This window comes from Brienomyrus brachyistius, chromosome 10, assembly GCF_023856365.1.
Source record: "Brienomyrus brachyistius isolate T26 chromosome 10, BBRACH_0.4, whole genome shotgun sequence".
Classification (NCBI taxonomy): Eukaryota; Metazoa; Chordata; class Actinopteri; order Osteoglossiformes; family Mormyridae; genus Brienomyrus; species Brienomyrus brachyistius.
The window spans coordinates 87,213-231,391 of record NC_064542.1 but is presented as its reverse complement, the minus strand read 5'-3'; the positions used below and the strand labels follow the sequence as shown (position 1 = coordinate 231,391).

Genomic DNA, 144,179 nt, shown 5'->3' with positions numbered 1-144,179 from the left:
TACATAAATGCAATTAACAAACCTCAGTTAGAGGTACTTAATGTTGAAGCATTATAATTTGTTTGTATTCATGTGATTTATATAATGAATAATTTATTGCCAAATCATAGCCAAGGTTATTAAGTGTATGTGAACAATTGCTGGTTTACATGTTCTCCTTCTGTTTGTTTGCCGGATTCCTCCTAGCGCTCTAGTGTCCGCCCACAGTCCTTAAAATATGTGGCTAAGTGGATTGGCTTATTGATCTTAGTGCCCTGCAATGGACTGGCATTCTTTCAAAGCTGTTTGTTCCCTATGTAAGAGAGACCTGAATTTTCCTCGTTTACAAGAGAGATACTGTATGTACACCATTCTGCAATTAATTGTTACAGAAATAGCCCTCTTGTGGAAATTGCATTCATATATATTTTTACAATTTTAAGCAGAGATTTGATGAACATCACTCTATGTTCTATAACTACTTTCCAGGGTAGGTTTGCAGTAACCCTGGGGAAAACATTTTAATCACACTATCACACAAATAAAGGGACAATTATAGATACCAAACCTTCTAAACCACATGTTTTTTGTACTGTTAGATGTGAGAGCATTCCGTAGAACATGTAAGTATGCAGCCACTAGGGCAGAATGCAGCAGTGAGGCCAGAATGCACATATTTGTGGATTTAACATTTATGCCATCATGTCTCATAATGATATATTTGAAGTTTGTTTTTTTACCCTAATATTTCTTTCTTTTACAGGTCCTCTTGTAGGACGGCAGATCTTCCGGTTCAGTGAGGAAGGTCTTGTAAACGCCCGATTTGATTATAGCTATAATAACTTCAGAGTGACCAGCATGCAAGCTATGATCAATGAGACGCCGCTCCCCATCGATCTGTACCGCTATGTCGATGTGTCGGGCCGGGTCGAGCAGTTTGGCAAATTTAGTGTAATAAACTACGACCTCAACCAGGTCATCACGACTCATGCCATGAAGCACACCAAGATCTTCAACGCAAACGGGCAAGTGATAGAGGTCCAATATGAAATCTTGAAGTCCATCGCCTACTGGATGACGGTGCAATACGACAACATGGGCCGAACCACCGTCTGTGACATCAGAATCGGCGTCGACAACAATATCACGCGCTACTCCTACGAGTATGACGCGGACAGCCAGCTCCAGACCGTTTCCGTCAATGACCGGCCACAGTGGCGCTACAGCTATGACCTCAATGGGAACATCAACTTGCTCAGTCATGGCAATAGCGCCCGGCTTACACCGCTCCGGTATGATATGCGGGACCGCATCACCAGACTTGGAGAGATACAGTACAAAATGGATGAGGACGGCTTCCTGCGTCTCAGGGGCAATGACGTGTTTGAGTATAACTCTAACGGACTCCTCACTAAGGCCTACAACAAAGTGTCTGGGAAGAGTGTGCATTACCGGTATGATGGTCTCGGCCGGAGGGTGGTCAGTCGGTCCAATGTAGGAGAGTACCTACAGTTTTTTTACGCGGACCTCAGTAAACCAACTAGGGTCACCCACATATACAACCACACCAGCTCGGAAATTGCATCGCTGTATTATGACCTGCAAGGTCATCTTATAGCCATGGAGCTAAGCAGTGGCGAGGAATACTATGTTGCCTGTGACAATTTGGGAACTCCCTTGGCTGTGTTTAGCAGTCGCGGGCAAATCGTGAAAGAGATCTTGTACACTCCTTATGGTGACATATACCAAGACTCCAACCCTAGCTTCAAGCTGATAGTTGGGTTCCATGGCGGCCTTTACGATCCTCTCACAAAACTGGTTCACCTTGGTCGAAGGGACTACGATGTAGTGGCAGGCCGCTGGACCACTCCCAACTATGACTTGTGGGCTGAGCTGAGTACTAACCCAAAACCTTTCAATCTGTATTCGTTTAAAAATAACTGTCCTGTTGGCCATCTGCAAGAAGTCACTCAGTTCACACAAGGTGAGGCACAGATATAGTCATCATGTAGTTGCTTTCTTTGGGTCAGATCTGTATCATTCATTTTAGCTGCACTCTAAAATTAACAGTACATGTGCTCGGTTGTTCTGATGTGAAGACCAGACTGTAGGGTATGCTCAACCTTAGAGCCAGAAATTAGCACAAGAAAATGTGTTTCTCCATTAATAGTTTTGAACACTTAACGCTAATGATTTAGCAAATGTTCAAGCTGATCAGTTAAGTGCAGGAATATAAACATGCTGTTTATATGTCAGCACAGAGGTCCCTATGGCTAAAACAGCAGTCTCAAGTTTGTCAACTGGATGGTTTGCCTTTATGTTACCCTGTTAATCTAGCTTTCTGTTATCATCTGCAGACATCGGCAGCTGGTTACAGTTATTTGGTTTTCAGCTTCACAATGTGGTTCCTGGGTTTCCCAAGCCAGATGTAGACAGTACGGAACAAACTTATGAGCTTAAGAAGACCCAAACCAAAACACAGGACTGGGACCCCAGCAAGGTGAATGCAGTCAGACTTCATGCTTCATTGGCCATTCTGATGGTAGTCATGTGTAAGAGTGTTATTCATTCATTGATTTATTTTGGAAGGTGGTCTTGGGTATACAGTGTGAACTCCAGAAGCATCTGAGGACCTTCATCTCGCTGGAGCGACTGCCCATGACCCAGGTCAGCAGCTCCGTGGGCCAAGAACCGGGACGGATGCCGAGCTTCTCGGCAATATCCTCCATCTTCGGGAAGGGTATTAAGTTCGCCATTGTGGACGATGTTGTCTCTGCCACTATCATCGGGGTGGCCAAGGAGGACAGCAGACGCATTGCTGCCATCCTCAACAACGCCTTTTACCTGAGCGGTTTGCATTTCACCATCGAGGGTCGGGACACACATTATTTCGTCAAGCTGGGCCCTCTGGAGGAGGACCTGGTGACGATCAGCAACAGTGGCGGTGGCCGCATCCTGGAGAACGGCGTCAATGTTACCGTGTCCCAGATGACCTCGGTGGTGAACGGGAGGACTAGGCGCTTTGCCGACATCCAGCTGCAACACGGCGCTCTGTGCTTCAACATCCGCTATGGAGCCACGAGGGAGGAGGAGAAGGCCCATGTGCTGGAGCAGGCCCGACAGAGGGCCGTGGAGCGGGCGTGGGCTCAGGAGCAGAGGAGGGTTCAGGAGGGCGAGGAGGGCACCAGGGTGTGGACCGATGCGGAGAAACAGCAGCTGCTAACCACAGGGAAGGTGCTGGGCTACGACGGTTACTTCGTCCTGTCTGTGGAGCAGTACCTCGAACTTTCTGACAGTGCCAACAACATTCACTTTATGAGACAGAGTGAAATAGGAAGGAGGTAACAGCGGTAGCACCCTACCCGTTTTTCCTTCACCAAAGACTGCCTGTTTTTAGACATTTAATGATTTGTTCTACTGTTTTTCTAGCAAGAAAACTGTAAATATATACCATACAAAAGGAAAACTGGAGAAATCAAATTATCCTACTGCCTTTAATTGTGACAAATGATGGTATTTTATTAATGTTCCTTTATAACTGTGGCACACGCTTTTCAGCTTATGATTTTGTTATACAAAAAGACACGTTTCTCTTGTTTTTTAGGAGTGGCTTGGCGTTTTGTTGGGTTGATTTTTTTCTCCAGTCTATAGTATTCACTAGTTCTCCTATTTGATTAAACATATTGAAAAAGTAACATGGACTGCAAATATTAATCTCAATATTTCTTTTATATCGGTATAAAAAAGTGGCTCCTAAGCTTACATTTGGGTTTATATACAGCACCAAGAAAAAAAATGTCTTTTTTTGGTATGTGAGAAAAGCTTTCTTATTCTCCCTCTTCTTTGAAGATATTATCTTTAAAAAAGTCCAAAAGTAACTTGAACATATACATATTGTTTTGCCTTCAGTATGTTTCAAAATCCTTTGAGTATATATATTTACTCATGAGAAGTTGTAAATATTAAGTGCTTTAAGAACAAGCATTACAATGGTTTGACCCATTAAGTGTTTAAAAGAAAAAGAAACTAGACGAGCTACACTTTTGCAGAGTTAAGCAGCGCTATGAAAATTATTCAACCTGAAGATTTACTTTTCTACAAATGATTTATCGTATGACAGAGTAGATTAAAATTAAAGTCTGTGCATTATATGGATATAATGCATTATTTCGAAGCAGCTTGTGCCTTTTGTTTTGAGGATATGTACATCTGAAATGCGGAATAGAAAAAAACTAACAAAAATGTTCCTGGTAAAGACTGGTTAACCATAAGATCAGACTGGTTGACCAGAATCGTCTTGGCCACAGTGCAACTTTTCAGAATCTGTTGACAATAACAGAAAACAACGTAGACCGTGTGTGTTTTGCTCACATATAAGAGTTCATATGTTCAAGTGTTCATGTTATAGTGGGACAAAGTTCCTTTCCAGGATGTGTTACACAGTGCGATATTTGTTAGTCATCTCAGTCTTCATGGAACGGCTCAGTGATCGTGTGCACCTGTACGTCTCATATACTTTGAAACCAGTCGTTTTGAAATGATGCGGCGTTTAAAAGATGGCTCTGTGTTTATTACCACGTTTGGGCAATGTTTTTATTTTTCATGTGCGGTTGCCCTTATTTCCCATTGATCAGAGGTGAATAAAACTCATAAAAAAAGACGCAAAGTGAATTAAAGAACGTTCCTTTTTTCTGTCTCAAGCTCCCCCACTCTGCCTAGTCTTCAGACGAGGACCGTTGGTCTGTACAGGTGAGAGTGTGACCTCAAGCACAGCGCAGAGTGAAAACCACAGTGCTTCCCAGTGATTCGGAGCGTTTCATGACTTGTGCAAAGATACATGACATTAGTCTACCAATTTGCAACGATCAATTAGTGTTGCCCTCCTGCATCTTCACTCTCAGTTCTTCAGAGAAGGATCTCCAGTTTGTTGCAGGTGAATGGATATTTTTATACTGTTTTACTTTTAGTTGGCTTATATTTGTAATCATTTTCCTCTAACAGTATTATACGACTTGGGCCGTGAAGTCCTCAATTGGTTGGTTGAAACAAAATCTTGGTCTGGATGTTTAACTTCGGTACTATTCATCCCTGCACCCCTGTGTTACCCTATCAAAACACTGCACACAGCATCAGCTCCTGCAATACACTGATCCAGCTCATCTCATACAAGTGGAAGTTATATGTACAGTGATCCCCCGCTATATCAAGGTTCAACTATCACGCCCCCACTATATCGTGCATTTGTCCTCGAGGCATCACAGTTCTCTGCGATGTGAGGCAACAGTACTAACCACTGCACCACCATACCATGCCTATGATTAACATAATAATAATAATAATAATAATAATAATAATAATAATAATAATAATAATAATAATAATAATAATAATAATAATAGGAATAGGTGGAGGGGCAGCATGGTGGTGCAGTGGTTAGCACTGTTGCCTCACACCTCTGGGACCCGGGTTCGAGTCTCCGCCTGGGTTACATGTGTGTGGAGTTTGCATGTTCTCCCCATGTCGTCGTGGGGTTTCCTCCGGGTACTCCGGTTTCCCCCCACAGTCCAAAAACATGCTGAGGCTAATTGGAGTTACTAAATTGCCCGTAGGTGTGCATGTGTGAGTGAATGGTGTGTGAGTGTGCCCTGGGATGGGCTGGCCCCCCATCCTGGGTTGTTCCCTGCCTTGTGCCCATTGCTTCCGGGATAGGCTCTGGACCCCCCGCAACCCAGTAGGATAAGCGGTTTGGAAAATGGATGGATGGATGGATAATAATAATAATAATAATATGTAAGGTGTGTCATATATATATACACACACAAATATATATGTATATATCATTACTGAAAATACACCAGAACTTCCAGTATACATTACTGGAAGCTTCATGTTGAGAAATAAGAGTTTGTAATTTAAAAAAATGCCATTTTTTTAAAGAGTTTCTCCCTCTTTGAAGAGCTGCAAATGGCTTTTTATGGTCTGTTCTGTTGCTCTGGTTTGATCTTCAGCAAGAGTAGCATTTAATTCACTGTGTTAAGTTCAACACACTGATTTCCAGTTGGACTGAAATATATCATTTTATTGTGTTAACTCCTGAGTTTTGCAGCATTTTATAAAGAAAAAGAAAAATCTACAAGTCAGCTTAAACAGCATTTAGTTTTTTATGGAATATAAAATATATAGTTTATTAGGTAGACCTACTTGGTATGCAGCCAATCACGTGCTTGTAAATGAAACCATATATGGCACCCAGATAGTGTTAGGAGGGTCCATTACTGTCTTGCTGAGCATTATCTAAGCGATTTTGAATGTGGTGTGATTTTGGGTGGTAGATACGCTTGTTCTAGAATCTCAGGGTTTTTTTTTTTTTGCAGTACACTGTCTAAAGTTGGTGGTGCGATTAAAAAAAATCACCTGGTTAATGAGAGAGGTCAGAGCAGGAGCTAACAGGAATAGGAAGGACACAAGTAAAAACTAGCAGCTCAGTGTATTCTTATATGAGGCATTTCGTAACGGACAACTCTACCATCCTTGCATTATTATTACTGTTATTATTATTATTATTATTACATAACATTAAGTAATAATTATGCATATTTACTATTTAAAAAAATCTGGTCTAATATTTAACAGCATTTATTTCAGTGATTTTGTCTTAAAGTTGATCATAAGTGTGATTAATTGCTGTGAGTTCTTCAATTTCTGTCAGTTCTAGTTCATGACAAAAAAGAAAAATCCACAATTTACAGCAAATGGATACCTTCTGCTTCGGTTTTCAGTTATGAAACATATAATTCATATATTGTTGCATTTTAAGATATTGCCTGAGAGGATATACTGTGAGTTTTGAATTGATAAATATTATATTGAAAGAGAAGACGTAGGATGTTCTGATGACTGTGTTACGATGAAACTCGCCTCTTAGTCTTGCTAAGGTTGAAGAGAAGTCAGTCCGTCTGGCCCATGAGAACTTTGTAGACTGATGTGATGCAGAACGGCGACCTTGAAATCGCTTGACTGACTGCATTTCCAGATCTAATCTTCAGTCCAGAGGCAAGTATCTTCTTCACAGCAAATAGCTGTAAATAATTTTAAAAACAGTTTTTTGAGTGTGGGAAATTCAATGAGAAGAAGCTCTTAAATTTTGACAAAAATAAACATGCAAATCCAACGGCGTGGGGCCTCAGTTCTTTGCTTTATTTTCACCATTGTAATGAAATGAAAGTAACTGTGGCACTTTGGATAGCTACATTAATTACAAGGCAAAAAGGGGATTATCATGTTATAAGAGGTGTCTGTGACACAGCTGAAAATGTTTAGAAACCAGCAGGGAGAATTATTTCAGTAAAAAAGAAAAACGTGTAAACGATCATTTAAGCTTTTTTAACCTTATGTTATATAACGTACAAACAATACTCCAAGCTAGACCATTAACATTTAATGAAGTTAAGTCTCTAAATTACATGCTGGAAAACAGAGGCCTTGTTTTTCTTCCAATTTAGCACCTGGAAATGTACTGATGATATCACCACATTGATATTTACTCATTTAGTTCACACTTTTTTCCCTGAAGCAACTTAGTAGTAGATGGAAGATTACAAGTTATGTGCACTCCCTGGGATTTGAACCCACAACTTGTGGGTTGGAAATACAATGCTCTACTTGTTAATGCACAAGAATAACATTTTGCGATTATAATATTAACACACAGTCTAGTATTCTCATAAGTACAATCTACTCGCATCAGAGATTTTTCAGAATGCTGGGGAAGTCAGATATGGGGTGGAGACAATTATCAGATTAACAACACAGCTAAACCCATACAGTATGTAGAAAATCATTCCCGTAACAAGTACAGGCAGTCCAGGGTTACAACTTGTACTTACAAACAAACTGCCATAAAGCCTATTATATTAAATGTTTGGGTTAAGTACAATGGTTCGTAATAACAAACGTACACACTTCTTCGTGGCGCTCGTGAAAACATTACACGGCTTCAGCAGTTTGTTGGCTCAAGGTACAGGAAAGCAAAGTATGTAGCTACTTTCATTATTACTGTAGAATTATTATTATTATTATTATTACTGTATTATTATGCACTATGTATAACTACACTGTATTATGCATGTACTTTAATACAGAAAGGATCTTGTTCGTGACCTGTGGATTGCCTGTATTTGACTGCAGACTCCTGCTCATAGAAGCCCCAGCAGCCACTGGGCAAAGACTGCGATCAAAATATGTAGGTGTGAGTCAGAATACAGAAGAAAAATGCAAAACACGCAGAAAACAAGGTGGAGATAGAAGGTGAGAAATCACATTTAAAAAAAGTGTACATGTCTGCACTGCTTCACTTACAGGACATATATCCGCACTGCTTCACTTACAGGACATATATCCGCACTGCTTCACTTACAGGACATATATCCGCACTGCTTCACTTACAGGACATATATCCGCACTGCTTCACTTACAGGACAGGTATCCGCACTGCTTCACTTACAGGACATGTATCTGCACTTCTTCACTTACAGGACATGCATATTCTTAGGATATGCTAGACTACGAACTTCTAAGAACAGTACCGTGCATACATTTCTTTTAATTATGACCCAGCACCCACTCCTTGAGCACAGGAATCTTCTTCTGCAGTCGTTACATTAAATTTGCAACTTGCTTATCTGACACCTTGAATGTCAAATCTTCTAAAGCTTCTGCAGGATAATGACTGTTTAACACAATCAGTAGACCTGAACTAACAGACATATTAACAAACTCATCTGTAAAAAACACCTATTTCCTTGCAGCCTTTACTGTATGACAAAAAATTTATTATTATAGCCATATATTAATATCAAACAATGTTATAAATTTTTGCCAAATACTGAATTCTAGAATGTTGGATGAAACCTAAGACATACACAAAATGTTACGGACATAGTTTTGTAGCTAAAGGTTCCTGTATCCTGCTGTTTACTTTGTCTATTCACAGCTTGACAATGTTACATGTCACATTCCCCAGTTCCCAGACCCGCATAAGGCTAATGAAAGACAAACAACATTTTCAAAATCTGACACAACTAGGCTTGACTGAAGAAAAAAAAATTACTAATTTATTACAGGAATAATGCAGATAGAAGTTCTACAGAAGAAATTCATATGTTTATGAAATTAGTTTAGAAAAAAAAACAAGACAAATTATTCTACGACTAATTCAACAAAAAAAACTAGAATGGTTTCTGTTTCAAAGTTACACATCAACATGGGGAAAAAAAGCTTCTTCAAATAGTTTCCTTCTTTTGAAGTTTAGTCATACTGGCAAAATGTTTAATTTCTACAATGTAGTTTCAGCTTCAAACAAGTGCACACTGTTAGCAGAAATACCGGTAGGCTTTACAATGATTCTCAACGAAAGGAAATAAAATATTTGTTGTTCAAAATTTGACCTGTCATTTATCACTGACATCTATTAACAATTCAGTCCTATAAAAATGAACCAAAAGCAAAAAAACGTTGCCTGTTGTGACAATACCTTTCTGTTAGCCATGAATGTACACCTGATCTAATTGCGTTGATCAGTCGCTTAATATCTGAATGCCTTTCATATTATTCTTCAAAATCACTGCATAATTCACATGAATACATGTGTATCTATTTCAATTAATTGTTAGCATTAAATCAAAATTATTCTGAGATGTAAATAAGGCCGATTCCTCTAACTCTTTTATGCATAAATATTTACAAAATACTATGAATTGTCTTGTATGTCTACATATGTGTGTGCAAGCATTCTTCAATGATGCCTCCAGTGGAAGTATTACCCCACTCAGTCATTGGGTGATTTACTAAAGGTTTGCATATCTGTACCTTAAAAGGAACATTTACCTACAGCTAGGGTACAACTGGCAGACCCTTGAGGGTACAGCTCCAGTGAAAAGTATTCGTTACCTGAAAGGTACACTTTGGTACTTTTTTCTGACAGTATAGTTTGATAAAAAACTTGTGCATCCATTTAATAAGTGTAGAATATTTTTTTTCAACAGTGATTTGACACTGTATTGGATAAGCAGTTTGAACAGAAGGATATTCAGGATTTATTTTTTTGATTTATGATACAGATTCACGGTCTAGGCATTTCAGATATCATCCATGTGTGCATCAAGAAACAAAAATGCAATATTTTGCATATGTGACAACGTGGACAGTGTTTTTTGTTAGTTTGCAGTCCACTCACAGACACATTCCAGGTTTTCTTTTCAGGACACGGCATCTGGCTATTTGGCTGGGACCGGATAAAGCAGAGGTATGACGATGCCTTTGTCCGGCTCGCGGAAATGCGCTATCAGGTTCTTGACGTTCCGAAAGACTCGTTCTTGGACACCCGGAGCTGTCTAGAACACAAATGGGAGCCAGTTGAAAGTCCCACTTCATTTGTGCACTAAACTGATGCTGACAGTCAGTGCGGCTTCTTGCTTCCACACATCTTTCACACCAGAGCACTTGCACGCAACGGTGTATGCGAGGCAGACTTCACACCTGAGGCGGGCCCCATCATTGTCAGTTGCATCTGAATTTTCTGGCTTGACACCCCCCAGTCACATACAGAATCAAACATAAACAAAATACATTCTTCTTAATGTCTCACCTCTGCAACCCACAGGCTGTCCTTGGTCTGATGTACTCTGTATGTGTAGACAAAACCTTTGAACCTGTGACATATGCAATATATTCAAGTTGGTACATGTCAATTCTGCTGTTAAACAATTATATCAAAAAGTACAGATAAAGTGGGAAACTTAAGCAATCAGTGTTAAGTCCTGATCCCATGTTCATTTATCATTAATCAATCATGACAGTTCATGTCTTTCATGGGGAAACCATGATTTGTTCTTGAGTAGTAAATCGGTTAATGAGTCATTTTTGCCCCCCCAAGTGGTCTTACCATTATTAACTAATGAGTTAACTGTTACCTAATATAGTGAATGAATGGAATGAAATGTCATGATTTATTAATGATGAACAAGCATTAAATCAGTATGCAATTAACACTTAGTTACTGCTTAATTAATGCATTAAGTATGCATGTGCTACTACATCATTCATGTCCTCTCGAAAAGTGACTGATAAAATGTATTTTTATTTGATTTATTAATATTTGGCATAGACTGCAACCTTTCTCATTAATACAGCTGAGTACAGCTGAGTTTGTTTCACATACAGCGCCAAGGCAATGATATTTGTATAACAGTTTACTTCATGTCAATGTAATCTAATTCTAACTCTTTTTGGTTAAGTCCAAGTTAAATGCAAATCATGCTCTTTGGTGTTTTGCTAAAATATTTTAAGCAAAATATATATATAGTATAAGCAATATAAATATTTATATAGAAAAAGGAACAGAAACTGTGGTTTCAGTATGTATGAATGTGGGCTTGTTTTTTGTTGGTTTTATACAAACTATTTTCAAGAGTTAATTGTAGTACTAAGTACTCCAAAATTCAGTCATTTTCAAACATGATGACGGGGAAGCATAATGAACATACGCACTTCAGAATTAAAAACAAATAAAAATGTGATTTTCGTTAGAAATCCACCTTTACTGCAAAATTTGTATATTAGGTTAGAATTGTACACAAGATATACAATTCAAGATGATTGAATGGTCCTCAGCGAGCTTCACCAGACAAAACAGAAGGGCCCACTTTTCTGTACATGGATTCCCAAAGTCTAATTCGTAGAAGATACTTACAAAACACAGAGGCAGTAAACTCCGGTCCTGGTCTCACTCTTACGTATCAAATAGCTGCCATCTTTATTCGTCTTGCAGAGGATCTTCTCTCCCATCTCCTTGTTGATGCTGTCATGGTACACAGACAGAGCCTCCATTGAGTTGCGTAACGTGGAAAGAAAACAAATGAGGGAGATGCCAAAGTATGTGTGCTGCTGCAGGCACTGTGCAGGAAATATAACACCACGACAGGAAGTAGCATCACAGACTTCTACAATGGGGAAAAAAAGCGATATAAAATGTCACAAGGCGCCTTTCAAGGACTGTTCAAAATGCTTTTGCAGTTGCAGTCACTCATAGTTACTATAAGCTGAGCAGCATCTGGTTATAACATCATGTTTGGTTGGACAAGAAAGGAGGAGTCAGATTGGACAGTCCCAAGACTTTAAGATTAGCTACAATATCACTCCTTGAGGCTTGTGTAAGTGACAAAGAAGGCTTTCAAAGGACTTAAGGTGCAAAACACAGGACAAGTTTGAAACAAGGGAGTTGGACACAAACAGGGGCCTGGACACAAATACATTTTCTGTGTCAAGCACCCAGCCAGTGCGGGATTTCCAGCAAACAATCCTAGTAGAATACAGCAATAGCACTATTTTTGTTAACCCACCCTGGTCCCATTGACGATAACTAGTCGCATATGAACAGCGTTGCCAGTTCTCACGCATCTGGTGTAACATGCGCACTTTCAGACTCTCACACTCATGCAAGAAATCTTATGGCAAATCTATATTATTCCATTATAAACCTACTTCGACTTTTGTTGTTCCCTAGTTCTGCTCTCTAGTTCTTGCTTGGTTTCCTAGTATTTTAATTTTGTGTTTTTTGACCGCTTGTTGTCCCTTTATTCTGTGCGTATCCCTTTGTGTTTAGTTCTTGTTAATAAACCGCTTCTTCTTGTAAGTTGCTCTGTGGATCGTCACTCTTTTTCCACCTGTGCCATGCACACCCAGGTTCTCTGTGGCACAGGAAATGACCTGTGGTAAAGAGCGTCTCCCAGCTGCAGTCGTTTCTCAGTTGTTTCCTTGCAGGCTGAGACAGTATCAATGCCCTTCTCTCTACAACATCATCATACCTGCATTTGTCTCCCACTTGGGAGTCTTTGTGCCTTTAGACCTAGATCCTTAAATACAAGACGCGAGACCTAACCACCCCAAATTTGTTCCTCCTATACACAGCGGCCTCTGAAATCGTCCGATACGACACCATATGACATCCAGGAGATTTCTCAGAATCCTCTCATCGCTCTTCCCATTACTTTACCATTACTCAACGAGTGTGTCATATCACAAGTCTTTGTAAGTAAATGGCACACCCTCAAACACAGCCATATGACATCAAGAAGTGTCTGTTTAATCATGGGCATTTATTATGATTCATATACATAAAGCTGGTGACATCCTGCCGTGTCTGGGTGCATATATGAAATGGAGGCATTTTTCAGCTTTTATAGTAAAAAAAGGGATTGAGACAACGCTTCGTTTTAATGTTAATGACAACAAAAAAATCTGTGATTGTTTTTCTTAAATGTCACTTGCTTTAAGCAACTGTTGAAATTTCAGCCAGGAAGAATTTAGCAGGAGTGAACACTAATGAGAAAGAGGGTACCCTCAGTGATGCTGCATCACTTATTTGTAGTATTAATGACAGTTATGGAAAATACAAAGCTATGTTAAAAATGCAATAAATTTAACTGAACTGATTTCACATCGGAGTGGCATGGTGGCTTAGTGGGGGGGGCACTATAGCTTCAGACCTCCAGAGTTGGTGATTGGAGTCCTGCCTCTACTTGAAGTATGTGGAATTTTGCATGCTCTCATGTTGCACAGGTTTCCTCTGGTACTCCAAAGACATACAACTAGTTGGCATCTCTAAATAGCCTGTTGTTTGTGAGTGTATGTGCCCTGCAATGGATTGGCATCTTGTCTAGGGCGTATGCCAGCCTACTGCCCAGTGCTGCCTAGGACAGACTCTGGCCTCCATCCCCATCCCCTATTGAGGATTAAGGGATTTGCAAATCGGTGGATGGATGCTTTCAAAGTGGAACTTGTTAGGCCAGCAAACACTCTAGGCAAGGATAGAGCAAAACTCCTCATCAGTGCTGAAGATGTGAATCTCTGCAAACCCCACCATGTTCAGGCTGCTGGGATGAGATTGTTACGGTGGCAGACAGGGTTTGTGTTTCTCCATACAGATCTTGTGACAGTCGCACTTTTGAGTCTATTGAACACTGCTCTAGGACCATAGCTTTTTGGTATGGCTGTAATGTTCTCTGGCAAAGCTCCCATTTCAACCCACTGTCTTCCCAGCAAGGTGATCTTAAAAAAATAGGCCCAAAGATGCATATGTGTGTAGCTATTTGTGACTATTTTACAATCTTTCACATTGCTTTTGTATTTTGCAGACCCACCTACCATCCTAAATATTTCCATTTGAACAGCAAAGCTCTATAAATGGCTTTGTATTCCTTTCAGAATATTAACTGGAAATATTAGCATCAGTCCCACCCCAAAGTCATCTTCTGGAGCTCACTCTACAAGCCCCTGACAACTTATCCACAGCAGTTAAGGCTGATCACCTTTCTTTTCACTTGGGTTGGAAAAATTGTCCTTAATGAAATACTTTTGTTTAAAATCATTTCTTCGTACCTGAAGATTTTATTGCCATACCCAACAAACCATAAAAAAAATGTGACCAAAAATAGCGGGGAGATATATATATATATAAAACACTATAGAGTTTAAGCAATCTCTGTCTCCCTCTGGTGATTTTAAAAGGAAAATACAAAAAAAAAAAAAAAAAAAAAAACAAAGTGCGACATTAGCTACGAGAATAAGGTCATTACCGGGTTACGATCAATGAACATGCGCACGGTTATTTCCTTGGTGAGCAACTCCTTACATACAGAACGACAAACTATTTTTTTTAAAACCTCACAGTCCCTTTTTTAGTTTACCGGTACCTGCATTCAGAATAAATATATAGTTTTTATTATTATTAATAATAATAATAATAATAATATTAAATACTTATTTAAAAACTACATAATTACATCCTGTTGGAATGAAATAGAATTCCTGGGGTGACGCTCCAGGGGTAAAATAAAACAAATAAACATCTGCCCACAAGATGGCAGTATGGAACATGTGGCGGTGCTTGAGATAGATAGATAGATAGATAGATAGATAGATAGATAGATAGATAGATAGATAGATAGATAGATAGATAGATAGATAGATAGATAGATAGATAGATAGATAGATAGATAGATAGATAGATAGATAGATAGATAGATAGATAGATAGAATCACAAAACTAAGAGCTTTACAGTACAGCAAAGAGAAATCTACTGACTCAGGGTTCCGGTGCTAAACCGTCCCTCTTCAGGCCAAGACAGTATCAAGACAGGCCAAGATCCGATCACGGCCCTGGTTGCCATTCCACGTAGTTTTAATTACGTCAGGATGCCGCTACTGCCAAGCAGATGAGGTTCAAAATACATCATCAGGATAAATCACTGCTAATATATTCAGCAATGCATTTGGCGGTAGTTTTACATTTTAACGGTTAAAAAAGCTTAACAGCAACTGCCACACTTTTATATGTACTTTTTATACTAGGTCAAGAACAGCTAGAAGACTTTTTTCATCCAACACAAAAATGGGCTCTCCATCAGACATCTGGATCTGAATAGGAACTAGCAATCAGAAAATACCCGATCTGATGATGTCATTTCTAAGAACAAAAGAGGGAACAGCATTAACAAGAACATGATCAGGGTTCCCTGCTTTGTTTCACAACTACTTGCTGACTTCTTTTGCCTATTGAACAGTTTTATAAAAGGGGTTAAGCCGTGTGCTTAATGGATGCATTTAAAAGCTTCGGTGCGGCTTGTTTGACCATGTGATCTCCTAAGAAAAGGCAGTTCTTACCGTCAATGTACCACTTCTACAATTGAGCAAAAATCAGAAGATAACTGTACATTGAGATTAAAATGATGAATATTGATAACACATATTAATCTTATGGAAGATCTGTAGAGGAAGTGTAGTAATGAGATTTAGGATTGAGAAACACAAGCTCAGAGTAATCATTCTTTATTTAGGTGTACGACAAAACATTTACCCCATCTTTTGTAGAGGTAGGGTTAAAGGCTTGATTTAATTGCAATACCGTTGAAGCGGTTTTGGAGGCAAAAGTGGGTCCTACTTGGGTTTATTTAGGTGTAGCTCATAAAGCAGCGTATATTATCCAGAAATGTCATGCCTCCAGCAATACCAGTGAAATTTACAAGCATGTTGGTCTCAGTGATATACTTTAAGTATAAGACATCATTATTATGAACCACTCTTTCAGAATAACATTAATTTTTTAAATCATGAGAAGACAATCTGAATAACATTTTTGGGCAAAAATATATATTGTCAGAATGACACGTGTCATGTAACTGTATAACAAACAATATTTGACTTGTAAAAAGCTGAAAGTTTAACTTTCGTTCATGAAAGTGATCATTCATGAAAAGCCCCCTCAGCTTCCTGTGAGTACTAATCCCCATAGAGGAGGCCGTGGGGTTTTCACATCTGCTGCGGTACCCACTGAAGGTTTCGATTTTTAGGGGTGCCATGACCGCGCTGTTTTCGCAGTTGCTTTGGGGGGGGGGGGGGTGCTTTGGTCACGTGACTTCGCTTCTACACTCGGAGACGCGCAGCGCACTAGGAGTTTTCGATTCAGTAGAAAAGTGGCTGGAGAAGGTGAAGTAATAAATAAAGAGAGCCCGGTAAACATTCAGGTTTATCATTTGTACGCGGAAAACTGCCGAAGAATATAAAACAAGACAAAAAATATAAACTTTTTGTATATGCGACCATTAGCATTTCGTAGTGAGCTGATCTGGTGATAACCGAAATAGAATTGCGAAGTGCTAGTAAACAAACGTTACGCTACTTTGTCTGCATATTTTAAACATACGCCTCGTGTTGAAAAGTGGATTTAATTGATAAAAGCCTTTTTTAAGATGTGAAAAGTGAAACACGATAAACACATTATCATATTAGTAAAAATAAGAAACCGCTAAGCAAGAGGTCCCTTTGTTTCTAAATGTATTCACAGCTGTGTCTGCATCAGTTAAAAAAGTAACAAAAAAGTGCAATTTGCATAATAAAATTATAAAAAGTAAGGGTAGGTTTTGTGAGTGACGTGAAAAAAAAATCTAAAACATAAAATATCTTAATAGTCCTGGATATGGAGTCCACAGCAGCAAGCACACATATTTAAATCATCACTGTGCATATGGCAGCGTGGGTGCCTTGCACTCTTGTGTTAAAACTCTTGGCCTGTATATCCACTTGAAGAATAAAGACTGGTATTTTTGAAACCTTTTAGACCTCCGATCCTAAAAAGGATGGGAAAACAAAAGGGCAGTAGGTTCTGAAGTGGGTTTAACCTGAAGGCTGTGTGTTGGACTGCTGGGTAAGGCCTTGTTCACGTGACCTCAAACTCTGTACTGAACCCGGAGTAAAAAATGCCCAGCTTGTCACCCGCTTTGGATAACGGCAAGGCCTAGACAGTAGAAAGCGTAGAGCTGCTCAGTCAGAAGATTCAGCAGGAGAGGCCGTAATCTAGCTATCTGGTCCTTGACTGGCATCCTGAGATTCTCTAGAGGGCACTGTGCTGCTCCACAATTTCTAGAGGACCAAGGTCTTTAAGGTCACTCAATTTCCTGGAGAAGGAGCTGAGCCTGGTGCTGATGGATCCTCTCTTCTGGGATAGGCTGGACATCCGAGCCTGGTACAGATCGCTGAGCTGCTGCCGGAAATGGATCCCCACAAAGCAGTAGAGGAAGGGGTTGATGGCGCTGTTGGACAAACCAATGCACAGGGCAAAGGGAAGAAGGATGCTGACCACCTGCTGTATGCTGCAGACTCTCAGCACGTCGAGGTCAGCCAAAGCTTCCAGGAAGGTGAGCATGTGGAAGGGGAACCAGCAGACGAAGAAAGCCAGAACCACAGCCACCACCATCCTGAGGACGCGGTCCAGGTTGTCAGAGCTCTTAGTCAGGCCCTTGCCTGCCAGCAGGTGATGGCCGATGCTGCAGTAGCAGCTGGCGATGACAGTGAAAGGTAGCACGAAACCCAGGATGTTCTTCATCAACGCCATCCTGGGGAACCACTTTACCGATGGGTAGCTGATCACACAAGCCGTAACGCCCACCTCCTCCAAGTAGTAGATAATCCTAAACATCATGGCGGGCACAGCAGACAGGCAGGCCACAGTCCACACCAGGCAGCTGACGGCTCTGGCTCGGCACGGGCTGCGGCAGCACTGGGACCGGAAGGGGTGGACGATGGCAAGGTAGCGGTCCACACTCATACATGTGATGAAGAAGATACTGGCATACAGGTTGAGTGTCAAGAGGGCCCCGCAAAGTTTGCACATAAACGTGCCAAAGATCCAGTCATAGTCGAAGAAGTAGTAGACGGCCCAGAAAGGGAGACTGAGGACGCAGAGCAGGTCGGACAACGCCAGGCTGAGCATATATGTGTTAGCCACCGTCTTGCGGCTGCCCTTCTGACACAGCACGAATACTACCAGGCCATTGCCCATGGATCCCAGTATGAAAATGATGCTGTAGATAGCGGGGATTAGCTTATTCTGATGCTGCGGAGGCAAAATGGTTTGACAAGAGGCATTGGTCCCATTGTCTACTGAAGTCAGATTGATAACCAAGAAGCCAGTAGGAGGAACGGTAGCCATCATGTAACTGCGTCTGCCCTGGGGCCAAACAGCCGATGAGATTCTTCACCAAATTGTGTTTCCCTGTGGAGGAAAAGGAGGAAACTTAATTAACTAATTGTCATTCCCAACATTACTCTCCCTTGCCTCACGATGCTACCACCTGACTCGTCAATTCAAGCAAAACTGAAAGCTGCTCATTCGATACTTTAAGTCAAAATCCGTTTAAAGAGCCAGATGCACATAACATAAGAATCCCGTCCGTGGGATCCTCTAACTCATCAGTGCCTCGAAACCAGTCACAAGGCCACGCCCCTACATGGTAAACAGGGTCCAATTATTAAAAAAAAATCACACCCCCTTCACGTTTTCCCATGGAGGGGTCCCTAAGTTGCATTTCTTTTTTTCCCTTCTGAAACAATGATAAAACCCATCGCTCCCCCACACATAATTAAGATTCCCCCTGCAGGTATGGCTACATCCCTTCTGCACATTTCAGCTTAATGATTCCCTGCGTTCGTATGAGAAACTCTGCATCTGGTTACGGTTTATTGGTGGAGGACGTGAGTGGAAGCTTATGGTTGGCTGGTGAGGAGCAGGAGAGGTTCTGCATTTCCTGCACCAAGGCGGGGGAGGCGCGTAAGGAGACGCCTGCTGGGAGATAGACAGCACATTTTGCATTTATATATATATTTTTTTTTTCATACTTAGAGCTTCGTGGCCAGGGATAATCAACTAGTCTGTGCACAGACAAACATCTTCATAGCAAAATATGTTAATTGATTTAAAAGAAAATGTGGGTTATGTGATTAAATGCCATGGCCATGCTAGAAAAAATGCATTTTGAAGAAAATTCTAAATTCCTCATGGTTATGACCTCTGATTAAGAGACTTTTTTGAGGACATTTGAATCTATACATTACCAGTCAAAAGTGTTTGCACACCATCAGGTTTTTACCAAACTGCAGATTTTTCCTTAATCTTGATGAGCACTGGAAAGTGGAGTGAACAACTATAAATGAAAATGTCAAATAAAATAAGTTTCCTTTATACCATGGAAAGAGTGTGTCACAGGCATGTCTGACATCCTATTAACCAGTTTTGTGGTGATGACATAATCAAATTTTACACTGTCCTTTAACTTTAAGTGCACTAGTTAACAGTTTCCTTACACGAAGCAGCAGTATTTAGCTTCCCTTGTAAAAAGAATGCCTTGAATTTTCTCTGCCAGAGCAGGTTACTTTAAAGAATCAAAGTTATGACATTTTCTTGCTAATAAAGATACTAAAATGGTGAACATACTGTATATTTATTTGTTAGCAAAGAATATTGAGTGTATTTTTAGTAAATATTAAGGGAGTAACACGCAAATGTAGAAAAAAATCAGTGTTAACTTCTGACTGGTAGTGTATCTGTTGCAGTAGTTCTGTGACAGTCCTGACAACTTCAAGATGAAAACTTGATGACTGCAAACAACAGGTTTTATTGCTCCCATAAGGTGCTGTTGCAGATGATGGACTTTCACACTTAGCACATTCTTGGCTGTGGTGCTTATTAGGGTTGAAGTGAAATACACTGTGACGAATCATTGCATGCAGGCATCAACTGAGAGTCTGCAGTTTGAGTTTGCATTCTGCATGCATCTGTTAGACTGAGAGCGCTGAAAGAACACGATAGCGTTGCAGAAACCAGTCAAACCATCCCGAAAACCAAATACCTATGGACCCATGTCAGTCTTTTTTACAATCAAATGACCGTAACAAGCCAATTTCGTTATTGATAAAATTACTCAAAACTAAGACTTTCTATAAACTGCAGAAAAGCTCTTTAAAAACATTTCATTTTAATTTGCGCGTTTGTGTAAATACCAAGAAACCTTTTACACCATCATCAATACATAAAAGCTGAAAAAGTCATTTAGACGAAAACACATGCTTGGAATGAATCCCTTCACTGTGCAGCAGTGATTAAAAAAATATTTGTGATCATGAAATGCCACCTTACCTTTGATGGGAATCTCTATGTTTTCACTTAACACTGTAGTCCGTAGTTTGTTAACTGACTGGCTAAAGCAGAACTCAGTGTTCTTGCTTATATTTCCTCAGTGGTCCATCGGGGATTCAGGCATATAAATCAACAGCCTGGACACATAGCAGCCTTATGGGTAAGAAACTTCCCAACCCACCCCCTCCACCTCCCCGTCTTCCCCCACCCCCCGCAAACCCCGATCCTCTGGTTTAACTGATTTAGGTCCACAAGGGCTCAGGAAGAAGCTGAACCAAGGAGAAATGGAATCAAGATGTGTCTCCCTAAATTCGAAGGATACACGGAGATTACCAGGCTGATCGGGCAAACAGGAACCCCTAGTGTTAAGATTGTGTCAGTCTTACATAAAGCATGTCTGAGCCTTACTGCAGACGGATGGGGTATTTTTATAACTAACTCTGCTTCTGTCAGAAGGGAGAACACGAGCCCATAGTGACCGCCTGCAGAGCCCCATAGTGGCTGTCTGAATGGGAGTCTACATGTAGACTGCTTATATTTCCTGTGTCTACACGGCAGCAATGTCACACTAATAGTGGGGCACAGGGAGCCAATGAGTAGCTTGCACGACACATTAGAAATCGAACTAATAATTAACGCCGCAACCACCTTCCCTCCGCCCGATCCACGTTCAAACGCGTAGCACTCCCCACATTAGTGGGTCTCACTGTAAATAAGGTTGGAGACCCATGATCTACATCTACCCCCATCACCAAGGGGGCCATGAAGCATGATTAAAGTTGAATCCACCCACTCATGTTTGAAATCATGTCCTCATGTCCACTCATGTCCTCAAACAGAGTAAATACAAAGAGCGCCCAGTGGATACAATCTCTAGATGCCAGTTTGACATTTATTTATGCACGTTTGTAACTTGAGGCAAAAATTCTGGCAATGAATAAACAGATAATAGTCAGGATAAACGTTAACCAGTCTTATTAGATAGCTATTATCAAAACAGGCAAAGCATTTCAAAACAGGGTTATCGATTATTTCTCATGCAGTGTAATAAATTAATAAAAACAGAGACACTACATTTTCCCCAGAAAGGATCTACATGGGTATGTCCCAGTGGTTTGCGTGTCTTAGTTTTGATTTTAAATCTCAGGAATGTGTTCTTGGACACAAAACAGCAGCAGCGTTGTGGCCAGCTGAAAGCCATTACTAGCAAAAATCTGAACAGCAGAATTTGAAAACTTGGCTTGCATAAATACCCACATCTCACCAATCAACAGACATCATAATCATTTTAAAGCTATACTTTTCCTGTGTTATTATTTTTTATTAGCCTGGTTACATGCAGCTTTAATTATGCATATGTCACTTGTTACCCTACATTGCCCCCCCCCCCATCAATCAGGAATGCGCTACCGCTGTTCATGCATTCAGCATTGAAACGAACACCATTCCTCCATGGATCCCCCATAAATCCCACACGTGGACAAACTCCCTACATGCTATGCAAACAGCTTTCTGTTTTTCTTTCCCTGATGGATAAATGAAAGGTCAGACAAGGATGGTGTGAGCGAGGTGTGCTGCGGAGGGGCCACTTAGCACTGGAATCTGCTTACATTTACAGAGACATCCCCAACATGGGGGGGGGGGGGGGGGGGGGTTCGCTGGGGCTGCCGGTGGATCGATTGCGCAAACATAAGGGTCATATTAAAAAATGGTGTTACTTGCAAATATATACAAATATATACTTTATTTTTGTACTAAGTAAACTCCTCCATGAAACGGTGAAATTCCTAAAAGCCTAAAGGCACAGATAAAATTCAGTGCACATCAAGGACTGGGGGGGAGGGTTACACACTCCCAGCCATTCTAAATTTATTAGCAGAAACAAATTAAAGATAATTCAGCACCGAGCTGTTAAGCTGTTAATGAGCTGGCAGGCTGCACAACAGCATAAGTATGTCATGGCTCAGGGGCCACAGGGACCCCATGCACTGCATAGTGCTGCTGCAGGGAGACCAGCGCTGATTCTGCTGGGGTTACTGCTCTGCAGGCAGTGAACGGCTACAGAAACAAGTGGCCTTGCAGCATTTCTAGTATTAGGGAAGACAAAACTACCCACTGACGTGTGAATGTTATCTGTAAATCATCATTTGTGCCTTACATCACATTATGGAATGATCCAAAACAGTACTGCAGAAAATGTCATTTTTATGATTTTGTCTGCCAAAGTGTGTCAGCCTGTTCATTACAAAACCACACCCCAGTATTTGCAGTTACCATGCAACACACCTTGCCTGACAATCAATACAAAATGATGAAAATGATCAAATAGATTAAATGGTTGGGGTGCCCCAGATATCCTGATTTTGCAGAGTTCAACGTGACCCTGGGTCAACAAGGGAGGGCCTTGTGTTTCACTTCTTCAACCAATCAGTCTTCATTGTATGACATCATCCCATTGGTCTGATTTTTTTTTTTCATTTTCGAACTCAAGGCTCCTTGCCATAGAACAGGAGGTGGTATGTGGCTCAGCAGGCTAAATGTCTGTCCCTGTGATTGGAAGATTGCCGGTTCAGGTCTTCTTACTATTATCCTTCTTCTTATTAGTACCATGAAATAAAGACACATCCTTATATTGCTTCATCCATCCCTTGCAGGTACACGTTCTTTTGTTTGGTATCTATGACATGTCCGTTAACAAAAAGCAAACACAATAAAATGGGTACTTTACAAATCTGTGCATCTTGCTGCTTAACAGAAAGCACTAGTTTTAATGAATGTGGTGATGACATACGATGAAGGCTGTGATTGGTTAAAAAAAGTGAAAGACACGCCCCTCCCTTGCTAACCCATCGAACTTGGCAAAATCAGGACCTGCTGGGTGCCTCGGTTGAGTTTTGGGAAACAGCAGCATTTTTCTGGCCATCCGAGAATGTTTGAGTAACGCTATGAGGAATATGGTACATGCCTCCGTCCATTATATACATGCACAAGCCAGGCATTCTTGCATCCAGATGGTGCTCACGAAGGACAGGGGGTCAGGGCCTGGCGTCAGGAAGCCAGGAAGCTGCCTTCTGCATCGGATGCACCATCCAGATGACCCAGCCCTCCCAGCGTTCATCAACTACCCCAGCTCTGGAGACATGGGAAGGATCAGGCTCCCAAGGCCATGTGAAGAATGACGCACCCCCCCCCCCCCCCACACACACACACACACACACACACACACACTTATGGACTTTGCTTCGGACGGGTGAGGTATGTTTGTTTTTTCACAGGAGATCTCACATGTTGATACAACGTTCCAACTCCCTCATGCCTGTTGCCTCTGGGAAGATTTGTGACCTGCAACAGGCAAGACGCGGCCTGGCGCTGCCACCTAGATGCAGGAACGCCAGTGCCACAAGGAGGCCTGGTGACACAGAAGAAGTTCGACATAACTCACCCGTTTTACTCATCTCAAGGAGGTCAGCTAGACCCCTCCCAGCCCCCCAGGGAACAACAACAGAAGCATTTGTTAAACTTTACTTTGGCACACAGCATGAGGAATGACTCACTTCTCACTCCTTGGTGCTGACAGTAGGGGGCGCTCTGGTGTTCACTTCATGTTACAGCCAGAAGCACCTATTGAAACAAGGACAGGTTTCCTCCACATCCAGCACCCAACCCTGCTCCATAAGAACGCCACATGATGATATTTAACATTGTCCCTTTGTATTATAAAAGGGGACATGATGAAGTGATGCACAGCATGCAAACACAAACACATCACAGACCAAGTTAAAAAGTAGCCTTGATCGTGGCGTCCCTCTAAACCTGGGTGAATGTACTTGTGTGTTGCTCCTCCCCCAGTAAGCCTAAATACGGTAAAGCAAGTTGACCTGCGATCAAACAGCTACTCATCCTCGGGTGGACAGAGCATGAGAAAGCATGTTCATCGGTGAGCAGCCAATGCTGAGCCAGGAAGGTAGGGACACCAGGTCACATGGGGTGGGGACAGACGAACGATTCGCTCTCCACCTGCCTCGTGGTTGTACAACAGAAGCAGCCTCAGTCTGTGGGCTTCCACAGAAATTCCATCTAGAATCTAAGGAGCCTGATAGAAGATAACAGAATTTTGAGGTTTGAGCAACTCTTTATGAAAATAAGTCTGTTTCAAGGCAGATAAAATAAATCATACATAAAATGACCATTTAAAATATAGATATGCAATACAAGTAAACACCATTGGGAGTTTGCTTGGCTTTCTGAATTAAGAGATATACACTTTTCCTTCACTTTCCCTGTTTGCAGTAGGGATTATTTTGTCAAATAAATAAGACTGGAGGGAGGGAGAGAAAAAACTCCTGAGAATCTGTCAGTGTGAATGGAAAAAGGGGGTTGGTGTGCGTGCCCAAAAGAGAAACAGGATACAGATATGGGGGAGAGTGAGCTGGGAGGGGGGGCTAAAACCGTGAGAGAGGGAACCCCCCCTCCCTTGAAATAATACATTGCTTTCAGTGGTTTTACACGACGTGCTGTATTTGAGTGCCAAACATACACATCAGTCTTCTTGGATCTATCTCTGCCCACTCAATCCTATCATGTATGAATAACATGATTCTCCATATCAGCAAACGGTCCAGGTCCTGCAATGGTTATAGCTTATACCATAATCCCAAGAACTGGACAGGAGCGGCGGTTGTATGGATGAATACATGCATGGTGTGATCGCATGCCGCTTTAAGGAAAATCTGTTGCAGGAGGTTCAGTGCTGATCCAGCCGCGAGGCATCTGGCAGGAAACGCAGCCTGTTGCACAGAGGAGGGGCACGTGCACCGTAAAGAAGTGTGGTGTGTCGCCTGCAAAGGAGAACTGTACAGGGTGCCCCCCACCACCCCAACCGCGGGCCTCATTCCCCAGAGTAACCCCGCTCAGTTGCGACGTCGCAGCTCTTCCGATCTACAGTTTATCAAATGCTATAGATGTTTCCTGTTCCATGTTCAAGATTCATAATGATGGGGGGGGGTTGTGTCTTTAAACCCCTAACCCCCATATGTAATTCATCATTCCTAGAACTGAGTGAGAGAGTGAGAGAGGCTGTCCTCCCCTAAGCCTACTATCGCTGTAAATCACAGCATTTTTTTACAAAAAATCCGCAATTGAATTTTAAGTCAGTTCTCTTCTGTTGCTTAACTGGGGGATAAATCATTTGTGCGCCGAGCTCACTTGGGGGGCTCCTTTGGACAGAAAGGAATCCCATTTTAGCATGTATGTAAAGCATCGCAGTCTTCCGATGCAGCTTGATAATATGAGGTTAGGTAGTGTGGCGATATTTCAGGACGTACACCCCCATATTACAGTCAGTTCCTTTTTCTAACTTGGGACTTAACAGGGATTGGAATTACTGATCGACAACCAACCCCAACCCTTTTCGACCATCAGGAAGGACATTTTTGTTCAGCAATCACTTTCTGATTGAACACTGTTTTAGTAATAATATGGGAAGGTTGGTTCAATTTACAGAAGCTATTCTATCAAACGTTTTGTTTAAATAGATAGAAATTTGACTCAAAGAGTCAATTGGGGGGGGGGGGGGGGGCACTTCATGCTGCTCCACTTTGTTCAATTACTTATATTGAAAATTGCATTTTTATTAAAATATTATTTTAATATTGCAGAACGAGTGAAAGAGTAATAGGCTAAAATGTAACATATAACTACAAAAATGAGGCACGCAACCGAAACGGAAATAAAAATGACAAACAAGCACAGAGGTTGCCATAGTCAAGAACATCCATCCATCCATCCATTTTTCAAACCGCTTATTCTACTGGGTCGCGGGGGGCCCGGAGCCTATCCCGGAAGCAATGGGCACGAGGCAGGGAACAACCCAGGACGGGGGGCCAGCCCATCGCAGGGCACACTCACACACCATTCACGCACACATGCACACCTATGGGCAATTTAGTAACTCCAATTAGCCTCAGCATGTTTTTGGACTGTGGGGGGGAAACCGGAGTACCCGGAGGAAACCCCACGACGACATGGGGAGAACATGCAAACTCCGCACACATGTAACCCAGGCGGAGACTCAAACCCGGGTCCCAGAGGTGTGAGGCAACAGTGCTAACCACTGCACCACCATGCCACCCCATAGTCAAGAACAGAGGTGGGGATTTCAGGTCCAAAGAGTACAAATCCGGACCAAGATTTGCGTATAAAAAGTCACAGAGTATTCAACTGGTTGGTAGAAACGACATATTGGTCAGCATTTGTACTCTCTGGACCTGAAATGTCCACCTCTGGTCAGGAGTTAGTCGGCCACAGCCCCTGGGGCCCGGCATGAACGCAAAGGATTACAGTATGCATAGGGGCACTGAAGGCAACATGACTACAGAGTATATGAAAAGCAAATATAAGTAAAGTTAAAGAGGTCACTGTGTTTTTATATATGCCAAATATTTTTAGTTTTTTAGAATTCATTCATGCATCGGATATCATTAGGCGGTATATTGAGTTCATTCATGTATCAGATATCATTAGGCGGTATATTGAATTTTCACAGATCTCAATATATCTAGGCAACATTAAAATTAGGACTCTATACTGTATAAAAGATTTTATATAGAAACCAATAGTATTTCTTCCTGGATGTAAACAATGGCAGAGCTTCAGTGGTGACATTGTGCGCATTTACATGTATGTATCAGTTTGCCACCTTATAAATAGTTTGTATGGTTTGCAAACTACCCATGTGCTTTCGATGTAGCTAATTTTAAGAATATAATAGAATACTGCTGCTTTCTTGCGTGAGAATTTGAAGGCATGAATGTGTGAGACCTGGTGATCTTGGTATCGCTACATATCAAGATATGGTTTCTAGGGGTGTGGTTTTTGCACCAAAAAGCCCTTTGTACTGTAAGACAGATCACTGACATGGAGCCTTAATATGCTGGAGAAAAAGACGCAACTCTTATCTGCCAGCACGGCGAGTCCTTAAAACGAATCAGTACCAGTCCATTTAAGGCGCGATCTGGATTTCTCACGAAACGAAGAACAGTCCGTCAGGGTCTTGTAACTCATTGGCAACTCTCGAATTTTTAATCATGCCTGCACCACTCTTCATATGTGCTGCAAAAGTGGAAGAATATAATGCATGCACTTATCACAGACCTCGGTGAGGTGACGCGATCGTGTGATGCGTTTCCAGCAACTTCCCCATGACTTACCGCACACTTAAAGCAGACAAAAAACTGTGTATGCCAAGAAGTACCACAAAATAGCTGTAGCATACATATAACGAGGCGTCAAATAATACAAAAGATTCATATCAATTGCGGATGTTTTGCAAAACTAAATGAATTTGCAGGCAAGCAGCAAGGTTCAAATAATGAATCCAGGAAATAAATAGAATGCACGAAGTATGGCAATTACAATAAAAACACTAAAAACCAACGAACTGAAGTTTTTATGTAATAAATAAATAAATAAATAAATGAATGAATAAATAAAAATAAAGGTCTAAAACTTTTTAAATCTTCTCAAATGTCCTATTTTCAGTTTTGGTTGCCAAGCAGGACCTCAGCAAGTTTCATGTTTAGTGTTTCTTACTATATTATCCAGACAAATGTGAGATTATAATATAAGTCATACAAAACAGGGTTAATGTCAACTGACTGTTAGATTGTATCATCCCTACAACCCCCCTACCGAAAAAAAAATCCAGCAATTATTCCTAACTCCAGTTTATCCGAGCCTTTCAGAATTCATCTTGGATTTAGTTTATATGAGACTCTGAAATCATCTCAAGACGTCAATACTTAAGGGAAACAGCCAAATCTGAAACTACAAAGCAAATGGATTCATAAAGCCAGATGGCGACACGGAACGCACGCGTTTCAGCTCGCTGAAAAACCAGGCTGTAGATCAGCCGCACGCATTTAAAGCACCAACAACCTTTAAGGGTGGAGAAAAATCCGACAGAGGGCATAAGTAGAGGTCACACCGTACAGAGGAATAACAAAGCTGTTTTTGATTGTATCGGACATGTCCATAGCATGGGGTTTCAACCTTCACGGCGTGTATATTTTTGCATACAGCTATGCAACATAGTTCATTAATCTTAGCATGGAGAACAGCCTTCCCATTGTATTTAAGTAGATTTCTGCCAGGGTGCGCGGTGCGACGCCTGCCGCATCGCCGTGCCCCTGCAATTGCACAACGCACGCACTCGCGAACCTCGCTGACATTCACCTCGGACTGCGGAAAATCAGAAACTCTCATTTTGAACCAGCGGTGCAAGAGTGTACAAGAGCGTGCACTGCGTGTAAATTGGGTCAGATGAGATTCAGCAAGCATACTTTCCTCCGTCAGCTTTCGAGCGAACCCGTTCCAGCTAAAAAACGGCTGACGCAAAGAGGTCCCGGGGTCACACAAAGAGGGATTAGGGACTAGGCCATAGTTTCGAAGCTGGGACATGGGAAATTCTGTGCTCCTATTGGGCAGCGCTTTCTGCCCCCTGAACCGATACAACATCTGCTTTGTCCCTCGCCATCCTCCCAGAAGGTTATGATTCTGGGTCCAGAGCTATAAAAACGTTTGCCAGAATCCACCCCCCCCCCATCTCATTCTTTCAGTGGGTGATGTCATTCTGTATACACTCCCAAAATACACTGCCCTCTTTGAAATATACTGCAGTACAAAACCACTGCGGAAATATCGAAACTGTAGGCCTACAATCAAGCAAAGGATCGGATATGACCCGTACGATGCCGCAATGTAGTTCTTGGTTAAGGCACTTTTAAACCTTTAACCTCCCGATCGGCGGCAATGACACGTGCAGTTCTTTGTAGTGTAAAAAAAAAAAAAAGCAGAAAAGTAGGTAGGGAAGTACAAGTCAGAATATCAGGGTATCGTTTGTATGCTGGTACATTAAATTAAACAAGCAATTATTTCCCACTTTAGTTGTATTGTAAAAATTATGTAAAATTTTACTTAATATTTAATTTCTATTTAAATGAATCTTTATGAAGACTCGATTGAGTTCTGCATCACTCGAGAACTGTGAATTTATACCTGCACTTGACCGTCTGAACCAGTCCATCCACGCAGGTCTTCAACAATAAAAAAGGTTAAAAATCAACATGCATCAACGAACCAAACAGTGTAATACATACTGTCGAAGCCTTAATGGCAAAGCAAATAATACAAGAGAAGCAAAAACCTCAGATCCCATGAGAGACAGAACGAATGACCTAGTGTATCGAAAATACGGATAATTTCCTGGCGTCTGTTGGCTTAATTAAACGAAATAACCATTAAACGCACGGTTTCCCTGTTTTTCTCAGCATAAGTCTTAAACCTGATGACTTAAACGACATGCTTCTTACTCATTTACATAGCTGGAGTTTTACTCGGGCTGCCCTGCTGCGCTCAGAGCCGGAGGTCGCCGGTTGCGGTGCGGCGGCCAGAGTCAGCGCCCGTCCAGCGGCTGATCAACCGCACCCCACGGGACGAATCATCGGTCAGCAAACCTGCCATATACAAACACACCGACAGGCCCCTGCCTGCAAACTTATCTTTTTAATTAAAATAATTAGCAATAATTCTTATTTAGGCCTTACAGTACAGCACGTTCACTACCCGTTTGAGCCCAGAAAAGTCTTTTAAAATATATGACAGACGTGTTAGTGGTAAGGATAAAATGTCAAGGTTGCTTAAAATTAATTGCACATGAAAATTATTTTTTTCCGAGCTATTTTACAATAGATCTGGGTTTTTTTCCTACCACACATATGGCACTCTTAAAACACCTACGCAAGCTTTCGCGGGGCTTCGTGAAGCTATTTTTTTTTCAGTTTTCCATTCCCTAAAGCTCTTATCAAACCATCTAACCGCACCAAGAGGAAAATACGCATTTCGACCAGAGGCACACGTTGCCGAAGCGGAACGACGCCGCCGCCTCGGATGTTTGCAGAAATTATCTACAGCGCTAAATCTTCTGCGTTGCTTTGTTAGAGAATAATAACCTTGTTTTTTTTTTATTTTATTCACTGCCAACAATTTACATTCAGAAAGATCCAGAACACATACTGCATACGTTGCGTATATACACGTACCTCGTTCACTTAGCGCTACTTAATTTTAGTGGCACAACCGCTCCCTCTAGAGGAATTGTACTGAACTGCAACGAATTCCGCTGAGACGCAATACCGTCTGAACTGTGCCCTTGTACACAGGATTGCTCAGTCATATTTGAGGGGTGACACCTCATTTTAATAGGGTACTGGGACACAGAACGTTGGGGAGCATTCTCCAAATAAGCATCTTTCTTATACACAGAATTTCAAATCTCTTACCTATCAACATTTTCACCATTGCCAAGGCTGCCTTTTTGTGAGATACAAGTTCTGAAATATTTTCGTAATATACTTTAAGTAAAAGGCCAAACAATTGTCTCTTAGATGTTTTATTATAATCTTACATTTACACAAAATACACTCCCATTGTGATTCAAACAACTGAACGCTGAACAAACTCATTCCTAAGTATGGTGAGACAGCAGCACTCAGAACAACCCACGTGCTAATCGGCGTGCAACATCACGCGGGCCTCGGTACAGCGGCATGCACGCGGCCTCACCCAAGCCCTGACTCTCCTGTACCCCAAATCTGCTTCCTTGCTGAGACATAAGGACACTGTAAGGAAATATATGTTTTATGTATATATAAAAGTATACAGGAACAGAAATTATGGGGGAAAAAAATCGAGATATTGAGGGAGAAGCTAGAATCCAAGTGGAAAGTTCTTCGCTGCACTTCTCGGACAGTTAACGTTCCCTGTCGGCAGAGAATATGTCACTCAATGACTTCGTACCATTTTGCTTCCAATTCTGAGGTTCTGGTATTTAAAGACACCTTCCACAAATAACTCTGGGTGTTTGAATACTCATGCACAGTTACTCTAGCACATCGGAGGTGTATAAGAATCAGGGCAGATGAGTACAAAAATCACTGGGGTGTGAATTTTGTTTCTGATGGCACAGTTTGGTTTGCCTTCCCCCAGCCAAAGTGATCCTTTCTCAGCTACGGGTGCTGTAGAGGTCAGCGTCCTCAGGGTTGGACTGACCGTGGTCCATCAGCTTGGGGTCAATGCTGAACTGAGGCGTCTTTGAAGAATCTGGATAATGGGGAGACAGGAAGATGCAGACATGATGGGAGCCTTATCTTACATCAGCAGGAGGAGGTGGGGTAAGAGGCCCAGCTAGAGCCGGAGGAGGTGGGGCAACAGGCGCAGCTACAGCGGGAGGAGGTGGGACAACAGGCCCAGCTAGAGCCGGAGGAGGTTGGGTAAGAGGCCCAGCAACAGCGGGAGGAGGTGGGACAACAGGCCCAGCTACGGCGGGAGGAGGTGGGGCAACAGGCCCAGCTAAAGCAAGAGGAGGTGGGACAACAGGCCCAGCTAAAGCAAGAGGAGGTGGGGCAACAGGCCCAGCTACAGTGGGAGGAGGTGGGGCAACAGGCCCAGCTAAAGCAAGAGGAGGTGGGGCAACAGGCCCAGCTACAGCGGGAGGAGGTGGGGCAACAGGCCCAGCTACAGCGGGAGGAGGTGGGGTAACAGACCCAACTAAAGCAGGAGGAATTGGGGTAACAGGACTGAAATGCCAATGACAGAAAAATTACCCGCGGGGGCGTCAGCATCCAGTGCCTGTCCTAGTGCTTCTGGTAAATCCGACTTCTGAGGAGTGGGAGGTACAGAAGCCAGACCCTCCACAGGGGATCTGTCCTCTGCAGGGTGGGGAGGCGGGTCACAACTGGGCTCAGGGGTCAGCTGCGGGACAGACTCCTCCAGGGGGGCTGGGACAGTGTGTGTTTCCTGGGGAGGCAGGGTCTCAGGTGTCAGCTCTGTAGAGGGGGCCTCGGATGGAGACTCGGACACGGACACCGACTGCCAGAGAACCAGGTACAGTACTGATACATTGGTAAACAAACAAACACGAATCAAGCCGAGATTCTAAAGGCATCTCTTGTCCTGGAACATGATAGTCTAGACTGGACAGGGAGACTGAAAAACAGGAAAATGTCCCAACTGACTGACTGCATGAAGAGTAAAGTGACTGTGGCGCCCCCTAGTGGAAGGTCATACCTGAACCCCGACGGGTTGAGTTGGGACCTCTTTGGCTGGATTTGCCTTCCAGAGCGAGGCGGCCGTGGACACCGCCCACTGCGTGCCTGCGTACGTCTTCCTCCCAGTGATCTGAGGATGAGGGAGTAACCAGCCAGAGTTCAGAAGTATGTGCAGCATTAAGAGGCCAGAATGCAGGGGCAGGGACCAAGGACATGCAAGAGCACTGAGATGGCATCATCAGGGATAACAGCCACCCAGCTCCCGCCCTCAGGAAGGCATTACCACCCATTTCAAAGACAGTTTCTTTCCCCATCAGGTAGCCAGAGTTGGGTAATTCAGGTCCAGAGAGTAAAAGTCCAGTCCGGGATTTTCAACCAACCATTTGAGTACTTGAGTGGCTCTTTATGCTCAACTGGTTGGTTGAAACAAAATCTTGGTCTGGACGTTTACTCTCTGAACCTGAATTACTCTACAGGTAGCTAATCCAGTGACATGTATCTGTCCCCACTGCACTCTATGATTAAAACACCACCTCTGCACTTCATCGTTATTATTTACCACACTGTGGTCTATTTGCACATCCCCATCCCCACTGAATGCTATTTATTCAGTGTTTCCTACACGTCTTCTTACTTGGCCTGGCCTCCCAGGTATATTAAGGGCTGGCAAAGTAGATTTTAGCATTATTTTTAGGTTATTTTCTGGTTTTATCCAACCAAGAGAACAATGCCATATATGTGGCCCATCACCATGAAATGAGTCTTATGGGTGTATTCCTACCAGTGCGACTTAAGACTCATTTCGTGGTGATGGGTCACATATATGATATATACATCGGTAATTTTAAGTCAAAACCACGTGAGACATCACATGTGGCTTTGATTTATTTTTCTGTTTGCAAATATACAAATATCCAGGATAGGGGCGGCATGGTGGTGCAGGGGTTAGCACTGTTGCCTCACACCTCTGGGACCCGGGTTCAAGTCTCCACCTGGATTTACATGTGTGTGGAGTTTGCATGTTCTCCCCATGTCGTCGTGGGGTTTCCTCCAGGTACTCTGGTTTCCCCCCCACAGTCCAAAAACATGCTGAGGCTAATTGAAGTTACTAAATTGCCTGTAGGTGCGCATGTGTGAGTGAATGGTGTGTGAGTGTGTCCTGCGATGGGCTGGCCCCCCATCCTGGGTTGTTCCCTGCCTCGTGCCCATTGCTTCTGGGATAGGCTCCGGAACCCCTACGACCCAGTAGAATAAGCGGTTTGGAAAATGGATGGATGGACAAATATCCAGGATACACATTTTCATTATTGCAAACAGAAAATTCAAAGTGTGACATCTTGTCTTTTGCTGTACTTTGTGGTCCTACTGTCCCCATCCCCTCCCCTCCGGCTGACCCAGAAGAATTTCACTGTGTTCCTCTGAACAGGTAACAATAAAACTTGAAACATGAACTTGGAAAGCAAGAAAGAAAGACAGAGGCTGGCCCACTCCTCTGGAGTGTTTGCGTGTCATGTGACCTGATTAAACCAATCCACAGAAAGCTACCTTCAGAACCTTGACTGTCTGGCCCGGGTAGCACACAGCTGTACCCAAGGTGGCCAAGCCCAGTGACATGGTGATCCTCTTCAAGCGAGACCCTGGCAGGAAATATGACGGGAGACAATACAAGGGTGAAAACTACTGTACGCTTCTGCATTGCAGAGGCGTTCAGTCAATCTACAGGCAGGCTAAAGATGCCACATGACTGAAAGTGCCACAGACCACAGCTACTCATGTTAAGATGCATCCGAGTCTCAAAGTTCTATATGAACCGGATTAACTGAAGTACAGAGGTGAAAAAATATAGTTGTCAAACTACTCAAATACACCGATTTAAAGCATTCCGAGCCACATTTGGAAAGCCCTGTTGTTTGTTTGCTTTCTTGTGACGCTTTCAGAAAAAGTGGTTACCTTTTCTTGCCAGGACCAATCCAGCTAGTCCAGAAACTGTAATTAAACTCACTCTGGGCAAAAATCCAGGAGGAGGGTCTTTAAGGTAGTGGTAAATATCTATGGAGGGGAAATAGTGTGTTAAAATTTAAATAGGTTTTACTACATAAAAGGAACACAGTAATCCTTCCGCTCACCTTCTCCTGCATAGTACAAGTTAACAGCTCCTATTTTGAATGAAACGCAGGCATCCTGTAAGGAAAAACATCCCAGTGAGGGGAAATAACCTTAACATTGCGTTTTCAGGTGTACAGTACAAGCAGAACCATGAGGTTCCTGCCATTTTAAGGCTTCTGAACTGGAGAAGGGTGAGTATTAGGGGTCAGATACCTTCACAGCCCGGGCATAGGGCTGCAGCCCAACCCTTAAGGTATGCAGCCCCTTCTCCATGCTTCCAGGTTGATCCTCCACAAAGTGGAATGGCTGGGACGTTGGTGTGTAAATGGACAGCTGTAGTTGGGAAGACACGAAGAGAGCTTGTTTCTCACGAGGTTAGGCCATACATAAAGAGGCTACAAAACTTAAAGGTCAACAGTTATGTAATATTGCATTGGCTTAATCCCGAGGAAAAATACCTCCCGAGAATTGACATGTCCTTTTGTCTTTTCTTTATTTAACTCGTAAATCCGAAAAGACGCTAATCCAAGTGCAGCTGGGATTGCCGAAAGCTTCAAGACCTGCAAACACACACATGGACTTTGCACATAAGGATGAAACTACCGAAACATGCGGGGTGCACAATTTCTAACTAACTCTTGCCATGTTTCAGTTAAATTACGGATATCAACCAGTCAATATTTTTCAAATAATAAAGTTTACCCAAGTGAAAATGTGTCTTATTTTAATTTGGCAGCTAACGCTGCTGTGCAACATTTCATCACTAAAGCAATCAATGTGACGCAGATCAGAGATTTACCAACGGGAAAGTTTATTCTTCCTAACATTTTCGTGTAACTGGTCAAATATTTTCCGTTATAATCAGAGTAACTGATTAAATATAAGCGTATACTACTTCGACATGTGTGTTTTCCCTTACTAACCTTATCTATGTGTTTCGTGGTTCAGATTTGCGTTCAAACTAACTCACTAACTTTCGACTGTGCAATGTTGAACATGTGGCATATCGGACACAATTTATTTTCTTCCTAAATTGTGATTTTCAGTTTTGTTGCTTTTGTTTATACTGTCATCAGCACCATCATATACCGTTTAAACGACTTTGAATAAAGAGGCCATACACACCTTGGCAGCCATGACGGACCAGCCCACCGAAACGTCATACGGAAAGCAACAGGGAACAAAAAGCCCAAGTCGATAAAACGCGTTTCCAGAATAGTTAACGTAGGACGTACAAGGACGGGCGGGGAGTGCCCCCCGTGATAACACGCATGCGTCCCGTGGCCTCCCTAAATATTATTATTAGTAGTATTATTATTTTGTACATTTATAGATGCTGGGCTGGGAACAATCGAAACACAAACATAAGCACATTTTCTTGACCTACTGTTAACGCGGATGGGATGGGTGGTCGAGTTGTTTCGGTTGGAGAAAAGTTAACGACAGACAAAATAATCAAGCTTGTGGAAGCAAGACAGTCTAAAGGAAGACATCAGAGTGACATATTTGTAAAAACTGTGAAATGTAGCTACAAAGCATTGCATAAACGACTTACCAGTTTTCAGGATTGTCTTTTGCTTCTTAATGCTGGCAATCTAGTGTAAGTAATACTTGGACGGCCTTAAGGTCAAATGCATCTGGCCCCCCTAATAGAACAACTAGCCCCAGTCTGCCCCCCAGTTGAAATGATGTGGAACCGCTACTGAGGAAGCACATCCTGAATAATTTACAGGCCTGTCATAACATTTTCTGCAAATGAAGTCAAAACTGGATAACAACCGTTATACTTGAAATATACTTGGCAAACTGAGGCTTCTGTGTTTTATATTTCTATTATTCATGTTTCCATCATGGTGGGAATTTCTGTCCTCGATTATTTCTTCCTTAATTAATTCATGTTGATTCAAAAGTATATGCAGATTTGGGTAACTTCATGGCTCATAAACACTGACTGGCTTTTATTTTAAATGGGCTGCATTTAGCATGACCTCATTTTCTATGTACTAATTTTACATCCATTTTCCATAATGCAGGGATGCAGTGAGCCTGGAGCCTTTTCTAAGAAGCACCAAGAGGCCAGCCTGGACTGGGAGCCAGTCCATGACAGGGCATACACCATGAGTAGAGATGCCATCCTTGGGGACCCCCAGGCAATTCACATTTTCACTACGGAGAGCTGGGAGGGAGCAAAAACATGTACCGTCTGGGGGGTCCCCGAGGACCGGACTGGAAAACACTGATCTAAGTGCAGATTCTCTAATTACTGCAGGAAACCAGCAACCCAAACCGGCAACACACGAAGCTGCTGGCTGAGATCCAGACCCCCAGCTCCAGACATGTGAGGCCACTACACATGCTAATGAGGTACACTGCTAATGACAGCATATTGTTGATTCAAATGAAATTGCACTTAATCATATGGATTATATTGCTCTAAAAGAAACCCCATGCAGAATTACTAGGTACAGGGCCCACTGGGAGTCCTAGGCCTGCCCATCCCCCACCCCCTGTGACATCACCACAGGAGAGAGTATGAGTACTTCTAGGGGCGTGAGACATATGTACAGTGCACAGTCCTGGTCAAAATCTCAGACAAAAATTGGCATTTCTTCAGAATGTGGTGCCCAAGGCAGCCTCTTAGATTTGACCTAAAATTCATCCATTGTGGACCATGTATTATGTACAGAGTCACAAGGGTTACTAGGGCTGGACTGACCATTTGGCATTCAAAGTCAAGTTGAAAGTTTTATTTGACACATACATGGTCGATCATACAGCGCGTACAATGTGCAGTGAAATGTAGGTTTGCCTGGCTCTCACTCCAAACTGTATGCACTGTATGACTGTGCATGAGGAGAATCTTCCCCTGCCCCCAGCTGGCAGAATTTATCATGGGGGACCCCCCCGCAGCAACAATTTATCGCGGGTACGCCAAAGTCCAGAGCCGATTTTGAATCCCAGCCTCATCTGACACTGGAATTGTTTGTTACAAATGCAGGTTCATTAAAGACGAAATGAATTACAAATTAAAGAGCTCAAGCAAGAACATATTTTATAGTGCAGAGTTTTATTGAATTTTACAACCGAAGTTTTACAATCAAGTAAATATATATATTTATATATATATACTTATTATAAACCAAAAGGCTACTTAAGAATCATAGGAAGAATAAATGTAATTTTCTTTCTCTCTTATTATCAGTTCTTTTTATCAGTTAATATACAGAATAACAGTTATTGTCTTTGAAAAAAGAGCAATATGTTCCTTTTTTAATGTCGCAGTGCAACTTACATCTCACACACCTGTGCAGTGCACCGTGAGGCTTCACTCCCTCAAATGAACCCACAGTGGAATCCCATTTGGACAGAGTTTAGGACATGGAGACATATGGATTGAAAGAGAGAAGCAAGGCCATCTGTACCTAAAATGAAAGTAGCGGTTCCCAGACCACACTCGGTCAATTTCAGCACTCGCTAAGCTTTTATTTCGGATTGTAACGGGAAAATAACACTGTCGCCCAGGGCATTTTAAAGATACGACCCCAGTCACTCCTCGGTCTCCAGGCGGGTGCACACTGCCGATGGGTGCTGCGTTCTCGAAACAGGAGGCAGTGCAGTGCGATCCACTGGAGTTCGCGGACAATGCCGGGTCTCGCAAAGGGAGGCTCACCTCCTGTACTACACCCTTGTGGCAAAAGTCATGGGACATGCCTTTGATTAAAGGAAAAAAAGGAGAAAATGATGTCGGAAACAGCAGCGGGGAAATGTGCAGCGGGGAAAAACCCAGAAGAGATCATGAGGATAAAGTCTCATAACAGCCCTCTTACAAAGTGACGCACACTGTTGGTTTGAAAGTGGAGTAAAGCGCAAAAAAATGTATTGATGATCATTTTCTAAAAGGTCACCTATGATGTCCTACAGCAGGTGATTAAGGCTGACGGTGGGCCAGCACGCTATTCGTCAATATCCATAACTATGTCCCATGACCTTTTTGGTAGAACAGTATGTGTGTACTTAGGTCAGTAATAAAAACAGTAATTACAGTACTGAATAACAACAACAATCATAATAAAATTGTAACAAAATACCTTACATAATGTAAGATAACCTTCATGCCCTCTCATATAATCCATTTTAAATGTTCTGTCACAGAATCATGTATAGTAAAAGTTTAAAAGTTATGTCACTCTAAAAATTTGTACTTTGTTTTTTGATTTTAATTTGGTTATGATTATTAATTCTGTAACAGCTTTTGCGGCATTAATAAGAATCAGGCCAATAATAATAAAATATATAAATAAAAAATCGAGAGTATTTTATTCACATTCCGGTATGTGTTGCTTGATACACGTGGTCGAGATTGTATTGATGCAAAAATAATTCTCTGTAAGAACATTAAAATCATTTTAGAAAGATAAACAAGAACAGCAAAAAAAAAGAAGAAGGAAAACAATGGTGAAGTGAACTAAAAAGAAATAAAATAATCCCTGAAATACACGAAATTTGTTTTGTTCTAAATATTTTATCCTGTGGTGTTTTCATTTTCATTTTAACAGCCACTCTAGAGAAAGCTTCCTCAGTAATCAAAACAAAGCAGTATTCTATTATAATATAATAATCGGCCAGGTTTTTTTTACTATGTAATGGGACTGTGTGTGTGTGTGTGTGTGTGTTTACAGATTAGCGTTCATCCCTCTTCATACAGGGAGTCACTGTAGTTTAAACTCAGGTTAATCCTACTACATTAAATATTAGTATAGAACACAAAAACAGCTACCTGAAAATATGATATGCAAATTTAAAATAGATGCTATTTCAAATCTATGAATATGCAATTATGAATATTTTTAAGTAATTCTTTTTAAATATATATCTTTTTAAGCAAGTTAAAGTGAATATATTTGCAGACACCGAGACTTGAAATACGTTGTTTTTCTAGTCAGACTGTGAATGGGGGGTGGGGTCAACAACATTTTTAGTACTGGTAACAGTACTGCTATGCAAATAACAAATTAATTTCGCGGGAGCCTCGCGTTGCCTGGAGGTCACGTCACGTTGCGGTAAATGAAAGTGCATTCTACGTAGTGCATTTCTTGCCTTGCTTTAAAAAAGCCCAAGTAAAACGAACGCGCAGATACAACATGGCGTCTCCCCCCAGCCTTTGTTTCCTGGCCGTCCCGCTCACTCATGGCTAAGGTTACCAGGTCCCAAAAACTGCACAAATGTGACCGACACACCCGGCAAGAGCGATCGGGAGGAGTACCGAACCAAGAAGGGGTCGGAACCACAGAACCTGAGTTCAGCCCAAATCGAGGACTCCGCTAGCCCCCTAAGCTAACTGCACGTTACTGCAACATGTAACCAAGAACAAAAATGTGCATGGTCTTTCTTTCATTCATTTTTTTAAAGTTTTTAAAACTTTTTTTCTATAAACAGGAAATTATGCTGAAAGATTCCGCAGACAGAATCTACAGTATAGATTGCATTCACAAGGATAGTTCACAGTTTTCAACAGTGGCTGTTTCTATGCAAAATTAAGGTCATTAAGGTTTTTTTGTATATTTTTATCCTGGTAAATGCAGGTTTTACTTTCACGTGAGAATTAACAGAAAACTGCCCGGAAGTTTCATATCTAAGGCGTGCATGTGACTTTTCTTTTTCTCACATCGGATTTACGTGTCTGGTCTTCCTCCTATCAACCGTCTATTACCTCACGAAAAACGTTTGTTTCTGCCCGTATATTTTTGCCTAGCCGTGGTTTGCGATGCTTGGCACCGAAGTACCGAGGAGAAAATGCCTTCATGAAGAAGCTCCATGTGAAAATGGTATTTTTTTCCATCATACTGCTACATTGCTCCTTCTACTTGCAGCTCAAACAATAAAAAAATAAATGAATACAACTAAAAGACAGTACGTAAAAAATAAAACGATCAAATAAAAATATAATCTCCATTATCCTGTAGTTCATTCATTTTTTTTTTCGTTTTATGTTCCCAGTTCAGAAGACTACTGAAGGGTAATACTCTCTTCTTCAGACATGCAGTATGCCACCTTTGGGCTGTTCTTCATTTAATCCAAAGCATTTACTTCTGTTTGCTCCCAGTACAGTATTTACACATATTACAGTGGTTGACTGGTCATTATTTTGGTGTGAGGGTGGTGGGCGTGGAGGATATGTGAAGAGGGTCAGAACAGTGGTGGAGGCTGATGGGATCAGAAGACTGGGATGGGGGGTTCCATACCATCCCATCTTCCCATGACCCCCGCCATCTCACACATGGGTCTCGATGAAGGAATGGGTGTGCGTCATGAGGGGTGGGGCCAGGGGTGAGAGTTCTGGGGTGCCATTGTTGCCTGGCCCGAACTCGCAGATGTCCAGGAACAGCTCATGGTGCCGTTGCTTCCAGTCTCGGAACTTCTTGGAGGTCAACTTGGGGTCTTCGAGAACTTGGCTGATGATGGCTAGCTCCCCTTCTTTGGCCTTGAGGAGAGGTGAATCGAGCAGAAACAGGTCACTAGTGATGGCCAAATGAAGCTTCATTAATCATTTTCTGCATTTTTTTACCAACTAGATGGCACGTTTGGTTTGTTTTAGGACATGCATTAACAGAGTGCACCATCTAGTGGTGTCAGAAAGCACAGCACATGGTTCATGAAGCTTCATTTGGTCATCACTACAAGTCAGCCTTCATATTCTGTCAGCCACTGGCTACAGCTTGCATGGAGGACCATTTCAGCAGCTTTCACACCACAACATCAGAATTCCAGTAGCTGCGATGATGAATCCATGGCAGTTCTTCGGTTAGAGGACATCCAGTCCTTAGTCCAGAAATGATCTCACATCACAACATAGTTACAATGATTGTAAAAAGAGAACTGGGGCTTGAGAGTTTAATCTCTCGTGGCAATTTCTTCCACTGCAAGTGTCACTTCCATATGCTACCATACCGTAGCCAAAATGTATGACTAGTGATAATAACGTGCTGAATGTACCAGATTGTGCTCCACTCCACCCCAGTGACATTGCCATTCATTTATTTTGCAGACACTTTTGTTACAAAGTGACAAGGAAACATTGGCAGGCCAGTGGCCCTGGCCCTTACTGACTGCACACTAGCTTACCTTGAGCGTGCTACGCAAGGCGCGGATGTGATGTAGCTTCTCGTTGACGACGGGGTCATTGCAGCGCTTCACGAAGGCCCTCCGATACTCCTGCTTGGTGGTGGGTCGTGGCTCGCCAAATGCGGACAGGCTGGCCTGCTCCAGGGAGCGGTACAGCTCCCGCAGCCCGTCGGGAGCCTCTCCGTCACGCTCATCGTGCCGTGACTCTGCCAGGCAACATGGGGTGTGAGCCATTCGCTCAGGTGGGAGGGGCTCCTAGCTTCCTGCATCCCTCTGAGTGCTGCCGTTGCCATGATACCATCCCAGATCCATCACGCTTTTTTTTCGGGGTGATGAAGTGTTGTGCTTTTTTTGCCTTTACGTAATTTTTTCATGTGTCCACGTATGTTAATCGACATGCATATTAGTGCAATCGTAGGCTAAATTGTGCACTCAGTGCATTGTGAATGTTTTCTTGTTGCTCTGGCTCTCATACGTTTCACACTGATTACAGCTGTAAGAACTATACATTGATTCAGTATTTTAAAAAATATTAAAAGTCATTCATTTTGCATCAGTGACCACCACTACGTCTTCACATACCAGTTACACTGGACGGTTTTGCCCCCATTACCAGTTCATTGGAGTGTGGCTTTAATTTGGGTATGTCACTGATAAGCCCTCGAATGGGGTGCCTTTAAGGGATGATGAAGGAAGATCGATACTAATTGACAATGAAATTTCCAAAATGCACTCAATCCACGGGATATGATTTTGAGAAAATTTCTGAGAACTCAGTGAGCTTTGGAAATGTAACTAAAGTTCTTTGCTAGATTGGATCAGGACTGACTGAGTTTTGGTTCCTGATATAATAACATACGATGAGAAAGCCTGACTGTCAATCATTGGCTGTCTTATCTCAGAAACAATAAAAAAATGGAATGAGTGAGTTTTGGGAATGTGCTTTTCCTGGGGCTGATTCACCTCGCCACAGTCTGCCTGTTTATGCCAAATGCGCATCCTTGCATCATGGGTAACTCACCGGCTTTGTGCTTGAAGAAAGGCACCTCATCGTCTTCACTTTTCTCCTCCGAGGGCCCAGCAGGGTGCAGCACGCCCCTGGGGCCCCGTATCTCGCGGTTCCGGGGCAGGCTCTGGCTACGCTGCTTGTGGGCACGGCGGTGAGTGTGTGGCCCGTACTCCTCGCTGCCCGCTAGTGGGAAGGGTCCATCGCGGTCTTGGTGGTGCCGCCGTTGCACGGGCAGTGTGGCCTGGCGCCGGCGCTCGGGTGACATGGGGAGACGCCCCCCGCCGCCCCCAATGCCTGCTGTTACTGCCGCCCCATATACGCTCTCGGCTTCAGCCGGCACCGTCTGCAGGAAGTGTAGGCCCGAGCTGGTCAGGGGCGTCTCGATCAGGTCTTGCCAGGACCGGCGCTCGCGGTGCGTGGAGCGGCAGCCAGACGAGTGAGTGCTGCCTGCCACATCGGGCCGCGAGTCTTCCGCCGATGACTGCGAGTATGTGGACTCGCTGGAGAAATGGCGTCCGTGCTTAGACTCCGGGAAGGGGCTGGAGGAGTTCACCTGGGTGGGGGGCAGGCCGGGAAGGGGGACCACATTAAAGCTCTGAGACCAGAGAGGTGGTACTTGTGATCAGTATCCTGCATTCAAACCCCAAGCTTCATTCCCAGCTTTGTTCCCAGCTGTGTGTACGTTTGTGTGTGCATGTTTTAAAGAAAAGCAAGATGGAATATGTGAAAATAAACATTCCGGTGTACCTGAACATGTGCAAAAGGCAAATGAAGCATCATTATGTAAGACACCTAACCACACCCAGAGGATGAAGGCAGGTTTGAGGCTGAAAAAACCACACCGGATCAAATAAATGCAGCATAAATAACATAACTGCCGGTACTCCCCTTGTCATTCAGTACCTGGTGCCGGTACTCCCCCTGTCATTCAGTACCAGGTGCCGGTACTCCCCTTGTCATTCAGTACCAGGTGCCGGTACTCCCCCTGTCATTCAGTACCAGGTACCGGTACTCCCCCTGTCATTCAGTACCAGGTGCCGGTACTCCCCCTGTCATTCAGTACCAGGTGCCGGTACTCCCCTTATCATTCAGTACCAGGTGCCGGTACTCCCCCTGTCATTCAGTACCAGGTGCCGGTACTCCCCTTGTCATTCAGTACCAAGTGCCGGTACTCCCCCTGTCATTCAGTACCAAGTGCCGGTACTCCCCCTGTCATTCAGTACCAGGTGCCGGTACTCCCCCTGTCATTCAGTACCAAGTGCCGGTACTCCACTTGTCATTCAGTACCAGGTGCCGGTACTCCCCCTGTCATTCAGTACCAGGTGCCGGTACTCCCCTTGTCATTCAGTACCAAGTGCCGGTACTCCCCCTTTAATTCAGTACCAGGTGCCGGTACTCCCCCTGTCATTCAGCACCAGGTGCCGGTACTCCACTTCTTATTCAGTACCAGGTTAGGGTACTCCCCTTTTTAATCAGTAAAGGGTACCGGTAGTCCCCTTGTTAATCATTACAGGGTACCGATACTCCCTTTGTTATTCAGTACTAGAAGATACTGAGAGGTTGCATTACTCTGAAGAGAAAAAGGAAGGGGTGCTGGTATTGCGGACCAGTGAGTACTAGCCCACATTCCCAAAGGATTGTTTATAATACACATATTTTTTTGCTACTACCACTTCAGTTACTACCACTTATAAGTGGCAAAAAAGAGCTATTTGTAAAGCAATAGCAAAATATTTCCCATAACAAATCCTCCTAATGACTTACTTGATCACTACTAATCATTTCGTTCATAATTCTCTTTCGATTTGTATTTGGCGCCATCTAGTGTTCATCACCTGTTAAGCACCAAAAGAATCCATACGTCGACTACTCTCGCGTTAGTTAAAAAGAGAGGCAGTTAAGGGCTACTGTGCCAGCGGGAGAGATGTGATGTTTTATTCACTCAAACAGCCATCACTGTTCTGTCCTGTGCTTGTGCACAGTGAAATAAGAGTGCTGACAGTTGACAGTTGTGTATAATGCTTTCCTCAGGGTAGAAAAGTATCTCTGAGTGGTTGTCCCCAACTGTGGGCATGTGCTTCCATCTTTGTGGGGACTGAGTGTGATAAAAACTGTTAGAGGCCTTTCTTTTATAGTATCACCATCATTTTTTAAGGAGCCAAAGAATGGGACCAGTAAATATTAAAGTGAGACAACAGGCTGTCAAACATGACACACATAAAAGTGTGTGTGTGTATATGTGCGTGTTTGGTCCAGGTATACATTACATTGAGGGGACCAAATGTCTGCTCAATGTGATAAAAATCTGTTATTTTGACGTCGTAGGGACTATTCTTTTCGGTCCCTACAAGGGTAAATTGACTGCAATGAAAAAACTAAAAATGTCAAACACCTTGTATTTTGTTTGGTTACTTCTGGTTAAGGTTAGGGCTGGGTAGGGGTTAAGGTCATCATGTTAGGATTAGAGTTTCCCCATTGGAATGAATGGAGAGTCCCCACATAGATATAATTACAAACCTGTGTATGTGTGTGTGCGTGTGTGTGTGTATGCTGCTAAATAGAGAGGGAGGGCTTACAGAGGGAGTTCGGTGGTATGTTTCACACAGTGAAGAGGGACCTTCTTGCTTGAGGGTCATAGACCCGTCAATGTCATCCTGGTCACTTTCGCTCCAGTAATCTGCAGAGAGACGTGCTCAATGATTCACGTTTTCACAGCATGGAGAGAGGAGCCAGCTGTGGGAGCGGTAGACACGTTGGTGACTATATCTGGGCAGTATCTAAAATGGCCTGAAAGCGCGGCTGCATTCATTTACGGCACGGCAGGCTCCTTGCTGTGTTCTCTCACCTTCATCTGGGCGAGACACCTTGTCATCAGGTGTGTAGCCTATAGCTGCCAGTCCGAGCCGGTTCATCCACCTGCAGGAGGATCAAAGGCAGACACTTTTCTGCAGTGGTTCAGAGAAACCAGCGGCATAAGAAACTCAAGACTCAAGAATTCTTCATTGTCAACACATCCAAGTACAAGGCCACAGTGCCCCCTACAGTGCTGCACATAAATCTATAAATATAAATACAATGCAAGATTTTTTTTTTTGGGGTGGGGGGTCCTTGGTAAAGGCTGTTTAAGATTTCATATAAAGCCAATATTAAAACTAAAAACTAGACACTCTGAACAAGACAGATACCAGCCAGGTAAAGTATATATTGCAGTAAGGGACCAAATGAGGCCTCATGAACCATTTGCTGTACTTTTTTAATCCACCAGATGGTGCTCTCTGTACAAAAAAAGGGCAAAAGCATGCCCCAAAGCAAACTGCATTATGACATCACAATATCACATATAAACAATAAAATGTGTCTTGTAAGTTAGTGGCACAACGGGCACAAAGCAGTGACAACAAATGCGATGTGATTATTACGCACGCGCACACAGCGATGACGATGCTGAAACGATTGCGTGTGTGTGCGCTTACGTACACACTGTAACAAATCAGAAAATACATGGAGAAAGGGCAAATGAATTGCTACAAATAATGAATCACTTCTTAATCACTGAGTGCAATATGAAAAATGTAAAAATCAAACCCATGGCCACATAGGCAATGAACCTGATCACTCATCATTCCCACTGAGCAATTAATAGGCTGTATATTCAAAACCGGATTAGGAATTTATAAGTGTTAATAGTGTAATTAAAATTTAAGAAATAAGTAAATGTAATTACAGATAGAGCCGATTTCACTAAATGCATTGTAGCCAAATAGCTAATAGTTTCTTCTTCTATAATTATCATACGAGTATCATTATTATTATGACACTATAAATATTTTCAAGTTTTTATTATTATTATTGGTCTTATATGACTAACACAATAAATTAATAATCTAATATCGGCATAACTGTCGTATTTAGATATAATATTACGTTTGTTATTAAGTTTGTGAGTTTTTGCAAGCGACCCAACATGAGAGTCAAACCATATATATGTTGGGAACCTGAGCTAAGGTGGTTCAAACTAAGGTGGTGCTAACAAAGTATGATGGTTCTGGGAAAACAGTCATACTTCTGATGTTAGTTTGTTAAAGCTAACTTTTATCATTGTATGGGAAATGTACCCCAGCTTAGGTGATTCTAGGCTGTTTTCCCAAAGGGTTGAAGGTGAAAGAGCCCAGCCAGCATTCAACCAGATAAATTACTTTGAAAGAAAAATTATATGGATTTACAATGAATTATTATTACATATTGATATTACTAACACAAGCCACATTTTCAAATATAACTTTTCATCTGACCATTAGAGGGTGCAGTTGCACCCCTGCACCCCCAGTAAAATCGCCTATGGCACTCAGGACCTGACCATTCTGTATCTGGTTTATCTGTCTTCATCCTAACTAAACTTCCTGGGAGTGTCATCGTATGCTGTTGGGGGGGGGGGGGGGGGTCACACTCTGGGAACATCCCCCCCTTGCAGAATCACGGGTCATGGCCAAGGAAGTTGTCGGATCCTTGACATTTGACCGGCCCCCGAAGATGAGGCGTGCCCCCCCCCCGTTAGAGACGACACTGATGCAGTACATGCGTTACAGGACATCTCTCCCTTCTCTCTCCCCTGCCCCCCCACACTGCTGCGTTTTATTTGCAGTAGCATACAGCTGTGAGCACACAGTGCCCTGCATGCGAGCGGGATGGCAAGCAGGTCCAGGTCACTGCAAACATTAAGGACTTGAAGCGTCACTTATGCTCCGGACATTGTTAATGAGGGGGGCTGGGGGAGAATGGGGCCAGGGCATTATTCTGAGTCATAAAACTCTGCCCTGCCTCTGGGGGGGGGGGGGGTTGCTTTTTTTGTACTGGAATATTCCTCCCCATAACATGGCGAAAATATGTTGACTTTTACATGGTATTCTGAGGAGTTATCATCTTATGTCTGTGTGTCTGTGTGTGTGAATATACTGTATGTCTATATATTATTATTATTATTATATAATATATTATTATTATATGTCTATATATAATATTATATATAGACTATATATAAACACATATGCTTATTTTTTGGGTGTAATATGTAAGCATAATGTCATACTGAAGGGGAATATTAACCAGTGTTATGAATTAACCAGTTAATTCCGGTTGATTCCAGTAAATTTCACAGGCAATCCCCACCTGTACGATGCACACTGAGAAACGCGTAAAAGAGTGGCACAAATATAGCATCTCGTCCTATGAATAGGAAAAGTTTTTTTTTTAATAAATATCCAATAATGCTGTATTTTTACTGCAATAATGTAAGTATAATCGAAATAATGTAATTATTTGCAATGCATTGAATTGCTCCATTCAGATGACATGGTGATCAGAAATTGGGGATTTAGGTGATTCAAGTTCTGAGCTGACAGAGAAAACAGGAAACTGTAGTGCAACTACAGAAGAACAGTCTTGCCCCACGTCGGGATGCCTGTGTCTACACCCCCCCATCTGACCACTATTATTATAAAACAGATCTATAAAATTATAATGACCTTAAATATCCATCCATCTTCCTTACTGCTTATACTGTCCGGGGTGCTGCTGCTGACTGATTTCTTTCTTTCTTTATTTGCTTATTTGTTTGCGAAAGATTACAAAAAAAGTAACAGTCCCTTCTCCGCTACCCCGCTACAGTGAGGTGACCTTGGAACGCGGAGGATTGAGCAATTGTGTCAGCGGGACGCGTTCAGCGTCCCCGAGGACATCAGGCAGACTATTTAAAAATCTGGGTCTCCGGAATTAGGCAGAGACTAGCATACTGAGCGGCGTCAAGGTTCTGAAGCTTAAAACCGCATCCTCTGCTCACCCGTCGGGACCTGTGCGGGAACAGCAAGCACGGGAATTTCTAAAACATGCCAGCCTGAATCGAGGAGGGACTTGGTGGAGTGTCGCCTCCTGTGTGAGAGTGTGTCACGAGGGTATTTGTCAGTGAGCTTCAGAAGAGCTGGATAAATTAACCCAGTGGGTCCCAACCCAGTCCTCAAGCCTCCCTAACCAGTCCACATATTTGTTCTATTCCACTGCTTGCGTGCCTGAGCCAGGTTATAAAGGGTTTTATAATTAAATGGCAAGTAAAACGAGGTGTGCTAGTAGCAGAACAGAACTAAAATGTGAAACAACTTGGAGTGGGATATAAGGGTTGAGAGAAGACCCTTGGAATTAACTGGATAAAAGAAGCAGTACGCGAGTACATTAAAGATGGTTAGTGTGAGACCCCCCTGGACACTGTGTCTACTGCGTCTGTGAATCATAACCCTTCATTTGAAGCAGATGACAGGGATAATCATGCTTTTTATCCAGTCCTCATGTAATTCCACAGTCTTGCATGGTCATTTTCAGTATTATTTTGATTACTGCCCTGCGGGATGGACTTGGATTGCTAGGTTTAGGTATGGATTGTGCTAACACGATTTCGGGTGTGAACGCAGAGGGAGTGACATAAATTTAGCTTTACGTAACCAGCTGCAAGCTAAGGTACCTTAACACATCTAATCTCTATGAGTTGCCACTTGATTCGAAGGACAAAGTCTGAAGACTGATCCCTTCTTCTGAAGTTCTAGAATGACAAAGAAACGCCTGGAATCTTATGAGATCTTCCATAGTCCCTGTAGCATCTACCCTATTCTGGACTGCAAAGGATATGAAGGATGTAGTTTATACCCCATCCTTTGGGAAGAGGAGGTGGCAGCTGTTTGACAGGATGTGAGGTCATGGTAAGCAGCTGGATGGGGGTTAATGGAAAACAATTTATGACAGAGGAAGAGCACAGCTGGTCTCGCCGTCTGATCCGCCATTTTCCAACGCCACCGAAACTGCGTCCACGAAAGGTGAGACGCGACTGTTATTTTATCTGATCATCCCAAATTAAATAAGTAACATCAGTTACGTCCCCATAATGCTGTAGGCTTGTTTCAAGATTCAAATTTTGCAATTAAGCATGCTTTTTTTTTTTTTTTTTTTAATTAAAAGCACAAGATTGTTAAGCGGTGATCAAAAAACCCTAACCCTAATTAGAGCATGATGCAAAGACTCCGGAGAATAAAAATCTTTCATTATTATACTATATTATCATGTGTTGTATGAGTTCCCCACGTTTTCAGTCAGCTTAATATTAACTAAATAGAGATAAACACAAATGCACAAATGCAAGATCAATGGAACTAACAGAGGTCCGTTAAAGGAAGCATAGAAACAGAGACCAGATCATTCTCAAAGTTGCACTAGTGACCCCCTTATGAATTCATTAAAGTGAATGTAAAGGGCACCTCACAGATTCATCAAGTTCCCTCTTTCACCGGTTAAAAAAGTCCTCTGCCTTCCCACAATGCAGTGCGGCTCTCTACGCTTCAGAGCAGAGCCAACGAGGAAGATGAATAAGGAGGTCAGCGTAACCTCTTTCTGGGACAAAAGAGAGACTAAATTATTTATGCACCCTTGTCATAGAAGGCCCTATTCCAAATTTAGCAGATTGCAGGTGATCTTAGACATAGCTGAGCATACATAATCAGTATGAAGCCCTAAAAGTATTTTCACACCCCCCCAACTCCTGTCCGACCCCCCCCCCCCCCCCCAGCTGAGAGACAGGGATTTGAAAACAAAAATTTTCAGAAGTCTGGCCTCGTGTGGGTTCTCAGTGCTTTGTTTCTGACTGGAGTACATCAGTGACCCTTTAAAGTACAATTACAATGTTAATTAGTTTGTCATTGTAAGACATACATGTTTAAAATGAGTGGAGGTTTGAATCAGGGGCAGACTAATATAGGCGGGTCAGCCATCGCAGAGCCTAGGCCCCCACAGCGACGCCGAGCCTCACCCTCTCACCTCCACTCTCACATATATGCGAAATAGTCATGAGAATTATGGTTCTGATATCATGCATATAATACAGACTCCTGATTTTTATATCTCATTTTTATGTATACAATCTCATACAAATGTATACAAGGAATACAATCTCATACAAAAAAAAATACTTCAAACTATATTGTGGAAAAAAAGCATGTTTGTGGAATTTGCCAACTACTGCAGTGCATGATGGGTACAATATTTGGGGGCTACTTAAATTTCATCATCTGCAGGTGCTGCATCTGGTGTAGGCAGGCCCTAAGTGTTAATTTGGAAGGGGGTGGGCATGGTCCATTTTTGCCCCAGGGCCCAGTGTACAGTTGATCCTCCACTGGACTGAATCCTAGTCCAGTGTGCGTGTGGACTTTGCGTGACCTGCAGGATGTAGTTGACTAAACTGGTGTCTCTAAACCTCCTGGTGTCTCCGCCCAGTGATGGACTGGTATCCTGTGCAGGCTGTTCCTTCGCCTTGGGTATAACCCCTCCGAACCCGAAGCAGTTGAAAGATGCATGAATGAATATAATATTTAAAACTCCATGTATGTATGCAGGCGCTTGCAGTCCCGCGTTTCTTCACACACCAAATTCAACGGGGATCTCCTGGCTGCATTTCTGTAAGCAATATTTCATTGCAATTTTCCATTTTCTCTTCTATGACAAAAGCCAGCACAAGTCAGACGAAATAATAATACGTAAATACTGAGAAAATGGCTGTAAGCACGCAGACGACGCGCCGTCGTGGCAGGCAGCAGATGGCGCCGCTACGGATGAAAAGCAAACTGGCCCAATGGTGTGAGGAGCTTTTCAGACGGGGACTGTATTTATTCCGCCGCCGCGGCAACGGCAGACGCGGAGTGTCGCTTGAAGCCGAGCCACCGCCCACGGATATGGAGTCGGCTGTCGGGGGCTCGCCTCCCTTCACTGGATAAGACCTTTTATCCTTTCCGAGGGAACTTCCTTTCCCTGCTCCTCATAATTTTTTTAATGGGCAGGGATTTGGGTAGCGGTATAAAACAACACGAATGAGTCGCAAGACGATCTGAGCAAGTATTTAGCATTTGTTTCAAGTATTTAGCACTAAATACATTGATAAGATCTAAAAACCTGAAACCAGCTTTTAGTTTTGGAACGACAATAGCTCAAGGTACCAGCCAGTGAGTGGTAAATGAATTTACCAGTGTAGCTAGTGCATTCAGGTATATTCATGATAGAGAGTAGTAATGATGGAACCTTTTAACCAGGGTAAACCAGTGGGGAATGCAGCTAGACCTACTATGATAATAACTGGGTTCCTGGAGTCCTTGCATGCATTCTGCTGTCATCACTGCCTTCACCTACCTGTTCATCTCCTCCAAACAGTCAGTGGCAAAGAAGAAGCTCTTGATTTTGGGGTGACAGGCTTTGAAGGCACTGGAGAGGATGGAGAGAGCCAGTTAGTCACTGGAGGAGGAGACAGCCAGCACCGTCCAACTCACATGCGCAGGGGTGACCTCATGCATGCACACACGCAGAGCGTCCTCCACCCCCCACTGGTGTTCTGCGTGATAACCGACATCAGAGTTCAATCAGCCTCTCGGGTGGACACAAGTGACTTGGGCAGCAGACGTGCATCGTATCTCGTCACCCACGCAGCGTTATGGATGCATTTGGCCCCTTTTTCACGCACAACCTTGCTCATCTCTCTGTACTTTCGAAAAGGGGAATGAAAGAGAGGGTGGCGTGGTCTGACGCTACCCAAGGAGAGGCAGCATTCATACGCTGTTGTGCACCATGAGAGTCTCTGCCCGTAATCAGAGTTAACTTCTGCTTTCGATCAAACCTCACGCTCCCAATACCGTAAAGGAGCCACAGTTTGTTTCTGATGACATCAGACCGAGGTCAGATTGCAGGGGGCGGAGCTAGAAAGTTTGGACCCCCTGACAAGATTACTGAAAGTATTTAAGGGCCCCTGTAAAATTCCAGGTTCTCTGAATCTGCCAGGGTATCCATGCTCCTTCTGCACTCCTGTCAGAACACAAACTATGACCTGAGGGAGGTCTGGGGTGGGGGGCAGTGATGCACTCACAATTTCCGCCTGCACTCGATCGCTCTGTCTATCCTGAACTCGGGCAGGCTGATAAACCCCTCTGCTTTCTCATCCTGAGGAGAGAAAGAAAGAACGAGAGAGAGAGAGAGAGGGAATGAGTTAACCCTAATGTCCTTCAGCCAAACGTGTTTAACATCCATCACTGGAAACAGACCCTGCCAATGACTCATAGCTGTGAAACCCTTCTGAAGAAGGTCGCTGTTGTTGCTGAAACAGCTTATCTTAGACATCCATTCCATCCCTCCGTGTGATTGGTAACTATACCATCAGGACCTTGAGTTTCTAAAAGACACAGGAAGATGTCCAAGTTGGGAAAGGTACATATAGCCAAAATTCTACGCCTGTCGGTATCATTGTACTGGAATCATGAACATCTTTCAATTTTTATTGTTGTTCACCTGAGACAATGAGAAGTAATTTAAAATATAAATTCTATTTAACATTCCAAGATTCAGGCCTCCAGCACCATTTTGTCACAAAATTCTGGCAGACTAAGCGGTTTTGTTTCCAACAATGAGGTCTTCATTAATTGCCAGTAATATTTCTGCCCTTTTGTATGGAGACAGGCTTATTTAAGGAAGAACTTAGCCAGCAGCAGAGCCCACAGCCATAATGAGCTGGCTACGGCTACCTGCATTCCTGAATGTAAACGTCAGGTAGCTAATTACGTCAGCATAACGTACGCTCACTACCGACATTCGTTTCCAGAGAGAGCCATGATCAAAGCTAAGAAGATATTGTTGACACCGCAGTGATTTCCTGGGTGATAACATATGCTAGATCTTATAGAAGCACAAGTCCTATTACCCCAGACTTCAATAAGCTTGACGTTCTGAACATCAGATTAATATCGACTGAGGTGACATCTATGAACACAAAGGGAATCAGAAGTATTGCCACAACTAATCACCTGGAATCCATCAATGATGGGGGGAATGTTGGCGGTGATGGTGGTGCTGGTACTGTTGGTGGTGACAGTGGTGCTGGTGGTGGTGTTGATGGTGGCGATAGTGGTGCTGGTGGTGGTACTGTTGGTGGTGATGGTGGTGCTGGTGGTGGTACTGTTAGTGGTGATGGTGGTGCTGGTGGTGGTACTGTTGGTGGCGATAGTGGTGCTGGTGGTGGTACTGTTAGTGGTGATGGTGGTGCTGGTACTGTTGGTGGCGATAGTGGTGCTGGTGGTGGTACTGTTAGTGGTGATGGTGGTGCTGGTGGTGGTACTGTTGGTGGTGGTGGTACTGTTGGTGGTGGTACTGTTAGTGGTGATGGTGGTGCTGGTGGTGGTACTGTTGGTAGTGCTGGTGGTGGTACTGTTGGTGGTGGTGGTACTGTTGGTGGTGGTACTGTTAGTGGTGATGGTACTGTTGGTGGTGGTACTGTTAGTGGTGATGGTGGTGCTGGTGGTGGTACTGTTGGTGGTGCTGGTGGTGGTACTGTTGGTGGTGGTGGTACTGTTGGTGGTGGTACTGTTAGTGGTGATGGTGGTGCTGGTGGTGGTACTGTTGGTGGTGCTGGTGGTGGTACTGTTGGTGGTGGTGGTGGTGCTGGTGGTGGTACTGTTGGTGGTGGTGGCACATGGTTTGTTACCTCACATCAAAGGGCTGGTAGAATATGCTATGATACTTCAATGATCATCCTCCGACTTGTTTAGAAGGGTGTAGATAAGTTCCAAGACCAGGAAAGCTGTTCCAATTGTTCTCAAGGTGCTGGAAACTCATGAAAATATCTGATATATGCAATATCTAGTAGTGATACCAGAAGTAGGCCTCTTGCCAGTGGAGGTCCCACAGCAGCGGGATAATCTTCCAGGCTTTGTCTGGGCATCAGATATAATCTCAGATCTTAAGGCCAGATTAGAACACGCTTTCCCGTAGCTTTAGCGTGTTTTGAAGGGATTCCAGTTATAATGTTGTGTTTGTGGTGCCCTGCTGCTGCTGTCAGATGGCCATTACTCCAGGCAAGCTTGCCTCAGCTCCCATGGGCTCCGATGGCTTCCTATCACCTCAGTGGCTCTAGAAACCACCGACGACTCAATGTTGCTTAGTCCACTGCGTTCCGTGTTCGTCATTTATATTGTATCGTCGTTTATTTACAGGTTGCATAGACCTCCTTTCTCCCATATCAGTGCTAAATCATTAAATCAGAACCTGGTATGTGATTTTAAATTAAATTTTATATTTACTACTATATTTTGAGCTACAGTGGGATTGGATTAATATTGTATGACTTGTCATCTCTGTGGCAGGTATTGCTGCATTATTATCTGCCACAGTCGTCTCGTTGAGGGTTTCTCTCCGCCTTGGCCCTGCACTTCTCAGCTACCACCGGCGTATTGGATAAACAGACTGAGCAGAAGTGAACTGTACTTCCACCTTCCTTCTCGTTCTAGAGCAGGTCGACGCTTCGGCTGCTTACGTTCTGGTTGGTGTACCAGTACAGCGAGGAGTCCTTCAGAATGAACCAGTACTTCTTCCACTTCTGAGTGAAGTAGCCCTTGGCGTCCTTCTTCTTCCACAGCCAGCCTTCACAATCTCCGTGGCCCAGGTCCTTGCAGGAGATACGCCTGCGGCTTCCGACTGTCAAAGAACCTGCCAGGGAGAGGGGCGGGCTCCAGGCAGCCGTTACCCTTAACGATGACAGGGTGACCTCTGAACCACATGGCATCTCACAGCCAATCTTATCCAGCCCATGAGTTGACATTGGACACGAGTCGACCTTTAGCCCCAGCCTGACAACCCGAGGCGGATTAATGCAGCAACAATGGTAAGATAAAACCTAGGGCCCCGTCAAAATCAGGGGCCCCTCCTCGCCTCAGGAGAAATGCAAGAGTCAAACTTATTAAATCTGGCCAGTTGATCTACGGGTCCAATATGACCCCACCACCGCAGCCAATCAATCAATCAGCAAATTTGATGGCCAGCCCCCTCTCTTCAGCCCCCCACCCAATGGCAGTATCGCTTCATCCCTGATCGCAGCCTCATCATACCCCCCTCCCAGCCCAGATCTATTAATGTAACTGTCAGCTGACCCCCCCCCCCCCCCGGCTGGGCGAGTTCTACCGCCAGCACTGCGCGTACTGATTAGTGCATTATCGACACTGCATCTTTTTCAATCGTTTTTATCTCGTTTCTCTTCCAGCTCCATCATCAACACCCTCCCCCCCCCCCCCACACGTCGCCTGTGCTCATATGGCATCCAGGCTCCCTTTCATTAGTCTGCACAGTTATCTGTTTGAATCTGCGGTCTCCCCATCATGGTGACGATACGGAGGCAGTATGGTAGGTGGCTAGGCGTGGCCCCCTCACCTTTGGTCCTCTTTTTGGTTTTAGTTCTCAGGGAAGCATAATGAAAAGACTAGATGAAGGACAGAACGAGTGAGAGAGAGAGAGAGAGAGAGAGAGAGATATTAGGTTGACATCCAATCGAACCGAAGAGTGTGGCGACACACACTGAGCGTGACTCTGGAACAGTGAATGTGCTCAGTTAAGGGTCAGGCACGAGCAAATGGAAAGAGGCCCCTCAGTCTAATCACAGCGTCCTCGTGACGCCTGAGAAGTGGCTCAGCCATCGAGCCGAGGATCCCGCCATTATGAGCCTGACCATCTCATTATCTAGTCAAGAAGATATTTCCAACACATGGCAGTGTGAAGGAGACAGAGGTGCACCTTCTGTGTGCTGGAAATATATTTCTTAGTCTGTATTGCTTTACTGGACATATGGTGTCATAATAAACTTGTCAAAAATATAATTGTAAGATAAGATAACAAACTTAATTGATCCCAATCCTGATAAACAAATTAAGGATTACAACAATGAAAAGGACTATATCCATACAAGGGTACTCGATTTAATTCACTCGATTTTTAGTTAATTTGTGAGTTACATCCTCTGAACATTCGCTGAGCCACTCGCTTTTTGTTGGGGAAAGCGCCCGGCGTTTCCACCCCAACTCCACATTTATGAGACACACACAGGTTACAGTTTTACTTGCAAGGGTACCCACACTCTCTGTAATGCAAACTACAGCAGAATGTGTTACAAAGGGTGGTTCCCCTTGGCTTCTTTATTTATAATCAGTGGGGGGCGCAAGAGAGGGAAGTGAGATTCTTATCTAAGTAGGCAGCTGTTAACCACCTACTTAGAGTACAATAGCTAAGAGTATGTGGCTAGAAGATAAGAAATAACGTATACATATATATTTACACTCATTGCTGATCATACAGAAATGATTAACAACTGTTTCTTCAACCTAACACTTTTCTACTATGGTCTCAGAGTTGGACTAACCTTCCTCATAGATGCACCACCTTGTCTCTCAAGGCCAGAGCTGGGATACCTGTGTGGAGAAGGAGGACTGGGTTATAAACCAGCGTCCCACGTTCAGGAGGTGAGCATCCAGCATCAGCACGGCTCGAATTCTCCTAAAATGCCCGATGATTACAGTTAAGTTCCAAATACAGGAATGATCACTCTGCCTTCACGTGCTAACAGGAATTACGATAAATATGTGCCACCAACTTGGAGGTTGGCACGTCAATGCCCCCCTCAACTCATACTTTCAAGTGGGAAATTCCAAACTAATTTTGCTACCCGAGTCCCCAAGTGGGGATGACCTTCAGCCTTCATCACTGTAGAGAGGAGGACGCGTTCAGCTGTACTTGTTTATGCTTAGCAAACCCGGAATCGTTAGCTGTTGCTTTTGTACATTTGTAATCTGTGTACACTTTTTTCATATTTTTCAATATTTTGACATCGGTTTTCTCATGTAGCATGTGCACTATGCAATCAAAATAGGATTATCCCAAGAAACAGATGAGAAAAATTTTGCATCTTGCATTTTTTCATTTTGCTCCCACAGCAAAGCACTTCAATATGATTCCACAGACACCTATCAATACATTTCTCATATTTTCATATCATATGTGTGTGTATATGTATAATGTAATGTAATGACTTTACAGGCAGGATGCAGATGGGGCCCAAGGTCAAACTAGGAGAGAATCAAAGCGCCCCCTGGTTCGCGGGCCGGTACTGCGGCTCGTACCCTGTGTGATGTGATGACAAGGTGTAGACAGTGGGCTGTTGGGACTTTTCCGTTTGAAAGACGGGTCCATTAGTGGGGGCTGGGGGGGGGGGGCTTTCTCTAGATGTGGGGTTTACTGACGCATCAATGCTAACACGCTCCCAGTGATCCTGACCATCATAACAAGTCACTGCCACTCGGTGGGCCAAGCTTAACCCTTAACCCTTTGATTTAGCCGACACTTTTATCCAAAGTGACATACAATCAAGAAATCAGGGTCAGGTCTCTAGAGCAATTGGGGTTAAGGGCCTGACTCAAGGGCCCAAAGATGAAATCACTCTACTCAGTCTAAATTTTGAACCAGTGGCTTTCCAGTTACAGACCTCTAACCGCAAAATATCATACTTTTTGTTAGTTTTTTTTCCGAAGAGCTCTGCATCGAAGCATTTACAATTAAGGACCCTGCACCAAGTCTGCACTAGGACCGGTTAGCGTTTCATTCCACGGCTTCTTGATGTCATCACTCACCGGTCAGCTTCTGGCCGCAGTGTGTCCCCGGCTCTCTGAAGGTAAGAGGACAGAAAGGCTGATCAGGGATCAGTGACACATAGGCGCACAAAATGCACTGTGGCAGACAGAGATAGTCCACCAAAACATTTCTACAGTATCTCCCCCTGCACCAGGTACCAGGCACAAGGCATGGGACAAACTGAATAGGAAGTCAGTGTATCGCAGGACGCACACACACACACATGCACACACACACGCACACACACACACATGCACACACACTCACACAAACACATGCATGCACACACACTCACACTACGGGCAATCTGAAGACACTAATTCACTTAGTGATGGCGTGAGAGCCTCGAGGAAATGAACTAAAGGTCTGTGAGCCACAAATGAGATTATGTCTATAGCCTCCATCACTGAAGAAGTGGATTTAGCACTGCTTTCCCATTGGCTGTATAGATCTTGAAGAAGTTTCCGGAAAGCTTACTTGTTCACAGTTCTTCTGATCATCAGTTCTTTAGTTTGAAAATCACAGCACCAATGAACACAGGGAACATTTCTTTTTTTGTTTATACATTTCAGGGTATTTACATCATTATAAACCCATGAGGAGGATATATAAGCTGTGACCAGGAAAATAGGAGCTGTCCAAAATGCATTCTCATTTAGATTAAGGCACAGCTAAAGAGAGCGAGATGGATCTGAAAACGTTTCATTTGGCCTGATCGAGGCGCTGGCGAGAGAGAGATTAGTCTGAGAACACTGTCCTTGCCAACCTGATGAATGCTGATGCCTTCGAAGCCCCATTGCACCATGGGAGAGCCACACTGTTCTCTGTTCACTGCTATGGAGTGGGCGGGTGGCATGCGTTGAATGCGCCAATTTATCGCCCAGCCCAACCACTCCCCCCACCACCCTGAACTACCCCGAGGAGAGACCAACAGCTTGGACAGCGAGCACGATTCTCATCTCACCATCCATTATGGACAAATCTAGGCATCCCATAACTCAGAGGTGCCCCCTGGTGCATAGCTCTCGACCCGCTTGCAGATGTCTCTCACGACAGCCCCATGTTGCTCTCGCGGTTCCTACCTATCGGTTTTGAGCACTACCCGTCACATGGCGTCCTTCTGGCCAATGGCACGCCTTCCCACACCCAGCGGTAGAGGAGCTACCGACTGGCAGAAGGATGTCTTTTCAAGGCCAATGATGCCAAAAGGTCCTCTGGTTCCTGTCTCGCTCTGTAGGTGCGAGAGCTGAGGCCAACGGTTGCATGTTTGCCGGCCTCACAGATGGGCTACATATTTGGACAGGTGGGCATGGGGTGGGGCTCCGGGTCAATTTTTATGCAAATTGCCCCTCAGCATGTTCCTAAGCGTTCAACTGGAGGAGACTGAGCCAGAGACTCTTCTCACTACAGGTAATATGATAATGCGGAAAGACAAATCAGTCAGGCTTAGTATCCTTTGGATCTGGACGGTAAAACAAGCATCACCCACCTGCTCATGGGAGTATTACTTGTACAGAAATGTTCTGAGGGCATAACAAACAAATATTGGTTCAGAGATAACCAATCAGATTGTAGAGGAGGCAGGTCCAAGCAACTAGAGGAGGCGGGACAAACTAATCAGATGTCTTAGTCCTGCCTCCACCAGTTGCTTAGACCAACCTCTGCCACAATCTGAATGGCTATCTCTCTGAGCCAATCAGTTCCCGTTCTGCCCTCAGAACATTTTTGTGTAAATAAAACTCCCACAAACGCCCAACTTACACGCCGAGCCCCAAGCTTTAAAAAGGGAATTCCGGCATCATGAATAAACCAATCAGGCAGTCAGCACTGGAGATGAAGAGATAAGTTAAAAAATATATATATATATTTTTTTTTTACATTGATTCATGTCTTTTCCGCGACAGCCAATCCGACTGGCCGAGGGTCGCCTCAGATTCAGCGTGGTGGAAACAGTATTCTGAGGGTCTGATCATGCTTGGAGCACCAGAACGGCCTTGTTCTTTGCATAAGCTGTTTCTGAGGAAGAGCCCAGGGGGCATAAGAGGTGCGGATGTGGAGAGAGGGAGGCCTGCCTTTGGGGCCGGCAGCTGTGGTCTCTCCTTACCAGTCAGCTTGCTAATCGGACTGCTGTGAGCAGCGTTATTACAGTTAACTAAAGCTAAAAGAAAACATTTCCATAAACTTAAACACAATGAGACAAATAAAAAAACTACAACTAAAAAACTATGAATATTGCTTCAGAAACAAACATAAAATAAAAAAAATAATAAATACAAATACTTTTCGTATGATTGGTTTATCTTTAAACAGCACTGATAACAGAATACAATTTGCCCATTTTGAAGACATAAGTACAGACTATCTCAAGGACAGACACATTAAACTTTCAGTCTACGCCTAGAATTACCAAAACTTAAACTGAAACTGAAATATATAAAAACTAAATAGAAGAAAAAAAAACCCTTAGAAGCTGGATAAAATTAAACTGGATTTCTAATAAAAATCTCATCTGCACTGAAAAAAAACTGGAGCCACGTCATCTCGTCTCTCTACGTACCTGTACAGTATATAGCAGAGATGACAATAAAGTTTACTTTGAGAATAACGTAAAAATAAAAGCTAATTCAAAAAAAAAAAATACAAGACTACAACAACACTGGCTTGGGGACGGCGCAGCAGTTAGACTCTGACCGCAGCGCTGCTAATTTCATCTGCAGAAAGACGGCTTCTCCCTCCTCTACGAGGCCAGTTAGCCTGAACTGATTCAAGAAGCAGCCTCACAGAGGGGCACAAAGCGTAAGTAACCTATATCGCCATTAATAAAAATCTCCCAGGCAAATGGGAGAAGAAAAAACTCCACCTGTTCACCTCTTCACATGAAATGAATGACAGCTTACCAGGGAAGCTCTAAATTTTACATTTAAATAGGTCAGTAAGATTCCGAAACCACGGTAGCCTTAAGCTAACGGGCATTTCACAGTGGAAGCTTTCCAGGCATTTAGAATATTTACAGTATTATAGTCTTGTAACTATCCTTCAACCAAAATTCCTACAAGGCTGTGCTTCTTCTTTTAAAGACTTTATTGAGGTACTGTAATTACCTGTAATTACTGTAAGGTACAGGTACTGTAATTTCTGACTTGTAAAAGAAGACCTTTTAAGTGGGCGAAACTGAGGATTTTTTTTTCACATGTGAATATTCAACTTGTGCCTTAATATCAACGTATAACTTTATTTGCAGCAAAAGGGTCAGTGGAATCGAGGGAGAGACTTACGTGATAAAATGGCACAGTGTTATTTTCGGGCAGTGGGAAGGGTAGCCCCTCAGGGGGTCCTGAGTCCAGTCTAACAGTGGAGGCCAGCAGGGTGGGGCTGATTGGGTAGTTGGGGCTGCTGGGGCTCTTGCCCTTCTTGCGCGCACGCCGGCCCGTGTCCCGCTTGCAGTCGCGGGGGATATCGGGGTCCTCCTGGATGACCAGAATCTTGTCGTCGCTCAGGTAATGCAGCAGGGAGCTTTCGGAGTCTGCGCAGGAGGAATGGAGAAAAGGCCGCTGGTCAGGTGATGTGGCTTTGAAGGTCTTTGTCAGCCAGAGCAGTGCGGCTAGTCAAAGCTGCTTAATGGCACCTGAATTAGGAAAGGAAAGATTAATCCACTGTCGGACTTCACAGCTGTCGCGATAAGCAGGCACCTGAACAAACGTTTTTTTTTAATATCTAGATTCACCTTCTAGTAAAGCTTTGTATTGTAAGTTCATCCATTTGCAGGGTTATGGAGCTAATCCCAGAAGTTATGGGTGTAGGGCACAGAACGGCCTAAGAATGGGGGGGCGGGGGGGCAACACACCACAGAGCATATTCAGACACCACTGGGGTGAATGGACAACATGGACAACTCCAATTCACCTCAGCATCATTGTGGACTGGGGGGCAGGTGGGGGAACTAGAGAATCTGGAAGAAACCCCATGATGACATGGGGAGAACATGTCAGCCCCACACATGTAGGGCTGACAGAGTCTTGAACGCTGGTCCCAGAGGTGTGAGGTAGCAGTGCTAGTCAGCATGCCACCCACATTGATTTACTTGTATCCAAGGTAACTTGCAAACACATACATGGCTACAATGTTTCACAGCTACAATATTGTCATTTCAAGTATCAAAAAAAATCAAAGCCTGCAGCAATCAAAGTCAGCATCCATCACCTACATAATATAGATCCTTTGATTGATATTCACTCTTTATACGTATAGCTAAGGACGCTCAGGTCTTTCATACATAGTTAGAGGTTAGCCATTTCACGGCCAGATACATTTTCATCCAAAATGTATGAACAATCAAAAATCTTACAATATTATGTGCTTAGTTTTTAAACATATAGTAATTTTGAGTATAGTTATTTTATATAGGCTCATCGGCACATTTCACAGGAGCTGAAAAGGCCAGTGAATGTGCTGATGTGACAAGCAGGCGGGCGTGGTCAGTACAGAGGGACACAGGCGGGGAGACGTTCAGGGGCTTAGCGGTGCCGGAGCCCACATCCCCGCCGGCCGCATCCGCTACGTCCGGCTGCTAGGCAACCAGCTTCCCCGCAGCCTCGGATGTGTCGGACGGGTCCAGGCCTGGATATCTGACACGCACAGCATGAGTCATCACAACTCTCGGCGACGTGCGTCCTCGATCAGAGCGGCGTCCGCGTGCACACAGCCGTGTGTGGGAGAGAGGTCATTCTGGTGGGTGGAGGCTATATATAGCCCCGCGCGCGTGTGTATAGGGTGCAGCTGACCCACCCCCCACCTTTCCAGGGGCTGCCAGGCTGGCATAATGAAAGCTGCCTCTGTCATATTGTCTGTGTCCCCTGAAAGCTAATGGTGGTGCTGGAAAGAGAAGGCAGGAGGGCAGAGAGAGTGAGGGAAGCCAACTCCCCCTCCCTCCCTCTCTCCTCTGTCCCTCCACCTGGTCTCTTTCAGGCTAAGAGTTATTTCATTAGCTCTCCAGCGACATAACCAATCCTACGCATTAATACCTCCAGTCAAAACAAACAAACAAAAAAAAAAACAATACTTCTGTAAATAAATAATTAAAATGGCAGGTCAGAGGAATGGAAATAAATGCAGTAATCATCTGGACAAAAGGTCCCAGAGGGAACCTGTCCTTATCTGTCTCAGCAGACGCTAATTCTGGACAGGGATGTGCGATCAGTTCCCAGGTTAGATGGAGCCCCTGTCTCCCTGGGTGACGAGGCCCGGAGCAACAGCCAATTAGACGAACGGGCCCCTTTAGAAAAGCGACATTAAGCCATGTGACTTTTATTGGCTCCCGGTAAACGAGCGGCCATTGTGACACCCGACATCGGTGACTGTGTTGGGGAGATAACCCAGATCAAAAAAGGGAGGGCTGTTACTTTAAATTAAAAAAGTGAACAAGTCTTAGGAGCAAAATGGGCCATCCTTTCATTGGAGAGGCAATAAATATGATAAGGCAAGACTGGGCCTGTTCAAGCGGAGATGCTGAAAATTAAGGATTAATTCCCAAGATTAAGAAAGCATGGAGATCAAGGGTCTGGCAAAGAGAGCGAGAATTAGCAGGTGAAAATCTGCACAGTCATGACTGCTGGACTGACGACGGCTAACTATCTCGTTACATTTCTGTCTTCTGTTAGGTCTCATCTCCTTTTGCCATTTTAACCGTAGAAACTATTCTTTCATAATTTACAGTGCTGTCAAACGGCGATTGCCACATCACGATCACACAGAGTATGAAAACGAAAAATTCTATAAGATTTTTTTTAACGATAACAATCCATTCTCTTTGTTCACAAAAACACGCTATTTGTATTTGACAGGGGTGATTGCATTATTCAAAGCTTAATAATGCATATTTAATCAATAAGCTTGGATATAAATGCGGGCGTTTCGATCTGTCGCCGCGGTTAGCCGTGTGTGATCGGGGGCTTTTCAGACCAGTCGTCTTTGATCTTACGTCCTGTGTGGCTCCACACGCTTGAATCCGATAGAAAAAATGGGAACTTTAACAGCGAGAGTGAGCTAGCTGCCTCTGAAATTATTGTTTTAATTGGTGCATATGTCTGTCCGCGTCTAAGATGCGATCTGCCGCCCAGAACCTGATCGACGCTATATTTTAACTAAAAAAATTAATAAAAGAACAACCGCAGTCAGCCTTGTTAGGAAGTATTTAAGGCACGGGGAGACACTGAGGTATTTCGGGCTTGCTCTGCTTAAGTGGGTAAATAAATTGGAGATTAGTTAAAAAAAAAAAAAACTGAAAGCTACAGTGCATCTGTCGCAAAAAAACTACATATTGCTATAATACCCTCCGCCTAGTTAAAGCTCAGAAACAAGGAAACTTTACCACGGATCAGCGGTTTGGAGCTCTTACGCCCTGCTCTTTATGGAGGCGTCACAGTTTCACGCACATTTTACAATAATATTTATTAAACGTTATAATATCTTTTGTTATGTTATACCGTTGTAGTTGAAAAATAGACAGTAATTGCATTATTCATCATTCATATCCGCTTATGTAGTACATAGTATGTGGGGAATCCTGGAGCATATCCCAAAAAGTATGGAGGAAATCTCCCAGACGATTACCGGGAAAATGCACACAAGCTGCGGGCGATTTAATCGCTATACCTCACCTGATCACAGGTTTTCGGAGCGCGGAAAAAACATCGCAAATTGCACACACGGGCTATATAAGCCGGCTGAAGGGAATCGAGCCACCAGCACTGGAAGTGTTAAGCAGTAGCGCCTACAGCTAACCCGTCGTGCCGCCCACTTTAAACCAATATTTACGAAATATTATTAGTAAAGATGTTTTGGCGTGATATTACACTGCACGGACAGACCGCTACTACATTATTCATCTTATTCTGATGAATACATAAATCTGTCGAGACCGTAACTGGTTCATTCAGCTTGCATTCTGCTGGGATCTGTCCTTCCAGCTGTAGACCTGTGATCACGGTCCGGTTGGAAAAGCGAGAGTGGCGGCCTGGGTGTGTGAGGGGATGCTCCCCAAAGCCCCCCAACTGTAAATACTCGTCGTGCTAACAGCAAACACAGAATAAGTGATTGTTCTGCTCCGAACTGGCATTTGGGGGGCACTAAGAGCTACCTCTACCCGCTGTATCTGCTCCTTGTCACAACTCGTAAATAATGGAGAATAGCCAAAAGATGGCGTCGTGGTCGAGAACTTATAACCTAAGGATTCGATTTCAGTCACAAAGGTTCTGAACAGAATTTGCCGTAGACCTATAAATTGGTATGAACACTAACATTTTAAATACAAATGTCAGTTGAACAATTACGTACAAGAATTATTGATGATAAAATTTCTGTTTTCCTCACACGAACTGCATACTCTTGGATTAACCTTATCAGTCAAAGCTGCAACGGCAGTAACCCTACGACTAATAAATGACTAATAAAAACGAGATGTCTTCATTTAGTAAATATTGTTTAATCGACAGCCCGTAATAGGTTAAAAAAAATCTCATTGGGTTAGTGACTTTCGGAAGGAAAGTCGTCATCTTGAATTAATCATCCCCCCTCCCCCCAGAAGTCACTGTTGCAGGTTGCACCTTCTTGTGTGAAATTACTTCAGGGAGCGTTTGATTGCTTTTCATTTGAATGTGCAAATGCTTTGTCACCTTCCTGTAAAAGTTATTCACTTTTAAAACTTTCATGTTATTTATGCTCGTTTGGATCACGAGCTAACGCAATAAATAATCTCCATTCATGATAATGATTAATTGCTGATGATATCTTTGTCATTTTATAATTATAATATATATTTATAATTATAATGCATGATTACATAGAGGAAAATGCTCTTTACCATCATTTCCTTTGCATCCATCCAAACACTTGCAGATTTGGGATGCACATTTGCCCTAATTACTTAGACAAAAAACGGCACATCTAAGTGGTCTTTTGTCAAATACCAAACAATAACTGCCATGTGGCTCAGAGAAGTTAGCTACAACATTTCAGTTCTCTGGCCAGGGACGCCGAGGGGGGGGGATGCTTAATTGGACCAATATCCTTTTCTTATCTTCTGGCAAATCTTTTCTTATCATTCTCCATCTGATCCAAGTTTCTAAAGGTATTTTTAAAATATGCTTCTTTTAAACGGCAATATCAACACAATTTGATGCCAAGGTAAAAATATATATTTTATGCAGCAACACATGTCCTTGCATGGCTTTGCTAATTCGTAAGGATTGGGACAACAAATTCCTGATGGAGGCTCTCCATTACCCAGGGAATGTATGAGCCAGCAATATGTCTGCACAGCTGTCTGCAGAGGTGGAATTCTTAATCATCAGTGTGTTATTATTGGGTGTTTCTCTCAGACGAATTCCCTTTCCGAACATTCTCAGCCTGGTGTGTGTGTCTGTGTGTGTGTGTGTGTGTGTGTGTGTGTGGGGGGGGGGGGGGGTCCATAATAACTGATGTAAGATTTTTGATTTAATTTGTTTTTTTGCAGCTATGTTCCAACTTCAGAGGCATCACACTCCTCAGTGGTGAGTGCCGGGGTACTGGAGAGTCTGTTGGTCGAACCTCAGAACTTCAGGTGGGGCGATGCGGAAGACTGGACCAGAAAATTACCATCACAAGCTTACTGTTTGCTGGACTTGGAAAAAGCATACAATCGTGCCCCTCTAGGGGTCCTGTGGGGGGGGGGGGTGTCTGTTGTTCCGGGCCATTAGGTCCCTGTATAACTGGAATGAGAATTTGGTTCACACTGTCAGTAGCATGTGAAACTGGTCCCCGGTGGGTGTTGGACTCCACCAGGGCTGCTCTTTGTCACCAATTCTGTTAATAACTTTTATGGATAGAATTTCTAGGCGCAGCCAAAGGGTGGGGGGATTTTGGTTCAGGGGCCTCAGGATCGCGCTCTTTGTTCACAGGCCTGTGGTCCTGTGAGGGTCATCGAGCCATGACCTCGAGCATGCACTGAGGCAGATTACAGATGAGTGTGAAGCGCTCACGCTGAGGAACACCACCTGCAAGTGTGAGGCCATGATTCATGACCGGAAAAGGGTGGATGGCCCTCTCCTGGTGGGGGGATGAGTTACTCCCTCAAGAGGAGGAGTTTAAGTATCTTGGGGTCTTGTTCACAAGTGAAGGAAGAAGAGAGGGGGAGATCGACAGATGGATCGTGCAGCATCAGCAGTTACGCTGAGCCAGAAGGCGCAGCTATTGATTTACCGGTCGATCTACGTTCCTGCCCTCACCTATGGTCCTGAGCTAAGATGAGTCCCCTTCACAGGGTGCCTGGGCTCAGCCTTAGAGATAGGGTGAGGAGCTCGGACATTTGGGCGGAGCTCATGGTAGACCTGCTGCTCCTCTGCATGGAACGGAGCCAGTTTAGGTGGTTTGGGCATCTATCTAAGATGCCTCCGGGATGCCTCCCTGGGGAGGTACTTTAGGCATGTCCAACCGGGAGGAGGCCCCAGGGCAGACCCAGGACATGCTGGAGAGATTATGTCTGGGAAAGGCTTGGTATCCCCCCGGTGGAGCAGAAGCAGGTGGCTGCTGAGGCCTGGGCATCCCTGCTTAGACTGCTGCCCCCACAACCCAGACCCGGACGACTGGAAGAAAATGGATGGATGGATGGATGGAAGGAAGGAATTTTTTGCAGCACTGTATTTGGACTGCAGAAGGCTTTATTTCCATCAACATTGCACGCGAGAAACAGCAGCTAGAGTATTCGAGCATAAAGATGCACTCCGCTAGACCTGTTTTCAAGGTGAAGGACTTGAAACAGAAACTTCGTTTTTCATCCTAAAGGGGATTTCGGAAAAGCAGGGCACGGTTCTGACCTGCCCACGTGCTGCTGTGAGCAGTGCTGCTGGAAGGAAACCGCGTCTGATGCTGATTTTCAAAGTTGGTGACAATCAAACAGGATTTTCATGAGCGTATGAATCTTTGTATAACAGAAAATCCGTTATAATAATATGAACGTAAGAAAAAATACTATGACTAAAATAACGTGATTTTAAAGTTCATTTTTATAATTAAACATTTTCACAGTATATTAAGAAAGCAGACGTGTCACCATCCACTAAATACTTTACATAGTAATTTGCAGATGGTGTGAAACAGGTCAAATGGAATCTCTCTCTACAACTACGACTGCTTTGATGGTCTTTCAAAATGACAGTAAAATATTAAGTTAAACTATTTCTGAGATCTTCTCAAGAAGTTGTGGAATTGTTCTGAGAAATGACAGGTCCAATGTTGTGTGCCAGTGAGGTTCCGATTATTTAAGGGCTGTAGGATTATAAACGGGCTCTATGTGGACTGAGATACACAAAGGTAGCTTAAGCCAGCGGCGGCTCTCGGTGCTGTGCATGCTGGGAGATGAAAAGACTCATAACGTGTGATTTTCTGTGCAGTGGAAAAATAAGTTTAATGCAATTCAGAGAATTTTACATATTTTTCCATTTGCTTTTGGCTAAACTTGACTTTGAAAACTATTATGTTTTTGTGGTATTCTTTGGCTATTTTTATTCTGATTTTACACTGCTATTTTGTTTTATTGCTCAATTCCTAATGATGCTATACTGTTTTATCGCTGGCGGCACTAACGAATAATGACAAAGGCTGCTAAATTTATGATTTTGACCATTGAATGTTTTGCCTTGCTGGGTTTACAGCATTCTGAAATGTTCATAAACGTTCCATAGCTCAAAGTCATTCATTTCGGTAAAACACTCAGGGTTTTTTGTTTGTCTGACGCAGGCTATGTTCATAAATTTTAATGAATCGCGTAGACGTCCGTTAGGCATTACATCACAACACGCCGCAACACGCTCTGAGCTGCCACCGGGACAAAGGGCAGCAACTGATAAAGGGTGTGAGTCACTGGTACGACAGGGGATGAGGCTGGGGGGGGGGGATATGCGTGTCGCATGCGTGTTTAGGGCAAGTTCGGATTCAGAGGGAGTCCTCCGATTCCTGGGACCCACCTCGGCTACCTCTCTTGTATACATGGGACTCTCTTGTTTCCGGCATCCAGTTGTACTCCGTCGGCATGGAAACGGGTCTGAGGTCACCTGGAAAGAAGCCCAAGGAGAGTCGGCGAGTCTCGCCGGGAGGGGCAGAGCTATGGGGGGGTCAGAGATAAGGGGGGGTATTTGTGTGGGCAGGAAAAAGTAAATGGGGGGGGGGACTAGAGGCAAGTATGCGGGAGTGTGGGGGCAGGGTGTCAGCATGTTGGGGGGGGGGGGGGCACGGAGACAGCACTCTATTTTTATTCCCAGGTTTCAGATAAGTAGAGCGGGCCCTTCAGAGTAAGGGCCACCATTTTGGGGCAATCTGTGGCCCCTCCCAGTTCGCAGTATCCCTCACGTCACTACAGTCCGCCAGGTTTGTCTCCACAGAGGCAGGTGTGGAATTTTCCGGCAAGAGAGCGCCCCCTTCCCTAGAAAGCATTCTTCCCTTCCTCCTTTTTTAGGTGTTAAGCACGGACATCTTCAGACGCCAAGAACAAAAAAACCTGTGGGAAACGTTCAGAATGTACAGCGGGATCGGAGACGGTAACCAGGAGAGCATGCGGCGTGAGGAAGTGGGTCAGCCGATGGCAGAACGTGCCGGAACACGGGGTGGAGTCATAGGGTACCGTGGGTGATGATGGAACTTGGAAAGGGGTGCGGGGGGCGGGGGCTTACCGTGAGTGGGGGTCTTATCTCTCCGGCGGACGCTGGTGGAGCGGCCCCGGTCGTATTCGGGGCCCAGTGGCGGGCCCTCGCCTTCCATCACCGTGTAGTACTTGCCGCTCTCGTGGTCGAGGTAGTAGCTTGGGGAGTCGGAGCTCTTCATGCTCGACTTGGCCACGCCGTACTTGCTGATGTCATCGCATGACATAATGCCCATCTCATCCCTGCAGTGAAGGGTGGAAAGGGGCAGCCGTTAACACTGGGGGGAACCGCGTAAGCGTTATGGGCGACGTCAGGAGGTGGAAGCTGATCCATCTCAAATACCCAAGAAAAAATTTGCGGAGACAGGAATGTAGCGGGACACGCCTAGGGCCCTACCTGGCACCATAGAGCCCAGAAACGGGGGACAGGATGAAGACATCATGCATGTTGGACCCATCCATCTTGGAAGACATGCCCATGGTGCTGGTCGGGGTGGTGGAGTCGCTGTTGGGACTGGTTGGGATGGGCTGGGGAGGGAAGAAGACCAAAAACAAAGGAAGAGAGAGAATAAGAAGAGATTGAGGACAGAGAGGCGGGGCCAGAGGACAGATCCAATCATCGGAGCTAGCGCCCTCTTCTGGGACGGCTGGCCAAATGCCATGGCTGGGAGGCACCGCTAGGATGTCCCAGTGCCAGGAGAACCCGGACAGACTGGAAAGCGTACTGGCAGTGCTCTGGTGGTTAAATCAGCGGTCAGAGCAATGAGCAGGGGGGGGTCTGAGAGGGTCTGCATCATGCGGGGATTCGGCTGGGTCCCCACCTCACGGTTTTCATTCAGGCAGCATTTCTATCAACCCTTCCTCACGACGCACACGGCCAGCGCACGTCTCTCCTCGAGACGAACCGAGTCACGACGGCATGATTAATTCTCCGTGTTTATTACCTGCGAGGATGCTGGCGTTTCCCCCCCCCCCCCCCGCACCACCCACCGCACTCATTTCCATGCTAATGAACAGAGGAGGAGGGGACAGCGAACAGTGAGGAGCCGATCGCGCGATGAATACATCTAACCTTGGAATTTCCCCCTGCTGACCAATCAGACACAGGATGGTTAAGACCTGTCGTTCTGCCCTTAGCAACCATGTGCACATACTTAGCAACCAGGAAACGCTTGACAGAAGTCTCTTGGCAACCCTGGCTCTCTTGCATCCAGAAGCAAGAACATGTGAATACTAATAAATAGCTAAAAATAGACATGCGACAGGGCAGAGGTCAAAAGCACATCAAACCATCGATCTAATTAACAGAACCCAAGAGCCTATTTTTCCTTTGCATTATATAAGCTTCAAAATGAAACAATTTCTCGTTATTAATTAATGAAACACCGTAGCACTATTCAGAGCAACTTGATTGCTTCCAATATTGCATCGCTGAATATGAGAATATTAGTTTCAAATCAACGGGGGGGACAAATTTGTCTGTTTGTGCTCTTCTGAATTTCAAAAGATTGCTGAAGAACCCCAAACCGGTAGCACACTCTAGGATGAGATGTCTGTTCCTATGACAACAAGGGCTATCTCCTAATTTGGATGGAAACACAAAGAGATTGCTTTTTCTTAATGTGGCTGGGGTTTCCGTCATGTGATCCTGTAATCTGATTTGTGTTCCTATGGGTGAAGAATGGAACAGCAGAATACCTAAAAAATACGGTCTGATCTTGTAGGTTGCAGAATGGAAAACCAGGAGACGCCTGATGATTAATGTTGTACAAATGGTGCGTATACAAAGATTTGTGTGCATATAAATAAATGCGTACATGCTACATGGCCACTTGGTCAACGACGCATCGCCAGGGAGCTACGAGTATACTAGTATCTGGCACAGGGCCAATGAGGAGCTTGCAGTTTTTAGAAACAGAATTTATCATATTCATTACAGTTTATTTAGTTTTGTTTACACACGTCTACATTGGCGGCCGATCAGGAATTTCTCTTTGCTTCGGACAGTGAGCCTCGCAGACTGGTCGGCTAAAGGAAATTAGTCCGCTTGGCAAGTTTCATTGTTATCCATCCCCCTTTTACCACTGCAAGGCCACCCCCCCCCCCCCCGCCCTACACACTGATATACTCTTGTATGAAACACATAGCAATTGTAGAATTGTTTGTAGAAGCAGCTATCATATATATATATGCATGTGTGTATGTGTGTGGTATTTACACCATATATATGTGTGTGTGAGTGTTTATAGATACCTTCAGTCACAGTGATATATTCCTATAATATATGTATAAACGTGGGTGTATCTAAACATACACACAGACACACTGCCTTTGGAGTAACTACACTTAGTATTGCAAGTACCAATCAGGTTGGTCCCCTCTGCCGTGCGGGGGGCAGGATTACATTGTCTCGATGCATGCTGACACCCCCAAAGCTTCAGTACATAACGGGGGGGGGGGGGGTGCCATTTCGACGGCGCCATCAGGATCATGACAGGGACCGGAAAGCAAACGGCAATTTGCTAATTAAGGAGCCCGGCTGGCTGTCCCTGCGAGATGGCCCCGCGCGGATAGGGCGTGCCGCAGCCTGATGGGAAGATTACAGGCCGCGGATGCATGGGGGGCAGTGCTGCCCCCCTACAGGAGCATCCTCACCCCAGCCTCCTCCCCTCAGACATAACTGATGTGTCGCTGAACCATTTATTAAGAACACAGCATTGATGTTTTAAAAATGTCAATCAAAGTGAATGTTTCTGGTTAAAAAGAAGAAACGTATTGGCAAATAATGTATGACGAAGTATCCAGCTCTGCCTCAAAGCTGGGCGTGGTTTGAAGGCAGTCGACCGGTATCCGTGGAAACAGTCGTTGGTGAGCTTGGCTGTTGGATGAACGTGTTAATCGGGTCCAGTCCCGTGTTGTTCTCGGCTATAATGACAGGAGCCCCACTGTGATGTAATAACCCCCCCCCCTCCCACCGCCCTAAAACTGTCTCAGACTAAAATCTGGATTTAGAGGGATGTGTCATGACCCAGTTCCCGCAGCCACCTTGGGGCACGTCCCTGGCACGGATTTGCCCCACGGAGATCCCAGGAACACAGCATGGCAGCCCAGAATGGAAAAAAACACACTGTAATAAAACCGGGACGCAGCACAGTTCGAACACTGCGCCCCTGCGTGACGCCCTTCACCGCGGGACCAAAACGCCGCGCTACTCAGCACTGAGCCTAGATGTCAAACAGCCACGTTAACATGGGTACAACCTCACACACCAGGCGCTCACTGACACCAACTCTCCCTCATCACTCCCACATCCGCTGCTGCTGACATAAGTATCGATGAAATAATGATTGTTGGATATCCCCAGCTGATTACTCTTGGCAGAGTGCATTATGGGAGAACGGCATAAAATGTATGATTCCGCGGCTGGGGTGCTGAGCAGGCACACAGAAACATAGAGAAAGGCACAGGGAAATACATTAGGTAAGGAGCTACACCAGCAGGCAGAGGTGCAGTGTTTCATGGTGCTGGACCCCTGCCCTGATCTAGGGGCTCCCACGGATGAAAACAAAGGAAAAGCAGTGTTATGGTGTTCAGGAGCGGCGCGTGAGGATTAGCCAGGGCCGCGTCGACAAAACGTTCGCTAATCCTGCTCCTTCCTTGCTTTGTTTTTAACGCTGATCTTGATTTGGCAGGAGAGGGGCCTCCTTCAGGGGAGCAGATGGCCCAGTCCTTTCTCCGCTAAATGTCTTGCGACACAGAGTTAAGTACAAACAGCCTCTCCCCGTGCGTCCTTCATCCACGTAGGGTTGCACCAAGGGCGTCGTTCCGGGAGGGACGTGACATGCACAAGGAATCGCTGACATCACTCCCTTCCTTTTAACGCGCGGCTTCGGTGATGTGGGTAAATGATGTTTAACGTATTTATGGATGGGAAGGTCCTTTTCGAAATGGAATGGGAACTGGTATTCGGAGGGGGGGGGCAGGGAAACACTGATAGAGAGAGAGAGGGGGAATGACAGCGAAAGAGAGAGAGAGCGCCATGACATCAAGGCAAGCACTCCGCATGAAAATGAATTACCCTAACGGGCGTCTAAAAATAGCCATGTCGCAATACAGGGCTCCCTAAGCAATCACGCAGGCAGCGTTTTTCCTGAATGCATTCTGACGTCAATTGTACCCCCCTCCCCCCCCCACCCCAGGCCTCTCCCCAGCCCCACCCCCCACCTCACTGCGGAGATTTCCCTGCCCCTTCACCAGAACAGAAGGGACTGGGGCCGTCACTGGACATGTGTGCTACCAGGATTCCTCCCGTTATGCGTATCCATCCATCTCCTATGGGGGGCGCTGTGGTACGTGGGGCCCGTCCCAGGAAGCACAGGATGTGGGGGCACCCTGGACAGGATGCCACACACTCACACACATGATTGAATGACTCAAGGCTGACATAGGTGTTATGTAGGATATTTATAAAATCAGCTACTTCGTTAAATGATCTGAATTACATTTATAGTACTTAGAATAAACACACTATTCACTATTCAGAATCCAGATGAAACTATTAACTGTAAGAAACAGTACAGTTCTTGCCAACTAAGATCTGGTACCCTTAGTTGACATGCTGAATGCACAAAAATGGACAGGGATAAAGATCTGAGTCAGTTTGACAAGGGCCAAATCATTTTGGTTAAATAACTTGGTCACTGTATCTCAGAACGACAATGCTTGTGGGGTGTCACAGTCAGCTGGGGGGAGTACCTGCTGAGGAGGGGGGGCTCTCGCGGCCAGGACTCATGGATGTAAGATGTGAATGAAGGCTGTCCCGCGTGCTACCAAGCAACGGAAGGGCTACCGTAGCACAAATGACAGATCATTTTGATAAGGATCACAGGAGTAATGTCTCATAACACAGTGGATGGAGTTCTGCTGCGTAAGGGGCTGCGTAGCTGTGGGGCTGTCAGAATGCGACACACACACACGGTTGTGTAATCATATATTTTTTGGGACCACTCACTCATTTCTATGGGAAAAATGCTAATGCTAACTATGACAACCTTAACCCCTACTCAGCCCTCACCATATCCATAAGTAAGCAAACAAAATACAAGAGTTTTGGCATTTTTAGTTTTGTCATTGCAGTCACAGATTTTTATAAAATAGAGTTTTCCCATATGGGGACCGGGTATTCATCAAGGTAAGGTATTCCAGAACACAGACACGCACACACATATACACTCACCGGCCACTTTATTAGGTACACCTTAATAGTACCGGGTTGGACTCCCTTTTGCCTTCAGAACTGCCTTAATCCTTCGTGGCATAGATTCAACAAGGTACTGGAAACATTCCTCAGAGATATTGGTCCATATTGACATGATAGCATCACGCAGTTGCTGCAGATTTGTCGGCTGCACATCCATGATACGAATCTCCCGTTCCACCACATCCCTAAGGTGATCTACTGGATTGAGATCTGGTGACTGTGGAGGCCATTTGAGTACAGTGAACTCATTGTCATGTTCAAGAGACCAGTCTGAGATGATTCGAGCTTTATGACATGGTGCATTATCCTGCTGGAAGTAGCCATCAGAAGATGCGTACACTGTGGTCATAAAAGGATGGACATGGTCAGCAACAATACTCGGGTAGGCTGTGGCGTTGCAACGATGATCAATTAGTACTAAGGGGCCCAAAGTGTGCCAAGAAAATGTCCCCCACACCATTACACCACCACCACCAGTCTAAACCATTGATACAAGGCAGGATGGATCCATGCTTTCATGTTGTTGACGCCAAATTCTGACCCTACCATCCAAATGTCGCAGCAGAAAATCGAGACTCATCAGACCAGGCAACATTTTTCCAATGTTCTATTGTCCAATTTCGGTGAGCCTGTGCGAATTGTAGCCTCAGTTTCCTGTTCTTTGCTGACAGGAGTGGCACCTGGTGTGGTCTTCTGCTGCTGTAGCCCATCTGCCTCAAGGTTCGACGTGTTGTGCGTTCGGAGATGCTCTTCTGCATAGCTTGGTTGTAACGAGTGGTTATTTGAGTTACTGTTGCCTTTCTATCAGCTCGAACCACTCTGGCCATTCTCCTCTGACCTCTGGCATCAACAAGGCATTTTTGCCCACAGAACTACCACTCACTGGATGTTTTCCCTTTTTCGGCCCATTCTCTGTAAACCCTAGAGATGGTTGTACGTGACAATCCCAGAAGATCAGCAGTTTCTGCAATACTCAGACCAGCCCGTCTGGCACCAACAACCATGCCACGTTCAAAGTCACTTAAATCACCTTTCTTCCCCATTCTGAAGCTCGGTTTGAACTGCAGTGGTTCGTCTTGACCATGTCAACATGCCTAAATGCATTGAGTTGCCACCATGTGATTGGCTGATCAGTCATTTGCGTCAACGAGCAGTTGGACAGGTGTGCCTAATAAAGTGGCCGGTGAGTGTATATTACTCAGTGTTCTTGGTTGATCATCTGAATACAGACAGTATAACCAATTTATGATCATGGGGGGAAGCAGGGAGAGAATGTGGGTTCCATTTGGAACCGCTAGAGTGCTACGGAAATAACTGAATTGACAGTGGCCAGAGAAGTGGCTGAGCTACCATTTGCTCTCACAGGAAAGTCTCCGTCCTGCCCTGTCTCTTCCCTCAGGATCCTCACACTCCAGGAGGTCACTCTTTATATGCAATTGCACTCACAACACCTACACATAGCACCTTGCTGGGGAGGGCCTAAAAAAGGGGGTATAAAAGGTATAAAAGGATTGAAGAATTGTCCTTAATCGTTATTTGAGCCACCTTCCAATATATTATATTATTTTTACTGTTCAATAAGCCCAGTGGATTCCTTAACATAACATATGCAGATTATACCAAATTTACAGTAACGCAATAAAAACCAACAAGAATTTCTTCTATTCTCCAAAAGTTTACTGATGTCTGGTTCCACAGCTAGATAAACGCCGCTTCAGTTCCCAAACCTCTCCTCAGGGGCACCTCAGCCATTCCATACATGCGTTAAATTTCACCACCTGCTCAATTAATGAATTAACTCGACGAGGTATTGATTAGCCAAGCAAGGTGTGCTAGTCGTCAACAAATACATTGTACTGATTCTATAAATGTTGGGGTGATTTTTAGGAGAGGTATTGAAAATGCTGCCACAACGTAAAGACATTATGTCACAGTTTTAAACCAATATGAAGACAATTTTAGCATTTTTTAGGCTGCCTTCGACTTCTGCAGATACTTTTTTTTTTTGACAGATTTTCATGTATCGCTTTATATAGAAATACTGAATTAAGGGGTCTATGACACAAACTGCACATAAGGGAAACAACGAACGTATGAGAAAAGGAACATCTGTTACATGACATAAAAGGAGTCTGGTGCCTCCCACAGATACTGCTACGATTCCCCACCCAAGAACTTGGGAGAACTTCCCCTTCAGAGCTGTGCTTCCTGTCTCCGCCGCTTCCCTGCTCCTGACACCGCCGGCAAGGTTAATGGAGACATTAGCTCTGTTTTTATTTTAATTACATTTCATTTCATGTTTTATTCAGACGTCGACAGGACGCTTATCGATCAAACGTGACAATCAGCCGTGGCCACGAGTGATTGGCTTTCGTCTCGGATTTAATCATGCTCTGAATAATCGTGGAATAATTTACTGAGTTACGTATAAAATAAAGATCCGCGGCGCACTCGTTTCTGACGCGCGATCCGATATGGGCCTTTGTGAGGCTCCCATTCATGAGGGACCTTTGGCATCTCATCTCAACAGGCAGGAGATAAGGGGGTGCAGCTGTTGTACCATTGAGGAAGGTTCGTCAGCTGAAGAGCTCCAGCTAACGCCCAGAATGTGTAACGAAACAAAGCGAGAAAATGCAAAGCAGGTCGGTCATTTCAGGATGAAATATTTGCAACAAAGTAAATCATCAGATGTTCTTCTGGCAGTGATATGATACTGAAGCTGATTGGCCTGGATACATGGAGCAGGTGTTCATGAGAAGCTGGAAGAAGCAGGGGTGGGGGGGTGTGTAAGTACCTGGAGAGCCAGGGGTTTCCAGCGAGCATTCTTGAGCAAGGCGGGGGCAGAGGTTAGGGTATTCTGTGGCCTCTTCTTCAGGGTGAGGATGACGCCACTGGGGTCCTCTCTGAGAGCGTTGACCAAGTTCTTCAGCTGCCAGCCCACCTGCGGAAGCACAGACACCAATGCCACGAAACCGTCCCTGCGTGCACCCACCTGCTCCTGCCAGCCAAGTGCCCCCTACTGCATAGGAGGCCTTACTGCAGCTGGCTACTCTGAAGCTGAAACCCAACCAAAAGGACACATCAATCCAGCATGTGTATATTAATTCTATTAGTCAATACTAATAGAATTAAGAATTAAATGGAAGAAAAATCAAATCAAAATTGAGGAAAGACTTTTGGACATATGACAATGAAAGATGTTAGCGATAATGCATCACAATATGTAACTATTACATAAAGTATTATTAGGAATAAAATAAAAATAATAGTTTGGAAAAATGTTCATGATCATAATTTAAAAACCAGGAACACAAGCTTCACAAGTGATTGGACCACAACCGAACTGTACTACAAGGTACGTGACCAGAAGACCCACATTAACTATGATCGCTGATACCATAACTACCCTGAGAAACAGAAGGACCACAATCAGCAAGACCAAGTGTCTATGACTAAGAGCATCCTCCATCCATCCATCCATCTTTCATATCCACTTGTCCTATGCAGGGTCGTGGGAGTCGAGAGCCTATGAACCATAAACATCTCTGCACTGCAAGTACTGTTACGAATAGGATCACGTGAAACAAGACTAACAGCACCGAAAATGAGAATATATTCATTTAGCTGACACTTTCATCCAAAACAACAAACAATTGAGAAGCAGGGTCACCCAGTCCCTGGAGCAAGTGAGGGTTCAGGACCTTATTTATAGGCCCAACAGTGAAATCAGTCTGCTGACCATGGGATTTGAACTGGCGACCTTCCGGTGACCTGCTGAGCCACACACATGGGCTACAATTAACAGATTCATGATTAATGGATGAACTGAGAAAAGGACAAAGGAGAGCAGGAAACTTTCCTGCGTCGGTTCATTCTGTTTGGCAGACTGAACTCTTCCGAGCCTTGTGGGGTCAGCGGGTTCCTGATGGGTGGTGACGACCCGGTCAGGGAGTCTTTAACCCCCCCGTGTAGGAGGAGGACTGCAAGCCCGCTGTCCCTGACCCCCGCTGATGAGCTGTCAGAGGCCCCCATGGCGCTCGGAGCTCAATGCCTCGCCCGAGTCTCCTGGGTGAGCACGCCAATTCTGGGGGAGGACAGCTGGTGCGACAGGCAGCAGCCACCGGGGGGAGCTCCCGGCGCTGACCTGTCACAGATGGATGAGATTCATCCCCCCTGGAGGGCTCATTTCGCCGCCTGGGCCGCATCGGCAAATTCCAACTAAAAGCTGCCGTCTCCCCCTCTTCCCCGTCGTAGCGTCGTATCCGTATTCCAGGGATGCATTCGGGAAAGGATGAAAAGCTATACTCAGCAGCTTTGCTTAGTCCCAAGCAGTTGTTATAGGGCTTGATCCGTCATCCGCATGTCTTTCGGCAAGTTAGGGTCTTTGCTCTTGGGTTAAACCATCCCCAGAAGTATACATAAACACAGCCCTCCCCCGAATCAATAACATCTCCTTCTTCTGATAAAAAGTCGCAGTCACTGCTTTGAAGAGGTGTGTGGCTCAGTGGGTTAGGCCTCTCTGCCTGCAATCAGAAGGGTGTGGGGTTGAATCCCCTCCTCAGCAGAATAGTCCCCTATCATTTACAGGCTCAGATGTTTCATCTTTCATGATTGTTAGTGACTGGTCTCCTATTCATCTTCAATAACCACTTATCCAGTACAGAGTAACAGTGAGCCTGGATCTTATTCCAGGCAGCTTAGGGCACAAGGGAGGTGGATACACTCTCAACAGGATGCCAGTGCATCAGAAGGTAATTTAGAGATGCCAATTTACCTGTTCACATCTCCCCATCCTCTATACCCACTTCTCCTATGCAGGGTTGTGGGGGTTCAGAGTCTATCTGGGAAGCTACGGGCACAAGGCAGGGAATAACCCAGGATGGGGCATCGACCCATTGCAGTGCACACTCACACACCATTCATACCTTTGGCAACTCCAATTCACTTCAGCACGCTTTATTTTGACAACAAGGGGGAGAAACCAGAGTACCTGTAGGAAATACCTATCCATGAATGTTTGACACCCCAAAAACACAAGGAGAACATGCAAACTGCACACATACTGCTGGGGCTAGGATTCAATCCCCCAACACTGGCAGTGTGAGGAAAGATCACTAACCACTGAGCCACCACAGAGCCCAAAACCGGCCACTCAGACGCCTCCGACGCACCAACTTCCCGGACACCGTGGGAATCAGCACAGATGAAAAAAGCCCAACCGTACCAGTCATGACGGAGCGTTACCTGTGGGCTTCCTAGTGATAGAAGTGTGAGTGCGTGTGTGCGTGCGATCTGGGACTCGCCGGGTTTGTATGCTGTCACTACCCATTCCCCAAACACCGAAGGCATCGTATTTCCAGCCACTAGTCTGAAGCACAATAAAGACACTGCGCTCAAAGCCGGCTGCCGGAGCCACATACACGCCAACGCTGCGTCAGACACGCCAACGGCAACAGCAGGACTCCACGGTGCACGTATTCGGCTCAGGGTTCTGATCAAATACGCAACCGCCTCGCCGAGACATGGGAACTTTTCTTAACAGGGTCAAGGAAAAAAGTGTTATTTGCTGTATAGTTACACGCTTTCAGGTCCATGGTCTAGATTTTGTCAAAGCCTGGAGCCCAAGTACTGTGTGCCCGTGTGTATGATCCGTGCCTGCAATACTGTCAGGGGAGCCGATGTTGACTAGCCCGCAGTCTGATTCGACATTTGCAGACACCACATTGTGCCTCAAACCCCCTCGTGGGCAAGAACGTGTGTGCGTTTGCACGCTGGGAACGGCGCGCGTGTCCACGGACAGGTGCTCTTTACGTATAACGCATGCTTTTCTGTTTGCCATTTGCGCAAGTACTCCAGCTCTCCTATTTGAGACATTCATGCACATAGAGTGAGAGTGAAGCTTAAGATCTCACTGCAGAGTTAGCCGTTTATCTACCACCCCTGTTTCTGGGGGGGGGGGGGGGGGGGGTTGTCAAGTCTTTCTCAAGAACCGAAAAGACATAAACATGTGCTGCTGAAGATGAGATGTGCACCAATGACCTTCTGATCATAGAGTTGGCCCAACCGGCTGAGCCACACACCACACCCAAGGGAAGAGTATGTAAGTTTTTATGAATCCCCCTTTGCCCCCCATGTCTCCCCTATGATCATCTCAGAGCATTAGGCAGGGGGAGGGCCACAGCGAGGTCACAACAGACCCCAGGCTGACTTGATTAAGACGCAGGGCTCAGCCTCTCTACCCGTATCAATGCGCCCATATTAAAAATGTAACTTATCTCGAAACACAATGAATTATTCAGCTGCAGCATCACCAGCCGGATCCCAGTCAGCCTTTTAGCCTTTCCATAACACCACCCCCCCCCCCCCCCCCAACAAACACCAACATGCTACCACTGCTCAGCTGGAACACCCCTGGTTATTTTCAGAGCATTGACATCGCGGCTAAACACATAAGCGTCAAATTCCCGCCGCGCTAAGTGAACGGATGACATTTTCAACACTCCTTCACCCAAAAAAAATAATAAATTATACTCACTATGAGTGGCTCATCGACAGCGATTATTTAAAGCCAGTTTGTTAACGTTTGGTGGCATGTACCAGCGGAGGTAGCAATTAGGGGGACCTGTATTAATGCAGTCAGATGGCGACAGAGACCGTGGCGAGGAACTACAGCAGTTTTTCGCTCTGTAGATCAAAGAGTTTCACTTCCCCATCCGAATTTCATTTCCCCTTCCGCTGGTGTCGAATGAGAGTTCTATCGCATATGCAGCAACACACTAATGGACTTCCTTAATAGTGAGCGATGCATCTCGTTGCATTGTGGAGAAAAATGATGGGTTATTGAGGCGCGTCAGACATACGCTGCTCGGCGGTCTACAGGGAACAAGCTGCTTCAAACATGACGTGCCCCAAGCCACACAACAAGATGGCCGCCACCTGTGCTATCCCCTCATGTAGCAGACGGGCTACACTCAGTACAAATTGGACTAAAACTCACTATGACGGATTTTTTTTTGGCGCATCTGTTCTCATTTATTATCCCATGGTAACTGGTTACATCACTATAGACCACTTCTTAGGGAAAGGAAGTAATCGCAATTCGCTTATCGTTGGTTGCTAGGCAAATATGCCTGCGCACACACACTCACACGGAAACTTCAGATTACTGATTGATTTTGATACCAGCATCCATTTGATTGTACATTAAGTACAACCTTTTGAGACCAGAATTAATTTTCATAGTTGTTAAATTCAAGAAACACAGACTGTAATGAGCTTAAAGGAGCACACCAACAGAGGAGCACTCAAAGTCATTCTGCCTGTAATTCTTTTTTCACCTTCCGTTCATCACTCGCCTTCTCCTCTCTCAGAATCAATCACCAATTGATGGGCTCCTTTGGAGAGTGGCCGGGGACGGAGCGAGTCATCCCATTAGGGACAGAGATCTCAGCTGGGGGGCGTGGCAGTTGCGGGTGGGGGGGGGGGTGGGGAGTTGAGAGCAAGCACATCAAGCCGGCAAATTAGACTATGAGAGGTGCGCAAAGGAAATGATCTGATTGTGGAAAAGACACGAAAATGATGAAGGAACAAGGTAGAGTTGGATCGGGGATAGTGAGGGTTGGATGACTGGTGTTGTACATGGCCAGGGCAATATCAGCAATGGGTGCTGAATTAGAATACCATGGGCACCCCCCCTGTTGAGAACTTCAACTGTTGGCCTCCTGGCAACGGGGGGGCACTGATGTTGAAGCATGCCTAGGGTACTACATGGGCATCGACCCTACTGAACATGCCTGAAAGCTTTGCTTGACTACCTGACTTGACTTGACTTAGCTTGTAGTGTCAGAACAAATGGGATATATAAGTATCTTATTTGAACTACATGTACGTGATGTAGGTGATGGCTGTAATAGCATATAACTGGGATACGGATGTTTATGTCTTGGTAGAAATTTCCAGGAGAAATCTGAGAAAGAAGCCCCCCAAAAACTTGAGTGACGTTCCATGTCACACAAGTTTAGGTTGGACTACATCCCTGTATCTTGAACTTCGTAACCTAAAAAGGCAATGTCTATGATCATCCTCGCCAAGACGTGCATGAAGGTGTCATCGTATCATGCTTATTCCCCGGATGCCTGTGCTGCTTCCCCATCCCACTGGCAAAACTGGGGACTGAGAGAGCTAATCGGTTTCGCAACGGTGAGGAAAGACTAAAACAGTACATCTGAAAGAAGCACAACATTCGTTAAGAGCAGGGTGAACTATTCACCGCAGATTCACCGTAGAGAGACCTCACTCTTGTTTAGAAACTTAAAACACAGCTGCCACATGCTGAGGCTGCCTGCCTGCGCACGTCTGGATACGCTGCCATTCCCAGCACGCACGCAGTGTCCCAAGAAAAAGAGCTAGCTAATTCAAATTCGGAAAATGGAAAAAGAAAAAACACCAGTCACAAATACGTTTTTTCGTGATTTTGAGCGGTCCGTCTCACACAGGGAGCACAGGAGGCCCTGGACGGGAGCCATATATCGAACAGATAATTATTAGCTAACTCTTTCAGCCGATGGGTATCAGCCCCCGTCCCCTTGATTCCTGCTGGGACACCCCGGGTTTTTAAATGGGTAGGGGATGTGAAAAAGGGTAGGAGAAAAGGCGAGAAATGCTGACGTGGACATGTAAGAGCCTGGCATGTGAAACGGTGGCGGAGAGCGGCGTCAACGAGATGCCGACTGGCCCGTCGCCCAGGTGGTCATGTTGCGCAGTTTAGATGAATTAATGAATGCAAGATGGGAGTCGACTTGAGAAATCCAATCTCTCGTTGGTGATAATTTTTTAAAATGATTTCAGGATGACGTTGGACAAATTTTGGCTACGGTTCAAGGACATTCTGCTGCATGAATGTTACCATTTATGGGCTATCTGGTCAAAATAATGCCCCAGAACACTTGGACTATGGACACACAAACTAACAATGATGTAGCCATGCTTATATCTTACTTGTAAGGAGGGAAACCTATTTTATTAAAATGGAAAACTGACCAGCATTTTTGAAACCTTAACCCTTCAGTGAAGAGAAGCTTGTCAGCTTGGTGTTTTGAGGGAGAGGCCACAAGATAAATGCAGAAGCTATGAGTGTGGTGAGAATTAAGCCATTTTCTAGACCAGTGGTTCTCAAACCTTTTGGACCAAGTACCACTTTGGAAACCAAAGCATCCAAGTACCAGGGGGTGAAAAAAAACACAGCAATGTGAATCACAGCAACAAATTACCACACAACAGTATGAGAACCACTGGTCTACTCGAACCTTCAAACTTTCACAGTACAAAGGATTCGCAATAATAATGATGACCCTTTATTGATCCCAGAGCCCCGGCTTGCTCTCAATGACACACATGTAGGTGGGAAGCACACTTGTTAGGGAAGGGCAGCCACCTGCAGATGTCCATGGAGTTGGGGATTAAAGACCTTGATCAAGGATCCATGAACATGTGACTGTTCTGCAGATGCCAGGTTCAAACCGCTGGCCTTCCAATTACAAGTAAATGGCTTAGTACACAAAGCCACACGTTTCTATAGATGTCACCCTATGGGGGTTTTACTCAAGTTTAACTGCCGACTGGCAGATGGAAATCAGTAACTCACACACCCAGAGTATGGCTGCAGAGCTAAATTCCATGTTTTCAAATCTCAAAGTGGAACGTTTCATTTGAAGAGGTGAGACCCAACGGCACAGGAAGTCACAGATCCCGTTCCATGTTTGTCCAATCTGTTTTCCTCTAGACCGTAGATCTTCATAATTTGAGGGAGGGTAGACTGGGCTGATGGAGATAATTTTTTGAGGTATTCTCCTTTAAGAGGAGGTGGCTGTCTGGGATGGCCGCCGACCACTATGCTGAACTCACCTCTTGGCAGAAGCTGGCGAGCTAATTGGATCGGCCAAATAACTACATTAGCTGCGTGTGCAATATTTTCCATTTATGGCAGGCCAGGGAGTTTTGGAGATTTGTTACGTCGCGGTACTGGGGTATAGAGGTGTCGGATTAAACCGGGGGCCATGGGAGCATGTTCCTAAGGGGTATAGCAAAATTTCAAAAGAGCAGTGGGTTGGGCCCTTACATATATCTGATATATATACATGGTAGACAGTATTGAGGCACTTAAGGGATTCCTATAACTGCTTACAGTTCAATATTTCTGTCCTACTGATCGGATCATAAGAAAATTAACATTTAACTGCAGCGGGAACAATTGTACTTAGTCAGTTATGACACAATATTCCACACTAAGCTTTTCTGCATTTATTAATGGCACAAAAAGGTCTTCTTTCATACACATGATACTTTACTTGTCTTTGTTTGAATTGAAATTGAATTGAGTTGAATTATTTGTCATTTGCAAAAGTATAGGTATATTTAAATTCCTCTTGTCACCTTTCATGTTCATCTGGTGTCTCTGAAAGGTTTTGTGAGGTTATAAGCCTTGCTCAAGGGCCCAATGGTTGCACTATTCTGTCAAAGCAGGGGCTCAAACCTTCAACCTTCTGATCACAAGCGCGGAGGCCACCAGGGCATTTATATGGTGAACGACTAACAGTAGGGGGCAATCATGCCGAATCCTCTATGTTTCCTTCCTCTCTGCCAACATGAGGCAAGCACCCACAAGCCAGGAAACTCACCACAGTCTGATGGTTGACCTGGATGACCTCGTCTCCAGCGTGGATCTTCTTGCACTGGTCAGCAGGAGACTGAGGGTAAGGGGGGGGGAGAGAGAATCAGTGGTTACCACTCAACGGCTGCTGCTGCTCCTCCTTCTACCATCAAACACACCAAAAACATTCTGATGTTCTACACACACAGAATGCAGTTGTCGAACACCCCTCCCCCAGTCAATCAGGCCGGCGTACGTATCAGGCAATGCATTGCTATGATCGTGGGGCTGGGCAGGGGGGAGTGCCTGGCACCGATGTGAAGAGGGGTTGTTTGGTTCTGGCGACGGTACCAGTATGGGGATGCGCCCGTATGCCAGTCTGTGTATGCAAATTATCCTAGCTGTTCATCACCAATAAACGGTTCTTTTGTTTAACCGACCTTGTTGGTGTTATTTATCTTTGCCAAGGGACTCATGGGTAAATACCGGACTCCCTATAATATGCTGACATCTGATCTAACTGCTGGATAGTTTCCTCTTAGAAATGAATCCCTGAGCAAGTGACAGGCTGAAGCAGAGGACACCCAGGCCCCAGTGACGGGCCTCCGGGCCACAAGCTTTGGGGACACCAGAGGATTTGTCCCCATTGACCGTCCTTGGTGGGGTGCAGACAGGAAGACCACGCTTTCCCTGTGTTTAAATGCATCATGAAATAGCCTAATGAGAGAAGAGGTGATAGTGATTGAGTTTAGCAAGAACAACAAGGATTTGTGGGAAAGCGCAAACGCAAATCATTAGCGCCGGCCTGTGGCCACATAGCGTTTGGGTTCATTTCACCTGTCTCTGTAGGGGTCCCCCCAGCGGCCTCTGCCGCCTGGCCCCCCCACCCTCAACAGTTGCTGCCTATCGCAGGGAAGGCGTTGAGTTGCATTCCATCACCCAGCTGGGGGAGCACGACGCACCCTTACTCTCCGCTCGCAGTGGCTGACGACCGTCTCCCGGGTAACAGAGGAGTCGCGTAGCAACTGAAGCGGCGCACCTTCAGGAGGCCAATCATGTGCCACGGATGTGCACTTTTTCACCCTCATCAGGAAGGAGGAGGGGTGGGGGTGGGGTGAAGGGAGTGCTGATTCTTGATTTGGGTAACTTCCTCACAGTATTTGGTGCTGCCCCACCGAGACACCGGGGGCAGCATGGAGCCATATTAAGTCTGCACTAGTCTACGAGTCTCTCAGGAATATGTCATCCTTAAATGCTAGAAAGGGAAAAGGACACATCTAAAAGTGGAAAAGTACAGTTCCTGCTTAATCATAGGCAAAACGGGTGACAGTGGTGGTAAAACAAGCTGACCAGCAGGTGGCGACGTACTTGGAGGGAACGCTCTGCAGACTGAGTCCCTCTGGAAAGGTCTCTGGGACTGTGGGTAGGTCAAGCGACTACAGCACCTACCAAGTCAGCATGCTAAGCCCACGGTAACGGGCCCCCACAGGGGCCTTATGCCAAACACACCACCTGACGGCAGGCCAAGTAGCCCTGAAGCGGGGCTGGTCCGATGTGGGGGGTACGGCACCATGTGGATGGTGGGATCCTCTCTTCCCAAGTTTGCATGTGTGTGTGTGTGTGTGTGTGTGTGAGAGAGAGAGAGAGAGAGAGAGAGGATTATGTTTATATTACATTCTGTGGACCGAATGTCGCCCACAATCTAATAAAAACCAGATATTTTGACATTGTGGGGACCATTTTTCAGGTCCCCACAAAGATCTGTGAATGCAATCAAAAACTAAAAATGCCAAAAGTCTCGTGTTTTGTTTGGTTACTTATGGTTAAGGTTAGGGCTGGGTGGGGGTATGAGGTCGTCATGTTGTGATTAGAGCTTTCCCCATAGAAATGAATGGAGAGTCTCCGCAAAGATATAATTACAAACCTTTGTGTGTGTATGTGGGGGGGGGGGGGGGGGGGGGGGTTGTGTATCTCTTTTCAGTAAAAAGCCAAAAATCACTGACAAGTGAAATATGAACAGGCCCAGTAACATGATCATTCCATTTTTTCATCGTTTTTTTTTTTACTTGAGTTCTATAAAGCAACACCCCTCCCCTCTCCATTTCCAGTTCTCCTCCCCACCCTGTTCCATGACAGCGTAACGGCGTCCTGCGCACACTCACGTTCTCGGTGGTGCCTGTAATGACATGCAGCCCGTCATAGGTGGACTTGATGTACATCCCCTAAGCGGCAGGACAGGGAGAGGAGACCGGAAAGGAGAGGGAATACCAGGAATGAGCGACAACATCCGAAAATCAGTAAAGAAAAATCAGACCTTATCTTAAGTGGGTCCAAAACATGGCCTTTTACATACGTTTCTCCTTCTTAGACATCTGACGTCCTTACAAGCATGTCTGTACGTACCCTGATAAGACCTAAGACCGCTGATAGGTGTGGCGGCACCTACCAGACCCTCTGTGGGCATGATGTTGGTCAGGTGTACCACCTCCAGGTGGGCAGACTGCGACACCAGCGAGTCAGAGGACAGTGAGATGATGTGGTCACATATCCCAGACAGGGTTTTACACTGTGGACACAGGGGGGCGCTGTCACGTGGCATTCATTCGTATGCTCACATCCATCTGCCTGCGATATCCACTTATCCACTGAACCTGGAGCCAATCCCAGGAAGCACAGGGCATGAAAGCTGCCAGGAGACAATGCCAGGAAACACACACAAACACACAAACTCCACATGCACACAGCCAGTGGTGGGATTTGAACTCACAGCCCTAGAGGGGATGGGCTACAGCAACACCCACCGAGCATCCAAACCACTTTCCAACGTTTGCATCGTATGTCATTTCTACTGGGTCTTTCCACAGCCATATGATTACACGCATCATTTTTATTGCCATCAATCCCTCTGGGCTGCCCCCCACAGGTCGGGCCTAGTGCCAACGCCCTCCCGGACTGAGAGATGGAGTCATCAGAGGAAGACGGTACTCCTTCCTCCGAGGGAGGCGCCTCTACAGATTCCCCAGCTTCGTTCTCGGCGCGTCCACATCAACTCGGAAAACACTGCGCAAAAATATCTATAAATCTGGCCCCTTTCTTTAATGAGCAGGTAGGGGACGGGGCCATTTTTCACGGCCGGCGGGCTGCCGTTCTTCATGGGTCGGCCCAGCTGCGGTGATTAATAGGCGCCATTACGGGCCGCCGTTATCGCCGTGTGTGAAAGGCCCGCTTGAAAGGGTTGGTCAGCAAGTTCTCCAAAGCGCACTCCCCACACCATCCCTCCCCCCCGCCAGCCGCAGTGAGATGACCGGGCACCCGCACCCCCCTCTCCCCCCGCAAAACACTGTACTGCCACCAAGGGGTGGCTGCAGGGGTGTGACTTCATCCCATGTGGTTTGGGGAGAGATGTGGCCAGATGATGGCATGCCGGACGGTGGGTGAGTGCCCAGTTTTACTCACGTGTGTGTACAAGCCCCCCCACCCCATCTGACTGCTGGAGGCAGGAGACCCTGGCTGGGGGGGGTGGGGGGAGCAGAAGTGAGGCTTTGCATTATTGAACATTGACTGTGAGCCGAAAAGCTCAAAAATGTCCTTTAAAGGAACAGGCAGGAGTGCCTTTTAAAATAACCCAGACAGCGGCATGTGTGTGTGTGCATTAGGTCTATATTACATTTAGGGGACCAAATGTCTCCCACAATGCAATGAAAACCTGTTTTTCTGACATTGTGGGGACCATTTTTCAGGTACCCACAAAGGTCTGTGAAAGCAATCAAAAAAGCAAAAATGCCAAAGGTCTCGTATTTTATTTGGTTACTAATGGTTAAGGTTAGGGCTGGGTAGAGGTCCCCACAAAGATATAATTACAAACCTGTGTGTGTGTGTACATTCATACTGACACCCACACTGACAGACATCATTCTCACAGTAATACTGACCCAGCTGACAGTAGCTTTAACGAGTCAGACACACTGACTGCAATTGAACCGGCAACGAGGAACGTTCTTTGGGAAAAACTCTGATCCAAGCAATGACAATCTTCTTAACCCCTACCCAGCAGTAATCTTAACCACAAGTAACCAAACTAAATATGAGACTTTTGGCATTTTTAGCTTGTCGATTGCATTCACATTCACATATAAAATTAAATTTCGCCTTGTGGGGCCCGAAAAAATGTCCCTAGATTTGGTCCCTATAATGTAATATAAACGTCACACACACACATACACAGCAGGCTACCCTGCATCTGTAGTGGCCCTCAGAGCAGCCGGGAGGCCCAGAACTACCGAGTCATTGGATCCGGAGCAGGGCAGTGGTTCGCCCTCTAGTGGCCAAATGAGAGTGACGGCTGGGGGGTGTATTCAGGGAGGAATGGGTGGGTGTGAGTGGGTGTGTTTGTGTGGACGTCCTGCTAACTCCCATATATCCCTGTCTTCCAATCACCAAATCTCAGAATCATATACCAGCAAAATAACTAATAAATAATAGAAGTGTGCTTTTGGTCACTTTAGTTTGAAAAATGAAGGACAAAGAGGACAGTGGAACCTGTTGCCTGCACAGAAGTAAAGGATCACAGACTCACACACAGACATGCCCATGGACACGTTCTCACTTCGAATCCCAAAACGCGCGGCTCATAAAAATAGATCTATCAATTTGCTAAAGCAAGTTTTACAGACGTCACTTCACACTATTCAGGGAAATGATTTATGACAGTAACTTCTAGCCTATGACAGCAATGGGGACAACCATCCATTCCCTAAGTGCTTATCTCACGCACTACAGGCAATTTCGAGATGCATCGAAACTACACTTTGGGGGCCGTCCCATGAAAATCGTCGACCAATCGGTGCTTAAAAGGGCATTTAAAAGGCGTGGTCTTACAGGGCTGAGAGGACTTCAGCACCCAGCTGACTATGCAGGACATGCACAAACACGCATGCGGCAAGCACACAGTCTGGCAGGGGGCAAGGAGAGCACTCACCACATGAAGGATTTTGTTCTCCGTCTCGTAGACAGTGCAGTCCTGCGGGACACACACACAGACACGGCTGAGAAAATGAGGCTGAAAATCTTTCTGTTTACACATAAAGCAGGAGCCTTTTCAAGTAGGAGACACCACATGTTACTATTTGACCAAGACCACAAATCAAATGTAAGACCGCCCTCCCCCCAGTGGAGACCAATGACTACACTCGGCATGCTGCTGCACCCCACGCATTTATCATGGTCGCACCATGCGGGTGGGACAAGGAGGGCATTAGGGAAGCCTTGCAGGCCACCGATAGGCCGGAACGCAAGCTCTTAGGGGAGAGGCTCTTAGGCTGGGGGACGAGACCGGCATCGCCCAGGAAAGTGATCTGTGAGGGGGGAGAGGTGGTGGGGGGGGCAGCTGAGCTAAGTGGGAGAAGCTTCAGAGGCTCCAAGCTGCCTGAGCAATAAGCAAAACATGGCTAGGTGGACTGGCAGAGGAACCACAGGGAGCAGAGAGAAGGATGGCTGTCGGAGCTCTAGGTGCTGTGGGATAATTAGTATATAATCAGTGTATAATCAGTGTACAGTCAGTACCTCAGGTATTTGTGTATAATCAGTGTACAGTCAGTACCTCAGGTATCTGTGTATAATCAGTGTATAGTGAGTATAGTGTATAATCAGTGTATAATCAGTGTACAGTCAATACCTCAGGTATCTGTGTATAATCAGTGTACAGTCAGTACCTCAGGTATCTGTGTATAATCAGTGTACAGTGAGTGCAATGTATAATCAGTGTATAATCAGTGTACAGTCAGTACCTCAGGTATCTGTGTATAATCAGTGTATAATCAGTACCTCAGGTATCTGTGTATAATCAGTGTACAGTGAGTACAGTGTATAATCAGTGTACAGTCAGTACTTCATGTATCTGTGTATGATCAGTGTACAGTCAGTACAGTGTATAATCAGTGTATAGTCAGTGTATAGTCAGTGTACAGTCAGTACCTCATGTATCTGTGTATAATCAGTGTACAGTCAGTACCTCAGTAATCTGTATATAACCAGTGTACAGTCAGTACAGTGTATAATCAGTGTATAATCAGTGTACAGTCAGTACCTCAGGTGTCTGTGTATAATCAGTGTATAATCAGTGTACAGTCAGTACCTCATGTATCTGTGTATAATCAGTGTACAGTCAGTACCTCAGGTATCTGTGTATAATCAGTGTATAATCAGTACCTCAGGTATCTGTGTATAATCAGTGTACAGTGAGTACAGTGCATAATCAGTGTACAGTCAGTACTTCATGTATCTGTGTATGATCAGTGTACAGTCAGTACAGTGTATAATCAGTGTATAATCAGTGTACAGTCAGTGCCTCAGGTATCTCTGTATAATCAGTGTATAGTCAGTGTACAGTCAGTGTATAATCAGTATAGTCAATACCTCATGTATCTGTGTATAATCAGTGTACAGTCAGTACCTCAGTAATCTGTATATAACCAGTGTACAGTCAGTACAGCGTATAATCAGTGTACAGTCAGTACCTCAGGTGTTTGTGTATAATCAGTGTATAATCAGTGTACAGTCAGTACCTCAGGTATCTGTGTATAATCACTGTATAGTCAGAACAGTGTATAATCAGTGTATAATCAGTGTACAGTCAGTACCTCAGGTATCTGTGTATAATCAGTGTATAATTTGTGTACAGTCAGTACCTCATGTATCTGTGTATAATCAGTGTACAGTCAGTACCTCAGGTGTCTGTGTATAATCAGTGTATAATCAGTATACAGTCAGTACCTCAGGTGTTTGTGTATAATCAGTGTATAATCAGTAATTAATCACTGGCTCAGGTACTAGTGTATAATCAGTGTATACTAAATGCCTCAGATATCAGTGCATAATCAGTGCCACAGATACCGGTGTATAATCAGTGCATACTCAGTGCCAAATATATCAGTGTATAATCAGTGGCTCAGGTATCAGTGTATAATCAGTGTGTTTCAGGTATCACAGCTTGCATTGGTGTATGCTCAATATTAATACAGCATTGCTGTGCATTACAGAGAAGAAATATGGATGGATGTTTCTACAGACCTTATTTTGGGAGGGAAAATGTGGGCAATTCCTAAATGGAGGGGGGCAGTTCAGACAACACAGTGCAGAGCAATTTGATGCCTGACAAGGACTCCAGGAAGGAAGCAGAAGGAGGAGAGCACTTTGATGTAATACTATGGGGAGATCTCCCCCCCCAGAGCAACAGATAGACCATCTGCACAAGGGACAATCTCGGGAATCCGGACATTCCAAGACCCCCGCGGACTCCATCCCTTTAAAGTCGGCATTGACGAGGTGGCCAGGCGGGAGGATGTATCTGGGGTGTGCTTCCTCTCCGTGGGATGTAGGTCTGAGCTGGGCTTCCGTTGCCGTGGCGATTGAATGCATCCCGAGGGAAGGGAACTGGAACAGTGAGACCTTTCATTTCAGGGAGCTAGGAGCACACTGGCCGATTAAGGTGCTCGCTCAGTAAACAAATAAACCGGCCAGCTGTGTAGACGGGCGACATTAATCATGGGCAAGCCCCTTCTGAAAGAGGAGTAAGCTAATTGCCTTAGATGGACGTGGAGCAGGCCAGTCCCCTTTTACAAGGGAATGTGCCGGCACTTTCTCCAGTGGGGAGGACTGATAGAGGCGAAAAATAACAGGGCCTGAAGGTGAGGTGCACAGGGACCTCATTAAGAGGTCTACCTGGCTTGCTGTGGCTTTGCAGACCCCTGCTGGATTTGGAGAAACAGTGTTCCCCTCCCCCCCCCCCTACTCCCATACATATACCCCCCCATGCATGCCGTTCAATACCTGACACACAGCTAGGGGTGCTGGAATACCCGCTGTGGTGTCCGTTCCACGACTCTCTAAGTGCCAGATCTGTAAGTGTCCCACTGAGTGCAGGAGAGAGCTACACCAAGCTGGGACTTTGCTGGAAGTTACTCAGGGATAACTTGGAGCTATGGATGTACAGCAGTAGGGGGGGCTTATCACATAATAACTGACCTAACCTGTCTGGGTTGAACTGGGCCCTACCACTCTACTCTCCCTAACTGCAGAGACTCTCCCTAGTGTAGTGTTTCTCAACCTGGTCCTCGAGGACCCCAAAACACTCCATGCCCTAGTTCCCAGCAGATCCAGCCCAAAAAAGTGGATTGTCTCGGGGTTCCTGAGGACTGGGTGGAAAAACACTGCCCTAGAAGACCTCATGATTAACAAAGAAAGGTGAAAAGGGGAGTCCGCACACCTTGAAATTTCAACGCCCTTTAAACTCTCACAGACGTGTCAATTGTCCCTTAGTATCCAGCAGAAAACAGCGCAAGACCCACTTGATGAATCTCATAGGGGAGGGGCAGACTTGCCTGTTGCACAATGGTGGTTAACTCCAGACACAGCTGCACAATGTTGTTCTTCAACAGTGAGTACTCTGTCACGCTGACGAACGGAGACCTGGAGGAAACAGGAGGAACGAGTGTACATCAGACGACTTCTGGTTCGAAATCTTAGCTTGAGGGAGACGCGGCCATCATCTCGAGTCAGTTTAATTGCATCAAGTGTTTAATTGCATGAATATGTCAAAAAAATGCATTTTCTACAGTATGGGTAAGTTGGAGTTTGTAGTGTTGTTCATTAAACCAAAAGGTTGTACCCTGGGCACATAACCAGCATCTGGCTGGTATTAATAAAGCTGGCAGAATGAGTCAAAAGGACAGTAGACTAACAGGACGAAGTAGGAGATTAACCTTTCCATGTAATCAGGCATACAGACCATGGAATTAGCAAGGAGAGTAATTCTGCGTATCGCGGATACCAAATGACTTGATGGGCTACGGACGGATGGCGGAGCAGACGGACAGACGCTAACCTGTCCAGCCAGGCTAGCAGGTTCTTGGCTGCCCCGATGAGGTCCACCACTGAGGTGAGGAAGTCGTTGGGTAGGCGTCGTGAGGCTCTGCCATCATAGTGGCCCCCGCGTCGTCGGCCAGTGATGAAGTTCTGCAGGTTCTTGGCGGACGAGTTCAGCTTGTGGGACAGCGTTCGCAGGTTCTCCGTCTCCAGCCCATAGTTCTGGGACAGGAGACCCCCAGTGGAAGAGAGAGGGAGACATGTGTTGAGGCGAGACCGAAACCCAAGCCCTGGGCGTAACGTAACGTAGCAAATCTGGTTCCATTTCACCCTAATCTTTCACAACTTAATTAAGTGAGCTATTGCATCTCATTAGTCAGGAGAGCCACTGATAAAAGCAATCAAGGATTAATGAGATCTGGAGAGACAAGCAAGGCCCCTGGGACATGGGCTTGAGTCTCACCTCGACTTATGACACACGAGGAACACATTTGAGATACTCTAACCAAATGGTACTAAGATGCACCAAAGACCTGGAGGCATCTTGCATGGCCCATGAGTTTGCATGTGTTTGCATGATCAAGCTGCACCATGGTCACTGAGCATCAGCGCTCAGACAGCAGGCGGGAAACGATGGGAAGAGCCGCTGAAAGTACAGCAAAAAGTTAGCTGGAGTAAACATGAGCCAAACAAGGCAATAGGAGTACGCTGGGCACCATAGCAACGTGCCGTTGCTTGCTTCAGTCATCCATCTATTACCTTGCAATCTAACCACCCCCCCCCCCCCCCCGAAGGCCTGAGGTCCCTCAGAGGAAGAACCACTCAGGCTTGAAGAAGGCAGCGCTCCAAAAGTTTCCTCTGACTGCCAAGGAGAGGGAACTGTCAGGTACAGGAGACAATCTGAGCCCATCTTACCAGAATGCACCTGATGCCTTGCAGCCCAAGCTCAATCCAGCTGGATCAGGCCAACCCCCAAACCCACCACCATCCCCATCACCCAACCTCCAGCACTGCTTGGACACAACCTGATCTTTCTGGATGGTTTCCACACACTACACTTCCCAAATACATCAGTGCCGAAGGAGCCTGGATTTATCGACAAGGCCTTTTCTGTCCGTGCCTCTCTGAATGCCTTAATTCTCTACAGATAACGAATTACAGAATTTGTTGCTGGTTAGACTGCTTGCATATCTGAAATGTGGTATGGAAACCGAAGAAGGTCTGAAAGAGATAGAAAATTCAGATACAGCTTTAACCTCACCGCAAGCAGATACGTCCTACAGGTCCTGGTGCATCTGGTAGCCTGCAGGTCACCGCATGCATGCACTAGATAAAAAGCCCCCCCGCCCCCCACCCCGTCACAGCTCCTCCATCTTACTCCTCCTACCCTAGAAGTTTCCCGAAGGCTTTAGAAGCCACCGCTGAGTGGTGGACTTCTCAACCAAGCCCTCCCATTGGCTGCTAGAAAGTCACATGTGGCCCCCCAGGCTGGCTGGACAGGTCACCTGCACACAAACGTGGCAGCTTAATCATACTAATCGACAGCCCTGCATTGAAAGCGGGTGAGGACGAGCAGTTCAGATTCACTACCCCATCCCCCCCCCCCACCCCCCGCCCGTCTCGTCAGTTGCCATGGCAACCACCGGCTGAGCTGCCACTAATTGCACCCAGTCTGATGTTTTTATCGTTTTCCTTATGATTTGTTTTTTTCTTCTTCCCCGTACTCGCGCTCTATTCATAATGGGATGGCACAGCCTTGCCTGCTAGAAATGGGCCAAGATTTTGGCAAGAACTTAATAGGAAACCCAATTTAGGGGCAGGTCACTGGAGACGCAGAGCATGTCATCGCCGCGGAGCGAGACTCAAGCCGAGACTGGATTTCCGCTTGAGAGGTCCCAAGCGCACTCCCATTCCCGTCTCCCCCAAAATTCCCGGGAGTTCGCTTGCCGTCCCCCGTTCTGGTCCTGCACAGATGGTCCTCGCTCCTATAGTCCTATTGAGGGACCTCCCATCTTGCCTCATGTGGTGCTGCGATAATGAGACCTATCTGGTCCAGTAGCTCCCCCCGCAGCCAAACCGTGGGGGGTGGGGGGGAGAGAGACAGTGCTCGGGGAGGCAGACCTCTCTCAGGGTGCGCCTGTGGAGCAGATGAGTGCGACGGTGACAATCTCATGACCGACAGCCCCCCCAATGGCGTCTGGGAGCAGGTCAACAGTCTGAAACGGCCACCAGACCTGCCAAAAACCCCTGGAGCCCACAAGGCTCACCTGCACACCCCCCCCCCCCCCCCCCCCAACCACCACCTCCAGGCCGCAAATGAAGGGGAGCCTCAAGCATCAATATGTATGACAGAGACTCTGGCTTCCTCTAAGCCCTGATAATGACCCAGCTAACGGGGATCCGACAGGTCGAATTATGCAGGTCAGAGAGACCAAAAGAGCGGCACCGTCTCCCCGGTTGTTGCCAGGCTCTCCGGCCCCAGAACCAGCGGTCCACTCGGAGCACATCTGCATTCACACACCACTTCTCTGATGGCTCTCTATAGTTCCTAGTGGTAAAGGCCGTGATACCTGGCATCCCGGATTTACCTTGGCACCGCCAATCCTTGTGCCCCCCCCCCGACTGTCACCCCCAATGACTCCGTGTGGCACAATGCAGCCAAGCAATCCCATTCTGCCGGACGACTCACAAACATGCTGAGCATAAAAGTGACTCACTCAAGGAGATTTGCTGAGCATGAAGGAGATTCGACCCAACACACACGCGCACATACAAACACAGGTTTGCAATTATATCATTGTGGGGACTCTCCATTTATTTCTATGGGGAAAACTCTAATCCCAACATGACGACCTTAACCCCTACCCAGTCCTAACCTTAACCATAAGTAACCAAACAAAACACAAAGCTTGTAGAATTTTTTCATTTTTTGATTGCATTCACAGATCTTTGTGGGGACCTGAAAAATGGTCCCCACAACATCAAAATGACAGGTTTTCATTACATTGTGGGGGACCATCATGAAAGCTCAGAAAGGGGGAGGTTAACCACTCCAATCAACTCCAAACCCCCTCCATCCACAACCCAACAGCCCTTTACACCGTGACCACTACAAACATATCTGAATGTAGCGTAAAGCGGCTTTTGCGAAAGTATGGCTCTCCTCTCCCACCGCCGCTACTCAGACTCAGACCTTATCTGATCTACTTGCCATCCCTGATCACAAGCAGCTGGGTCCTCAAATGGTGACCATGGTGACTAAATCATAATCAAGGATTTATCCATCTTGACACTGACAGGTGTCTTTGTATACAGAGCATCTTTATAAGCAGGGGTGCACATAACTGGTACGCAAGTACGCATTCACAAGAACGATTAGCTGCTTTTATAAGTCATTCAGTGATGAAACTTTTTAACTGTGTCCCGTGAGGATGAAACAGACATCTATACCTTAATTATGCACATATTATACAGAACATCCATCCATCCATCCATCCATCCATTTTCCAAACTGCTTATCCTACTGGGTCATGGGGGGGTCCCGAGCCTATCCCGGAAGCAATGGCATGAGGCAGGGAACAACCCAGGATGGGGGGTCAGCCCATCGCAGGGCACACTCACTCACCATTCACTCACACTTGCACACCTATGGGCAATTTAGTAACTCCAATTAGCCTTAGCATGTTTTTGGACTGTGGGGGGAAACCGGAGTACCCGGAGGAAACCTCACGACGACATGAGCAGAACATGCAAACTCCGCACACATGTGACCCAGGTGGAGTCCCAGAGGTGTCAGGCAACAGTGCTAACCACTGCACCACCATGCCGCCCCCGATACAGAACATATATTTGCAATTACAATCAACTAAATATATATCTGTATTACAAATGATCATATAATGCTTATGATTTACTTGGTTATATATTAATAACACAACTCAGATTCATTATTTGGGTCCCATTAGACTTTTATACAAATGAGTACTTACAAACACTTACTTTAACATATTATCTTAAATACTGTAATTATTGAATCACACGGAATAGGGAAACTACCCATAATTACGTGAGACATCTGCAGGATTATATGTTAGAGGTACCATTATTCTGCTTTTGGGACCTAATTGAGTTATGCAGGACTGCAATGATGGGCATTTTTTAGCAGAAGACCAGCGAGGAAGTATTTAATTACTTTATTCATTAAAGGACTTTGATATTGTCTATCATTGAAGACAAAGTCCTCCAACAGGATTCTGTAGCACAGGTCCAAGGACAGTGCAGTGGGGGAGGTTAACCACTCCAATCAACTCCAAACCCCCTCCATCCAAAACCCAACAGCCCTTTACACCATGACCACTACAAACATAAACACCTTTTAGAGATGTCGTCTTCTCCGGCTTTTGGACACCTTTGGTGAATGACAAACCGATGCACTTACAGTGCCAGTAAAATTAACAACAAACCTTTTAATAATCTTAACATGGGGCGGGGGATTCACAGCATGTTCACAGCAGAGGTTCATGTTCAGTACTGTTCCCCCCCCCCCTGCTGAAAGCAGTGACCCAAATCCAGGTCCTTAACTACGCTGATACCTACTTTATTTCACCGCTCCCCCACCCCCCAATTTCCAAAAACAGCTGCTCCGGAAGCTTCGGTCAAGAGTACATCTCAGATCCCAGTGCTGTCAGGAGGCAGAAAAATTCCCAATTGTTTATTTAGCTGCTACGGACACAGAAAAGCGGTCGGAATTACAGAGCCTCATGGGCTGAGCTTCAATGAACTGAACTGTATAGTAATTTGTTTTTGATTACATTTTTAATCATGTTGATGGGAGAGCGGGAAGGAGATAAGGGTAAGACCTCATTTGACATGAGTACAGGCTGGAAATCAGCTGAAGTGGCAGGTGATAAAGGTGGAGGTCGGGGGCAAGGTTGAGATAAAAGCTGCTAGTAGATGGACTTCAAATTCCACAAACAGTCAGTTTTAAAGTAAGTATAGTACATGATAATCATTTAAATTTTTATTGTATTATTATTAATTTTTTTTTTTTACATTTCCCTCCTCATTTAGGTCAGAGTTGGAAAAATTTTGCATGCTATGGCTATTGGGAGGTCAGTAGGCTGGTAAGCCCCCCCCTAACATTTGTGCTATGCTCAGCACACTGGCAACACCCCCCTCCCCCCCCGCCAAAAAAAAAAAGAAATGGAAGGTACATTGTCTTTTCACATATGACATCATCATCGCCGTCCCTCATTTTAATTATTTAATTTTGCTACTCTGTGAGGCTATTTATTCACTGACTATTTTCAGCACTGACCTGAAATATACATCCTCACAGACATTTATGGAAATGCACTTGTCGGTGTAACCAAAAAAAACCTATTACATCATCGCATTACGTACCAGGAACTTGTCAGTTATTATTTCAAATGCTGTATTTAAAACTGAGGATCTTAAACTGAGAATATGTGTTTGGTGTTTACTTTAATGTGTAAGGTACAATTAAAATCTAATTAATGTGGATTACAGATGTTAATCATAACTCTTTCGGGATTAAGCTAGGTCAGAGTACTAGCAAGACAGCTATAACCAGATTTTAATCCTGGTTGAATGAGAGAGAAAGCATGGTGCTGGATTAATTTAGTCACTTTTTAATTAGATCGTTTCTCCCTTATTGTGTCAGTAATTTGCTACCTCCAAAAGCCACAGTATGGGATTACTCTGTGCTGTCAGTCACAGCCTCCTAACCCAACAGCAACACCCAGAAACCAACAGGCTTCCAAAGCCTCATTCCTGCCTTTTATGTGAAAATCTAATGAGGGCTTCACACTTTTTTTTAATGTGTGTAATTATACTCAAATGCTTCTCTGCCCTGAACAAACACCCAGATAAACAGTCTCTATCATATCATTTCAGTGCCAAACCAGCCGTGTCCCTACGACTCACAAATCGCTTCAAATATGGACACGGAACAATGGAGGGACTACAAGGGCAGTTTGGTTTGATGATGTGAAATTATTTCAGTTCTTAAAGGTGTACGGAGGGCTATGGCTGCCACCCCACACCCAGAGTGGAACTGCGGATAGCGCAGTGGTTTAAGAATATGGATTTATTGTTACAAATCACAGGAGGGCAATACCATCCATCCATCCATCCATTTTCCAAACCGCTTATCCTATTGGGTCGCAGGGGGTCCGGAGCCTATCCCAGAAGCAATGGCACGAGGCAGGGGAACAACCCAGGATGGGGGGCCAGCCCATCGCAGGGCACACTCACACACCATTCTCTCACACGGGCAATTTAGCAAGTCCGATTAGCCTCAGCATGTTTTTGGACTGTGGGGGGAAACCGGAGTATCCGGAAGAAACCCCACAACGACATGGGGAGAACATGCAAACTCCACACACATGTAACCCAGGCGGAGATTCGAACCCGGGTCCCAGAGGTGTGAGGCAACAGTGCTAACCACTGCACCACCATGCCACCCCAAGGGCAATATTACAGGAATGCAAATCAATGGCTACATAAATAGGTAAAAATCTTACCTGCTATTATCTTCAATAAAAGCAAGACAAGAAAATGTCCCATGTCTACCTCTGTTATTACTGATGGATATAGAAAAAATCTACATTGACTAGCAGTTAACTATAAGAAGCCAACAGCTATTCCCAAGCATGTCAGCTTCTGACTCCAATTCATGTTCAGCCTAAGCCAGGAAGGGTACAGCACATGCTGCACAGAGGACAGTGTATGAGTCCACAGTGTTAACCCCTGAGCCTTCCACTCAGAAATTGATTTTTTTCTTTATTAGGACAGCAGATCTTCCATTGTATAAATGGATTGATGTAGACATGGCCAATAGCGGTTGGCTAACACCATGTTGACCTCCGTTTGACTGGTCTGCATCACTGCCAAGCCAATGAGAATGAATCCTGTGATTGGTACCCCAACAAGCCCATTACTGATTTGTCGTACCCTTGTAGGTTCCTCATGAAGCCGTTCACTGATTGGCCGTAGCCTTGTAGGCACTCCAACAAGCCCTTCACTGATTTGCCGTAGCCTCGTACATACCCCAACAAGCTCTGCACTGATTTGCCATAACCATGTATTCAGCAGGTCCTGTGACTGTGGAAATGTATCATGCCTCCTGTCGGGATTCCTGTGACTTCCACATTCAGTTTTGTCAAGCAAATGCAAGGGAGGGGGTGTGTTTAATTGGTCAGAATGAGCGAAAATAACAGTTGATTAGTGGCAAGCCAGTTTAGTAAGATGAAAAAGGGCGGTTAGAATTTATAAGTCAGAAGGAGACCGTATGGCTAAGTGGGACAAATGGTGTAATGAAGGAGCGTGAAATGCGAAGAAATGAGGGAGCAAGCGAGAAGTATGAAGTGTGGAGGAGTTAGAGAGAGACAGTAAGAAAATCAGGATAAAGAGTCGGGGAAAGATAGTGAGGTCATCTTCGCACCACCCCATCCTGATGAGTGTTGTGTGATACTTCATAGCCTCTCCTTTCATGCAGCAACAAAAAACAAGTCTTTGCATTTAAATGTCATGCATTATGTCCAAAGCCTAATAAATGTGATAATAGGGCACAGTAAATCCAGCGGGCAATTTCCTCTCTGAAGGTAGGCTTGACCATCAATTGTATCCTCAGGGTAAATTTACAAGTGAGGTTGACTGTAAGGAAACAACAACATATCTTAAGGGCACACACACAAAACAGAAACACAGACTGGTGTAGACGACAAGGTGAAAGACACACATATGGGACCCAACACCACCACCTCTCTCGACCTTCCTCTTAATCAAAATGGGAAACAAGAAGCCTGCTCTTTCCTAGGCAGCCCATCTCAAGTCCTTTATGTGTCATCAACATCCTACCAATTTAATTGGTTTGTTTTAATCACCTTGATCCTGTTTAAAGCTTGGAAGTTCGCCCACATCTCGTTAAACTTAGCTGTTGACCAGAACAGACTGCAGCTTGGTTAAGTTTGCAGGTGTGTTAACCTCTTTGTAGGGGCAGTAAACCAGTGACTTCAACATGTCAAGAGTCATGAGTCACTTAGCAGCCCCAGCAAGAAATATTCACCATTCAAGATGGCAAGGATTCCAGGAGGACAGAGCTGACACCGGGACACTGACGTGAGCACTCACCAATGCACACAGTAGGTCCACGGCCTCCAAGATGAGCTCCTGGTGCCCGATCCTGGTGACGCCCAACTCCTCAAGTTCCTGGTGTGTGATGTGCAGGAGCTGCTCCCCGTTGATCTTCTCCCGCTCAAAGTTCTTGATGTACTGCTGGAGGCAGTCGTCCAGGCCTGTGGGAATTGGAGAACGTTTAGCCCAAGTGCGACGACTCCCTGGGGGTGGTTTACGTGCTACTTTGCTTAACAAGATCATTATGTAGGACTCAAGTATCTGATTCACAGTTTCGCATACCTCTGTTTTACAGCCCCCTCCCACGATACACCCCTCTGCCACATGTACACATTGATAACTTTAATTAGCATGTCTTGAGAGTAAAGTCCTCAGGGTCCAATCTTTCAAGAATGCACAAAGGTGGACTTAGCAGTAGCACTCACAGGATACTCATACGAGTAACACATCATAACATATTCGGATTGCATCGCGGCTGTTTATTTAAGTCATCTTGACTGCTAACGACTGCTGTTAGGCCTAATAGATCATCGCATCTGATTCGCTTAATTGCCTTCCGACGTAGTCGCTTAATAAAGGAGAAAAATACATATTTTAAGCAATGGAAGGAATTAAATTAGCACGCCGATCTGTCATCAAGCCGATTTGTCAAAAGACACCGTCTGGTGTTGCCGCTGACACCAGTGAGCCATTTTCGGAATTGCTGACTTCTTAATTGTTATACGACAAGGTGCGACCAGCGTGTCGTTAATCATGGCGGATCACGCAGGATAGCGACAATAGGATGAAATTCTGTTCTGGAGTTATACAAGGCAGATAGTGGCCTTTCCTGCTGAAGGTTATTGGGGGGAGAGTGAGATGGGGTACAGTGTGGAGGGGTGGAGGCGCGGAAAAATAAATTTCCAAGCTCACAATACCATTCCAAGGCCAGGGAGCCCATAGAAACACCCCAACCTAACATCTTATTTTGGTCGCAATGCAGGAATGCCGATCTTGTGTTTGAGCATATTGTACAAGCACAATGAGCTGCAATTTCCTCCCCAAATGCCCCTTTGTTAAATTATAGCTATTTTTCTGAGAAATAGGAAGGATGCTCCACATCCCCCCCCACCCAGGACCGTATTTTGTATACAAATGAGCTGGTGTTTATCCGGTGGGGAATCTATTTGAATAACATTGTTAGAGATGTATTCTAAGAGCTGACTACTTTTGTAACTAGGACGAAATTCTTCCATTTACCGTCCACGGAGGTGGCGCGGAGGATCAGTCAGCGGACCTGTAGCTGTGTGCTTCTGGGCTTACGGCTTGATGCTCCCCCGAGAGAGCGTGGATGTCCTCCACATGCCAGCACAGGTTTTCTCCCACAGCCCAAAAACACATGATTGGCTGAATCGGTGTCTCTAAATCACCCAGAGATGGTCTGGCCTCCCATTAAGGATGTTCCCTCCCCCCCCTCCTGGGATATTCGGACAATCGTGTTCTGGATAAGCGGTTATGGAAGATGGATGGACAGTCCAGCACAGGAGAGCATGCTTCCTGTCATCTTAATGTGTGGTACCCGTCTGTCTTTTTCATACATTTGGCACGACTATACTGCTAATTCCATTCTATTAGTCTGTTATTCGGGGCGGCATGGTGGTGCAGTGTTTAGCACTGTCGCCTCACACCTCTGGGTCCCGGGTTCGTGTCTCCGCCTGGGTCACATGTGTGTGGAGTTTGCATGTTCTCCCCATGTTGTTGTGGGGTACTCCGGTTTCCCCCCACAGTCCAAAAACATGCTGAGGCTAATTGGAGTTGCTAAATTGCCCGTAGGTGTGCATGTGTGAGTGAATGCTGTGTGAGTGTGCCCTGCGATGGGCTGGCCCCCCATCCTGGGTTGTTCCCTGCCTCGTGCCCATTGCTTCCGGGATAAGTGGCTTGGAAACTGGATGGATGGGATGGATGGATAGAATGTTATTCAGTTAACGAGTATCATTTTGGAAAATGACATTTGAGTTTTTTTTTTTTTTTTGGAAAATTCCAGACGGGAGGAATGACCAGCAGGCAGGCGATATGGTCGTGTGTTATCTCCCCTCTCGGAGCCACACAGACGGCAAAGCGATGAGAGAGACGATCGGAGCACATTCTGCCGCCTCCTTCATGGCCTACCCAGGTGCTAACGCTAACAGGGCACTGCGGATACTACTGCTCCTGGGCTACCACAGCATCTCAGACAGGATGCAGAATTTTCTAGAGGTCTTTGTTTGTCAGTCATTGCGGGGTCCCTAAGACCAGGACTGGTGAGAGGGATTTCTCAATGTACATCTCGGCAGGCTAAAGCTCTCAGACCCGGCAGACCATTAGCATTAGTAGTGATTCTCTCTCTAGCTAATGAGGCCTGGATATTAGACTAAGCCTGTTCATCCGGTATTATGACATCATGAACTGGGGAAGAGAAGCTGGTTTCCAGCGAAGGCAGGAGGCCATCGGCATCCAATCCAAACTGGTGTTCTGGGTGGTTTTTATTGGTTGCAAAGGGGATGCCTCAAAGCTCCCGAAACCCAAGTAGAAATTCAAAAGACTGAAATTTAAGGCTTAAACTCATGCTTGCGTTTAAGCTTGAAGCTTATCATATAATAAAACCTGCAGGAACAGCCGCACCATTCCGTTTTCCATCTGATCCTTCTCTCGGCGCCCAGAAAAAAGTCCACCCCCCCAAACAGAAACAGTCCTCTCCCCCCATGAAGGATAGCGCTCCACATTCATTCCTCTAAAGCCGGGCTTGCTGAGCAGCTCCAGGATGGAAAATACAGCCTCAGACTGACCAAGTCTCCGATGGAAACAGCACGACTCTATTGTAACCCCCCCCCCCCCCAACTCCCCCCACCGCGTTGCCGTAAACGGGAAGAAAAACCGCGCTTCCACGGAAATGGGGTCTGCGCAAAACCCTCGCTGAGAGCATTTCTCCAGATGCCGAAAGCCCTGTCACAGCCCAAAACGCAGCGAGCTGGAAGGTGCTGAGCTCCGGTGGGCCCCAGTAGCTGCCGCAGGTGTCGGAATAAATCATTCCAGATAACCTGTATGCGACCGCCTCGTGATTGATTGGGCGAACGACACGGTCAAAGGAGGCTCCGCCGGGATTTTCATCATGCCCAGACACTGTGAATGTCAAGATGTGGGGTGATTGCCAATGAACTTGGGCAGATCAGTACAACACTCCAGCAATCTAAGATTACAATCACATTTCTAAAAAATATATATATATATATATATATATATATATATATATATATAAAAAGTTTGGAACATGACGTAAAATCGGTAACATGGTGGCACAGTGGGTATCGCTGTACCTCCACTCCTTCAGAGTTAGGGGTTCCAGTCTTCCTGGAGTCCAAAGACACATTAACTAGGGTCCCTAGCTTTTCCATAGCTTATGTGTGGGCTGGTTTGATTTCTCAGTGCTGCATGGGACAGACTCCCAACCTCCTGTGACCCTGTCCCGGATCAGCAGTTAAAAGACGGATGGTGTATAATGTAAACCCCTGTTGAATGATGTATCCTGAGAATTTTGACGACCCTCCCGCAGAACAACAAAGAGGAAACATCTCCAGGAACATTTAACGCTTGGGGGAACTTAAGGACAGAGGGAGGGGTAAATGTTCAAAAAGTGAAAAAACACAGTGGAGAGAATGCGTCAGCCACGCGGCAACACGGGCAGATTAAGGTGGTGTGAGAACGTAGCTCAGGCTAACGGCGATTAGCACACCACTCTCAGGTGCCTGAAAAACCAGGTTGACAGAAAGGAGAGAGGAGGAGAACGTCCTTTCATCTGAGGAGCAACAAGGGACCAAGTTCTGGGCACAGAAGACTGACTCATACTATAATCCCAGTCATTAGTGATTATTTATGAACTACCACTGTACCACTACCACTATAACGTCAGCACATTGTTATCCAATTGTATATTATATTGCTGGTATATTCCACATATTGTATGTATGTTATTGTTAACTACTCTGTTATTTGTTGTTCATCGTTATATGTTAAGTCCGTATGGTGGTAGGCAAGCAAGTGTTTCAGTGTAGCTGAATAAATGACAATGAAGTTTTCCTTGATTAAGGAAAGACGCAATGGGAGCAAGTTAGTCTTCCGAAAGACTGCAGACAGGAACATGCATCACTAAGTGAACACCGGGTATAAAGTGGTGACAAGCAGCTCCCGGGTACAGCCAGCACATGCCAGCGCCGCACGGGACGGAAGATATAACCCCCGAAATAAACTGCACAGGTCCACTACAGGAACACTGTACGTAAGAGCATATATACATATAGGGGGCGGGGCCTCAGGCCCCAGCTGACAGCTGATTGGCCCCTAGAATGTCCCCTCCCCCATCACTCATTGATTTTAAACATATCATTGGCTAATGATAAGGTTGGCCTCTCTCTGGAAATTATGGCTCCTCTTAACCCTGTCCTAAAACTCCCAGAATCTCCCCTAACTGTGCCGTCTGGAGAGGCAGAATGCTGAAGGTACAATTAGCCGAACGCTACTCTCACATGATATGCAGGCCGATGCGCATTTATCATCAGGGCACTGAAGTATGATTCACCTGAGCCTTTCGCATGGAAACCTTGACACAGTTTCTGGCGGGGCGGGGGGGTCGGTGTACTTTTGAATCACCTGCAGTGAAGACAGTGTGCAAAAACCAGTGCGAGTTCAGCTCCTGTAGCTGTACCCTTGAACAAGGTACTTAACCTGAATTGGCCAAGTAAAAACTGTTAACTCTATATATGGGTATACCCCAAATAACATCACATGCTAAGCAGTTTGCTGTATAATTATATCTCTCAGGTGTGCGCTTTGGGACAGGTAAGCATCCTGTTCTGGATGTCGACAACCTGGGATGGGCTCCAGGCTTATTTATGACCCCGTAGTGGTCCCAGCTCCCTTTACACACACTCACACACTCATGGGCGCCCCCTAGTGTCTGCCCCCGAAACTCTAACCCTTTCTCCCTTCTTATAGGAATATAGGCTATCTATCATAATGGATGGGAAATATCACCAGGTACTTATTCACCGGTTGTAGATATTTGATGTGTAGCAAACTGGGTTTTAGTATATACAGGGTTTTAAAGACAAAGTAAGAAAATCCTTCTTAAAGGACGGCTAAAATCGATGTTAAAATAAATGTGTAACATGCCACAGCCTGGATGCAGAGAGGAACGTAGCTCACATCTGGGCCTCCCGCACGGCGTGACGTGACAAACTAACACTCAGCTCATCTAATAATAACTCCTCCAGCTGACACCTCTGTGGACCCGGACAGCTCACGACAGCAGAGCCAGCTGGGGGCGCCACTGAGCTCTGGTTTAACCCCGCCAGCACCGAGGCCAGTGAAACCTGGAGGCGAGAGCCGGAGATGTGGACAGAACGCACGCGAACACCGGCATCTTCCAGTCCTCAGCCGATACCGCTCTTCTTATCGATACCGATAAAACTGATCGTAAAACCCTCGTTCATGTAAATGAAAATCGGCTAACAGAGAAATGAGGTTGAAAATGCCAGGCAGGAGAATGACTCCCCCAGATGACCTAAAGCAGTGCTGGCTGACTCCCGGTCATGCGTGAACCAAAATCTAAGACGGGCAGAGGGGGAACTTTGCCCCCAACCCCCTTCCTGCTCCGGCCCTGTCTCCAAAACTGCCATGTAGCCCCTGGCATGGCACTGGACCCACTGGGGGGGGGGTGTCTCATGGGACGTCACATGGGGTGACAGCTGGCAAAGTAGGTGGCCTTGTTTAAACTCAGTGTATCTTTCATTTATGGCACGTATTGGGTCATATGTGTTTCTAACAATAACCACATTAACCACAACTTCATGATGAACATTATATGACAATAACAAACATTACAATTGTATAATCATATAATGTTTGTATCAATGTATATTAAAGGTGTTAAAGTATGTTATATTGTTCAGGTACCCTTATGCTGTTTATTAATGTTCTATGAATATCTTATGAAGGTGCAAGCATTACCCGATGTTTTATGCCGACAGTATGGTTAAAATAGACATAATTTATGAATAAAGTTTAACAATTTTTTTATAAATTCAAAACAATGTTGGACTAGCCAGAGAAAAAACTTTTTTTATTATTACTGTTGCTGTTGCTAGCATTGTGTTGCTCATCAGATTTGGGCTCAGTGGCTGGAAGGTCATGGGTTTGAATCCCACAACCAGCAGAGTGACCAAGCCACTGTCGGGCCCTTAACCCCAACAGCAAGGCGGCTGTACACTGGCTGACCCACAACGCTGACCTCATAATTTGCTCTAACCTGTACATGTGTGTCTGCTGCTCTCATGGAGAGCAAGGAAGGATATGCGAAAAGTAGCTGCTGTCCCCAGGGGGGGTGAATGAAGTGCATCTATTCTATCATTACTATTATTATTCTTGTTATTTACTGATGGCCTTAACTTATCTTCCTATACTTTTAAAATAATTTGCTTTCTTATCTCTTGGCTGATTTTCGTCAGTCTGAACCCACATTCAGACAGAGTCCATCTTACTGTCGACACAAGTTTACCGATGTAAACAGTTTTAATTTGTAACTGGATTCCAGATGCAGCGAAGTGAATGAATTAATGCTGCACGCTAAGGGCACACAGATGCTGTCGGAGGACCAATCCGAGGATTAGTTTGGTTTAATGTTTCACCACGATTACCCACAAGCCCCAATTTCTGCATTTTTCCAGGGTAGCAGATGATTCATCAGCTTGGAATAAGCAGATCGGAAACGGCCCAGGTACATATTAACAATGTATAAATATTATGTTTATATAATATTTATATAATTCGGTACAGTGTATTTACATATCAATATCCTTGGCATTGGCGGTATTAATTACCGTCTTGAATTATAACGTTCCCTGTTTATGTAAATGCAGGTTTTTTTTTTTTTATTGGTGCTTGTGATGCTTGTGGTTTCTCGCATCCGGGTGCCGCTTTTGGAATCACTGCTCGTCCCTCAAATCTGATAGCCATCGCACCTTCCCCCCCCCCCCCAGTCGTATGTGGTGACTGACTCCTGCCGCCCATGGACCGTGGCGGGTGGGTCTGTGCGATGTCACCATGGGCGGGGGGGGTCAATCATCCTCGCTGGAATTGGAATCCTCTAGACTAGGCTCCAGGGGTGTGGTGAGGGCGGGACCACTGGCCACAGCTGAAAGCTGATTGGCTGTCGGAGTATCCAGAAAAGGGGATCAAGGCTTCAATGCCAGAGATTAGCGTGACACAAGACAAATTTAGTCTCTTTTGACTAACGTGGATCTTGTGTCCTGCAGCCAGCATGGTGAGATGATTCTGTTAAAAAAGACATATTGCGACCCCTTTGGAATGGAGATAACAGCCATTACATGGGAGGGGACCAGAAGCCAAAGCTGCTGCTGTAAAAAAACAAAAATCACAGTAACCTCAGCCCTACCTGCAAATTACCATTAACTTCACGATTAGGTGAATTTTCTGGTCAAGGTCCCCTTTAGGAACATCTGCCGTCTTCCGTTTTCTGAGAAAATCGTATTGCGCTGGTAATTACCGCCGCACACCTGTGGTGCTCAGCCGCGGAGCCGCCGCCGTGCACGGTTATATAAAAACCAGAATGAAAAAGACTCGGAGGGAAGGAGGCCTCACTTAGGTCCACGCGGCCCCCTCCCCGAAGGCCCCGGCTCTGCTCCTGACCTACTTCTGCATCCCCGGCTCTGTGTGGTCCACATCACACCGGCCGCACTCGTTTATTTCCCCATTTTAATTAAAATTAAATTAAAAACGCGCCTCACAACCTGAGAACAAGCAGGGAATTGCAGGCCCTTGCATTTCCGCCTGGGGTTCACTTCTGCTCATGGGGGGGGCACAGGACCCCAGAAGAAAATTTCCCATGACGGTTATGCATCATGCAAAGAGGACACCATGGAGCACCTACCACTGGGAAGAGGTAATGCAGGACGCACCCCAGCACTGGGCAACATGGGAGGGAGGAGAATGAGGACAAAGTGAGAATAGAGTGGGCAGACAGTGGACCCCATGCTCACTGGAAGAGCGAGTGGGTGATTTCTTTCTGTTTCTGAAGCCACCGTGTGACTTGATAACCCATCCCATCATTGACCCGGTTCTGATCCGCTACTGTTTCATGGCAGCGCTGCCTTACATCACGGTGATTCAGCGTTTCGGCCCGGCTGAACGTGACCCTGCCCCTCACCTCTCAGCACAGCCGCTTAATGACACCTAGGACACGGCGGCGGTTTCACTACCATCCCCAAAGTCAAGTATTGGTACGTCCCCTCGTCTAAAGGATGAATTGTTCTGATATCACTCTATTATTCATCTGGGGGGCATTCAGTGCCAACTCTCAGAATGGGGGGGGTGTTTTGGGAAACTGGCAGAAGAGGATGTTTTTTAAGCTGGGGGACATTAGAGAGGCCATGATTTATAGAGAGGGCCCAACATTATCATTAGCCAACGATACGCTTTGAATCAGTGAGTGACAGGGGGAGGGGCACTCTGGGGGCCAATCAGCTGTGGCTAACCTCTACATTCACCCATGAAATTTCCATGAACATCTGCACAGTGCTGGACTGTAGGTGAGAACTAACATAAGATTAATATTTCTCCCCCTTAGAGTTTAAGTCCTGTTCATGTTGCGTGATAGTTCTATTCTTTACCTGACAGCTTGGGAAGACTCACACTAACAAAAATTAAGTCCCACTAGTAGGACAAGCACCAGTATTCCCAGAACCAGTACAATCCGAGTCACAATTTGTTTGAAACAATAAAATAATAAGACTACAAAAGTAGTTCTGAAATTATCTTGCAATATCTGCACATGATCTGTAGAGTACGTATTACTGCATACTTTTGTGTTATTTCAATTCAAAGTAATATATCAATTGCATGTTGGCAATAATATTTAATTCTGTACATGTAAGAGATCTGGTTCCGCTGGTTCCTCTAAGTTAGATACTTTTTAGGAGCAGAAGGAAAGGAACAGAATGGAAGATGTCATCTTGGAAATCCATGCTTTGTAAACACCGTTGTCTGTGACCATCAGGCGTGCAATTATCCAGCTGAAATCTGGATGCTATTCTTGCAGAGATATACCTGCCGCAGGATTAAAGACGGGCGCATCATGCGTGCACGGCTGGGACTGTCATAAATGCGAGCCTCTTCTCGCTCACCAGCAGATTAAAAAAACGAACGACGCGCTACACAAATTTCGCACCATTAAATTTACCGTAGTTTCTACTGAGCAAAATAGATTTGCATGCCCAAAGTATTTTTAAAACTTTATAAACATGAACATAAATAAAGGTTCATAGACGGCAAGTTTTAAAAATATTTTCCTAAAAATGTAACAAAAAAAGGTATATCTGCGTGTGGGCAGGTGGGGATGTCGCTATCGCACCTAAAAACTACTGGTTTCATTCCTAGTGTATGTTCTGCTGGTCTGAGCAGGGAGCATAACCCAGAACTGCTGTCGTAAAATATCCAGCTGTATTGCACGGCTAAAGTTGCTGCTTTGGGGTGCAAAAAGCTACCAGCTCAGCAATTAGGCTAAATAAAAACTTTAATGTTGGAAGGAATGCTAGCTTTTTTTATTGGCTTTTTATTTGATTAATGTCCCCGTGGCCACGGAGCACCGCGATTATTAATCAGGAGAGAGAATGAAAACCTTTGCTTTCCTGAAGAAACCGTTCATTAAGCAATCGTTAATGACATTTTTTTAAACATTTCTAAAGAGCGGCTGTCAGTAAATTTTTGCTCGATATTCTTTCACATCAATAAATTGAGTTAAGTAACTTGAAAACAGAAACAAGCATGTCCACCCGAATTCCAAGTCAGGAATAATACAATTATTATTATTATTATTATTTACTAGCTTGCACTTTCGTTTCAATACCGTGATTCTGTCGTTTTCTAAGATCCCCGTACAGAATGCTTTAGACATCTTAGACGATGAAAAAGCAGAAGGTTTTAAATAAAGATTCCTTACAGGAAAATTGCCCCCTTGTAACGCGCTGAAGAATGGATATAATCGCATGAGTTTTTATTACTCGCGTTGGTCTTACCTTCATAATTATGATAGTAAATAGTAAAAATGCATTGAGCTCATTTAGCTGTAATGGCCCAGGAATCCCACGCTCGTGTTCATATGTCTGCCGGCTGGAGGCTGCCTCACATCCACAACACACCCCACTGACAAAAGAAACAATTAACTTTCACCGTGCCCCAGCCAAACACACATTATTCATCTCAAGACATCCCGTGATTTTAATATGGACCTAGCAGCGTGTTGGTATTTAATTATCAAATAAAATTTTTGTCTTGAACTGTAATGGATGAAGGTGTCTTTAAAGGTCAGTTAGCCTCTGTTGCTAATTGGTTGGTTGGTCTTCTAAGCATCATGGGAGTGAAAATAGAGCCTGGAAGCTTTATGCTCACTTTGGAGCGCCCCCAGGTGGACGGAGCCCAAGACTGTAGCCTATTGCACGTTTCCTCGGCCGTACTGCTGCGTTGAGGCCCTGTTTGGTGCAAACTCATCACTCTTGGAGCGGCATGCAGCGGGTCCCATCCTCCACGGCCCAGTTCTGTCAAGTTGGGCTCCTTGGCCACACAACACCTGCAGAACTTGTGTGTGACATCATCGTCTGAGCAGCATCTGCCCTGACCTTGTGCTGGCTGTCACCCCCCCCCCCCCATAGGGCCCTGTCACATGAGGCACAGCTGCTTCCAGTCCCTTGGCGCTAAGCCCCCCCCCACACACAGACACAGACACAGACACACTGGCACCCCTCAGCCTCCGCTCTTGACAGCTCTGTCCAGGAAAAAGAGAGGAAGCCAAAAAAGAGCAAAAAAAAACAAAAAAAAAAAGGCGAGAAACAGAGGGGGGGGGTGCGGGCGTTTGGGCCCCGGTACAGCGCCTCCCACTGCGAATCAGCGGGTCTCCTTCCACACGCCCTTCGCTGCGAGCCTAATGTGGCAGCCCGCGCGAAAAGGTCGTTCGCAACAGCGGCCTGCCTAATGAGCGAAACACCCAGGCTCACCAAACGCTGCATCTCTTCATACAATCATGGCGGAGGCGACAGCGGCACGCCGGTCACACTTCAGGGTGGGGGGGGTGGGGGGGGGGGGCTGCATTAACGAGCGTGAACGAACCTCTCTGCGTCTCATCACGACTTGGTCAGCCGCTAAGCAGACATTACGCAACAGTAATGTGATTCACGTCAAGAGAAGTACGGTGGCCCAGTTTTGGAAAAGGCCGGTCCGTTTAGCCGGGCTGTGTTCCCGCGTCGGACGAAGCCAGCAGCAGATGGTGGACATTACATTATTCATAAAAAGCAGCCTGCGTTCGATGGCCTGTTGGGGGACAGTGGACTCTGCAGGTCATTTTTCCGGAAAATACGAAATGTTGTCTTTTTACACTGTACAGGCCGGACTAATGGACCCCCCAAACCACCCTGACCCCTTTGCATCCTCTGGCCCCATTTTCAGCATTGATCCCATTCCCTGTTCATCATCAGCATAGCGAGGCAGAGCTGCTGCCCGGCTTCACCCGCGCGTCGTTAGTGGGACAGGCTCATTCCTTTGCTCGGCACACATCTGTGGAAGCGGTGGCCGCTGATGCTCGATGCTGCAGACAGCTGTGCCTCCTCCCATTTCTAGCAGCTTTGCCTGAATGTTGTCGCGTGAGCATTTATGGGAAAGGCCTGCTGGGATGGCCAAGAGGATCTTAACAGTATCCTGCCTCTTCTCCCAGAGAGGGTTGGGGGAGAAAGAGAGGGCAGGATAGGTGATGGTGGGGAGCAGGCAAGAAGAAGGGATCAGTGATGGGGAGAGAGACAGACAGACAGTGAATGAGAGAGTGCAGGAGAGAAGTGGGGGGGGCAGGGGAGGAGATGTGGGGAGAGAGAGAGAGGGGAGGACGTGATGTGGAATGGCAGAGAAAGAGATAGAAGGAGCAAGAGTGTTGAGGATGTGGAGAGACGGGGAGGGGAGGGGGCAGGAATGTGAGGGCACAGAAAAATGGGGAGAGAGAGTTTTAAAGGTGATGAGGAAGGTATAGGGAGATTTGATGTGGAGAGAGAGTGCTGGACGCAATGTGAAAAGGGGGATGATGTGTCTTGGAGAGAATGGGAGGAGGTGATGCGGAGAGAGAGGAGGTGATGTGGTAAGACAGGGGGAGATGACATGGAGAGAGAGGGGCAGTGATGTGTAAAGAGATGGGGTGGCTGTGATGTGGAGAGAGGGAGGCAGAGGTGATGTGGATAGTGAGGGGAAGTGATGTGGAGGGGGCAATGTGGAGAGAAAGGCCAGGAGAGGTAGCAGCAGCGGCGTGTTGAGACACTGTGGGGTGACATCACCTCTCTGTCTGCACTCATGTTCTGTAATTCAGGCAGAGTGGAGAGTAGCGGGTGTAGATGTAGCGGGGTGGTGGGGGAGGGATGCCTAGCGCCAATGTGGGACCGAGACAGGCTGTGGTAGCTGAGCTACAGCAATGGATCTGGTTTGGCCAGATTGTAGCTGAGCCTCAATAGCATCCAAAGAAAGACAGTTCTCAAACATTAGTGACATCATTATGAGAAATGTCTCCTTCTGCTTCATAAAACCACAGATGCCAGCCCAGCATTATTTGAACATGGAACAATCCCCAGAGGGGATATTTATGCGGCCTGATGCTTGTACACATTCTTTTCAGTTTTTCTTTTCATAAAAGAATTGTGTCTTAAACATGTTTGTGGCTGGCATTACCAAAGATGGAAAGTCATCCCGTTAACATGGAAACAGGGGACTTCCGTTATCCCGCGCACATCCATTTGGGATCCCGACTCTCTCTCTCAGTTGTTTTTGAGCCCAAACACTTTGCCAAAGAGATTATCCTTTGGAAAAGCAATCAGAGACAATACAAAGCACAGAAAAGAGAATTTCGTATTTGACAAAGGAAGAATCAGAGGACAGGTTATGGGAAAGTTCATGGTTTGAATGCCAGGTGAAACTGGTGCTCTGGAACTGGTGATTCGCAAAGAGAGGATGAGTGGAAATTCTGGAAACAAGCTGCATCAGAATACCGGTAAGGGGAGAAGTCAAGGTGCGAACTGCTGGTGAAATGGGTCCACGTGTAATCCATGTTTGAGCAAAAGTGACCCTGCTGAATTCAGACGGTGACAGGCCATTGGACAGCTGGAACTGAAGTAATACTGCAAGTTTTGTCTGTTATTGTTTTACTATCCATCCATACAATTTACATTCCATCGTCATCGAGTAGGATTTCCTTTATTATCTCCTGTGTCCATTTTTTCTTATCCTACTAATCCAAGTCAGCATGAGCTAACATTTATGCTTTTTCGTTATGTGTGTTGCTGGCTTACCGTTCATTAGAGAAACCATATAATATTTATATAATACCATGTCCTGTGAACGACAGTAGGCTGAAATCAGGGACCCTCTTCTGAAAACAAACCAGACCTGGACCCCCCTCCCACTGACCCATGGCTGCATAAGTAACTGAGAACTAAGATCCAGACTTTAGTAGTTTTCCTCTTTTAATAATTCATGCATTGAGTTAACTAGACTGCGATGGGCTGGCCCCCCATCCAGGGTTGTTCCCTGCCTCGTGCCCATTGCTTCCGGGATAGGCTCCGGACCCCCCGCGACCCAGTAGGATAAGCGGCTTGGAAATGGATGGATGGAGTTAACTAGATGGTAATGCCTGCAATTCCCATTTCAATACCCTCTGCAACTGCTATGGGGTAGGGTTAGGGTTAGGGTGGGGGGGCATTCACAGAGGCTGCTGTGTCACTGATAAGCTCATGTGTCAATAGACTAAAAGTCCCAGCATGCAATGCAGCTTCTAGCCCAGGCAGGCGAAAATAGCGGAGGGGGGGGGGGGGAGGGTAAGGAGGGGAGGTAAGCAGGGTGAACGGAGGTAAAAGGTAACGGGAAAACAAAATGAGCCACGCTTTCAGAGGAAGGCGGGCGGCAGCAGAGGCGGCCAGAAGCCCCCTCCCCCCGGCAAAACACACAGAATGAAATGCCAAAGCAGGTAAGCCACAGGCGCTGGGGGAAACGCTATTTACCCAGGAGAAGGTGAGCCACAAGGCTCCGGGAAGAAAAGGCGGCCACTTCTGATTCTGCTTTTGACTGCGATTCGGGGTGTGTGTGTGTTCTGGGTATCCTGCTGATTTCCTGATGTTGGTGGGATGCAGAAGCGAGACCAGAGGCGTCTGATCATACTCAGACCTCGCAGCACGTCTCTCTCAGGGAAAAAAAACGAAAGATTGCCGTCTTTTTACACCCGTCGTTTTGACGAGTAAGAAAATCACTCCTTCCAGAAAGCAAATGATTAAAGGCTGGTATCGAATGCTGATTACTTTACCGTGTTATCGCAACGACAGACACACACCTTGAATGGGTATGGATGGTGACTACCAATGAAACAGGAAGGAGAAGTGAAACCCATGTTATTTCACGTTTAGAGGGACTAAGAGCACAGTAATGGGAATTTCTCTAAATTAAACATGTCATCAGGCTCATTGTCGTAAACTGGTAATAAAGTCTGTTTCAAATTTTATGGTGAAGAATTTAAATAATTTACGAGGATATGCACCAATTCACTTAGATGAACCTCAAGAAAGTCATGAAGGCACTAACACTCTATTAAAACAAATAAAGTAAACAAATGTGTATGTCACTGTTGCCTCACACCTCTGGGACCAGGGTTTAAGTCTCCGCCAGGGTTCCGTGTGTTTGGAATTTGCATGTTACCCCGTGGGGTTTCTTCTGGGTACTCTGGTGGCCCCCACAGTCAAAATCATCCAGAGGCTAACTGGAGTTGCCAAAATTGCCCATAGGTGCGAATTGTGTGTGAGTGTGCCCTGTAATGGGTTGGTGCCCCGTGCTGGGTTGTTGCCTGCCTTAAGCCCCTGACAAATGGTTACAGAAAATGGATGGATGGCTAAAACTGTGTAGTTTTTTGTGTATTTATAACAAAACCATAACCCTATAGTGTAAAATTGATGCATGTATATATGTAAATATACATAATGTGGGCAAAAGTATTGGGGCACATCAATGAATTCAGGTCTTTCATTCAGACCCTTTGCCACAGGTGTATAAAATCAAGCACATAGGCATGCAGTCAGGTTTGCAAACATTTGTGAAAAAAATAGGTCATTCTGCAGAGCTCAGTGACTTCAAGCGTGGTACTGTCACAGGATGCCACCTTTGCAATAAGTCGGTTCATGACATTTCGTCTCTGCTAAATATTCCGTGGTCAACTGTAAGTGGTATTATTGCTAAGTGAAGGTATTTAGGAACAACAGAAACTCAGCCACGAAATAGAAGACTATGTAAAGTAACAGAGTGGGGTGGCCAAGTGCTGAGGTATATAGTGTGTCAAAGTCGCCAACAATCGGTTGACTCAATAACTTCCGAGCTTCCTCTGGTATTAACTCCAGCACAAAATCTGTGCACCGAGAGCCTCATGAAATTGGCTTCCATAGCCGAGCAGCTGCATGCAAACCTCACATCACCAAGTGCAATGCCAAGCATAGGATGAAGTGGCGTAAAGCACACCGCCACTAGACTCGGAGCAGTAGAAACGCGTTCTGTGGAGTGACAAATCACGCTTCTCTGTCTGGCAGTCTGATGGATGAGTCTGGGTTTGGTGGATGCCAAATGTTATCTACCTGACTGCATTGTACCAACTGCAAAGTTTGGTGGTGTAGGGATAATGGTATGGGGTTGTTTTTCAGGGGTTGGGCTAGGCCTCTTAATTCCAGTGAAGGGAATATTAATGCTTCAACATACCAAGATATTTTGGACAATTCTATGCTTCCAACTTTGTGGGAACAGTTTGGGGAAGGCCCTTTCAGTTCCAGCATGAATGTGCCCTGGTGCCCAAAGCAAGGTCCATAAAGGCATGGTTGAGTGAGTCTGGTGTGGAACAACTTGATTGGCCCACACAGAGCCCTGACCTCAACCCCACTGAACACCTTTGGAATGAACTAGAATGGAGCTTGCGAGCCAGACCTTCACGTCCAACATCAATGCCTGACATGACAAATGCTCTTCTTGATGAATTGGTAAAAATTCCCACAGACACCTCTTAACTCAACCAACTCGGACATCAAACAGATCTTTTGAAGTTTTTTCGACTTGTACCTCGACCAAAATCTTGGAACTCGACCGTTTCCGCTAAAACTTGTACGGGGCGAGACATGTTCAACTTTACCAATCTAACCTGAACTTTACCGATCCCATATCATAAGGGCCAGGTGGTGACCCTACCCCTGGCCATTGACTCACCTCAGTACAGGTAAAGGGCTCATAAAATGTCACTTATTTCATGATTATTGTTTTTCTTTGTGTATTACTTTTACATGTGTGTATTAATTACATATTAATTGCTAATGCATCTTATCATGATATAGGCAAGTAGATCAGTTTAAATAGGCAATCAAATGGGGGGCTGAAACAGATTAAATTCATTTACATTACTTCTTATGGGCAAATTTGACTTAGACCTCGATCACAACTCGATCAGCCTTCTGGAACAAATTACGTTTGTGTTCCAAGGTACGACTGTAATTGTATTTTTTCAAAATTTCACATATACGATTGAGTAATATACAAAGGCCGATAGAGATGCAAAATTCAACTTTCAGTAGTATAATGAAAACAAGTAACACGATGCTACTGTTCATTTAAAGTGCAGGCACAGGTACAGTATAGCGGGTCCGGGTTAGTTACTGACAATGTGAGGGCATGGGTGGGCAGAAGTAGACAGCCTTCTGGTGCAGTGAAACCTCCTACCAGACTTCAGAGTGCCACGATAGACCTTGTGCTCTGTTGGGGTGGCTGTTGATGTTAATCTGCTTGATGGATGGCAGGTGGTCCCTGTGTGTGGCCTTGCTGTCCTGCACTGAGGATCCAGCATGCCATACTGTAATACTGCAGGTGAGGACACTTTCAATGCTGCCGTGGTAGGAGTTGAGTCAGTGTGGCCTTGCCCATCTGCAACTTCCTTAGCCCTTCTCAGGAAGTGCAGGCACTGACAAGCTTTCGTGAGGATTGATCCGATATTTTCCGTCAAACCTCTGCCCGCCTGAGATGTGGAGGCCGTGGCACCTGAGGTTGCTGAGTGACTCCCCTGGGGAGCCGTTGATGGTGATGGGTTTGTGATTCCCGCTGTGCCTCCTGCCATCCACAGCAGTCTCCCCTGCATTACTGATACTCAGGCTGAAGCCTCAGCACTGCTCCGCCAGCTCCACCACCTCGCCCAGTCACTCCTCTGTGTGTATTTGTCAGTATCAGCGATGAGACCAATTACTGTGGCATAATCAGCATACTTGATGATACAGTTGCGTCTGAATTTGGCCACATAGTTAGCGAACAACAACTACAGCCATGAACACAGGCAAAAGCCTGAGAGATTCCCTACACTGAGCACAAGAGGAGATGAGGTTTTTTTCCACAATCATCACCACCTGGGGTCTGCCTGTCAGGAAGTCCGGGACCCAGGTGCCGATGGAGTTACTGAGGCGCAGATCCCTGAGTGTGTCCGCTATCTGGTCTGGCAGGACGACATTCTGACGTAGGTGTCCCTGTAGCTTTCAGACTTCTGGTGCAGTGAAACAGAGGTGAGAACAGGTGTTGTCCAGATAATCTAGGGTAGTGTGAAGGGCCAAGAAAGGTATCATCCGCCGACTGATTCCGCAAACTGCAGCAGGTCAAGAGAGTCTAGAAGGATGCTGTTAATACGCCCCATGACCAGGCTCTCCGTGTACCTCATGACCGCTGAGATTAGTGCCACTCGGACACGACACCTTTGATGTTTCCAGCAGGGGCACCAGCATAGTGGCCAGGGACAAAGAGATGTTCAAGAAGTCAGTAGAAATATGGGCCAGATGCGCACTGCATGCCTCTTGAACACAGGAAGGGACACCGTCGGTTCCAACAGCTTTGCAGGCTTTGACCTTGCAGAAAGTCCGCCCCCCCCCCCCCCATGTCCTGTTCAGACACCTTCTGGACAAATTCCCCCTTGCTTCACTGGCAATTTCATGCACTTCGCCCATATTCTGATCCTCCAGCCATACATGGTTATTCATAGTGACATCAGAAGTTGTCATCTGACTCCTCTGTCCTTTGTAGCTGCCGATGGAACACGGGCCATTCCGCATGTAGGTACCCCCACGTTGTGATCCTGTGCATGTCTAATTGCCCTCTCCTGAACCACTCAAGGCTTCCAGAGTTGACAGCATCGAACATTTCTTTATTACGAGGTCGGTGAATCTGGAATATATCTTAATTGCAGGAACACATATCAACATCATCGAATGTTACGTGAATTTAAAGCAATCAGTGAGTTGCTGTGCTCTGCCTTGGAAGACCAGCCCCATACAGACCTTCTTCCATAGGGGGCAAGGCTTTTAGGCACGATTTGTATTCTAGATGCGGCAAGACAGATGCGTGATGGGATGGGATCTGGCAACGTTTGAGCACAGCATAGCATGACGAGTCCCTTTAATGGTGGTCCAGCGTGTTGCTGCCTCTAGTTGTGACGTCTCGGGGGTTTGGTCCTGATGTCTTCCATGGAGCAGCTATTGCGGTGTATAGATCCAGGGGGGCTGCACGGCCAAGTTGGGAATGTTTGGGTTCAGCCAATTTTCCATGAAAGCGAAAACACAACAGTCCCTCATCTCCCGCTGAGATTGAGTCCATCAGTTCATCTGTCTTATTACTCTGAGACTGTACATTTGCCGCTACACTCTCACCGGGTATCTCCTCCTCCTCCTCTTCCTCCTCCACTCAGACCTGGGGACGTCTGTGTGTGTCCAGTAATCCGCACTCGATTTAAGTTGCGCTTATCTATTTAAAATTAGCTGGTTCCAGTAGTACAAAATTACGTAAAACAAACATAAGCATCCATCCATTTGCATGCGAACTCCACAGGCACAGAGCAAGGACAGATATTCTGGTTCCAGAGGTGTGAGGAAACAGCAGTAACCACTGTGCCACCATGCCGCCTCCGCACAGCATTAAAACGTGAAATGTGAGTGTGACCTGGTAAACCCATTTGTGTACCTAATCAACACATGCAATGACTGCGTCAATTCTGACCCAGTTCTGAAACACTGTGGAGCACTCATTGAATGGTCAGCACCTTTGGGACGTGAGCCTCTGTCTGCTATGATGGAAGCCCAGGGGGAAAGGGAAGAACCGTCAGTAGGAACGTAGCAGAACATTCAAAGGATAACAAGTAATAACTGACTTTGGTTGGCTTCGGGAGAAGAGAGTGCGCTCCGGCGGGAAAGGACAAGTTTATTGAGGGATGGGATTTTTCTTACTGGAAATAGCAGGGATGGGGCGGGATGGAGATCAATACTACACAGAGCTGAACACAAGAAACAGGGGCCATTACAGCAGGCAGGAAAAGTACAAAAACTCCAGCGGGAGTTATGGCTAACAAACAAAATGGACGTGCTCTTGAGAAGTGCATCTAGGCGAAAGGCGAACGGGGGGAAACATGGCAATGTATAGTTAATGCAGGAAATCAGAGCAGAGAAGACTAATCAGGAACACAAAACTCGGTTACTGCAATTCGCCTCTAGTCATACACCATGCCCCTGGCACACAGTCATATGTTCATTTTGAAACTTCAATCTGCCATATCTTCATCCATGGGGTAACTCTGTGTTCAGATACCATATATAAATGAGTTTTGGCACATGCAGTTACGCTCGTGGCCTCAGGTGTTTGTGCCTAGTGTGATGAGGGACTGCGTAAGTGGAAAGCGGGCCCAGGTGAGTCCAGGTCGACACATGCATGCAGCCATCACCCACTGAATGAGAACGGCTCTCCGCCGATGAGTCACCTCTGTTCCGCGAGATGTTCTGACACTGAGTGCCTGTGCCTCAATCCTGCACGCAGCGCTCCTTAGCAATGGTTGCCTGGCGACCGAGAGGCAAGCCCGCCTTTCAAAATGTGAATTATGGGCAACGACTTTCCTCCGTGAATCAATGCGCCGGTATGAAAATAGTGGCATTTGTCTGAATGAAACCCGAGCGATTTCCGTTCCGTTCTCAAGAATTCCAGTCCCAGGAATGTGTCACGAGTACCACGATGTGGATTCATCACCCCTTCACCACCACTCTAGATGCCGGATGTGGACGCCTGCCGATTCCTGGATCCATTTTGATCATCCTGGCTGCTTCCGAATGGAATTCCCTCAGGAATGGCAGTCCGTCTTCCTGAGCGTTGCCCCCGGAAGAGAGATGAATCCTGATGGTTAACAGGGACGCGATCACCGTGAAGAAGAACACACACCTTCAAGCGGAAAAGAAGCCTCTTCTATCGAGCTCTCTCATTAGACTCATAAACATCTAGCAGCTCATTGGTGGACACAGGTATCCTGATGTTACGAGCAATACCAAATCATCTGACCCATAAATAGTTTCAGGTCCAAAAACATGGAACACAGTTCCACAAGAGCTGGTCGTAAGGGGTAAATTGTCAGATTTTTGTTTTACACAACCACGGATGTATTTTCGCCTTTAATTAATAAAGTTTTATTGACTTGAATTAAGATATCTGTAGATGATTTTTCATGATTGTTCATAACTGCATTCTTAATGGTGTTCCAGAATTCTCCCCCAGCTCCCCTCGTTCCACATTCATGTCTGAAACCCTTGTGTGGCTAATTGCGTTCTCCCTCGGCTTACAGACCAATCGGAAGGTACATAAGAATAAACTGGAAATGGTACAGGAGCCGTTCGCTGGCACAAGCGATCAGGGCCTTTGCACATGTGCGCCTCTATCTCTGTGCCCTCCTGTCCTGATTTAATACTACATCGCAAGTGCCCTGACGTGCTAACACGTCCTACAAATGTTAACGCCTCGCTGCAGACGGAAAAACCACAACGTGGATGGAGTATTACAGATGTAATGCTGTACTCTGCATGGAAATGAAACACCATGTTTGAAGGTTTGAAGCAAGCCTGACCAGGCAGATGCTGATTATGCCGTAAAGGTAAATGCTGACATGCTCAAGCCTCCTCAGAGCTTACCATGTTAGCTACCTGCCTGGCTATGCATAAGAGAGTGTGCTGGAGGTTATGTGATGTAATATCTCACTGTAGCAGCGTTATTCTCCTACAGCTGTGAAAAGTGCCTACTCGCCACTTGATCCGGAATCTTATTAGAATCTTATTAGACTAATAGGACGTCCGGGAGGGGGCTGTGGAAGATGAGTGTGTAACACTGTGTGTGTGTGTGTCTGTGTGTGTGCGGGTGTGTGTGTGTGTGTGTGCCCTGTGCTGCCTAGAATAAGGCCCTCAATGACCCTGACCAGGATAAGAGGTTAGAAGATGGATTGATGAATGGATGGATATATGAACCGTCTAAGAATATCTTATGACCTAAATGAAACAGCCATTTCTAACAGTTGGCACAGCGGCTCAGTGGGTAGCACTGTTGCCTCACACCCCCAAAGCTAGGTGTTAAAATCCCACCTCTGCATGTTCTCCCTGTGTTGTTTCCCCCTGCAGTCCAAAATCATGCAGCCAGGCTAACTGGTATCTTTCCATTATTATGAGCTGGCATCCAACCTCATGCCTTATTTTGCCAGCCTCATTCCCTATGTTGCCTGTCTCGTACCTTATGCTCTCTGCCTCGTACCCTATGCTGCCAACCTTGTGCCTTATTCTGCCTGCCTCATTTCCTATGTTGTCTTTCTCATACCTAATGCTCTCTGCCTCGTACCCTATGTTGCCAACCTAGTGCCTTATTCTGCCTGCCTCGTTCCCTATGTTGCCATCTCATACGTTATGCTCTCTGCCTCGTACTCTGTGCTACCAACCTCATGCCTTATTCTGCCTGCCTCGTTCCCTATGCTGCCTGTCTCATACCTTGTGCTCTCTGCCTCATGCCCTTTGCTGTCTGCCCTGCACCTTATTCTTTCTGCTGCCTGCCTCGTTCCCTGTGCTGCCTGCCTTGTTTATTAAGCTACCTCCTTGTTCTTTATGCTACCTGCCTTCTGCCCTATGCTGCCTGCCTCGTTCCTTATGCTGCCTCTCTAATGCTCTATACTGCCTGCAATATAGTCCAGGAGAAGTGGTTCTAAGATGCATCGGGGTGAATTTATTGGACCAAAATTCAGTCAAAACCTTGAAAATTTAAAAAGATAATATGACGAGATGTTTGCCCTTTTATCTTCAGGGGTCTGGAGGTTTGCAAATGACTGCTGACAATGAAATCAGCGATAGAGAGAAATGTCACTCTCCATCGACTCAGCAAAGACGCAAGGCCGGACACGAAGGAGGCTTGTCTTACAGACCTTGAGCGCCTGCCTCTCATTGTCATTTTGGATCAGCACGGGGCAGGCTTACAAATGCAGTATTTCATTTCAAACACACAGATGCAGCTACATTTCACTTTTCAGCAGGTCTGTACGTCCTGTGATACAACAGCATTTCATCACTGTTTCACATTAAAAACATAGAATGACGTAGGATACAAACTGTAAACACCAAACCATATAAACAAAGTAAATCTTAAGGATCCAGTGCCAAAATCACTCCATCGACGAGGCTCACACACATGGAACTGCGAGCCTGGGCCTTGTTAGAACCCTGCAGTATGTTAGGATAGAGTGTGAAAACTACAGGACTGGGAAGAGAAAAAAGAATCCTAAACATCACTGACAGGTAGACACAGACAAGCGTGTTGCACTAAGAGGGATGACTCAGAATAGACAGCGATGAGGCAACCCGAAAATATCTCGCCCGTGAAGGGAAGAGCTCTGACAAGCTCTCAGACAGACTCGCTGAGGGCTGCCACGATATAAATCCCAGTAGACGCACAGAGGAGCGGCGGGAATGCGACCAGATCAAACCGCGTGCGTGGGAGTGGCCTAGCGAAAGAGCCAATCACAGGGCTGAGAGGTTCTGTACTTGCTGAGGATTCAAATGCCTTTGACAACAGAACTCCTGATAAGTGCTCGTTTCTTCATTCAGCAGGGATTTTTATCTGAAGAGAAATACAACAGCGAAATCTGGGTTAGCCAGTCCTTGGAGCAATTGGGGTTAAGGGCCTCGTTCAGGAGCCCAAGAGTGACATCACACTGCGAATCACAGGATTTGAACCATTGCCCCATATGTGTTCAAAACAGTTCATCTATAATCATTCCAGTGCAGCTACATTCGCACACTATATTTGCAAATATTGCCAGCGCTAATGAATATGGGAATACGGACAATTTAGTCTGTTTTGAGGCGTGCATTTAGTTTATTTAATTGTCGGTTGTGACATTTGCTGGATGAAATACTGCATGATTTTCATCATGGATATTAATATGCACGACTGAGAAAGCACTTCAACTTCGTAACAAACTGCCAACGTTCGAAAAGATGGGGGAAGAATCGGAGTCTGTGATGGATTTCGAAAGGTAAACGGGGGTGAAGAAAGAGTGCTGATTGGTTTTAAGTGACGAAAAGAACTGCAAATTTCTCCCAGTAACTGAGGGGAGAGGGTGACATTCTGGTCCTGTTAGTTAGTGGTGCCCAATAACCCTGTTCAGCATAAGAAGTTAGATGGATGGATGGATGGATGGATGGATGGATGGATGGATGGATGGAAGTTGCCAGCTGTTATGTTCACATAGAGCAATTGAGGATAGAAGTTGTGGATAAGGATGGGAAGCATGAGCACAGAATAAAAGTGAGGGAGGAGCTGAGAGTGGTGCACATGAATAACCATGAAGAGATCGACTGCCAAAAGAAAAGGGAGTCTAGAATGGAAAAAGGAGCACAAATTGCCACAAACGAGTCCTGGGGCTGAGAGTGTAATTAGCTGAGCTAGATCAATTTTGCCAAAGCGGTCCATTCTCTGAGTACACTGAAATCATGAGCCCCGCCCCCCCAGCTCTGACTGCGGACAGTGGACGGCTCAGTAAGCTACGCCCCCCCCCCCCCCCCCCGAGAAAAACACCACCTCTCTCAGCATGCCAGGGGTGTGGGGGCCTTCAAAAGTTAACAACTGCTGAGGATGGGGGAGGGAGAGAGACAGGCAGGGGTAAATTAAAAGGTGGGGGGAGCTCTGTGATCCGTGTCAGCGCTCGGACTCACTTCCACAACTTTCGAGAAGGAACACAGAGCGCCCCCAGTAGACCGGCGTGTAAATAAACGAAACACAGAGAGGTCATTGACATTCCTAAAGGCGGGAAAACCAAGAAGGGCTGAAGGACAAACTGTTTTCAAAGCCCTGTAATCTCAGTGCAGCTAATAATAAATCACCGATAACTAACTGTACAGGACGTACTGTACATGGGCAAAACCATTTCTGTGCCTAGAATATAAACACTAATTTCCTTTTGTTGAAGTAATATTTTGAATGAGTCTTGCACAGTGGCACAATAGGTAACCTCATACATCTAAGGGAAGGAGTTCGAAATTTGTTTCACTAAATTGCCCTTACTGTGTGTTTCTCTGTGTATATGTGTGCCCTATGGTGGACTGTCATCCCATCCAGGGTGTCCCCAGCCTTGTGCCCTGTGCATTATGGGACAGGCTCCAGGCTGCCCACAACCTTGCACTGGATAAGCAGTGACAGAAGATGGATGGATGGATATTTTAATATCACCTGTTGCACATAATATACTCGGTTTAAGGGTCACCTCTCAAGCCCCCCCCCTCCCCCAAGTTAATGAGCACTTTAGCCACCTATCCTGAAAAAAATATATAAAGAGTTAGCAGCAAAAATTCAATAGATCCCACTAGAGCAGTAAAGACTAATGACGTCTCAGAGGAGATGTAGATGAAGCTGGGTTCTGTTAATGACCAGGGCTCAGTTCATGGGAGGGGGGGTGGACTTGTGTGCATGTGCGTGTGTGTCCTCAGGCCAGGGACCAGTGTTAGGGGGCGTCTGCGTGGGCACGCCACACACACACCACACACGCATACACGCCCACTGAGATCCACAACGCACACGCCTACCCACCTCCCACCAGCAAAAACAAAACCTGCTGGCAGCATTGGGGGAATTTAAAATAAAACTATTTAAACTATATCATCTAAATGATCGGTTTATTAATACTCTCTTTAAATTGGTTACTCAGATAACGCTTCTGTTCAAGTGATGATAATGCTTCGAGTATTGCTTACTGCTCCAGCTAAATGTGTTAATAATTCTTTCATTTTTTATAAAAACAGCCTGCAATCTGATTAAGTTTCATCACAAACGCCACTGTATATTTGGTATAAGTGAAGTTACATTTACAATACATCACACAGATGGTGGAGCCTTTTCTGCTAGAAGTTAGGAGGCCATTTTCTGATTAGAGCTTTAATGCAATAAACACTCCAGTGAACAACGATGAGTCAGACAAGGGTCCAAGAGCAGAAACAGGAATCGTAAATAAGACCCACATTCACGTATGGTATGATTAGAAGCGTCAACAAGACCCCCAACCTGGGAACTGCTGTCATTTTTGTTTGAAGACCTCTGTGGAAACCCCCCGAAGCCAATCAGACGCCTCGGTACAGATGGCAGTCCCATACCGCCATGCCAAAAGGTGGAGTGGCTGCATCCATTTCAGGAATTGCGTCTGAGGGGAACCGATCTCCCACCTCCCAAGGAATTCTGGGTGACCACAGAAAAAACTGGAGCCCAGGTGAGGGGAAAGTGTGACATCTCAGCAAGAGGGGGGGCAGGGGACCGGCACGCCTCACTGGGGAGTGTGATCCAATTTTCAGCGGCGGGCTGCATTTTCAGCCACTTGTCCCTGTCAAGCCATGCTGCCTCCTAATTGAATTTTTACCGGAGGGGCAGGATCTCACACGCCCCACCCCCATCCCACCAGAGACCTGCCTCTGCTATCCCGTCGATAGCACCAGGATAACAATTCAGCCACAGAACGTTTTCCCGCAAACCGGCAACCTGCCGGGAGCCGGCCGCCCCATTTACCAATCCCCCCATCCCGCGTCTGTAATACCGCAGCTGGGCTGGACGTTTCTGGGCTTGGTTACACACCTTAAACACCGAAACCCAGCTAGTCTCCTTCTCTAATCTGCCATGTGCCTGTGCTGAAGCTGGGACATTTGATCAGAGGATTTATCCCACCCCCTCCCCCACCAGCAATGGGACTAGATGGAAGGATAACACCATCTGATTAAGCAGAGATAGCACAAAACGAAAGGAACCCCCCCCCCCAAGACTACCTCCCACAGGGCCACTCCACCCAGGATGCATCCATTTTCCGCTCGACCATTTTCCCAGTTCCGTTTTTAACGAGCGCCGTGTCCTCGGCCATATCGACCCATCGCACTGCACCGGGCCCCCGCTGCGTCTCCACTGGCGCCCAGGAGCCTGATACGAGGCCCTCGAGATGCCACCAAGCGAGCACGTACCCAGGAGTGACCCGCATTTACATACATGCACTCGGCCATGTTCCCTCCGCCCAGACGCTGCTTATAGCATTTATCTGTTATTCCAGTTGGATATCTTACAAGAACAGTCCCAACTAAGCACTTTCCTCACAAGCGCTACAGAAGCACCCTTCCCAGGACTCCAACAGAAAACCCAGTTTGCCAGTCTTTTATGTGACCCTCCGGGCAGCAGATTTCTTCTGACCACTACCCAGTTCGAGATCTTGAAAGATGTGGCTCCCTGCTTATTCTAAAGCACATGAATCACAGGCCTAACCCTAACCCTAACCCTAACGTACCCTAACCTGGTACTGAATAAGAAGTGGAGTACCGGCACCTGGTACTGAGAGAAGTGCTCTGATAAAAGGAACCTGGTTGAACAGCTGGACTGGGATGCAGTCACAAGTCATGCATGAAATGCAATCGCTTCTTATGCACTGAATGCAACGCATACCAGTGAGCACTTGATACAAAACTAGAGTCCCTAAGTGTTTGATGATGTCTGACTCACCCTCTCTGTATTTCAAATCAGATCCAGACACTAGATATCATCGCCAGTATTGCATTGGCTCCTGCTCTTTCCCATAGATCCAGTCGGTGGTCACCAACATCCAGTTATATATCATACTGCATTTTGCCATAGATCCAGTGGTCAGCAACTTCAAATGATTTATCATACTGCACTTTCCCATAGACCCAGTGGTCACCAACATCCACTCATATATCATACTGCACTTTCCCACAGAGCCAGTGGTCACCAACATCCAAACATATCCCACACTGCACTTTCTCACAGACCAAGTAGTCACTACCATCCAATCACATATCATACTGCACTTTCCCCATACACCCAGTGCACACCAACATCCAATCACATATCATACTGCACTTTCCCATACACCCAGTGCACACCAACATCCAATCACATATCATACTGCACTTTCCCATACACCCAGTGCACACCAACATCAAATCATATATTGTACTGCACTTTCCCATAGACCCAGGGCACCAACATACTATATCTACCGAAAATAGCACTACATCAGCCCACCTCAACCTGTCCTATAGCTCAAGGAAATGAGTGCTCAGCAGATCCTGATCACACAGCCAAGCATCCATGCTGTTTGACGCACTGAGTTTGATGACTCCATGAGCTTTTCCATGTCGCGATCATCTCAACTCTCCATCATGTTACATTACTGTGGGGGGGAATGGGGGCTGTAATGGGAATATACATCCTCACATTCTGAATCATAAAAAAAATACATTTTCCCCTTTTCTTTTTTTCAGATATGACTAGCCAATAATATAAAACATGAATACTACACACACACACAGGTTTGTAATTATATCTTTGTGGGGACTCTCCATTCATTTCTATGAGGAAAATTCTAATCCCAACATGACGACCTTAACCCCTACCCAGCCGTAACCTTACCAAACAAAATACGATACTTTCGGCATTTTTACTTTTTTGATTGCATTCACAGATCTTTTAAGGTTTTTATTACATTGTGGGGTACACACACACATGCACACACATGCATGCACACACACACACACACACACACACACACACACACAACAATGTGTTTCCCATGATATAGCACCAGATAAAATGAAGTGCCTCCCCCCTTTCCCTCCCTAGGTTACTATACTTTAGTTGACCAGGTCTCTCCTGTCACGGTGTTCACTGTACTCTGCATTTCTCATTACAATATCATATTTTATTCTGCTTTTCCTGGTGCTACTTTACTCAGAGCCTCTGGCTGTAGCCTATCAAATGACCAGGTAGAACAGAACAGCAGACCCAACAAGATCCCATCCTGGTGATGCCATTATCCAGTCAGATAAGCACGGCTGTCTGGATCAGAGCCGCACCATCAGCAGTTGTATCACTGGGTCCTAGTTCTCCACAATCAAAACAATTTACATGCTGCACATATTCATATACACCATCATGTACTTCTGTTATTTTTGCTTTTAAAGTTTTGCCAATAATGGCACTTTGACATAATTGTTTTTATTATTATCACTACCTGTAAAAATCATGTAAATCACTGTAAAATTCCGCGTAAAACACCCTACACTAAATACAATTTGATTTACGGTTCAGTAACCAAAACATAATCCCGCATGCATACATATGATTTACATTATAGATGCATTTTAAATGATACCTTTAATTGCTGAGGTAATTTTACCTCATTATCATTATTCAAATCTACAAGACATATAATAATTATGGCCTCGCTGTAATTTAACTTACTGCGCCTTGCTATTTGTAATTGTACTAAAATGCATCCACTCTTTACTAGAGGATTCCTATATAGAACTGCGGTTACTTTTAATTTCTTTTTTGGACATTTGAAAGGAATGTCTACTTCTAAATAAACTATGCAGCGATGAATAAACGTGAGTGTCAAGGCAGATCCGCCCAGCGCACAAATCACTGGACAGCAGCTGCCGGGGAGAAATAAAAAGCTCTCTGTCCTTAACGCCATTCATCTGATCAAATAACCCTCGTATTATACCACACAATACCCAGTTAGAGTTTAATGTTCCTTCAGTCGATACAAATAACACATTTTTGTGATTTCAGGGATTGATTCTATATTTTAAATAGTCGTCGATGCGCGAAGCTGCCGAATTAGGTGTTATAGTCAGCTAAAACGGGGAATGCCGAATTAAATCAATAATTGCAATGAGCAAGGGCGGTTTGGGTTAAAGCCGAAAGCACATATTATCCCTTTCACCCCCCCCCCCCCCCCCAGTTTCGGGATACATGATGCCTCTGGTGCAGTGCCATTACGAAATGGCCCGAACTGCAGAAAGTCCGGCTCATATACTTCCCGCCATATCACATCTTGATTATATCTTTAAGTAATTGACAATGCTTGGTAATATGTGTCTTTGTGGGACAGCGGTGAAAATGCACTGGTTCCCTCCCTAGCAGTTGAATGCCGTTTTCAGAATGCACCCCGAAAGGAGGAGACCAGCCCGCTGAACCAGTGCAGCGGATCCGCAAATGACACGGCGATTTCTGCACATCTGGACCGATGATCAGGACGCGATCTTTCTCATTTTTCTAGGAACTAGTCGCTCGCCTTTCAAAACAGGCAATATTCTATTGATTCGAAACTATTTATGTACCCCCGTCGTTAATTGCGCCAATTCATAGGCTACCTACCATACAATAGCCGGTAGCACTAAAAGAAAAAAACCTTTAGGTCGTACAATCTCCTCACTTTTGCGTGGCTTGTGAGCATTTACTCAGCCATTTCTAAATCCTTATGCCCCTGACGTCATGAAGATTTTCCACACCAAAATAATTGTCAAGCACATCATCGGTAAAGCAATCCAGTGCACGTTCAAAGTGAATCCAAGCCAAATAAATCTATTTCCCAAAGTATATTACAGCGGTCTATATGCATACGTGTACATGCATGTGTATATGTATATATAAGCAATATATATAAAGTTATCCCCTAATTTGACTAAACGGTCATATTGCATAATTCTCATATTAGAAGCAAGGTAGTTTTCTCCGAGTATAAACGGAGGGGTAAAATGAATTGCATGTTTCCAGACGCAGATGAAATATATTATGCAGTGCTTGCTGATTTATTTATTTATTTGCTTCTGTATCAGGCGAGCAATATAGACCCGCTTCACATACTCACCAATAAGCTACAATAAAATCGTAGAAAGGTCCGTTAATCGGCTTTATGTAACGTACAGTGACGGCGTTGAGCGCTGTCCATGGTGCTAGGTTTAGCCTGAAACGCTTTAGCTGATTGGTGTGTGCGTGTGTCTCTGTGTGTGTGTGTGTGTGTGTGTGTGTGAGAGAGAGAGAGAGAGAGAGAGAGAGAGAGAGAGAGAGAGAGAGAGACTAAAAACATAATCCCTGAGCATGACCACAGATGTGCCCTGGCTGGATTCGACTTCTCACCTCGTCAGCTTACTTAATTAGACTGTCTAAGGGTGAGCAACTTCTTGATTAACCACCTTAATTTAAAACTATGGATTTTTTATATCCGACTGATCTTTGCCACAGTCCTGTGTCATTGACGGCAGCAACATAAACTATAGTAACGTTGATATAATTCGAGTTGAATATGCCCACCTAGTGAACAGAGGTCTGCGTTAGAATGTGAGATCACAAGCGTTATATTTTAAAACGAATTACGTCAGGATCGTCGGCTTCATCATTATTAAGGCCAGCATCAGCGTAGCATGCGAGGCATTCACTACCCATACGCTAATTGATATAGAAATTAATACTTTAAATGCACAATCACATCATTGTTCACATAATATAATTAGACATATATATTACCTTTCATCCAGTCCAGTACTTGCTTGGGTGTCCATTTACTTATAGGTTCCATTACCAATGCCATCACCGATGTTACTATCTCTTCTTAACTACCGTCAGAGCAAACGTAGACGATATAGCGATATAAAATAAAAATGCAATGTATGCCGAAAGCGGGTGGGACTGGCGCGGCAGTTCAAAGCATGGCTGGTTGCATGTTCAGCGTAGAGGATGCGGTGGTGCAATCCACGCGGACACGCACGCTTCCTCCGTTTCGTTGTACGTCTCTGCCGCTCACTCCCCCAGTGCTGGCCAACTCTCGCTGAAATACTGTAAAGAAGTGAGGCTGCCGTGAACGAGCAAGTCTAGCACCCTCCTCCCTCCCTTCCCCGCACGCTGCAGAATTAACCGGGAGCCGCGCTTTGCGAGAGACATAGGGAATGGTGCAATACAAAGCGCTGTACTACGCTCCAAGGGGAACACTCGGTTCAAGGCATATACCATGCAAAGTGAAAATGCGGTACATTAAGTACGATGTTAAACCCCGACTGAAACGCTTTTAAACTTTATAACAGGAATGACCGTATTATGTTTAAAAATCACATATATCCTCATATGATGCGATATCACAAATCGATGAAAGCATGTTAATAAATCGGAAAATATCGTTGAATATAGCCTGCCTGATTATAAGAATTACCTTGCATTTGTATTTTAGTACATTTCTATGTATGACGTAACTGTTTTAATTAATTATTTAATTAAGTACAGATTAATTACTTCCCTAATTTGGGATACGTTGTTCTAGTACTTTCCAGTGTTCTGATTTCTCAATCATAATGAAATTATGTCATTTTCTCCGTAGGAACAGGTGTAAATATATAAAACTTTTGTCAACCACATAATGGTATACTACCATTTAAATATATAGGCCTACATGCAAAATGCAAATATGTTTAAACAATTTGGAAAAAGTTATAATAATTAAGACACGAAAAATAAGGATGAATTGCCTGTGTTGGCACTCCTTTGCTCATTTTCATGCGCAGACATTAAAGAAGAATGACACTTTAGGAGTAATGACGCTAGTATTATGCACATTTCTTAATCTCACCTGTGCATCACTAAAATTGTTAATGGAGGACTGGGTTACTGTTCCCGAACTTATGCAAACGCAAATAAAGACTTCAGCGGGCGTTTATTTCCATCAGTATAAGAAATCATATTCGCTGTTATAATAACTGACAGCGACCCCTGCTGTTAAACTATACACAGCCAGCTATTTATATAATGACATCATAGCCAAACAGAAATTGTAGAGTAGATAAACGACTATTTTCAATGACCTGGTTTAACGTCGTCCATCCAGGTAAGACGATCTGTAAGGCATTTAATTAAGTTTACCAGTGATCTAGTTTAAAACAAGTGCAAACTCACAGTATGTTTCTCGGAAGTGTGCCGTGCCGTTTGCCGTGCTATCAGGCGCCGGTGTCACTGCTTTATTTTGTCATGCTTGTAGAATAGAGACTTGATGTTCAACTGAATATCACACTATAGATACATTCATGACACATATAACGAAATACCGTTAAAAATGTTAATGGTTTGTTTTGCCATCCCAAATTTTTCGACATAAGTTAATTAAAATTATTGAAATATTTAGTTTACGTACTTATTAACCATTAACGCAGTATCTTGCCATTTCATATTTTTGCGAATTGTAACTTCACACTTATTTTAAAAAATGTTGGTAACCGCTGCAGCTTCTTCTTTTCGCATAACCTTTGCACAAGGAAAAAAACTATGACTTTATTGTTCATGCCATGATTAAGGAGAGTACGTTATTTATCTCAGATTCCATGTTAACTGAAAAGGTAGGCCTACTTTCTACGGCCACTGAAAATAAGTCTTCGCAGTTATATTAAAAGATTTACTCGTGAAGAGTGGTTAGTTAGGGATGATCGGATTCATCAATAACTTATTTAATTAAAAAAAGTATGCACATTAAAATGTTGCCCTTTAAGAAAATGAATACAATTTTAAATACCACATTAATACAGGTATACACTTCCCGAATGAGCCACCACGGTTCCTTCACCAGCTATGGCCGATGACCCACGAGCCCTCAAATGCAGGCTGTGAAGGAGCCAATGGGATGCGGAGAGGAAACTGTCCCTCATTTTCATTGGCTTTGAGTGATGTCGATCACATGGAACCAAAGTTCCCGAACGCACCTGTGTGGTACGACTTGCATGTTAGCCGTTCCCCGATTGTATGAATATACCCAAATTATAAGCACAGTGTGTAATTTAAAACAATGTTTTCTGACGTCAGTAACCCCCCCCTCCCCCATTTCACTGCTGCTCCTGCCCCTACCTTGAAGATTATCTGAAGCTGACACTCATATGACAAGGCCTAATATTTTCATGTTTCTGGCAGCAGAACGAAATTGTCAAGCCCTTTATCAAGTAATCAAATTCATTTATCACAAATACTCTTTCCCAAGATGTTGACAGATGATATTTATATTTATTCTAGATGCCAAATGGGCTTCAAGTTGTCTATTGCCAAGTGCAGTCACGTATGAAAATATTAGGTGACCTCATCTATTACCATGTTACCATCCAATCAACTGAACTCTCGTTTGGCTGTAATCAGGCCTTCTTTAAAGTACTGTACATACGTCATCCTGGTATTTGATAAGGGGAACTCAGGCCAAATACAACACCCTGAAATTCTGGCATCCAGGAGAGGGACACTAACTTGGGTGTTAACCCTCTGAACTTACAATATCACGGAAGCCATCCAGACACTGGGCTGCGGGGATTTGAAATATATTACATGATAAATTAAGACCGTGAAATATCTTGCTGATGAGCAGAAATTTTGGATTGGGGGCACGGAGCAATGCATAATCATTATTGTGTTGGCTAATCAACTGTTTTATCTAGTGTGACTTGCATGTTTATACACTTTTACACTTGGGTATTTTTCGAAGCCATACAGCTTAAGTATCTGGCTTAAAGATTTAACACCAAGAATACCCCCTGCAGATTGCAAACTGGTACCGTTAGCCAGTTTGCTGTCCTAATATCATTCTGGCTGTGAGTTGTTTATTGCAATTCAAAGCAGGATGAGAGAATTACATACATAGTAAAAAGACAGTGTTGCACTGGGACTTTTGAGTACATAAAAAATCATGTTTTAGACATAACCTATAATCCATAGAACCATCTGGAGCGGGAGGGGGTCCCATCCTGCAAGCCGTCAGGGGGGCTAGGGAGGGGCCAAGCAGCTGCCGTTGACATGAGGCACGACAAATAGTGTGCGGTGACAGCATTGTGCAAAGGGGTTAGCCTTACTTCAGTTGCCATGCTCTGGACAGACCCCAGTAGACCCCGGTAGACCCTGACAAACCTCTGAAGACCTCAATAAACCCAGACCTGGACAAACACCAGTAGGCCCCGGTAGATCTGGGCAGACCCCAGTAGACCTTGATAGACCTGGACTAATCCAGGAGACCCTGGTAGACCCTGACAGGCCCCAACAGGCCTCAGTAGATCCAGGCAGATGAATGGCATTGAAAAACCTGCAAGGGTCCATAGTCCTTCAGCCTCCAAGTCCAGAAGAAGCTCTTGTACATGAATAACACTGCAAGAGGTAAGCCAGTGAGCACTCAGAGGCGTGGTTTAATAAAACATTTTTATATGGCAATTTTGCACTGGCATTCCATCCCCTGCCTCATGCTCTGTGCCTCCTGGGATGGGTTCCAGGCTCATCTCAACCTTATACAGGATAAGCAGTTGGAAGATGGATTTTTACAGGACATCCCTGGACTGGCATTATGTCCAGGGGACTTCCCTGTCTCACATCCTGTCATTCATGGGGCAGGTTCACCATAATCCTGTACTGGGTAAGCAGGTAACGATATTCAAAGGGGTTATTTTGCACACATTCTGAACACAATTAAAATCTTACAGTTTTGTTTAAAGTTTATTTTAAACACTTTAAAGTCAAAACAGACACGGAAGACTTTTTTATTACAGAGTCCCTGTGACTCAAATGAAAAATGCTACCAAACTACAATATGGCTGATGCTGACCTGAATGTCATGTGACAGGGACAAGGATGTCATGTGACAGTGACAGACCTAATAATGTTCATTAAAAGTTCATAGCTGGCAACAGATAAAAAGTTGAAGTATGACATAAGAAAGAACATCACATCTCCCGGTGTGGATGTAGCTCCCGGTGTGGATGTAGCTCCCAGTGTGGATGTAGCTCCCAGTGTGGATGTAGCTCCCAGTGTGGGAGGCTGGGGCTGTATTTCTTTATATTTTACTTTATATAAGTTTCCCCTTCAGGCCCACATTGTCAGTCTGTCCACTTTCATGTCATCACCTTGGGATGCATGTGGCTCAGTGGGCTAAGCCTGTGTGCCTGTAATCAGAAGGTCATCAGTTCAAACTCAGCCTCAGCATGTCTGTGGGTCCTCCCTGGGTGCCCCAGTAGGTGGCTGCCCTTTACAGACAGCTCGCTCTACAAAGAACAAGATGAGGGAGATGTGAAGACAGTTTCCCCATAGGGATCAACAACGTATCAATTATTATTATCTAGCAGGGAGAGGAGTACCTCTGTGGGTGCCCCTGATTCGAAGGTTGCTGGGTTGAATCCCACAGCCAACAGAGTAATTTTACTGTTGAGCCCTTGAGCACAGTTGCCCCAGTGATGCTGGGTAACTCTGCTCTCTGGTTCTCACTTATACATCACTATAGACAAAAGCACCTGCTAAATGAATGTACCACTAATGAGAGCCAACGTGCATGATGGATACTGCATATTTGTTACTCCAGTTAAGCAAAATGGAATGGATGACAATTATATAAATGTATGTAAATGAATACAGACATTTAAACGGAAATATATTTCCACTGGTACTTGAAAAGCTCAGGCTGGCTGAGGTCTCCAGAGATACCCAGTGCGGGATCTGCAGGGCAAAGTCTGGCAGAACACATCAGATAAAAACCAGTATGTTTCAGACTGGCATTTAGGAAAGGCTGCATTCTAGTATGCTTAAAATTTTAATCCAATTTAAATAAACAAGGAAAAACACGACTTTCCCATTCAGTAAATGTGCACACTGAATTTAACTATATATATATATACAGGGTGAACCTGTGCTTTTTAACACCTGTAGTGTTAATTTTTCTAGGTAAAGCAATGGAAAGGGTTTATATATATATATATATATTTCCATTTCCATTGCTTTACCTAGAAAAATTAACATTACAGGTGCCGGATATAATCCTCTCTAGGGGCGGTCCTCTAAAGCACAGGTTCACCCTGGCAGAAGCCCAGGGGCCTTCGCTAAAAAGGGGCCTCAACTAATCTTGTTTAATTAAAGAGGCCCCTGGTCGACAACTGCACCGTCATGGAAAATAGTAGGGGGGCTCTGACAACTCAAATAGCCCAGAGGCCACTGACCATGCTACCGTACCTCCAGTCCCCTGTGACAACTGTGTTGTCTGTTTAACTTATAAAATATAATCATTCACTTATTTTTGCAGAAATTTAAAAGCAATGGGAAAATAGCACAGACATGATTCGACAAACAACACATGTGAGAGAGGAAGGCAGTCAGCTGTACCGGAGACACGAGACACTCAAAGGATGTGAGAGAGATGTGGCTGAGTAGCGGCGAGTCTGGGAACAAGCCGTCCTTTAATCTTTGTACTCCTACTCCGCAAAACTCGTGAGCCGTACAGAGTATCGTCAGGCAAGAAAGGGGAGAGCGTTTGCCTAATGTTCTGGCCTAGAATTCTTTTTCAGGACTGGAACATTACAACAGAACACATAAGAAGTACGGTTACTTATCACTATTTCTTCTCACAACTGGCTTTTAAGTGATGAAGTTTGTCTACATTGGAACAAGGTCATGTGATTCTGTTTTGTTTGCCTGGTCTTGTTTTATGTGCTTTGTGTTTATATTAATTATCAGTTGTGTTGAATATATCGGAAAGATTCATGTGTTTTTTTTCCTGCTTTTATTGTACTGTATGGTTTGTACCTTATTGTATTGGGGATGTTTTACTCTCTTTTGACAAAGAGAATGTGGAAGAAAAGTTTGATTTGATGGCAAGGAAGTGATACACCCTAGTTATTCATGAGTGAACTAATCAAGCATATGCACACTGCTCAAAAAATTAAAGGGACACTTTGAAAACACGTCAGATCTCAATGGGAGAAAAATCATGCTGGATATCTATACTGATATGGACTATGTAATGTGTAAGAAACAAATCGATGCCACATCGTTTGACACTAGATTTACCGAGTTTTTATTTTCTGGTGAGAGTCCCTAGGTGTTTGTCACCCCTGCTGTGATTTTCGCAGGTTTTCAGCTCCATTCTACTCCTGCTTTTGTTATGCAATCACACCCATTACCTGGCCTGGCACAGAGGCCTGGCACATTTGCATTTTTTTTACTCAGAGTACCTCAAATCCAAGGCAGGCCAAACCTCTGTGTGTGACATGGAAACCTTCACAAAAGTCTGCCATATCTATACCAAATATCCCACACACTGACTGACCTGCAAATATGAAAGACACAAATTCACAAAATATGTGGAAACACAAGTTTTTATTGTTTTTATGTTTTATTTATAAAAAAATGGAGTTTTTCAAACTTTGCAGCGTTTGCATATCCAGTGACCATCGTCCCTGCATTTGGCGCAGGTGAATTTGTAGCATTTCGCACAGGTAAACCTGCTGCGATTTCTGTTACATTTGTCTTGTACCTGGCACTGAGTTGTCCATGCAGAAATTGGCACAGCAGCAGCAAACGCTGCAGCAGCCTTCCTCTCTGTCTCCATTGCCTTTTCTTGCATATATCGGCAACGGAGTTCCTTCGCTAGAAGACTCAGAAAGAATCTTCTTTTGCCTTTCCACCCTGTACACGCCTGGTACAGAACGTAGGCATTCACCGCCACCAGGTCCAGCAGGTTATAAAATACAGCTACTGGCCACCTGCGTGTTGCTGCTCGTACGGAATACATCCGCGCCATTTGGTCCAACACATCTACACCACACTGTAAAAGAAGAGAGAGAGAGAGTCATGAGTGTATGTGCTTTTTCTACCCGATATATATATGCCTGTATAGTACATATCACAAAGCATTGTAGCACTGGTGTAAAATTATACACACATTCACATACCTTCATGTGGTTATAGTCTGTTATCGTGTTGGGTTTCCTCTTTCTGCCGTCACCGATCACCACGTCTTGGTGCAAGGTACTCATAACACACACAGTCTTGTTTTTCTTAGGTGCATAAATTGTCAAGGAGACACTGCCACTTCTAAGCACTGACGTGGAGAATTCCTCTCGCTGTGTAGTGTCCTTTGCAAGTGGAGGAAGTTCACGCCGGACTTTATTCACCGTGCCCAGTAACGTTGTTTTGCGCTGAAGCAGTCTGTGTGACAGTGCCAGTGAGGTGAAGAAATTGTCTGTTGTGACATTTCTCCCGTCATCCAAAAATGGCTCCATCAGATTCATGACCACGTTCTCTGCTAGCCTCTCCCCCTTCTGACGACTGGGGTCCTTTCCCAAGTAAGGGGATGCATTACAGACATATTTGGTCTCCAAATCCGTGGCTATCCAGAACTTGATCCCAAATTTGTCCGGCTTGGATGCGATATACTGCGTGAATGGACACCGAACCTTGGTAGGGAACAGCTGTTCATCTATGGTCATGTGTTCCCCTGGAGTGAAACTCTCAGTACAGTTCTTGGTGAAGCGGGTCCAGATGTCAGAGATCGCAGCAAATTTGTCTGTTTTCAACCGTTCTGCCCGTGTGTCCTTGTCATCAAATCGAAGGTGTTGCATAATTGAAATGAATCTACCTCGGGACATTGTCTCTTTGATTACTGGCACTAGAAAGCTTTCCGACCAGCAATCCACAATGGCACCAACAGGACACATGATTGCTCTCACAAACAGAATAGAAATGAATGCCATCAGTTCATGAACTGCCAGCTTCCAGTCCGGCTCTGTTCTGCGGGCGTGATGGACCGTACACTCTCTGATGGTCTGCAGCATTCCCACGTCTAGCAGGCAGAGGAAGCTTTGGAGCACGCTTGTAATTTTACGCTGTCGGAAGATAAACGAATAGAGAATGGTAAATTTACATGAACCTCACTCTAAATAAGTTTATATGAACAATATATGGGTTTATATAAATATCATATGTACTATGGCAATGACAAACCTTAGCAGACTCAGTGGGTCCAGCTCGCGCAGTGAAGCACGAGTGATTTGCTGATGCACTGGCTGTTCCACTTCCAATGGCCTCCTCTACCCACACAGTGCCGTCTTTTGCCATCTGGCTCAGACAGGGCTTCCTGGTACCACGGTGCATCTTCCTTGGGGGCATGTTGGGTTCTTGATCCGTATCCTTCTCGGATTCTTCTGATGAGGTATCAGTGCCCTGATGGGCAAACGAAACTTCTCCTCCGTCAGAGTCTGCTTCGTCCATTTCCTGAAGCAGGGCCAAAGCCTGTTGCGCGGAGAGGTTCTTCCTACGTGGCAGTGATGCGGAGGCCATACTGATGTGCGTTGTCAGAAATGCGAAGAAGAAATGATTCTCCCGCATCGGTCGGTCTGCTTTTATTCACAGCCGTGTTGTAATTATGCAATGCCACTCCCCTACATACACAGTCACAATGGACAGCATCACACCTTTTGGCCACCTCTACAGCAGTCATATGTTGTGAAAAGCCGGCCCAATTGCATTACAGTATCTGCCATAGTGCGAAATGCCCTCTAATTGCCTTTTGCTGCATGAATCGGCAACAGAGTTCCTTGCCTATAAGCGCAATCAGAGGGCAACTGGCACACAAATGCATCCACTAAGTGGAAGGAGAGATTCAGAAGGTCTTTCCTTCCAATCGCTGTCAGACTCTACAACAAAGTCCCCAAGTCCTTGCAGCAGACCCCACACACATAGACTAAAAAACACACACATCCAATACACCATGGTAGTTTCTATGTGCAATATGTTTCATATGCAATATTAGTTCTTGTCAATCCCTGTCACTCCATTACATGCCTGTCCATATAGATATATCCACAGTGTTGTACATATATACATACATCCATTCTGTACATAATATACATCTCTGACATTTCGACATGCTTCACTAAGAACTGTGATGAGAGTTTCACTCCAAGAGAACACATGACCACAGACGAACAGCTGTTCCCAACCAAGGTTCATTGTACACGCAGTATATCGCGTCCAAGCCGGACAAATTTGGGATTAAGTTCTGGATGGCCATGGATTTGGAGGCCAAATACATCTGCAAAGTGTCCCCTAACTTGGGAAAGGACCCCAGTCGTTTGAGTTTGAAAAACTCATTTTTTTTTATAAATAAAACAGACTTATGTTTCCATATATTTTGTGAATGTATGTCTTTCATATTTGCAGGTCAGTCAGTGTGTGGGATATTTGGTATAGATATGGCAGACTTTTGTGAAGGTTTCCATGTCACACACAGAGGTTTGGCCTGCCTTGGATTTGAGCTACTCTGAGCAAAAAAATGCAAATGTGCCAGGCCTCACAGGTAATGGGTGTGTTTGCACAACAAAAGCAGGAGGACAATGGCCCAAGAAACTCTCAGCAGGGATGCTAGTAGGTGTTAGGCCCAGGGAATTTACGCAAATTTGCGTAGATTTGGCAGTTCTAGTGTTAATGGATATAGTAATCGTTTGATTATCAACCTACAGAGGGCTGAATTCAAAGACAACCTGAAAATCAAAGTGAAAAAAATATACAGCAGGCTAATTTTGCTGAATTTTCATTGCAGCAACTCAAAATAATACTCAGTAGTGTGTATGGCCCCCACATGCTCATATGCACGCCTGACAATGTCGGGGCATGGTCCTAATGAGACCACGGATGGTGTCCAGCGGGATCTCCTCTCAGATCCGGACCAGGGCAACACTGAGCTCCTGGACAGTCTGAGGTGCAACCTGGTGGCATTGGATGGACCAAAACATAATGTCTCAGAGGTTTTCTATTGGATTTAGGTCAGGCAAGCGTGGGGGGCAGTCAATGGTATCAATTCCTTTATCCTCCAGGAACTGCCTGCATACTCTCACAACATGAGGCCGCATCAGGCACCAGGAGGAACCCAGGACCCACTGCACCAGCGTAAGGTCTGACAATGGGTCCAAGGATTTCATCCTGATACCTAATGTAAGTCAAGGTGCCGTTGTCTAGCCTGTAGAGGTCTGTGCGTCCCTCCATGGATATGCCTCCCCAGACCATCACTGACCCACCACCAAACCGGTCATGCTGAACAATGCTGCAGGCAGCATAACGTTCTCCATGGCTTCTCCAGACCCTTTCACGTCTGTCACATGTGCTCAGGGTCCTGCTCTCATCTGTGAAC

General features: G+C 45.2%; 5 protein-coding genes across 10 annotated transcripts in view; 1 reads left to right on the top strand and 4 right to left on the bottom strand.

Moving 5' to 3' along the window:
* Nucleotides 1–4,645, top strand: part of LOC125750029 (teneurin-1-like) — a 190,753-nt gene extending 186,108 nt beyond the window's left edge. For both annotated transcript variants that reach the window (XM_049027261.1, XM_049027259.1), the window contains exons 30-32: nt 743–1,963; nt 2,337–2,479; nt 2,569–4,645. In XM_049027261.1, coding sequence (XP_048883218.1) covers nt 743–1,963; nt 2,337–2,479; nt 2,569–3,324 — 2,120 coding nt within the window. In that variant the 3' untranslated portion in view covers nt 3,325–4,645. The remainder of the gene's footprint in view (nt 1–742; nt 1,964–2,336; nt 2,480–2,568) is intronic.
* A 1,302-nt stretch (nt 4,646–5,947) lies between these two features.
* Nucleotides 5,948–12,110, bottom strand: LOC125750036 (SH2 domain-containing protein 1A-like). Of its 2 annotated transcripts, XM_049027281.1 has the most exons (4): nt 11,729–12,110; nt 10,625–10,688; nt 10,214–10,370; nt 5,948–7,058 (listed from the first exon to the last, which is right to left on the bottom strand). In XM_049027281.1, exons 1-3 carry the CDS (start codon nt 11,863–11,865, stop codon nt 10,254–10,256), a joined length of 318 nt encoding a protein of 105 aa, XP_048883238.1. In that variant the 5' UTR covers nt 11,866–12,110; the 3' UTR covers nt 5,948–7,058; nt 10,214–10,253. The 2 variants fall into 2 exon arrangements, with proteins under 2 accessions (XP_048883238.1, XP_048883237.1); XM_049027280.1 differs by lacking the exon at nt 5,948–7,058 and having other exon boundaries at nt 7,156–10,370; nt 11,729–12,101.
* Nucleotides 12,111–15,197: 3,087 nt separating this feature from the next.
* agtr2 (angiotensin II receptor, type 2) lies at nt 15,198–20,674 on the bottom strand. Its single transcript, XM_049027277.1, has 2 exons — nt 20,507–20,674; nt 15,198–18,586 (listed from the first exon to the last, which is right to left on the bottom strand). Exon 2 carries the CDS (start codon nt 18,524–18,526, stop codon nt 17,426–17,428), a length of 1,101 nt encoding a protein of 366 aa, XP_048883234.1. The 5' UTR covers nt 18,527–18,586; nt 20,507–20,674; the 3' UTR covers nt 15,198–17,425.
* A 10,263-nt stretch (nt 20,675–30,937) lies between these two features.
* apool (apolipoprotein O-like) lies at nt 30,938–35,939 on the bottom strand. Of its 2 annotated transcripts, none has more exons than XM_049027278.1 (9): nt 35,842–35,939; nt 35,175–35,276; nt 34,930–35,049; nt 34,737–34,791; nt 34,561–34,659; nt 34,156–34,247; nt 32,630–32,740; nt 32,167–32,431; nt 30,938–31,663 (listed from the first exon to the last, which is right to left on the bottom strand). In XM_049027278.1, exons 1-9 carry the CDS (start codon nt 35,851–35,853, stop codon nt 31,566–31,568), a joined length of 954 nt encoding a protein of 317 aa, XP_048883235.1. In that variant the 5' UTR covers nt 35,854–35,939; the 3' UTR covers nt 30,938–31,565. The 2 variants fall into 2 exon arrangements, with proteins under 2 accessions (XP_048883235.1, XP_048883236.1); XM_049027279.1 differs by having other exon boundaries at nt 32,167–32,359.
* A 3,427-nt stretch (nt 35,940–39,366) lies between these two features.
* On the bottom strand, nt 39,367–134,206 carry si:ch211-26b3.4 (connector enhancer of kinase suppressor of ras 2). Of its 3 annotated transcripts, XM_049029663.1 has the most exons (24): nt 133,751–134,204; nt 102,953–103,116; nt 94,818–95,020; nt 94,315–94,402; nt 90,915–90,956; nt 88,383–88,502; nt 88,099–88,158; nt 85,965–86,033; nt 78,083–78,229; nt 70,426–70,556; nt 70,060–70,271; nt 69,358–69,444; nt 61,636–61,883; nt 58,360–58,394; nt 57,096–57,144; nt 56,114–56,162; nt 55,224–55,396; nt 52,788–52,861; nt 52,061–52,132; nt 45,693–45,763; nt 45,424–45,524; nt 42,860–43,400; nt 41,839–42,044; nt 39,367–41,197 (listed from the first exon to the last, which is right to left on the bottom strand). In XM_049029663.1, the coding sequence occupies exons 1-24, from the start codon at nt 133,812–133,814 to the stop codon at nt 40,988–40,990; spliced, it is 3,216 nt and encodes a 1,071-aa protein (XP_048885620.1). In that variant the 5' UTR covers nt 133,815–134,204; the 3' UTR covers nt 39,367–40,987. The 3 variants fall into 3 exon arrangements, with proteins under 3 accessions (XP_048885620.1, XP_048885622.1, XP_048885621.1); XM_049029665.1 differs by lacking the exon at nt 78,083–78,229 and having other exon boundaries at nt 133,751–134,206; XM_049029664.1 differs by lacking the exon at nt 69,358–69,444 and having other exon boundaries at nt 133,751–134,203.
* Nucleotides 134,207–144,179: the final 9,973 nt, after the last annotated feature.

Excerpts from the sequence above, each read along its gene's own strand:
- LOC125750036 (XM_049027281.1), bottom strand. The coding sequence starts at position 11,865 with ATGGAGGCTCTGTCTGTGTACCATGACAGCATCAACAAGGAGATGGGA. Across the intron at positions 10,689-11,728 it reads GTTTACTGCCTCTGTGTTTT|GTTCAAAGGTTTTGTCTACA; the intron begins GTAAGTATCTTC and ends CATATGTCACAG. Across the intron at positions 10,371-10,624 it reads ACAGCCTGTGGGTTGCAGAG|ACAGCTCCGGGTGTCCAAGA; the intron begins GTGAGACATTAA and ends TTTGTGTTCTAG.
- agtr2 (XM_049027277.1), bottom strand. The coding sequence starts at position 18,526 with ATGATGGCTACCGTTCCTCCTACTGGCTTCTTGGTTATCAATCTGACT.
- apool (XM_049027278.1), bottom strand. Across the intron at positions 34,248-34,560 it reads ATTGGTCCTGGCAAGAAAAG|GGTCTCGCTTGAAGAGGATC; the intron begins GTAACCACTTTT and ends ATTTCCTGCCAG. Across the intron at positions 32,432-32,629 it reads CTCAACCCGTCGGGGTTCAG|TCGGTGTCCGTGTCCGAGTC; the intron begins GTATGACCTTCC and ends GTTCTCTGGCAG.
- si:ch211-26b3.4 (XM_049029663.1), bottom strand. The coding sequence starts at position 133,814 with ATGGCATTGGTAATGGAACCTATAAGTAAATGGACACCCAAGCAAGTA. Across the intron at positions 94,403-94,817 it reads CTGCTAGCCTGGCTGGACAG|GTCTCCGTTCGTCAGCGTGA; the intron begins GTTAGCGTCTGT and ends TGTTTCCTCCAG. Across the intron at positions 57,145-58,359 it reads CTGCGGCCAGAAGCTGACCG|GTATCCCAGCTCTGGCCTTG; the intron begins GTGAGTGATGAC and ends TTCTCCACACAG.